Source organism: Aythya marila, assembly GCF_965140915.1.
Source record: "Aythya marila genome assembly, chromosome: 23".
Lineage (NCBI taxonomy): Eukaryota > Metazoa > Chordata > Aves > Anseriformes > Anatidae > Aythya > Aythya marila.
The window spans coordinates 4,019,364-4,161,216 of record NC_139064.1 but is presented as its reverse complement, the minus strand read 5'-3'; the positions used below and the strand labels follow the sequence as shown (position 1 = coordinate 4,161,216).

At 44.6% G+C, this 141,853-nt stretch overlaps 4 protein-coding genes and 5 long non-coding RNA genes across 11 annotated transcripts; 7 read left to right on the top strand and 2 right to left on the bottom strand.

The window, feature by feature from the left end:
- Positions 1–22,812: 22,812 nt before the first annotated feature.
- Positions 22,813–35,324, top strand: LOC309886795 (uncharacterized protein; the record flags this gene model as incomplete). The annotated part of the gene is made up of 8 exons (XM_082778023.1): positions 22,813–22,924; positions 23,506–23,614; positions 26,317–26,424; positions 31,817–32,009; positions 32,532–32,668; positions 33,157–33,381; positions 34,327–34,389; positions 35,302–35,324. The coding sequence occupies exons 1-8, from the start codon at positions 22,847–22,849 to the stop codon at positions 35,322–35,324; spliced, it is 936 nt and encodes a 311-aa protein (XP_082634149.1). The 5' UTR covers positions 22,813–22,846.
- A 1,842-nt stretch (positions 35,325–37,166) lies between these two features.
- LOC309886709 lies at positions 37,167–38,224 on the top strand. The gene is made up of 3 exons (XR_014318964.1): positions 37,167–37,343; positions 37,446–37,640; positions 38,085–38,224. It is a non-coding gene; the product is annotated as an uncharacterized lncRNA (long non-coding RNA).
- A 2,436-nt stretch (positions 38,225–40,660) lies between these two features.
- Positions 40,661–42,625, top strand: LOC309886891. The gene is made up of 4 exons (XR_014318999.1): positions 40,661–40,778; positions 41,141–41,336; positions 42,131–42,257; positions 42,515–42,625. It is a non-coding gene; the product is annotated as an uncharacterized lncRNA (long non-coding RNA).
- A 967-nt stretch (positions 42,626–43,592) lies between these two features.
- Positions 43,593–44,261, top strand: LOC309886871. The gene is made up of 3 exons (XR_014318997.1): positions 43,593–43,792; positions 43,882–44,026; positions 44,140–44,261. It is a non-coding gene; the product is annotated as an uncharacterized lncRNA (long non-coding RNA).
- Positions 44,262–45,320: 1,059 nt separating this feature from the next.
- LOC309886864 lies at positions 45,321–49,389 on the top strand. Its single transcript, XR_014318996.1, has 6 exons — positions 45,321–45,466; positions 46,490–46,723; positions 47,149–47,248; positions 47,497–47,674; positions 48,182–48,408; positions 49,283–49,389. It is a non-coding gene; the product is annotated as an uncharacterized lncRNA (long non-coding RNA).
- Positions 49,390–51,783: 2,394 nt separating this feature from the next.
- LOC309886794 (uncharacterized protein) lies at positions 51,784–70,724 on the top strand (the record flags this gene model as incomplete). The annotated part of the gene is made up of 4 exons (XM_082778022.1): positions 51,784–51,885; positions 52,374–52,591; positions 54,247–54,442; positions 70,575–70,724. 4 exons carry the CDS (start codon positions 51,784–51,786, stop codon positions 70,722–70,724), a joined length of 666 nt encoding a protein of 221 aa, XP_082634148.1.
- Positions 70,725–74,465: 3,741 nt separating this feature from the next.
- On the bottom strand, positions 74,466–122,949 carry SIK2 (salt inducible kinase 2). 2 transcript variants are annotated; one of them, XM_082777806.1, is made up of 15 exons: positions 122,738–122,949; positions 114,734–114,850; positions 113,854–113,917; positions 104,029–104,190; positions 93,475–93,599; positions 91,264–91,387; positions 89,035–89,255; positions 87,672–87,824; positions 85,895–86,059; positions 82,847–83,075; positions 81,858–82,142; positions 81,585–81,748; positions 80,387–80,500; positions 79,588–79,679; positions 74,466–78,260 (listed from the first exon to the last, which is right to left on the bottom strand). In XM_082777806.1, exons 1-15 carry the CDS (start codon positions 122,906–122,908, stop codon positions 77,663–77,665), a joined length of 2,784 nt encoding a protein of 927 aa, XP_082633932.1. In that variant the 5' UTR covers positions 122,909–122,949; the 3' UTR covers positions 74,466–77,662. The 2 variants fall into 2 exon arrangements, with proteins under 2 accessions (XP_082633932.1, XP_082633933.1); XM_082777807.1 differs by lacking the exon at positions 80,387–80,500.
- On the top strand, positions 90,144–109,278 carry LOC309886693. Its single transcript, XR_014318962.1, has 3 exons — positions 90,144–90,260; positions 108,820–108,943; positions 109,088–109,278. It is a non-coding gene; the product is annotated as an uncharacterized lncRNA (long non-coding RNA).
- Positions 122,950–127,645: 4,696 nt separating the features above from the next.
- LAYN (layilin) lies at positions 127,646–137,116 on the bottom strand. 2 transcript variants are annotated; one of them, XM_082777848.1, is made up of 7 exons: positions 137,002–137,116; positions 134,641–134,938; positions 133,180–133,337; positions 132,865–132,903; positions 132,417–132,500; positions 131,588–131,690; positions 127,646–130,960 (listed from the first exon to the last, which is right to left on the bottom strand). In XM_082777848.1, the coding sequence occupies exons 1-7, from the start codon at positions 137,066–137,068 to the stop codon at positions 130,606–130,608; spliced, it is 1,104 nt and encodes a 367-aa protein (XP_082633974.1). In that variant the 5' UTR covers positions 137,069–137,116; the 3' UTR covers positions 127,646–130,605. The 2 variants fall into 2 exon arrangements, with proteins under 2 accessions (XP_082633974.1, XP_082633975.1); XM_082777849.1 differs by lacking the exon at positions 132,417–132,500.
- Positions 137,117–141,853: the final 4,737 nt, after the last annotated feature.

The window sequence follows — 141,853 nt, the reverse complement described above, 5'->3', positions numbered from 1 at the left end:
GGGTAAAAGAATGGTTGTTCATGCAGGGAGAAGACTGGACACCCTCTTGAAAGAAACTACTGGGGAGCATTAAGAGAGGTAAATCCCACATGGAACAGAGCAACAGAAGTAATAGAGCTTTTTCCCAGGAAGAAAAATTCAATGTGCATCGGAGTAGTGACACAGCTGAATTAAGTCAGGTTTCTGCAGATTTATGGGTTACCTGACATCTTTGGGCAAGCTTTCATCTTACTAGCCCCAGCCCTATTTTTTGTTAAGATGGGGCACTAAAATGCCCAGAGCGTGTTGTACCTTTTTCCACTGAGGTTTGTGACCTCTTCAGTGTCACTCTGTAATCCAGCCAAGGGTGAGCATTCCTAGACTGTTGGCTATGGGAAGCGTTTGTGTGTATGCGTGCTGATGAGATCTTTTTAATGGAAGAAGGAGGGAAGGCTCCTTTCAGGAAAGGGGCAATTGGGTGAAAACATCCGGATTATTGCACTTCATTTCAAAGGATGTGATAGGTTACTGTGGTACTTGAAATAAAGCTGTTAAAAAAAAAAAAAAAAAATCTGTAAAAAACATAAATAAGGACAAGATATCCAGGTGCATGCCAAAAAGTACACAAAAGGGCTGAGCTTATTTCTTTGTTGGGTCTGAATGTGTTTTTAATGCAGTATTAGAGCTGAATGGATTTGTTTTTCCCCCTGACAGTGTAAACAATTCCTATGAAAGAAACATCCAGGCAGCACTTAAGGAAGGATGGTTTTCTGAGAGACTTTGATATAGTTGCCTTTACCTCAGACTCGAGTTTTGTTAGCAGTTTGTTTTCTATTAATGAACCTTCATGCTTCCTGATTTGAAACGAGGAAGGCTTACAAAGCCCCTGAGCCTGTGTTTACTGTAGGCTCCTTTGAGCTTTATATTGGGCTTTTATTCCACATAAACCTGCTGAAAAGCTGCATCTTTGCAGGTTAATGAACACTCACAGGTGGCAGTGTAGCCTGAGATACTTGGGGATAATACACAAAGTGTCATACCCAAGTGACTGGGCCCCACCGATGGAAGGCTCAAGCAGCTGCAGTTAGACTTCACTCTGTTTGACCTGGTCTTGCCTCTGTGTAAGGGATGAACATTGAACCTGGGCGTAGGATTTGGATCTTTTGGATCTCTAAAATCACAGGCACTAATTCACTGTGGTGAAGGCTGCTAAATATCTGGGGCTTTACGTTCCAGCTGATGCCAGTCTTGTTGCAGCAGAGTGCCCCAGACCTCCCTAGTGCACGTAGAGCTGCTCCAAGGTGACTTTGTGCCACAGATTTATTTGTGGTGGAGCTGATAGATACATCATGAAGAAGAGGTCATGCATGTGTGTCCTACCTGCCGCAGTGTAGCCCTGGAGCATTGATGTACCCCTGCAGAAACTAGGTGACGTGGTAACAGCATCCTGCAGGACTTTCAGAGCCTCTTGCCAGATGCTGCTGCTCCCCAAATCCCCTTGCTGGTACGGCAATGGTGTTGCCTTGTGTAATCTGTCTGTGGGCTGAATTGCTAGAGAAGTGGAACAAGGAAACAAAAGTGGAACAAGGAAACAAAAGGCTTTTACTGTTCAGCATGCTGCCTGTTTCCTCCTGTGACCTCCCTGCAGCACCTAACGCGTTTGTAAAGAGACTGCTGACCTGGGGCTTGTTAATTAGTGTCCCCGTGTGATCCGAGCGGCTGGCCTTCTGCTTGTCAGGTCAGGTAGGCTGTAAAACCAGGCAGAAAGTGCTGCCTTTCTAATGAACTGTTAAAAATAAGTACCAATTAAAGCATTAAATAAGCTCTTCTCCTGAACCAGCCATTTTTGTTGGTTATTAAATTAGATTGCAACACAAGAAAAGCCATTAGCAGGGACCATTTGTAGCAGAGGGGTATTGCTCTTTGTTTGCATTAGCCTAAGTAGACAAGAGGAGCTGATAGCTTTGTGGGTTTGCTTGGGAGGTAGGTTAACAGCAGGAAGGTGAATGCCTGCCATGCAAGTGTCTGGCGTGATTGCTTCAGATGGGCAGGTGGGGACCCAGAGCCACATATGGTGTGCACAAATTGATGTGATGGACCTGAGGCTCTTGAGGGCTCGCCCATCAGAAGAGCCTGTGGGGGAAGCTAGGAACTTTTTTCACTGCTGTGGGGCTTGTTTAAAATCTTAGCGATGGCAGTGATGTGCCTGTAAAACAAGGCTGTGTGAGGCAAGCAGTTAGGAAAGTTTGGGGATATGAAGAGAGGTGGAAGCATTAGTAGGAGTTGTATGTCAAGGGATGGTTCTTCTGTCTGATGTTCTCAGTGGGTTGTGTAGTTAGTATCATCTTCTCAGCTTGGGGAAATGAAGACAGCCTGTCTGACATAATTGATGTTATTGCAGAACAGCGAGGGAAGGACCTGACTTCAAGCTCCTCAAGAGCTACTAAATCCGAGCCCTTAACACCTCTGGCGAGGCCACCTATCAGTACCATGTGCAGTTTTGGGCCCCTCAGTACAAGAAGGACATTGAGGTGCTGGAGTGTGCCCGGAGAAGGGCAACGAGGCTGGTGAAGGGCCTGGAGAACAAGTCTTGTGAGGAGCAGCTGAGGGAGCTGGGGTTAGCTTAGGAGAAGAGAAGGCTCAGGGGAACCTTACTGTACTTTACAGTTACCTTAATGGGGGTTGTAGTGGGGTGGGGATTGGGCTCTTCTCATCACTTGGTGCTTGGGAGGGGAGATGGCCTCAAGTTGTGCCAGGAAGGTTTAGGTTGGGTATTAGGAGAAAAATCCTTACCGAAAGGGTTGTGCAGCACTGGAACAGGCCGCCCAGGGAAGGGGTTGAGGCACCACCCATGGAGGAAATACATAGAGGTAGGACTGAGTAGCATGGTTTGGTGGTGGACTTGAGTACTAGGTTAAAGGTTGGACTAGATGATCTTGGAGGTCTTTCCCAACCTGAATGATGTACAGTTCTATGCTTCTAAGTGCAGTCAGGCTTTTGCTCATTTGAGTTCCTGGGGATAGAAGATGGATAAAAGTGGAGTGGTGGCAAGTGGGTGCCTCATGAACTCTCAACTGAAGCAGTTTCCTAGCTTGGCAGCTCAGCTTGCCTGGGATGATGACAAAAAGGTGTCCACTGATGGCTAAATCAGCTCAGCTTTTGTAAGTGGAGGACTGGGCATTGCAGCTGTTGATGCTGCAATGTTTAAAGCAAATTCACAATAAAGCTGAAAAATTTTCAGGGATTCAGGATCTGGAAGGATATAATATTTGAGGGAAGAGAAAACCAAAATGTTACTGTGGCAGGTCTCTTTACCTTCTGTAGATACACACCTCTGGGATGACTTTTCTTTGTAACTGCTGTGTATTGAGACTCCAGATGTCATTGAAGTCTGTGGTGCTGGGCCCAAAAGGAAAAGGACTGGAATTTAATAGGAATTGAGACTCATGCAATTTTTATAAAGATGTAATCAAGTTGTCTAAATTATTTGTTTAAATAAAGCCTTGTAGAGTTTAATGGAGAACATAGTTCTCTACAGGCCTTACTGATACACTCCTGGAATTTCTGCAGCAGGGGTTTGCTCTGTATTAAATTTGAAAGTCTTATAGCAAGACTGGCATTTTCCATTAAATTCTGCAAGGCACTACAGGAACGCCTCATGGTATTTGACAACTTTAAAAATACTGCAGTGCATTCTTCTCTGAGGAGCTCAATTGTTGTCTTGGAACAGCTGGTGTTTTTGAAGGTCCCTGGGCTCTGTCACTAACCTTTGGGGAAAGGTTGCTTTTTCATGGAGCTCTACCTTTGCACTGCTGATTCCAATCCCTTCTGGGGGGGAGCAGGCAGGCTTTGAGGAGTGGCATCTTGCAGTGTGTTCTCTATGGAAGATGTAGCTTAGTAAATGCGTCCTGACTGGGGGCGTTCGTGTGTGAGTCTTCAAAAATTCACTCATTCAGTAGAGAAGCAGTACCTGGACTGATGCTGATGTTATATATGTAATACAAAATGTCAGCTTAGGCTTTTGCTTACTCTTCATAGAGCAGTAACTGTTGCCACCTTCTATTAGATTCTCTTCTGTGGCTTCTGTACAGCTATGAAAACGTAACGCACATTAAGGAAGCTTACCTCTGAACCTAATTGTGGTATGTGAAGTGTCTTTTGCTCCTCGTGTGTTTCTTTTAGGGCAACTATCAGTATTTCTGTTCTACTGAGTGAGCACAGAGCATAAAGCAACTTACTCAAGGGCGCTCCAGTCCCTTTGTGAAATAATATTCAGTCCCCCCATCCTGTGCAGTCCAGCCCAATTTTCTTTGTGTTTACTTGGCATGTTAGAACGATGCTTCCAACTTCACAGATCATCAGCTGGAGGCTGAAAAATCAATTCTGTCTCCCTGTACTCCCACAACCAGAGATGGATTTTGTCTCCATAGGTGAGTACTAATAGAAGCTAGCAAGATGGACTGCTTCATGCTTTCAAGCATGCTAGCAGTGATAAGGATGGGTAGTGTGATTGGCCTTGCAGAGTTTCCATTTTACATGACTGTTGTAAATGGATGCACGTTTCTATCCACTGAATTTTACCTTTGACTTGAATCAGGGCAAAACAGTTGTGTGCATGCATAAAAGGTGCTGGGATGATGGATGTGTTGTTTTTTTTCTGTCTACTCATTGCATCTATCAGTCAGATCACTACAGATTAGACAATGTTTCAAGTACTCAACTTTGACCTGTAATAAGCATTAATGTTCACTGGCTCATTTAGTCCTTGGCGTCTGTTTACCAATAAAACCGCTGATTGCCTGTTTTGGGGAAGGCAATAGAAGCTTTTTTTAATTGTGAAGTTGCATACAACTTCATCCACTGAATAGCTATCATATGGTAAACCTTCTCGTCACTACTGCTGTGGGCTAGTTTCATACTATGACCATATGCTTCTAGGAATCATTTCTTAGTGTCACTCTCCTGAGTTTGTGAAGCTGTGTCTTCAACAGAATGCATGCATGCCACTTCTGCTGCCCAGCCAATGTCACCATCCCTACCAGCACCAACAGTAAGTGCGATGGTTTGAGGTGTTGCAGGCTAAGTGACACTTTCTTCTGGCTTGCAAAATGTTGGAAGGCAGTGCTGGTTTGAAGTTTTGATGGTGTCGTGAAACGCCAGCTGTAGTCTGCTGTGCATCTAAATAGATCATGAAAGGGAAACTAGGTTCAAAGCCAAATGGGTTTTCACAACAAAAGCCACACCATTTGGTGGCATAACAAAACATTTTGGCTGTCATCTGACTTTGATCTAATACAGCTTTTCAAAATCATGTTAAATTACTTGTACAGGCTTAATAAATTGAATGACTTTGTTAGGACTGGAATGGTACGTTCCTAATGTTTGTGTCACCTGATCTACATCATTGTGTGCGTGTATTATCCTATTAAATGTGAAGGGAACCTAAACCCAAGAGATGAGGTTGCAGGCTTATGCTGGTGCTGTTGCCACTGTACAGAGCAGTGTATTGCGAAGGTCTTCAACCGTTGATAAAAGAAGCAACTGATGGTATTATGTAGGTTGGCTAGATCAAATATTTGTATGCTACAGAAGCATTGTTGTTCTGCTGAGACTTGGGTTGTCTACCCAATGTTATGCTTCCCTGTATATCTGAGTCACATAATATCATGAGTTGGAAGGGACCCATAAGGATCATCAAGTCCAACTCCTGGCACCGCACAAGTCTACCGAAATGTTTATGCCATGTGACTAAGTGCACAGTCCAATTGATGTACTTATAAAGAGCGATAAGGTCCCCCTTGAGCCTCCTTTTCTCCAGGCTGAACAAGCCCAGCTCCCTCAGCCGCTCCTCGTAGGACTTGTTCTCCAGGCCCCTCACCAGCTTCGTCGCCCTTCTCTGGACTCGCTCGAGCACCTCGATGTCCTTCTTGTAGTGAGGGGCCCAAAACTGAACACAGTACTCGAGGTGCAGCCTCACCAGAGCTGAGTACAGGGGGATGATCACCTCCCTAGCCCTGTTGGCCATGCTGCTTCTGATACAAGCCAGGATGCCGTTGGCCTTCTTGGCCACCTGAGCACACTGCTGGCTCATATTCAGCCGACTATCAACCAATACTCCCAGGTCCTTCTCTGCCAGGCAGCTTTCCAACCACTCATCTCCCAGCCTGTAGCTCTGCTTGGGGTTGTTGTGCCCCATGTGCAGGACCCGGCACTTGGCCTTGTTGAACTTCATACAGTTGGTCTCAGCCAGTGGGTCCAGCCTATCCAGATCCTCCTGCAGAGCCTTCCTACCCTAACTTGGTGTCATCTGCGAACTTACTGAGGGTGCACTCGATCCCCTCGTTCAGATCATCGATGAAGATATTAAAGAGGACCGGCCCCAGCACCGAGCCCTGGGGGACGCCACTAGTGACTGGCCTCCAACTGGACTTGACTCCATTCACCACGACTCTTTGGGCCCAGCTATCCAGCCAGTTTCTAACCCAACAAAGCGTACGCCAGTCCAAGCCAAGAGCAGCCAGTTTCTTGAGGAGAATGCTGTGGGAGACGGTGTCAAAAGCCTTGCTGAAGTCAAGATATACCACATCCACAGCCTTTCCCTCATCCACCAAGCGTGTCACTTTGTCATAGAAGGAGATCAGGTTTGTAAAGCGGGAAACTGAACTCCCCTTTGTGCAGGATAGGCATGTCCACTGTGTCCTGGGGGCAGCAAGATGAGCCTCAGTCCTGATTTCAGGTTTTAGTTGCCTGAGCATCAGGTAGGAACTTGTACTGAGTAAGTGGAAGAAAGAACCCGTGAGCCTTATCTCTCAGGCAGCTGCTCAGCTGGCAAGCTGCAGATGTCCCCTAAGAGGGATGCTCTTAGAAATTTCATAGACAAACAATAATTAAAGCAATAACCATTCTGAATATAAATCTGTTCAGAGCTGGCATTTAAATTATTTTTCCCCTGAAATAGGGATGGGGAAAGGAGAACAATTAAAACAATCTTCATAGCAAATGCTGTGTGAGTGATGTTGTGGCTTTCTAAAGGAAAACTGACCATCCAAAAATCTAAACAATGCTTTTTGGAGTTCTGACACTCATTTTTCAAATGTAAATAGAACGTGTCATAACACAGGGAAAACAAGGATTTGGGCTTTGTAGGTTGTGTTGTGTTTTGTTTTTTTTTCTACTAGGTATTTTTGACCCAGTGAAATTAAGTAATCCCTTTCCTCCTTGAATTTCCAGTAAGAGAATCTAGCACATGATTGTGTTCTTGGAAATTGGTCGTACAGGCTTTCTAGGTAAGCTGGTGATTTAGAACAAGTCCAACTGTGAGCGATGGGTATTTCCTGTAAGAGACTGGCTGCTGGGATCTCTTGGAACAGTAACACAAGTCATTCAGTGCCAAGTGTTGCAAATACGTGCTGGTTAAGGAGCAGGTGGAGGGTTGGGGAAAGTCTGCTTCAATTCTGTCCTTGACTAAATATTCTAATGAAGAGATTTTAATAAGGGCCCAAATTCTGCCATTCTTATTCAAGTGGGTAAAAATAGCTAAAAGTACAAAGTGGCTTCTTGCCCGAAGCAGTTTAATTGATGAGGAATGTCCAGGTGTGCTGCCTTGGCTAAAAGCAGTTGAAAGTGATGGTGAAGCATGGGAAAGGCATTCTTTGCTACCTTAGTTCCACAGAAGCAATGGTGCATAATTTGGAAGTCAGCTGTACAGAATCACAGAAGGATTTGGATTGGAAGGGACCTTAAAGATCTGCTACTTCCTGCCCCTCTGCTGCAGGCAAAGACCCCTCACATTAAACCGGGGTGCTCAAAGCCCCATCCAACATGGTCTTGGCATGACTTCCTAGAAAGGAGAAGTTCTTGCTCAGATAAGGCTGTACTCCCCCAGCTCAGACAATCTTGGATTTTTCCAGTTGTGCCGGCATAATAGAAAAATGAAAACAAGCTGCTTTAGCTCTTGTTCCAGCTCCTTGCAGCCACCCTCTTTTCTATGAGGAAAGCAGTGAGACAGGGAAGGTAATGCTGTAACAGGAGGAGGCCAGTGCAAGATAAATGGGAAGGAGCTGAAAGGAGAGAAGCTGGCTAATTAAAACGTGACAGCAATAACCAGGCAACTAAACTAACCCCTGGGTTAAACTGTCACAACACTGAAAGTTAGAAAACTAAATGCAATCCCTGCGCTGTGCCAATGAAAACCACAATTTGGCCCCTTTTTAAACAAAAGGAATCCTCCTGCAGAGAGGATTCTCAGGAAAATGCAGTGAAAAATGGAAGGAATGCAAACTAGGGAGACAGGTTGTTAGTATGCTTTCTACTACAGACGTGAGATTATAAAGAATGAAATCAAAGCACTGACCGTTTCAGCAGAACTCATAAGATGTGACAAATTACCTTGTTTTGCTTGGGTTCACACCCTTTTAATTCCTAATGATGTGTACATGCATATAGTTTTCCTCTTGATGCTGAAAAACTCGGGCAGTAGAACAACAGCATCCACATACACTTCTGCTGCCGAGCTCTCTAGCAAGCAGGAGATAAGTAGTGTTAGTAGCCCCACTGTAGATGAAGGGAAAAATGACCTGGACAATCTGTAGGATTCTGTTACTAGTGCATCTTAGTGATAGGACTTGATATCAAGCCTGGTATGTTGGAGTAGGTGAAAATTTTGCTATTGTCAGTTGCCCCATATTCCATTTTTCTTGGTTTCTGCTGATCCTTCTCATGTGAAGTGCTGCATGAGAACGTCAGATCTCTTTCTAGGCCCCAAATGCTTCCTTGGCTTTGGTTCTTAAGTCTGAGGAATGGGTGTGTTACCCTGAGTTCATGAAGTGAGAGTTCTGGAAACATCTGTAGCCCAGGAGAGTGACCATTAGGTCAGCTAATTGACTTCGTGCAGCTCAGAATTTGGAGTCCAGTGGGAGTTGTGTCTGGGTCAAGCATAGCTCCTAGGAAGGCACCTACATTTGAGCTGAATGCATGGAGACGGTCATCTAGTCACTTCCTTCAAACTATAATGTGTTTTTTTTTGTTGATGTTGCTGTTGTTTTTTCATGGAAGTCCTCAGTTTAGATGAGTTTGATTTAAAGGTCATCAATTCTTGTTATGTCTTAGGTTAAAAATCTGTTAGTACCATATGATTTCTCCCCATGAAACTAATAGTGTTTTCAAGTGACTTTGGCCTACTGTTGAAGATCACCAAATTTCCTCAGCCTTTCTTTAAAGTCTATTCTCCCCCTGGAAAAATAACCATCTTGTGCAGTGTTTTGGTATAACATCTCTCATTAGAAGCTGGTGTTTAGTTCAGTGCTGTTACTCCTTCCTAATTGTGTATGCGCAGGTCTGTCATCAGCCCCAAAACTGAAGGACATTGGACTCTTAGTGAATGTCGACAGAAAACTGAGCAAGGCATCTGGCATGAGATGTGAAGGCAGGCCCTCGTGTCCCACTTGCTGAGCACTTTATGGCCTGGTGACACCTACCCTGCGTTCAGGGTGGACCATTTGCCCTATAAATGTAGTGTAAGACGTAGTGTACTCTAAGTATGAAACAAGCTTTTGCAATCAGTATGAAAGAAGCTATCAGTGAGCTTGCAATTTTTTCTTTATGCTGTATGCTACTCTGTCCATTTTGTTTAAGAAGCTAAGCTAACATACTACCTCCAGACCACACACGAGCGAGTAAGAGATGCTGTAAGTGATGGGAGATGCTAAAGGGCTTGTTTGACACAGCTGTAATGACACTGCTGATAACAGGGAAGCTGTGGTTCAGCATAGTCTTCTCAAACAGCACATTACTCAATGAGTGGGAAACGTTTCAGCAGAATTAATCACTACCTAGAAAACAATTTCATGCTAGGGTAAACAGGAATTTAAAAAAAAATTAAACAAAAATCATGTGCTGGCTCACAACCCAAGCCTTGGCTTTCAGGAACAAATGGAAAAAAAAGGAAAGATGGGTACCTCAAAGTGTGGCTGCACATCTGCTCCACAGATGATGTTTTGGGGGCGAGGTAAAGATCAGTGGGACACTTGCCAACTGATCATAGTTTTGTAAAGTACTTAACTTCCTGCAATAATTGCCTAGGTAAATACACAGCTTAAGCCATGGGGAAGGAGGGATAATTGTATTAAGAGCGAATGGGAGGACACATTAGCACCTTGCAGGTTTAGGATGCAACACAAAAGGTCCAAGCGTACACCCAAATATTTAAAATCAGTTTATCTACAAATGAGTTTATCTGCTAGTCTCTGAAGGGCTGTGCAGAGCATTTTAGCCTGTGACAGATTTTTCTGTATAATAAGCTCTATTAGCTAGAGGACTACACAGATGGAAGAAACTTTGAAATGCATCACTTCTGTGGATCAAAAGCTCACAGATAATAGCCCCAAAGTCAATACTCTGGTGCTCTGATGCTTGCTGGATCTAAAAAGCTTTTTTTTTTTTTTCCTCTTTTCTTTTTTTTGAGGTATTAGTCTAATGCATTCAGTCAGGTGCTATGGTAAAGTGGGTAGCGGCTGAAACTGCTTGTGTGCAGAGGAACCTGGTTCATGTTGAACCAGGAGGAGGTCCTGAAGCTAAGGAGTTCAGTGACTTAGACTTGAGTTCAGTTCCTGCTGTGCTGTATGTGTCCTTTGTGGTCTTAGACAAGGCAATACAAGGAAGATGAATGGCAGCTTTTACTGTTGTCCTATAACACTGCCACTTGGAGAAGGTTCATGGCCGTGTAATGGAGCAGGAGCCACAACTCCAGACAGCTGCCTTCTGCGCTTCAGGGCAAGTCCTTTACAGATGTAAGAAATCAGCTTGGTAGAAAACGTGTAAGGCTACAACAGCACGTTGTAAATGCCTAAAGGGTTAGATGTATGGTTAGCATATGATGGCATAGAAGCCCTGAAAATTCCTCTTGGTGTTTGCATCGTGTGCCTCAGTATCTCAAGTACAGGATGTAATTGCTGCCCTGCCTCATGACATTCATGTGGGAGAGTATGCTAGGTAAAGAGTTTGCAAACAAATGTAATAGCTCTCACATTATACTGGGAACGCTGTTCCCTGCCAAATGATCTTGATCTCTGCTTCTATTAAAAACTTGTGTCTAAAACTGGAAGTTCCCATTGAACAATTTTTTTCATGTGTCACTTTGAAGGATCTTCCAGAGCCACAGAAAGGATCTTCCAGGAGAAAGTGTATAGTTTGCAGTGCTGCTTCCTGAATGAGCCACAGAACAGAATAAACACCAGTACATGCAGTGTAGCTGTTATTGAAAGAAATAGGTTATTCTAACAATTGTGGAGCTAAGGCAAGTGAAGAACTCTTCAACTCATCATAACCTGACTGGAGATAGCTCTGGAGGCTGTGCTATGTTCTTCTTAAAAATACGATTGCGATTCAGAAAGGCGGTGGCAAAAGCTAGCTGAAGCTATTGAAAGGGAGAAGAGGGTTGAATTCAAGCACTTGAATGAAAGGAGTCTACACAACTGGAATGATCTTAACATCTTAAAATACTTTTTCTTCAATAGGTAAAGTTGTGTGACACCTCTACAGAAAGTAAAAGTAGAAAAAAATGAAGTGAAGTAGCTATTGAGATATTTAAGCCTGTTAGAAATGATGATTCTGAACTATTTCAGATGCTATTCTGGAGGGTACATCAGTATTGCATATAAAGCTAGTTTTATTTCTTCTGTGTTCTTAACATTTCTACCTGCTGCAAGGCATCTCTTGAACTCCACCTGTAGTTATATGATACAGGCTGTATAAACCTCCCAGGAATAAACAGGCACCCAGCCACCTGTGAGTGGCAAAATGAGTCATATGCTGAAAAGACCCTGAAATCAGGATCCTGTTGTTGTTTACTAGCTTCAGGAAGCTAAAGGCGTTATTTAAATGTCTGCTTCCCCTCATCTCAGGTGAGATGGGGAAAGGCATGAATGCAGAACCAAACTAATGGGGTAGCTAAGTTGTTAGATAACTCATTAGAGCTCATATCCTTGCTTTGCTAACTGCTTTCAGACTGCTCTTGCTGTAACAACCTGCGATATGAGGCAGCAGAGTTGCAAGGAACAACAGGTTCAGCTGTCTGCATCCCTGCTTGTCGATGCGTGTGCGCTAGAAGGCCAGGCTCTGCTCTCCTCTCTGCAGAGGTGCCTACAAAGCCATGCAGCACTTGGAGTGGTTTCTTTAGCATGCATAAAATCCAACCTTCCCAGGCACCCTGGAGGTGTGTGATGGTAGTGCTATGACCATCTCTGACAAATCTTGTGCTGCCTGGAAGGTGGTAGCGTGTTCAGTATCTCTGCATTCAGCTAGCTGCACTATTTAATATTTAATGGTTTTGCCTTTCAATTAAATTCCTGATGGGATATGACTAGCCTGAAGTTTTCTTCCTGGCTGGACAGACACAGTGGCTTCGTCTGTCCTGTTAGAAGCCATTTGTCACTTTAATGGAATTCTCAGATTCAGATAGCAAGCATCTAATTTTTCAATACTTCAGGATGAAGAGACTGAGAAATCATTGAGTGCCTCTGATGGGTTATGTGAGGTCCCTTAATATAACACTTGCAGCCTTTGATAAATTACTAGCCTGATGTTTTTGAAAGGCTAGTTTTTTCTTGAAATATCTTTTCAGTCACTCTGTATGCTGCTGCTGGCACTCACTTCAGTCTTCTTTTTTTCTAGGCTTTGACACTTGAGCAGCTGCTTTGGCCTTGGAGACTTCTGACAGTCCAATTTCCCAAGCTAAAACCTTTTTGCAAGGTCTGAGCAGGCTTTAAAAAGGGAGTTACTTCAGCTCCTGTGTGACAGGATCCAGATTTCTAGAGGATGCAATAGGCTTTAAGCTTATTCTCATCTGGAAGAAGTAAGACTCCCTTTTTCCTAAGGGCCACTTGCCCCATTCTCTTGAGTGTAAGTCAACAGTGATCATACTGTGGTCTTTTAGTACTTAGAGCAGAATGATGATTGTACTAATTAAGAATTCAGTCAAAAAGAATATCTAATGGAAGTGGAGGGGACAATTTCAAATAACATGTTGCAAACTTTTCCAGGTCAGCAGCTAATGCTGCTTTTCTGTTTCAGTAGCATTTTCTAATAAAATGCATGACAGTGTCTTACCGAGGAAAGCTCTGGTGCTGCAAGGAGCCTTTGAAGTTAAGATCCTTCCTGGACTGCACACCACTTCATGCATGTTACAGGAGTGGGGATCTGTTGTTTTGTGTTTTTTTTAAACCTCTGCTTTGTTCTTCTGCAGTTTGCTTTGTACTTTTGAATCCCGTACCTTTCCATAGCTGTATTTACTGGAGGAGACCATGCTATTACAGCACCTCATTCACATCCACGCAGAGAGGAGGGGAATAAACAGCTGCAGCTGGCACAGTCAATGCGCAGTTGGGTTTCCATTCTATGGAGATTTGCATTAAATGACCATGTTTGCCCTATCTTCTGCTGTAAAAATAACAAACAGTTTTCTACTCCTGTTTCATAGAAAATATGTAAATAATGGCACTGCCAACCACCCAACTGCAGCATTCTGTAACAGGGCTACTATAAAATGGCCTCTAACCTGTAAGAGAGAACATTCCTTCTTCAATACTGCTGTACTGTTACACCCTAGCAGTACTTAGCCCCTGTTTACCCATCATACCCTCTCCAGGTACTGGCTTTACAGCCGGACTGATCTAACACTGGGGGGCTTTTGCTGTTTTCAGAGTCAGAAAACACTGCTCTGATTTCAATTATGGGAGATAAAATTAACAAGGCTGCAGCTGTTTAGTGATACTTTTTATTAATCACAAACATGGTGTATTTTATTAAAAATATTAAATGAAGATCTACTGCAGTACATGTGGGCATCACTTTAATAGCACCAACTGTTTTATTACCCCAGTCTGATAAAATTGGAGATGAAATTCAGCTATGGACATAAAATTCACACCTGATAGCACTGTTTTAGTTCAGCCCTTTTCTGATTCTAAGCTAGAGTGATTTTTCTGAGCTGGGCCAAGAGATGACAAAGCATTGAGATCCTTGAAACATGCTCAGAGAGTAGCCAAAGATCTCTTCTAGACCACGAAGTCTGAGCAGAAATATTTTTGCCTGCTTTGTGGCAAAATCCTAGAATCCCAGTGTTGCTTTTCCAAAATATTTTCTTCTTTGCTGGTCCCGTTCAAGGCTAAGATTTCACCAGCACACAATGGAGGTGTAGCCAACCCTGTTTATTATTCTGTAGGCTCAGAAATATTCCCCGTGTTCCCTTTAACAAGCCCTCTGTATGTTTGTCCTGCTTTTTCCTGTAGGTAATTTCAGCATCAGGTTGCTTTGGTAGCTAGGCACTGGCCCGCTTCCTCTCATTTCATTTTCTGAAGAGTCAGCTCTGATTCACTGAGCTTACAGTCCAGTCCTCCTGCTTAAGGAACAGGCAGCAGCACCAAGTCAGCATCACTGATTACATTTCTGTCTATTCACTTACTTCAGAGCAACGAACAAAATGCATTTGTTAACCTATCCCTCCCTACACCTTCCAGACCATGTTTAATATTGCAGCAGTGGAAACTTCAGAAGACAGCGTTAGCTGTTCAGTGTGATTTTGGAGCTCCTTTTTGACACCAAATCTGTGCAGGATGTTAACCAGGCTCAAGAAGAGGAAGGCAGCAGGAGTCATCCTTGCTGCTGGGCACAACAGGAGCAGAGGAGCCATGAAAAATGGGGGTTAAAAAGCAAAAGGGGCCTTGTCAGGCCCCTATACTAAGGGCACTAAGAAATACAGGGCTTTGAGCATTGTCTTACCAGAGTATAATTCTCATAAATTGCAATGTAATTATGTAATATTTTAATAAATGCTGCCTGAATCCACTCAGAGCGCAGCTATCTAGGACAGTACCAACAGAAGTATGTGTGGTGGTGAAGCAGGCTCTATGAAATTTTGGAAGTCTTGCCTACGCTGCAATGCTGTCCAGAGACAACAGCTCTGAGCTGGAACAGGAATAGGCCAGGCGCTGTGAGTTTGATGTGGTGTGGGACAGGAGGCAGGGTTGTCTGCTCCGTGGGTATGGGTACTGAGCAGACCAAGCACATCTTACCCCTTTGAGAGAAGTAGATGACATTTTTTGTCGTTACTTTTTGCTTAAACTATAGGAGCACCCATTGTTAAGACAGCTGCTCCCAGCTGAGCCCCTTTGCATGTCTTTGCCTACCTTTGCTGCCCCTGATGCTGTGTGTATGTGAATGCTACAAGGCTTTGCTAATACAGCAAATCTGGGTTATTTCTTGTTGGTCCTAACACTTTCGAAGTTGATGAGCAGTTTTGGTATTAGGTGTGCACACTGTTGGGTGAAATCTTAGCCGTGTAGAAATCCAAGAGTATTTTGCTGTTGATTTCTCCAGAGCTGGGATTTCCTCCCTTATTTTCTGCCTCCTCACCTTTCCCTACCGCTGCTATTAAGCTGCTCTAATCTGTTGGCCACCTACGTTGGGTCTATTGGTGGTGATTCGGGAAAGCTGTTCTGCATCTTAATCTACATTTGCATGAAGATCTTTGTGTTATTCTATGTTATACCCATTTAACTTCACTCTCTCTCCGAAGTTTATTGCCTTTATAAATTTACCATTTAATTTTGTTAGTTCGGTAGGGATAAAGTTTAGCATGCAAAACAGCATGCAAAATAAAGCTATGAGATGATTTTACGCTGCTATTTTACTGCTGTTGTTGCTCACATAAGGAGAAAAACTTTAATTTATCCGTGAAGGATAGCTGAGCGTTGGGCATGTGTTGGCACCCTGACTGTGATGGTGCCTGCTTGTATCTAACGTGTCACTGAACTTTGCTGTACCTTGTTTAAACCTCACAGCTTTTTTTTCTGCAGCACTCGATGTGTTCTGGGACTGTATAACAGGAAAATAACCTCTGTATCACTGCAGCATTGCTGAGTATCTGCAGGCTCTGTCTTGGGAGGTATTGCTGTCTCGTGACATCCAGCCCCGTGTTAAGGGGTATTAATGAACATATGGGCTGTGTGCATGGTGGGGCACTGCAGCAGCCCCTAAGCAGATGTGAATTATGCATGTGGCTTACAGGTGTCAATAGCAGGGGCTTGCAGTTATTTTTGATGTTGTTTTTTTTTTGTGTGTGTAAATATATGCATGCGTTCATGCAAGAAAGATGTGGCCCTGACTTTGCAGCTCTGAAGGTGGAATATTAATGCATTAATCCTTAGGTATGTGAGCAGCACTGTCTGCACAATAATAAGGAAAAAAAGAGAGAGGGAAGTGGATGGGAGGAGACTCCACCCTTAGCCGTTTGCATAATTCCTGCCATTTTATGAGATAAGTGGGGGAATAACGTTGGAATGTATTTGTTTATGTACAGGAACAAAGCATGGTTTTGATTCAAACTCACAGATCTTTTCCTTCTGTGTTAATGAGAAATTTCTAAAAGCTGTTGAAGAACTTCAATCTGCGCAAATATAAGTAATGAAACTATTCTCAGTGTGATTTCTACTTCCTGCCTCTCTGCGCAGTTTTCAGCCCATTGTGCCTCCTTTTCCCTCCCTGCTCCTTTCTCCCCAAAAGACTTACTGTGGGTAAAATGAGATTTGCAAATTTGCGTATTTGCATACTTTTCATTTAGAAAATGGACTTTTTATGAGGTTTGATGGGTGAGGAAAATTGCCTACACAGAAATGTGAACTAATTTCAGCGTGACTGATTGCAGCTTTCTGCAAGGTGAGATGTATTCCCTGGCACTACAGGTGAAGAGCAGGGACCACAAGAAGGTACTTTTCTGCTACACGGTATGTAGTGATGCTTCTCAGACTTCCATTGGTTTATTGCTATCGGCAGTGAGCTGAACCGAATGAATTTTGGTGTTCAAATCAAGGAAAATAGTACCTCTTTATTTTGTGAGGGACCACTAGCATAATTTTGGGACTGAGCAAATAGATCAAGAAAGATGGGAACCCTTTTAATATACAGCCAGGTCTGCTGAAGCAGTAAGCAAGTCACTGATGGAGGGAGGATGAATATGTCAGTTATGGAAAACAAACTGTTTTGTTCTTTTTTTCCAAAGGAGTCAATATGCTGATACTTGCCAGCCATACAGTCTGCAATGCCTGCAGCCAAGAAGAGGACACACCTATTTATTTTCCATGCTGGAGTCTTCTTCATGTATCTGTACATTACTTCTATCAGCCCAGATTTAGAATTCAATCTGCATCTATTTGTTTTTTGACAGAAGAGGAAAAAATAATAACAAAACTGTTTTCTTTATAGTCAGGAATGGATAGCTACAGCTTACCAGCCGGTGCAAACTGCACAGGGCTTTGTGATGTTTCAGATGGATGCTGCTGCTGCTCTGTGAAAGTAAATTGCAGCGTCCTGGATCGAGTCCCAGGTTATTGTGCTGGTCTCCCAGCAGCTCATTCCTGTGGCAGCACAGAGAGGTGCATCAGGCCAGATTCAGCTTCTTGCTAACGCAGAGAGGGACGAAGTGGGCAGATCCCAAACTGCTGTGGACCCCCTGGATGTCAGAATCTGCACTGAGACGTTCAGAGTCCCGAACCAGGCAACCTCTGTGACCAGATAATGCTTCACGCTGTGCCAGCAGGGTGGGTGACCTGCCGTGAGCCACCGACCCGCCCGGAGCTCCAGCTCGGCTGGTCGGAGGGAGGACTGACCATTTCTGTGCACCAAATCAGTATTTCATTCCCCAAACGAGTCCCCAGACACGTGGCAGATGCTTTCTTTGTCTTACTCTAGCACATGCCACAGGGGTGGGTTTGACCTGCGCGTTATCTCATAAATCTGATAATTTCACAGTTTATTAATAAAATGGAAATGAGGCAATGCGACTCTAGCCATTTTTCTTGCCTCTTCTGCCTTCTATTGCGTCTCCTGCGTTTTCTGAACTTTTGGAAGTACAAGGGGCAAGTGGGTCGAAAATGGGAAGAAAATTAGAAGCAATTGGCCTGGTGCCTGCCTTTACACTGCGCTGATTAGGTTTTAATTGGCAATTCTTGCCTGTAATATAAGATAATTGCAGAGATTTCCAGGAATTGTGTGCAGAAGAGGAAGAAACAGATATATCTGAGTTCTACTGGAGGAGTTTAATTAAAGACTTCATAAAGTGCAACAGATGGTGCTTTGCTAGTTAGGAAGACGGGCATCAGGCCTGTTTGTAGATGCTGCCACTGTGGTCAGGGCTTCTGCGCCCTCCTGGCCGGAGATGCTCTGACACAATTTGTCATCAGAGGACTCAAGGCACTTCATATTCTGGTCCAAGCTGTATAGGGATCCTGTTCTGAAAAGGAAAATTAAACAGTCACAGAGTGAAATCCCTTGGGCATGTGGAAGGACTGCTCTTCTCAGTGAGCTTTGCTTTCACTGAACTCTCCGGTTGTCCTCCTCAACTGCCCTCTTAAAGGCTTGCAGAAATGAGAAGACACACGAGTGGCCATACAGATTTCTTAATACAAACCCCAGTAGTACAGAGGATGGAAGATTTATTTACTTATTTATTTGGATAGAAGTTCTCCCCAGTAACTCCATGTGAGCCAGTGGGCATTCTTGGCCTGGCTCATGTGTCCAAGTGGAATTGTGTCTGTGAAAGTTGGAAGACGTTTTTGTTTCTGTTGCTGGTAACCGATAGGTTTCCAGAGCCCTAAGTAGCCTCTGGCTTCCAGGAGGTTCTACAGAAAGTTAAACGAAGAGAGGATATTGCAACTTCCAGGGGAAAAAAAAAAAAAAAAAAAAGGATCTCTCTGCAGTCTTCATTGGAGCAGGTGCTGAATCCTGAATTTTTCATTCTACTTCTAAAAGTAGAAGAATTCTTTTTTAAACAGAAGCCTGCTCTGAAGTAGGACGTGCATGAAAGTGCTTCAGGATATATTCTGCTTGTTTTGTGCTTGCAGAAGAACCCAAAGTTCTGTTTGCTCCTCAGTGCTGCCATAGCTTTCATGAAGTTTAGCCTTGTGCATCAGCAAAGGGTATTTTTTATAACAGGAAAACTTAGCTAGAAGATAGATTCTCCCCTGTAATGTCTCCTAATTTTATGAAGAATTCACCTGGGTTTTCAAATTCCAGGAAGAACCTGAAACTGCAGAACAAACAGACTGCAAAAATATTTCACATAGAGGCTGAAGAAGAATAAATTTTTGACCCTGTGGTGTCCTTTTCATATGGTTATCTTTCTGAGCAGCCAGACGGATCTGCAAGTTAATGACAAGTAAATGTGAAAGCTCCCTGCCCACAGGACACTTGGAAAGTAAGCTCTATCTCATGTTTGAAGGAGTTCTCTCACTTTTTAGCACCACTAATGCTAGAGGGGAGTTTACACGGGATTAGCTCTTTGGCCATCCTTTCTTTCTGCTGCTTGGTGTTCGTTTCACTTCAGGCTGTACTGGAAAGTAATTACGTGGGAAGGATTTTGTTACATCGGGCTTCAGCAAAAGCGACACCAGATGTTCAAGAAATGTTTTCAACAGAGCCTCCGAGCATTTTCTTAAGAGCTGTTTACTGGCCCCCATGGCTAATGCTTTGAGTTGGTTGATTTTATTCTGTAGCTTCAGGATCTTGCTGACAGGTGAGTGGATAACTTTTTTATTCAGGCAAACTTCTTGTTGCTGCTGTTGTATTGGTGCTGACACTGTTACCTTCTGAGAGCCATAAGGAATTAGACCTGACAGTTGTTCGGCTCATTCTGGATATAAACTGATAAGTCTGGTTGCAGTTCATTCAAAAGCATAATTTTTTTTTCAATTCAGTCAGGGAGAAAACAGGCAGAGAAAGGGGGTTGCTTCAAGTGTTAATCTTTTAAAAGACAGAAAAGAACCCATGTGGCCATGTTTTGGGGTAATGATAACACTAAGATGTTCGAGTGTGGAACAGATGGCTTAGTCTGAAAATGAAAAAAAAATCAGAACAAACTAGGTATTCTAGAAAATCTGAAATGAGAACTTTTCTGCACATCTGCACACTCATTTTTGGTGCTCAGGTACAGGCACATGGAGAAGCCCTTTGTGCAGAACTTCATGTATAGTCCTTCCTGTTACTATAGCAAAGTTGACTTTTCAAAACAGACAACTGTATTAGGACATTGGCACCAGAATCTAAATCTAATAGACCTGCAAAATTAAGCTAAGAAATGCAAGAAGGGAGCTAGTAACTGTGTTGATTCCATGCTCTGGAGGTCAGGTTTCGCATACCTTACTCCTTATTGATCTTTTATTACCTTTCTCTGGCAGAACATGATGTTGAGTGACTTCCTCTAAAGGGATGGTTAAAATTGTCTTCGCTGAGTAGACTAGATAACTAAGGTAGAGAAAGATGAAGTGACTTGGTTGAGATCACCCAGCACTGCAGTACCTCTGTCATCTTTTGGCTCTTTCCGCCAGACTGTGTTGTGTGCACTCTGATGAAAACTTAGGTTTCCAGCTTTCTGGCAAACAAAACATGACTTTTTTTTGGAGAATTATAAAGGTATCTCTGCCTACAGAGAGCAGTTTGATTTAGTTTGATAAAGCATCTGAAACTGGAGTGCTGATCTAAAGTCTGTTGGGATTTCCCTCAGAATTTTGTGGTTAGAGTATTTACCCACAAGTCTTACAGAAACAGATTTTCATGCTGGAAAAGAAACCTTTTCCTAATTTTAACCACCAAATCTTCAGAGTGAGTGTGCTAATGGACATAATGGAATATAATGTTGCTGAAAAGCCAACAGTTTAGGTTTATTTCCAGTTTTGGTACTCTCTGGGTGGCTTTGGGAAGTCAGGTAATTCATGTAGGTATAACAGTAATAATAATGAGGCACTTGTTTAACAGCGGAACATGAGATTTCCTGATTTCGTTTTCTTCTAACGAGATGCTTAGAATATTTCCAGTTTGTTTTTTAGTCATTACACTGCTGGGATCCTGCGTCCCATTCATTAACTCCACTTCTCTATAAAGGCAAAGCAGCATTGTTAATGCTAAAATAATCGTATTAGTAGTGCTGCTGCTAATAACACCAGTGATAGAATTGTGCAGATACATTATGGTGTAATAATAACTGGTAGTTTAGCTTGGAGGTTTCAGTGTTTGTTCTTTGCCACCTTAAATTTCTTTCTTCTGCTTTCTTACAGGGACAACCTCCCTCTCAGCAGAGTGCAACGTAGACTGCCAGACCCAGTGTTTGATCGACTGCAGGCAGGGCCATTACTACACAGCTGGCAACTGCTTGGAATGCCCAACGGGCTCCTAGTAAGTCTCCTTCCTTCCCTCTCGCTCAGTGTTTCTACTCCTGCAATAAGAAGTTAAACACTGGGGCGTTTGCAATGTCCTCTTACGTTGAGAAAATTCTGAGAGCTGTCTTGTAATGCAGACCAGGAGGTGGGGCACAAAGTGTGCTGCTAGTTCCTCATAGATGAATAATCAGCTGACTAGGAAAACCACTACCTTCAGGTAACTAGGCTTCTGGGGACTTTCTGCAGTGATTGGCACATTCACAGTTCCCCTTGAAACAATGGAAGTGATTGTTCTGCAACACAATAGTGCTATAGTCCCATAAAAAAGGTAGGGAGCTGGTGTGTTCCTAGGAAGCGTAAGCTTCATGAAACCAAATTCCCTCTGAGATTGCTTAGGACATCTTCTGTGTATTCTGTGTTGCGTATTTAGGAGGAGCAGGGTAGGAGTACTGTCTGTATTTGTAGTGACAACAAAGTCTAAGCTGAGTTTCAGCTTAAAAGGAGCACAAGGTGTCTGGCACTTGGTCCAGGGAAACCTATCTTGGCGTATTTATTGTGTGTCCAGGTTGCTTATTTACTGGTATGCCAGTAATGCATGTGATGTTAGCTGAGCACAGAACAGTAGCCTGAAAACAAGGACGTCTGGGTACAAAGAGCAACGAGTTGCAGGGGGCTGGTGGCTGATTTCTAGAGGTGCTGAACCCTGGATGCTTTTGCCTTCCTCAGGAGAAAATCATTCAGGCTGCTTTATCTACCACAGCCAGCTCACTTCAAATGCAAGAGGTAATGATCATCTCGGGAGTTCTCAGACACAATCCCAAACCAAGACTGTGAAAGACAGGCTTTGCACAGACCATCTTGAGCCTAAGTTCAGGTTGCCAGGTCTCCTACTGCAAATTCTCCATGTCTGTGGACATGCGGTCCAAGCAGTGCACCTTGACCTCCCGGAAGACAATAAATGTTAGCTTCCTCTGAGGTTCTGGAGTGATCTGACTTGAATTCACCCTTCCATGGCTGAAGAAGCTTTTTGAGCAGTTGGTGATGGGCGTGGTTCTGTAGCTACCGAACACCCGTACTGGCTTTTAGGGGATGGAATTCCAAAGAAGTGGATGCATTTAGTTTTAAAACTGTAATTCTTTTTGTTCCAGTTGTCCAGGGGGTCGAGCAGCTCCAAGGAAATGCCCGCTGGGAACAACGAATGAACTTACAGCTCAAGTGGACATCACAGCCTGCCAGGTAAGCTGGGAAAGAAGAACAAACAGATGGAAGTAGTATTTTCTACCTCTACTGGCATGTGTTTTGAATCATTTGATTTTAAACTTCATTATATATTTTGCAGACTAGTTTGAAAATTTTCAGGAACTTTCTTCTTGGTATTTGTCTTTGATTTGGCTCAGAGCAATCTGGTTGTCTATCCAGGTAAACAGTGAGCAGCACTTTCTCTATTAATTCTTTGCACTACATTCTTTTGACAGTAAAAAGTATGTGTTGGGAATTCTCAGGAGTTCATAGGCCAGATTTTGAAATGCTCTCTTTTTAGCACTTGAGCTAAGGATGTTTGAAACTTTCCTCTTGTACGTTATTCATGCAAAGAATATGTTGTTGTGGATCTGACACTGTGATCTTACTGCAGGTTTGTCCCGATGGCTATCTCAGCCTAGAGAATGGAGCTGGGTGCCGTGCGTGTCCAGATGGCTCTTCCTGTGATCCACGCAGTGGTGTGCAGAGGAGCTGCAGTCCTGGTCAGTATTCTCCAGAGGGAGAGTTGGAGTGCCTGGAATGCCCAGATAATTACATCTGCCCAGATGGACGAAATAGGTAGAGAATGGGCATGTTACTTTTCAATGGCAAATTTTCATTCTTTCTGACAGGCAGGGCCTGAATGTGATTGTATTGTCAGGAGAGGACAGCCCTCTGGTTTAATAGGAGGATATTGCTGAACTTTGTCCAGCAAAGAAGAATCTGAAACAGTTCGGTGGTGTAGTAGATGTAGGACTTCCTACAAATGACCTGTATTAAGAGGAATAAATATTTCTCATCTAAAATCTGAGAGTGTTAGCGCTCACATCATCTGCCTACCACTAAAACCCTCGCTGAGGCCCCAGAGGAGCTTGGAGTTCAAAGCATCATTTTTGCTTCTAGAAATTAGCCCCGAAGAATATCCCTGAAACAGTGCTGGGAAGGAAGAGAGGACAGAGAAGGAGGAAGCACAAGACAGATGCAGTACTGGCTGATGTCCTGCCCCAGGTGTCCCTGGGACATAGGTTTGGGCAGAAGTGGCCTTTTGGGCCCATTGGGATGATTTTGTCTTTTTTCCCCGTAGCGTTGTTTGGTCGGGCAGGAGCCAGATCCAAGCCGCACTCATTGTGTTACCTGCACTCTTGGATCTTTCTCAGCTGAAGACACTGGGATAAGCCAGCCCTGCCCAGCAGGTAAGTACATCTCCTGTGCATCTTATTTAGTCATTAAGATGTAGAACTTGAAGGAGACTGTAATGACACTTGGCTCTGGTGAAATTTAGCCTGCAGTATTGGAACAGAGCTTGGTTCCTTCTGGTTACAGCAGAATTCGTGAGGTTAAGAAGTAATTCCTCAGATAAAGCAGGGTGCTGTTCCAAAGTGCTCATGAAAAACAAAGAACGAAGATGAGAGAACACTGAGAATCGCAGCTGGTTTGGTAGTCATCACACTTGCTGGGTTTATGGGAGAATCATAGGACATCCCACGTTGGAAGGAGTCCACAAGGATCACTGAGTCCAACTCCTAGCTCTACACAGAACTACCTAGAATTAAACAATATGTCTGAGGTCCAGCCAAGAGGTCCAGCTGAGGTAGCCTTGGGACATAAAGTGTTGCTGAGCAATGAGGGAAACTTTTGCTTTCCCTTCCCAAACAGAAAGCAGCTCGCTCTCTGTGATTTTAGCTTGTCAGCTGTAAACTTGCTACGCACACAGTTAGAGCTTTCACCACTTCAGGACCTCAGTTCGTTGGCCATGGCAACTTTGCGGTGGGTGCTCTATTTCCCAGGTGAAAACTGTTTAGGTGTTAGGGATCAGATATGGGTACAACGCGGTTCTTGTATGTAATTTCTGGTTCTGCTTGACACTCAATAAAATCCAAATAATCCCATGTTTAGGAAATTGCAGTGCGTCACTGTTGGGTGTGTCACAAATCCACCACTGATGCAGAATCAAGCAACAAGGAAAACAGGGTAGGAGGGACCACGCTTTTGTTGCAAAACAATTCTCTTCCAAAATTATGAAAGGCGTAAGATGTCGTTTCGCATGGTCAATTAGCCAGGAACATCCTTCAGGGGAAATGATGGAGTAAGTTGGGAAGCTTCCTTAGGTTGCATGCTGTGGGTGTTTGCTGTTTGGGAAGACACCTGATACAAAAAAACAAACCTTGCACTTGCCCAGGCTGGTGGCCTGCCAGTCTTCACTGAGAGTACAGGTTCAGCCATTCCTGTAGTGAATGGCTGCTTGGTACAGCAGGGGGGAAGAAGAGTTTTCTATGTTAAAATCCTGGCACGTCCTTCCTACATCCTAGAGAATGCTTACAAGCCTTCTGAGAATTTGGTAGCCCAAGGTTAGCTTTCTGTTGGGCAGTTTTCCTGTGAAAGGTGGGTTCTTTGGTGTTCCTCTGAGGCCTTCCACAGAAGTTCTGTTCGGCTCATTTGTACAGCACTCGGTAACAGTACGAGTGTGGTGCTGCAGGTAGCAGCAGTGTTGCTGATAATTCCCTCCACGTATCAGCAGACTTCAATTCACATTTCCTGGCCCTACAGAACCCAAGCAAAATGGCCTGACAGGGAGAGCGTGGTGTAGCTGTGATTTTGCAAAGGAATATTTAATGTCACTACAGGGATGCAGTTCACAATCTGCAGTCCTACCAAGCTCTCCTCTCTCCTACGAGCCCCGTACTGCATGTGAAGATGAAGTATTTAATGAGCAGCTCCAGGTGCCTCCTGCGGAGTCACTGAACCCAGCAACTTAATTCTTACATCTGTAATTAGAATCCTTTTTATTAAATAATGAAGGGTTCCTGTGCTTTGGGTACGTTACCTCCTAGTAGAAGGAGAAATGGAGTAGCTACAGAGATCGTGCTAGACCAAAGCCTCAGGAGTTTAGATCCAGCTATAATACACAGATGAAAAAACAGATGAGTTCCCGTATTTCCTGTGACTGGAATTAGGTGTGAATAGTAAGCCGTCTCTCATACATAAATCATCTGTGGGAAGTGATGGTGGCTTTGTGGTTGTGTATCACATATCATATTGCACTGAATTGTTCACAGTGCTCTGGAGAGATCCAATGAGCTAATTTTGGCTCCATTAAAAATAATAATAGCCCAGGAAACACTGGCTTCTTTGGACTTAGGAAGCATTTATAAACTCTGCTTACTAAAAGTTTAAACAAGTGAACAGATGTATGGTAGTGCATGGATTTTACAGTGACAGATTTGCTACTGTATGATTGTTTAGAGCACGAGATCACCCTAAGCTGCAGTCAGATTTCAACTCCAGTCTATCAATCACAAAACCTGGAGAGAGCAAGTGAAAGTCTCTCAGTAGATGATCAATGGGTTAAATATATAGAGCATTCCAGGCTGAAATTGAATGTTTCACTGTTAAAATTAGTCCCTCTTGTGTTCTAATGGGTAGGATGCATGTTCTCCATCAGTTCTCATAAAGCTGAATAAGTCATCCAGCCCAATTGAAAAGATGTTAGATGGTAAGGAGTTTCAATACCATCACGAGCAGGAGAGGCTTGAGGATCCTCAGTGTTCTTTTCCACAGTTTGACTGACTTTAATTACATATAATCTGTGTACTTAGTACTGCGTGCATGTGAATGAAATATCATCGCTATGCTGATACATAGCAGTATATTTCAACACAGCAGTGGCATTTTTATGCCACAGTTAAATCCATATATTCTTTTAACACTCTTCAGATAATCCATCTGGACTTTACCAAAGCATTTCATATTAAGTCTTACAAAATCTTACTTGGAAAAAGTACTTCATTCTAGCTGGACACGAGCATTTCATCAGTAATGTACAACTGGCAGAAGGATTTTAAGTGAGGTGTCTAGAAAGTTGTTTCTCAACTATGTCTTGTATTCTTCTCTACAGGTCACTTCTGTGTGGACGGCCTTACAGTCACTCCTCCATGCCCAGCAGGGAGTTTCAAGCCCAGAGAGGGACTTCACACAGCCAGCAGCAGTTCCTCATGCTTGCCTGGTCTGTATCGTAAAAAATCTTAATTTTGTGCACTGGGAATAGTAATTCTTACTCTAAATCACACTAGGAAGTACATGCTTATGGAGGTGGTTGCCAGTTAGAGTACTTATTTACTAGGCTCTGTCTAAGGCATTACTAGAGCTGGGAACACCCATGGAATCTCCTACAAATCACCAGATTTGTAGTGAAGCATTCAGTAATTATGAGCATTTTACAAAATAAAATATACTCAGGTTATAAATTTTCTGGAAGGGATGAATGATGAGAATTAGCAGAGACATTGACTAAAACTCCATCTGTTAAGTCTTGGGGGTTGCTGTTTTTGCTGAACTGCTCGATCACTGCATCAGAACAGTGTAAATGTTAACAGGACTTGGGCCACAGAGTCTGCTTGTGTGCAACTGCCCCTTTTACCCTAAGGACAAGAGACAAGACCCCCCTGATACAAGCAGTCAGTATCCTTGTCTGAAGTTCGTGGTACGGTAGGCTGAGAAGCCTTCCTAATATTAGTGCCAATTCAGGTGGTTATGTTTGAAGTGCAACTTCCTGGGGCTAGAGGGCCTCAGACTGCCTGCGCTGTTAGAGCTTTAGAGGAATGGCTGCCCACTTCCCTAAAATGCTCTCAGCCAAAGAATCTGTTCAAGAAACAACTGGTTTATCAATGCAAGGTGCTTGCATCAGTTAAATACCAGTTTACAGATTGGGAACCTGTTGAGAGGGGGCTGCAAATAAAGTGCCTCCTGTATTTTTAAGCAGTTTATTGTCAATCGTGTTGCCTTTGGAGCTCAACTGGCACTGTGCAGGCACTGCCCTCATCTACTTTTTGAACAAGGTGAGCGAGTCCCCGGGGCTACCACATTCATCAATACTAAAGGCAGTTAGTCTAGAACTATCCAGGCTGTAAAATTAACCTTTCACATACAGGACAATGACAGCAAGGTTTACAGCATCCTCCTTTCCAGCTTTATTTAAGCTACTTAGAGATAAAAGGAGTTGCAGAGACTGCCTATTTCGCGAGGTCCTGGAGGGAAATTTCTCATACCACTGAAGATTTAAGGTGAGGTAAAGGCAGACACTTGGAGTGAGGAAGGGAAAGGTAGAACAATGTGTCTTGGTAATTACCAACATTCCTCCTGCTGGGTGTGCACTCAGGTAGTAATTGGGCCGTGATGCTCTAGGCCACTGTAGAATAATTCGTGCTGGTGCAGGGGGCTTACAAAAATGCAATGCTTGACATAAGATGCCTTTTAAAATAGTGCAGTAAAGGGGAGAATGGGCTTCCTATGCACCTTGTCTGCTGGGTGGTTGCACCCAACAGTGTGCACAAGTCAGTGGGTGTACAGTGTTGTATGTCAAATTGGTGTTAGATGGTTAGCTTGATTTCATCTACTGTGTCAAAATCAGCCCCTCCAGAAAGCAGGGCACAGTTAGAGTTCCTTTTCCCAATTGTGTGAATGAAAGGAGAGGGTCCACAGCTGTCACTCAGCTGGCTGGGTCTCCCTGGTGTCAGGTGGCGATGCATGCAGAGCACTGTGAGTATTTCTGCAGGAATGCTCTTGGTGTGCTAAGGTCATTCCTGCCGTCTATTCCATTATAAAATGAGTTTATTTTACTCACTAGTGACATCTGGTAGGACAGGAGATCAGTGATTCAGCCAGCAGTCTCTGTCACGACAACTGTCCTAGCGAATGACACCTTCAGTGAAATAAACCCTATTTTTAGTGGAATGGACTGCATGCGCAGCTACCACTGAAAGAAAGGACACTTCCATGAATATATATGCAGCAGTAGAAGTGAGCGTTCAATCCAGGGAACCATTGCTGACCCTCAGTTTATGAAGCATAGGTGAAAGCTTTTCACTATCTCAGTAAAATATTTCAAGCTGATAGGGCTGGAGTACCAGGCCTGGAACACCTCTTGGGGCACCACTGGAAAGTTTAGGGTAAGGCCATCAATTGACTTTTATGTTAGCAGGAATTTTTAGGAGCAGATTCTTTGTGCAACTGTGTTTTCCTTTTGCTGCTGAGCCTGAAGGATACCACACAGCTTTCCATTCTGTAAAAGACACAGCTGGCAGAACCAGCAACCAGATGGACTTGTCTCAAATAGAAATCCATCCCATATTAAAACATGACCTTGAAGAGTCCTATTATTAGCAGTACAAATACTAAGTGTAGGTCTACATCCAGAGGTGCTTACTAGCCACTTCTTTCATTGGAATTGCCTGTATCCTGATGGATGTGGACCTTACTATTTACGTGTCTACCCCACGCAGAGATTTCTAAGAGGTTTCACCAAAGGCAAAAGGTGATTATTGTGCTTTCAATAGAAAGAAATAAAGTATAATTGAAATGATCTGCCCAAGATAATCCAACAGGTCAGTCATGGAATAACATAATAACATAACTTGACTGTATGCTTTCCCTTTGAGAAAGGGATTTTCTTTCTGTATGTTTATGAATCAATCATAATAGTTGCAAACCCGTTTTTGCAGTGAGGTGAAATTAGGTTACAGATTAATCTAAGCTTTTTTTTATTACAACAGTAAATAAGCACTGTCATTTATGGCTTCAGAAGCTGTAGAAGCCCTGCCCTTAAGAACTTCTAAAGTGCTGGTTAGATGAAGGCACAGGTTACGCTTGCAAGGTTATAAACACAAGGCTTGCACAGTCTTCCAGCCCTGTTTTCTGTGGCATTTTTTTCTAAGCATTTTTGCTTTGGTTTGGTTTTCTAAATGAGCAGAAATTCATTTTGTATCCAGTAGGACTAAGTGTCATGCTGATGATTGAGAAATGTGTTAAAAATGGCTAGACTTCGCAGCTCAGCAGTGGGTTAATTAATTTAAAAGGACAGCATAATGCGTGGGAAACTGATTAATTTTTAATTGTCTGATTTTTACTCTTTGAAGTTCAGAGGTGGCTGAAATGTACTTTGTTTGGTGAAGGCATTTATGTGAAGTAATAGAGAGCTTAGCTGAAGTGTTCCTTGCTACTAAGTCTTTGGTAAAATGTAGAAAGGGAGACCTGACTTTCTGCTGTGACAATCACACGTTGCTCGGGCTAAACCTGCCTGGCTGTCAACATTTCAGGTACCTCACTGTCTCTCACAATGATATAAAATATGCCACTCTCTTCTTAATGATGCTGTACAAATTGGAAAATAGAGTCAGAAAGAGATTCAGGGGATGAACTCCATTCACTAAGCTTTGGCCCAAGTCCAGAGTGTTTTCTCCAGGGTCACAGATCACTGTTAGGAGCAGAAACCCAAAGTTCAGTTGCTCAGTCTCCCTTCACATCTGCTGTGCTCTTTGCCTCAGAGAGGTACATGCACTAAGAAAATAATTATCTCCTTCAAATCGAGCCATGTATTTTTCTATTTGATCATTTCTTTTTTAGCGAATGACTCAGCTGCTAAAGCATCTTGACTGTTGAATGATTTTTTGCTCACCAGCTAAGACTAGGAAATTGCTGCTTTCCGCCCACTTCTGAAATTAAAACCAGAATTGCATTTACATGGTGCAGCAAGGAAGAAACCTCACATCTCATCAAGACAGCAAAATTCGGCAGACAGGGCCAGTGGCACCTGAACAAACACTGAAGAAGCTGCAGAGGAAATGAGAGTTCAAAAACACTTTCAGTTTAATAATGTAAGCTGTTATCCTATGCCTGTACTACCTTATATAATGATGTTGTCAACTCTCCGAAGGAAAACGTGGCAGAGCTAGGACAATGCTCGCTGAAAAATAGGCAGGGGACACAAGAATAAACTCTGACAAGGCAGAGAATATTTCAAGTCGTACTGCCATGGGGTAGATGATGGTCTGAGCCTGTCTCTTCCATCTGTGTCACACAGTGAGTGTGATGTACTTAACCCTCAGTGAAACCAAGTTTATCTGCATCACATTCATGGTCTGGCAGGTATGTGGGCTAGCCTGGTCCTACAAAATAGATAATATGCTGTAAATCCGTGCCCTGCTTGGTTTTCTATGGTCCAGGTAACCATGCTCTTCATGTCTATTCTGAGCTCCACAGTACGGGAAGCACTACCTACAGAAAGTTGGGCAGAAAACTTAAATTTTACACAAGCAGAGTCAAGTGGCATGGCTTCTGGTTATGTAAAACGGCAGTCCTGCTGGGTTTGCTACGCGTGCAGATCCACATCACGAAGCTGTTGTCAGCTGAGGCAATTTTTAAAAGTTCCCTATAGGGGAACCCTACAGCTGTGTGGGATTACAGCCCCCTTCAGGTGTGTGGATTCCAGCTCTTAGAGCTGGGGAATGAGGCAGCCTGGAGAAATCCCAGTCTTATGCTACTGAGGTTTTTGAACCTTGTGTGTCATGTAGTTCATGTTTCTGAGGGGTAGGAATGAGGAGGTGGGCAGAATGCCAGGGGAGAGGTGCCCCTTGATCTGGCTTTGCCACCTGAGGCATCCTGGCATCCTAACCTGTCTGCATGGGAGCCTTGAGTCTGCAGAGAGGGAGATTTTAATGCGTCCTGATCATCTTGGGCATGCTGTAAGGTTCTTCTCCAGCCTTGCAGCGCCTTGTATATACCACACACACTGGTGTAGGCTTGAGCCTTGCTGTGATAAGCACTTGGGAGGCAGCTGGGGCTCAGCCTGGACCTATTCCAGGGAGCCATGATAACACCGAGCCAGTGTTTTCCCTGCACAGCCCAAATTGCTCTATTCGCTTTGTGCTGTTGAAAGTCCTGACTCAGGAGGACTGCAGCTACTCCTGTGCTAAATTTGTGTTTCCTTATCACTGAGTTAAGCATTTGGGGACATCTTATAATTAAATGCACTTTCTGAATGTGGCAACACAAATAATTGTTTTATTACCTATTGATCTTGCCAGTGTTTCCTTTAATGTACAGTTAGAGCACCTGTTAACACATGAGATTTTCGAGGTGATCACAGCTCAAATGGTTGTCATTCCAGCAGGTATCCCTGTGTTTGTGTTCAGTACATCTCCAGTCTGCAAAACCTGTTCAGCTCTTGGTATTCAGAATGCAAATATGGAAACGGCCCAGCTTCCGTGGGAACACCAGGCTCTTCTACAACTGAGGTCCAGGCATTCTGGTTGTTAAATCTACCTGCGTCAGTGTGTTTTCAGGCTGATATGTGTATTTTTTAATGCATCTTCTCATATTATCAGCTCAGAACACAATCCATGTGGTTCTGCTGCTTCCAGGAGCCACTCAATTGCAGTAATAATCAGCTAATCCAACACCACCACCTTCTGGCTTTGCAGTAACTTCCTTGCTATTATGACTGAACCTCCATCATACTTTCTTACTGTAGGTAAAAGCAACGGGATCAAGTTTGGAGGACCCTCTGTTTTATCAGCAGGTCATGCTCCCTTTGGGACCCTAAATGTCTTCTTTCTCTTTAGGAACTGGGTTGTGTTTGAAGTGCCCTGCTGGATATTTCTGTCCTGCTGGAGCAAATGACCCAATGCCGTGCCAGCCAGGCACATACAATCCTCTCCAAGGACAGGACGAAGCCACTGACTGCAGAGCCTGCCCGGCAGGGAGAGCTTGCACTCAGGCTGGATTAGCGCAGCCTGACTCGGAGTGCCTACCAGGGTGAGCTTTGCTTGTTTTCTGTGCTTCTCTTTAAGTCTACACATACAGTTTGCCTCCACTGTTGGGGTGTTGTGCACAGGGACGTGCAGTGGCATTTCCTGCAGTGTTGAGAGTTGATGACATTTTCTGGCAACTCAGCGTGATGTAGGCTGTATGGGTAGAGGAATTGTCTTAAACACAATGGATTTTGCTGCCTTCTATTGCCACAGAAAAAGTGGTGAGAAATAGTGAAACAGGCACGAGTGAAGACCACCCACAGATCCATGGTTATGAACAACACAACCTGACTGAATAACCCTCGTTCTGTTGGTGCAAAATGTTTAGCAAAACCAATCCATTCACAGTATTTTCTTCTCAGTCTGTGTTATCAGTTGTCAGTAACATTTCTGAGAGCTGCAGTACCAAGTGCTTCAGCTTTTTTTTCCAGTTGCAGCTTTCTTCCTGATACGTTGGGAGGGCACAGAATTTGTCTCCCTGTTGCATCAAAGCATTTGCCCCAAGTAGCCTGCTGTGTTTTATTAGGTTCGTGTGCCCAGAGGGGTCATCCAGCCCTCTTTTTCCCAGCAACGCCTGTCCTCCAGGAACAGTTGGCAATGACTTCAACCTCTTTGATAAGTCCCAGTGTGAAACATGCCCTGCTGGATTTTTCTGTGTTAGAGGTAGGTGGCTTTATGACAAAGTGAACTCTACTCTGTACCTCGTACCGTGAAGCTCCCCAGTAAGTACCAGAGCAGATCGCTGAGGTATCACAATGCTGGTAAATGGGGAAAATGGTGTCTGTAGGGTTTAGTGTTACTGCAGAGACTGTTCTGCTCACTGGAAGGGTTGATTTTAATTTTACTGTGAGGTTTTTCCCTTATGCTATCCATAGTGACTGTTTAACTTCATGATCTGGAAGCAGCCAGTTTTTACAGTCTCTACATTTTTTTGCCTGTTGGTGGCTTCTTAAACTTGGACACAAAGTTGGTGGCCATTCTTGGACACAGGCACTTCGCAGGATTCTCAAGTTCAGAAATAATTACTTTAGTAACCAGTTATGTGACAGAACCTGTCATCAACAGATGAGATAATTATTGTCTCATTTTAAATGGATGAAAGGTGCAAGAACTTCATTGCTTCTGTTAAAAATTTGGGTTTGTTTTTACAGGAACAGGGGGAAGACAGAAGCTTCCTGCTCCATGCCCAGCTGGTCACTACTGCCCACCAGGCACAAAGCACTCAACGCAGCACAAGTGTGCCCCAGGCACCGGGAGCAATAGGACAAGGCTGACATCAGAAGATGAGTGCTTGCTGTGCCCTGCAGGCTGGTTTTGTGTAGGAGGAGTTCATGTCCCTTCTGGCATGTGCAGCTCAGGGCATTACTGCCCTCAAGGTAGGCAGTTTTATCCAGAAATGAAAGAAATTTAGTTTATTTCTGTCTTTAGGAATTCTGTGGGCTCTGAGTCATGTGCTGAGTTTATCAGCATATTTTTTTGCACCAGAGCATTTCAGTGTGGAGTTGGATAGCAAACTGTCTATTCCAAATGATGAATACTTTTAACCTTCACTGCTTGAAATGAGCATGTTGATAGCATTATTTTCTTTCCTTTAATTTGCAAAGAATTAAAATGCACAGTCAAGTGTCCAGTACAAACACAATTATAATTTGAAACTTCCTGCCAAGTTTCGGCAGTATTTACTAAGTGGTGACTTTTTTTGGTTGGTTGGTTTGTGTTCAGAGTTGGGGGCAGTGATTTAAACATATATAAATACATACTTAACATGTAGCTCATGTAAATACTTAATGGCAATGAAGAACAAAGGGCATTACTGCCTTCTCTCTTCAAGGCTTTAATTAGAATTGGGATGGTTCTCTTTGGAAAGGTACAAGGAGAAGCACACAGTACCCCTGCCCTGCTGGAACTTACAGTACCAGGCTGGGAAATGGCAGAGTGGAAGACTGTGCAGCCTGCCCTGCAGGGGCTTTCTGCACCAGGGGAACCTCCAAGCCAGTTCCTTGCCCAGTGTAAGTACACTAAACATGCTGTCATAGCATGTGGGTCTCTGTGCACACCAAAGGACTTGTATGTAACATTTCAGAACACTTCTTATAAAAAGAGATCACATTCTGCTCCAAAAATGTTTGCAAAGTCATTTCACCTTGTATGTTCCTGGGCAGTCTGGGCAGGTTTTTTCTGAACTGGCCTGTTTCTTGCTTCCAGAAGTGGCAGATATCCTCTGTACAAGAGGCTAAGAAATGCAGAGCAGAGATGCACTGTCCTTTTCTTAGTTACTTTGCTGCAGTTGATGACTCCCTCTGTTCCGTTTTCTCCTGCAGAGGAACCTATTGCATGGAACATGGTGCAAAAGTGGCTGCAGATTGTGTCCCTTGTCCTGGAGGGTACTGCTGCCCTGAGCTTGGCACTGTTACTCCTCGAACATGTGGTGCTGGCTTTTCAGTAAGTAGCAGTAGTTTTATCTTGGCATCTGTTCAGCATAAGGACTCAATTTTGGCAGAAAGAGGAGCTGCAAGATATACCCCTCAAGGGAGGCACTGGAACGAGCCCATCTCCTTGCATTATGAGTCTGCTTATTTGGGATGATTGTGTGTGGTGTTTTAAACAGTATTGCCCACCTGTGCTGAGCCTGTAAGTAATGAGAGAAAGTGCTAGCCTAGAGAAAGCACTGGGAATGTTCCTGCATGGTCAGGCTTGGAGCTGCTCCAGACATGATGCCAAAAGTGCATCACGTGCCTGAGGCTTGCAGTAGCAGTAAGTTCATGTCGTGCACCCAGCAGTGGGTAGTTGGGTAGATGCTTGCTTTGAATTTTGGTTATTCAAAATTCAATATTTGGTCTTGCATTGTTAGTGTAAGTACTGCAGGGGAAGAGCAGAGCAGGCACCTGTATTTAGTTCCTGCCTCAAACGATGTATTGGATTGCAATGCAGTTAAATAATTGTTTGGCTGTGGAAAGTCAAACAATGAGAGAGAGGCATAGAAAGGAGCAGTGGATGGCACATCGACTCTCACAACAGGGTTCTGAGACTTATTTTGTATTTATCTGCCCCAAAACTGTAGTGAATAATTCTAGCAATATGTGCCAGATTTCACTATTGAGGGGAAAATGGCATGTCACTGCTGTCAAATGAGCCCAGTAGTTTTATTCAAGCTGGTTTTCTATCACTGTGCACAAATTTTGTAGTTATCACTGGATGATTCATTAAGATAAGAGGGGAGATAAATGATGAATGGGGATGTATGTGTGACAAATGGACCTTGATTATCTTGATTATCTCTCTTTTGCACTTTGTAGTTCAGCGTGACAAAGAAAGATGAGGGAATGTGTTTGTTTTTTTCTACTCCTGCTGGCAAAAGATGTTGGATTGACTGTTGTGGGGGTCCTTCTGCATGGATAATCCACAGGAAGTGACAGGACCTGCTTCTTGTTTGTGAAGCACAGGCTCTCTTGCCTGCAGGGTGAATACACTGAATTACATACTGTTTGTTGTTAGGTTAGGTGGAATTTTTAAGGGGAAACCTTCCTGTTTCCAATAATGTTGCTGAGCATAACAGGGAATGGTTTGTATGAACAGGGTCCTGTCGTCAGTTCCCAAGGGTGATGTCTTTGCTCAGTGGCTTTATTTTTGCAGACTGTTTTATTTACTGGTGGGCTCCATTGCAGTGTTGGTTGCATTTATTTCCTCTGTATGTGCCTCAGCATGTCAAACGTGCAGGGATTCTTTTGCCCTCTACAAATGGGAACCATGTGTTTTTCCTATTGTAGGACCAAGGTTCAGCCTCCTGCTTGCCGTGTGTTGTTGGACACTACTGTGCTAGTGAGCACACCAGCCGGGAGGTGATGCTGTGTGCCATGATTTGCCCAGCAGGTCTCCTGTGCCCAGAAGGACAGGCAGTCGCTCCAGATACCAGTAAAAATGCCTGCCCAAGAGGATACTACTGTCCCCAGGGAGGTGCTGTAAGTGCTTCTGCTTTAGTCCTTTGGATTTTCTCTTCTCTCATTGTGTTGGTTGTACAGTTACAGGCTGCACTGGAATCTTGCTGTGGGAACCTTTCCTAATTTTTTATTTTACTGATTTCTGTTCTCTTTTGGTGCTGGTATTTGCCCAACGTAAAACTTAATAATACCAGGGTAACGTTTTCTGAGCTGCTGTATAAAAACAACACTGCTGTTTGGATCCCCATTTTGTTACAGCCTCTCTCCAGCATTCATACCTGCTGCCTTGTGTTGCTTTTCAGTGTTTGTTCCCAGTAACTGGAAAGAAATATTTTTCAGTTTCAGCTGCTGTGTGTTTGCATTATGGTATGCAGCAGTCATGTTAGCATCTTAAAGACCCATTTTTCTGTTTTATTTCAAGGACTTGCCTGCTAAACCTTGCCCCAATGGGACCTACGGTGAGCAGAAGGGACTAAGCAGTGCTGAGGAATGCTTGCTGTGCCCTGCAGGGAAGTACTGCTACAGAGCTGGGATGGAGCCTCCGGGAATTCCCCACCCTGTAAGCACAGCCCAGCTTCTCCCAACCTTTCTTTTCTAGAGGCTGCAGCTCTAAATGGAGCCTAATTAAAACCTGTCTTTCCTTTGCCTTCTGCCTGCCAATGCAGGTTATGAAAGAGAGTTCAAATGTCAGGAGTTGGTGTTGCTTTGTCTCTAATGAATTTGGGGATCTTTCTTTGTCATTGTCTTGTCCCTTGAAAGAGTGAATTCTTCAAGCATTAATAGCAGTTTAAAAAAAAAAAAAAGTTTCTATTAAGAGGAAAAAGAGCAGTCAAGTTTCTTCAATGTGGATGAATTCATGGTCTTATGTAAGAGTGAGGTGACAATTCTTACCAATTACAGCTACTTTCCAGGTACATAAGAAGAGCATCTTTGCCATGACTGCACAGGCGAAGGATAGGGGCTGTCTTAATGACAAGATTTTCCCTTAAGAAATTCTCACCTAAAGTGATTATCCTACACGGTCAGAATTTTACAGGTCTGTAATTGTAAAGGGATTATGAATTCCCTTCCTCCCCCTGCTTTTCTCCCCCATTTTCTTGCAGCAAAAATTCTAGGTTATACAAATTGCAGATGAAGCTTTGCTCGTTCTGTGTTGAATCTTAACAGATTGTTCTTCCCTACCGAAAGCCACCCTGACTGCCTTTTTTGCTTTCTAGACTGGGGATTGCCCACCTGGCTATAACTGCCCTCCAGGGACTGGATTCCCTTTCTCCTTCCCCTGTGCATCAGGCTTCTTCTGGGATAATTCCAGTGCAGAGGGTGAAGACAGATGCACACCATGTCCAGCTGGCTCCTACTGTGACTCTCCTGCCATGTCAGAGCCCAAAGCTTGCCCAGCAGTGAGTTTTTCTCCTGCAGTCCTCTAATGCAAGAAGCTGAATGTGGAGGTTTATTTATCAGAAGATTCTTAAATGCTATATTCAGCTGGCTTTGTTCTGCAGGGCTTTCACTGTGGCGAAGGCAGCTCTAAACCTGAGCCCTGCCCAGAGGGCACCTACAGTAACACGAAGGGGCTGTCTGGGCCATCAGAGTGCAGCCCGTGTGGCCGTGGTTTCTACTGTGCTGCTCCAGGACAGACTGAGCCAAGCGGACCCTGCCAGGCTGGTTTCTACTGCCAGGGCAGGGCTCTGACTCCAGTAAGTCTCACGACAAGCTTTTCTCATTTTCTAATTGTCTTCCACCATGGTGTTTTTTATTAACCCAGTGACTTTCAAGAGCCACAATTTTGCACTGCACACATTCAGGGTTATAGTGTGAGGATCCTCAAAGGCTGTGCAACCATTTCATAGTTTTCCCTCTCTACACGAACATCCCCTTAACTAAAACTGTAGCTAGGTTTATATCCAGATGCAACGTTCAGTGGGTGTGAATCACAATAGGATTGCTAGTTTGAAAAGGCCGTCCGTATTTCTTCTTTCTGAGTTTGCTATATTTGCCTTAAAGAGGCGTTATCTGTCCTCTGTACAGCAGAGTATGTCTCTGTTTTTCTTCTTGGTCATCTTGAGCCCAAACCAGTATGATGCCTTTAACATTTTAACCAAGTTTGCTCCTTTTTTACATGCTGCCTTTTCCAATTTCAGGTGCCCACAGATGGTGTGATGGGAAACATGTGTCCCCCTGGTGCATACTGCCCACCTGGGTCCCCCTTACCTGTCCCCTGTCCTCCAGGAACCTACAGCAACAGGAGTGGGTTGAGAAGCCTCCGTCAGTGCTTGGCCCGGGTGAGTGTGATATTTGCTGAACACGGCTCAGTTCTGTCCCATCGCAAAGGGATTATTTAACCCTCCAATTTCCTTCCACAGCAGCCCGTCCTTACCTTCAGCCCTTTTGCAGAGGAGTCCCCTCTGGTCCCAGGGCTCCAGTACAAATGTTCTTGCATTCTCCATTGCTATATACCTGTATCAGTAGATTTGAAACAGGGAACTTGAACTGTGTGAGTTGTATCTCAGCTTTTACTGCTCCCTAGCATCTGTCAAGACTCATTATGTCTGTAGTGCTAGATGGCTTGACCTAGCAGCTCTTGCTTAAACATTCTCGTTAATACTAATTGGGTAGTCCTTTTTATATTACCAGATTGTGTTGCATCCCTTTTAATGATGCCAGAGTTACACATCTGAGTCTGAAGAAAAAGGTAGGGATCTAGCATAGGCTTTTACCTCTCCATGAGTGTGCACTGAATAAGTGCAGGTTGTTAAGGCTAGTGATGGACAGGCTGCCTTTCAGGTGGTTATGTCTTCATGCTGCAGTGACAAATGGAGCATGAAAGATCATCTCAGGATTGGTGGCACAAAGTCTTTGATTTCTGTGGTTCACTGTGAAAGAGGATGCTATTTAGGATGGAGTTGTATGTCTCTGTGGGAAAGAACCTGATTTTTTTTTTTTTTTCACTCCCTGATTTCCCTGGAGAGGTAGGCAGAAAAACAGAGCAAGAGACAGCACTGGAATTCATGTTCTGTCCAGAAGATGAAGGGAATGCCCTCAAAAGCTCCTTTTTATTCCTTTATATTTCTAGTCCAAAGAAGCAGAAAAGGCTTAAAGAAAAACACCGTTTGGGTGTTTGTGTGATCTATATGCAGATGCTACTCTGTTTTTATAGAGGAGGGTATTCTTTCCAGGACAAAACTACTGAATCTGAGGGGTTATGGTCTTTAAAAAGCATGTGTGACATGATATGTGTACTTTTTAACCTCCTTTCAAGGCCTGTAAGCAAACAGGAACTAGGTCTCAGTGAGATCCCAGGTAGACTACAGGGAATTTTTTGTATTGCAACCACACTATCCAGTGACAAAACAAACTACCCAAGATTTTTATCTTTTTCTCCCCTACACATAGCCTTTATTGTGATGGGACAAACAGCCAAGCTCCCTCAGGACCATGTGAACCTGGCTACTTCTATACAGGAGGTGCCAAAAGTGCTCTTCAGCAGATGGTCATGGAGGGGCATTATTCCTTAACAGGAGCTTTCAGGCCAGAGCCATGTCCCCTTGGCAGCTTCCAGCCTGTAAGTACGTTAGGATTCACTGTAAGATGCTTGTGGGGTCATCACAGCCATTGGCAACTGTACGAGTGTGTAAATAGTCATTTGTGGAGCGTCTGTAAGCAGACAGCTTAAAAAAAGAGGGACTTGGGTTTTCTAGTAAGCGGAGTAATCACCGCCACTGTCTTTGCTTCTGCCCTGCAGGGGAAGAACTCTTGGCAGAACTAGAAAGGTTTGGGACAGGATACCAGATCCATCAGTCTGGCACTCCGCTGTTGCTAATCTGGCAGTTTTCCCTAAATTTTGCATAGTGCACATTTATTAGTGGCCTGAGGAGGCTTTAGCCTAGCACAGGTGAATTAATTGTGCAGCAACACTGCGCATCTGCCAAGTTCTTTGTTATGTCCCTTTTTTAGGGCCGTGGGCAGTCTGTTTGCAGGGACTGTCCAGCAGGTACATTCTGCAATGAGACCAGCCTGGCTGAAGCCCAGCCTTGTCCCAAAGGGCATTTCTGCTTGGCTGGAAGTTCCCTGCCTCTCCCATGTCCAGTGGTAAGAATCCTTTATGGCTCTGTTCTTCAAGTAGCACTTTTCAGTAGTTTCCAGTCCCTTGGTGAAGGGCATTCACTACTTCTCTGTCTTTGTGCAGGGAATATACACGGATGTACCCCGGGCCGGTTCATGCAAGCCCTGCCCAGCAGGCACGTACTGCAGCATGGCTGGGCTGACCGAGCCAGAAGGACGTTGCCAGCCAGGACATTTCTGCACCCAGGGGTCCAACAGCTCCTCACCAGTGAGTACTGAACATTGTGCATTGCTGCAGCCCATTCAGCACTACAAAAGCTTTCATAAACCATACTCATCTTATTTCCCTTACTTCAGGTGGGGCTTTCCTTTGGAGATCTTTGCCCACCAGGACATTATTGCCCTGCTGGCACGATGCACCCAAAAGAGATGCTGTGCCCTGCTGGCACCTGGAATGGACAGAGGGGAGCCCAGGATGCCACTTGGTGTCTTCCTTGTGCCCCTGGATTTTTCTGCAGTATGTCTGGCCAAGATGCTCCTGGAGGACCTTGTGCACAAGGTGAGACAAAACCAGAAGTTCTTTAGCTGCTCAGAAATGTTTTTTTTTGCATGACACAGAGGACCCAAATGCTTTCTGCTTTAAGGCTATTACTGCACGGGAAGGACAAAGACTGCAAAGCCAGAGGATGGTGTCACTGGAAATATCTGTCCTCAAGGACATTTCTGCCCTGCAGGCTCTGCAGCACCTTCTCCCTGCCCCAGTGGAGAATACAGTAATGCAACAGGTCAGGAACTGGATCTCTGCAGCTTCAGTGTGACTTGGGAAAGCTAGATGTGGATTGTATGTCCTGTCTGTGTCCAAGAATGTCTCAATAGCTGCTGACTGCTATGAGTTGCTCAGTATTTTGCTTGGGACAGAGAAGGGGTTTTCTTTTTTTGTTTTCTTTTGATTTTTTGTTTGGTTGGTTGGTTTTGTTTTCATACTTTTTTGTGTTTTTTGTTTTGTTTTGTTTTTCCTGATGTCACATGGTGGGGGGAAAGGGATTCTTTCACCCCTGCAGCAGGTCAAATAGTAGGATTGCAGCAGTGACAGTGCACAGAAAGCTAGTAAGCAGTTAACCTCATTTCCTTACAGTTCTTCCTGCCACCTACCGGTGAGATGTGGAGGTTACCGTGACTCTGAGGTTGGAGTGGGTTTGTGAAGCTTACTGAATCAGATGCTCTTGGGAGAATGTACATATTTGAAGACCAGTCATTCCAGGAGGGCTTGCAGAATAACTTTATTTCCTCTCCAAGTGGTCCCTGCTGGCCAGGATTCTTCTGCACAGCAGGTATTGAATGGAGCATTCACAAGGACAGAAGAGAAGTGGAAAAGTAGAAAGCTGTGGTCTCGAGGATTTTCTTATACATTCTCTGTGCAGTCTCTCTCTGGATTTTACTGGAGGGTGTGCCAGGATAGCCCCGAGGAATGAAGCTCTGTAATAAGGTTATACTTGGTCACAATAGTTTTTTTTTCTAGTCAAAACATGCTTTCTGAGGCCAGTAGAAGGACTTAAGAAAATACACAAAAAGTGGACTCAAGGAGTCCTGCTGTGTTCTTCCAATATCAGCTATCAGCAATTCAAGAACATTTTGAGCTAGAGTTTGGATCTAGGACCACCATGTATAATAGTTGAGTTTTCTTTCAGGTCCTTACCAGTTTCTGTGCTCTCTGCATGGCAGTTGTCCTGACTGCTGTAATGAGAACAAGTCCAAATTTAAGATACCATTGGATGCAGTCCAATTTAAAGGAAATGCTTCCAGGCAACTTTGTGTTGTTTGCCACACCAGTGCAGGGAGAACTTGCATTAAAAAGAGGCCTTTTTGTTTCTAACTTTCTGTTTGCCAACTAATATGTAAGCCTGGAGACTGCTCTGAAACAGATCTATCAAGTGTGCTGTGATCTGCACTGAGATCCATGCTTGGCAGTGTGAGTGAGAGCCCTTTGAACTAACTTCATGCTTGCTTCCCATATTCTCACATAAAGAAAAAAGCTTCCTGCTATTGAAATTACTCTGTAGGCATGGGAGGGTGACAGACTGTCCTATATCATTAAGGAAACCTTTGGTCTTTCTTCCCGGTGTAGGAGCAAGTGTCCCAAACCCTAACGGAGCCACAAACATGAGCACTGGTTGCCCATGCCCACCTGGCCACTTCTGCCCAGCTGGCACAGCTATCCCTCAGCAGTGCCCTGTGGGCACTTACTCAGACAGGTGAGCTTCTTGGTTCTGATGGTGCTAATCTGTATTTTTCTTCCCTTTTTATCTTTCTCTTCTACTGCTGTCTACTACCTCCTTTGCTTCCCTACAACGTCCTTAAGCTGCAGCCCAGTATGGCTCATTAGACACATCTCTGGATTTATTATAAAAGCCTCATGGTTGTTTGCCCTTGGCCAGGGGTGTAGGCATCAGGGACCTCCTGCTGAACTTGCACACTTGCCAACAGAAAGCTTGCTTCTGCCTCTCTACAGGCTGTACATCGGGCAGGAGTCCAGCTGCACAGCGTGCCCATCTGGCTATTACTGCCGCTCTGCTGGCCTCACGGCACCCTCAGGACCCTGCTCAGCTGGGTACTACTGCCTCTCTGGAGCTTCCTCGCCATCGCCACCTGGTGAGCTGCCCTGGCTGAATGTCAGTGTCTCCTCTTAGTTGTGTCCGATAATTAAGGGTCTTGACAACAGAGAGCTTTGAAAAATGGCAGTTCTTCCCCCAGTCCTCCTGTCCCTGCCTCTTCTCAGTCGTTTAAATTTTAATATAATTAAACCCTGTATTAATTTTGTTTGGGGTATTCATACATCTGCATACATAGCAAGGATGAAAAAGCAGGCAGTCCCCCATCTGTGTTACTGAATGAGACGCTTGCACTGAACACTGGAAAGTTGTGAGTACCAGCCTGTAATGGAAGTAGCCTGATTCCCCCTTATCATTTTACTGTGTACCAGAAAGAATAACTTCCAGGGGAGAATTCCAGGTCAATTCCTGTGGATATTTAAATATTCTCCAAAATTCTTGTTACATATGAAGCAGAGTATTTAGAAAGCTGATAGGAGAAAAACATGTTCAGTGTGGCTTTGCCTGTGAAGCTAGGAGGAAAAAGACACGGTGACACGGTGTTGAATAACTCCAAAGCTGAGACGATAGTCGTTTTAGATACTGTGTTGTGCCTCCTCGTGACCTGTCTTCTGGGATCCCAGAAAACATAATTAAGAAGAGATCCTCGTCAGTTCACTCCCTTTGTGGGCACTGACCCTCCCTCATAAGCTGCCTTTTTTTGGCTTTGTCTTCTGCTTTTTGTGTCCTAGGTGTGTGGGAAAAAGGAGGCCCTTGTCCTGTGAGCCACTTCTGTCACGAAGGAACCAGCTTTCCCTTAGCGTGCCTTGCAGGGACTTAAAACAACCTCACCAGACAAGCTGCATGCTTTTTGCAGACAAGCTGCAAGCTGTCATCTGCTACCAATTCGCCACTTCCCCACGGTTACAAGCAACTTCTCCACTTGATGGCCATCATTTATTTCTAGACCAGCGGTGGCTCTGCACCACGCTATAACAAATGATTGTATTTCAGTATGTATGCTGAAACCTCTATCTTCGTGCCTATTTTTTTAATACAGTTGTGTGCTTTTTGTATGTTGTTCCGTTTTATAGGAGACTGTGCTGAGGGATTCTGGTGCAAAAGTGGTGCCCGAGTAAGAAATCCTCAAGATGGAGAATCAGGACTTCCTTGTCCACCTGGTCGTTACTGTCCAAAAGGTAGGGTGCTTTGCTAAAGCACATTTTTTCTTATTTCATGTAAAGCACAAGGTGGCATTTCCTCCCTCTGGTGCCATTCGTTTTCCCAGGTGCACCACTTCCCCTAGAGTGCCCTCCTGGCTCTTGGTCTGGCAGTGAAGGCAGCAGCAGTTTGCAGCAATGCCTGCCGTGCCCTGGGGGATACTACTGCAATAGCTCTGGACAGAGGGCTCCCACAGGACCCTGCAGCCCAGGGTAAGAGAAGATTGAACGTATTTATGTACTCTTTATAAGGAAACGTGTTCTCCAAGTGGTCTTCTTCACCATCTTGATATAATGACAGTATGCTCCTATACTCGCTGCTGCAGGTATTACTGTGTCACCAGGGCCCGGACCCCAGCACCCACAGACGGCCTCTCGGGAGCTCCATGTCCAGTCAATCACTTTTGTCCTCTTGGATCCAGGAGTCCAGCACCATGTCCTGCTGGCTCCTACATGCCACAGACCCATGGAGAGAAGTGCCATGCTTGCCCAGAGGGTGAATACTGTGTCCCTGGGGAGAAGCCAGAGCCATGTCCCCAGGGTGAGTTAGGATTCCCCTTACACGCCTGGTTTGCTGTAGATTTTCTGAAGACTGCTAATGCTGACCTGCTCTTTCTTTTCCAGGGCACTTCTGTCCCAAGGGCACAGCTCTTCCAGTGGCTTGTCCAGCAGAGTCATATAACCCCTCACAAAGGCAATCCAGCTGCCTCCCCTGTCCTGAAGGGTAAGAGTGAGTCCGTGACCTGAGTGTTGCATATATGAGTAAAGGACTATGGGAAATAATGGTTTATCACACCACCTTGGAGCACTGTGCAGTGGAAAAATGACTGACCTTACCACTGGAAAGCACTTAGACCTGACAGGAAGCAGGACAACTATTGAATGCTGTTAACAACACTAGAAAATTGATTGTGGCACCAGGCAAAGTCCTAAACCCAGGTACAACTACTGTGGAAGAGGATTTAGATCAGAAGTCTATTTAAAGCAAGGTAACTATTGGCACCATAAACCTCTTTCATGTCTGAAGTAATAAATGGTTCCCCTGGCAACAGGCTGGCATAGCTGTGATACAGGGGAAGAAGGTCTTGTGTATCACCTGATGCTGAGGCTGGCGTTCCCTTAGGGGATTCATCTCCAATTACTAACTGGATTTGACCTTGATTAACTTTTACAAGTTGATGATTCGCAGCCTAGATGTGTTATGACTCAAGTTAAGAAAATTATGTCTCTGTGGCTTTTGCAATTATGCCATCAATTTGGCATACGAGGAAACAACTAAGAATGTGGCAATATACCTAAGTAGGATTCTTTTGTGGTCAGTACAGCACAGTGCAGCAGCCATATTAGACTACCTTCTGCCACCATTAACTCGTTATTCAGGTGTCTGTGGATAGAATAGTGCTAGAAATTCCTCCCCCTCCCTCCTTTTTTTAATCGGACCTCCTTTTTTTTTTTTTTTTTTTTTTTTTTTGCCTCTTTGGACTAGGTTCTTCTGCCCCAAAAATTCCTCTTCATTTTTGGAAAATGAGTGTTCAGCTGGCCACTACTGCCCTACTGGTACTGCTGCTGCCACTCAGTTTCCATGTCCCCAGGGAACTTACAACCCACAAAATGGAAGCAGCCTCCTGTCTCACTGTACCCCCTGTGACCCAGGTAAATGGCGTGTAAACGTATCTCAGGATAGGACAACTTATGAAAATATATTTTGTATGTTCTTGAGCTTCACTGGTAGCATTTTCATGGTCCAGTGGATGAATGACAGGCTACAGTGTCTCACACCCAGTGTGTTATGTGGAAATGAAGACAGAGAAATATTCAGCTGCCTGTTGATCCTTAGGGGTTCTAAAGGCATATACTGAACTGGAGTTGGAAACACTTGGCAATTGTCTTGCTTTTTTCCTTGGTATGACTGGAGTCAAGCACTTCAGAGAACAAGCAGAATATGAGTTACTCCTTGAATCTAAAATGTACCTTAAAGAGATGTTATATGGAAAAATGTGGGAGAAAAGTACTTGTCCAGGAGACTGTCATCTCCATGTTTCCACAGGTACCTTATGTAATGCTTTATAAACTTAAATAAGGTGATCTGTGGAAAAGAAACTTAGAAGGCAAAATTTCACACTGTGCAGATATACTCAAGTGAGATGAAAACCAGAAGCAATATGACCACAACGTCATGCCCTGCTAAGAATTAGCTTAAATTACCTTGGGCAAAAGATCTTATAAATTGATTATACTATCTGCAGCCTTTGAGACAGTGTTTGTATGCAGCACTGTATTGTTCAATGCAAATACGATTTTAGCATGAGATTTTTGCCACTTTTAAGTTGGGAATTGAGGTGAATCCCATCAGGTAGGCCGTCTGGTCAGGCAAAAAGAGAGAGAGGTGGGATTATTCTTCTAGTATAGACATCTGATTGACGAGGACGTGATTAATTTAGGCTGCATGCCAAACTTAGAGGTACAAAAAAAAGGAAGAAATACCCTAGTTTTCATTAAGCCTGCTGCCGCTAGACATCACCTGCTGTTTGGTTTGTTTTCCTGAATCATGGAAATGAATACCCTTTTGCACTTCACTGTACATGTTTTCATGATTGTGTAGGCATGTAGCTTGTTCTCTGCAGTAGCTTTCTGATGTTTTCTGCCAGTACTGATGCCAGTGCATTGCTTTCTCAGGGCGCTACTGCGCACTGCCGGGGCAGTCACACGTTACAGGAGCCTGCTGGGCTGGGTTCTACTGCAGTGGAGGCGCTTCTAGTCCAACCCCTGTGGATGGTCTCCTGGGGAACACATGCCCCAAGGGAGCTTACTGTCCTGCGGGGACTGCCTTTCCACAGCCATGTCCTCCTGGTTACTACAGCAACTCAGCTGGGAATACTGGGATCGAGGACTGTCTCCTGTGCGATGCAGGTACAATACTGAAAGGACTAATGAGGTTCCAGTGTTTACAGGGCTCCTGAGAAGCTTTGTGACTGTAGAGCAGGTAATCGTGAACAACAGTGGTCTTGGTGAGAGATGTTAAATAGAGTATAGAAAGACTAAATCTGCCACTTTCCTATGTAAGAGGATACTCACAGTGAGGTGCAAACTTCTGCTATGATTTTCATTTTCCACTCTTTCTCTATATGCTGTCATACACTGAGATGATGCAGAGAGCAGTTTGTTCAGGCATGTAAACTCTGAACTGCAGCTGTTCTCAGTGAAAGCATCTTCAGGAGAACAGAAGTGGGTGACATCAAACATGATGGCTGAGTGATTGTTTCCTAGTTACATACTTGCTGTTGTCTCTCTTGCCTGGCCAATGTCATGATGGTGCTTTTGGGTCCCTTTTTCAGGGTATTTCTGCAATGGGACTGGACTTTTATCTCCAACTGGATTATGCGAAGTTGGATTCTACTGTAGTGTAGAGGAGCCATTTCTCCTAAACCTCCCAGGGTAAGCTGTGCTTGTGAAAGGAAAAAGTGGTGCCAGTTTCTAAATGGGCAGCCCAATGAGATTTGTTGTGTGCAAAATTCTGATCCCTTGTCTTGGGAAAGGATAAGTGTGCAGCCATAAAGACTAAGCGATGAATGCAGACCTTCACACTATTTGAATCCAACATAGTTATTTTGCAAAGCTGTCCTCTGAGTTTGTAAATGGTATGGATTTTTTTTCTTTGTAACAATGGCATTTTTTCTTCAAAGATAACAATCAGTGGAGAAACGTGTCCACCTGGACATTACTGCGTGGTGGGGAGCAGCAGAGCCCAGCCTTGCACTGCAGGAAGTTATAACCCATCCTGGAGTATGGCACAATGTTTGGAGTGCCCAGAAGGTTTTTACTGTAAGACTGCTTCCACAAACTACACAGATTGCCCTGCAGGTGGGTCTGATTGCACCTACCCACTCATTCAGAGAAATTTCATTTAAAGGATTAACAGATGCTCTAATAGCGGATTTGTTATTGGACCATGTTGCATGGATCATGAGTCTCTTCCAATGGACAAATCAGTGACCTTGGCCAAAACTTACAACCTCTTCATGGTTCAGTTCCTCTGTCTGAATGTGAAAAAAAGAAGTATAACGTAAGTATAACATAGCAGAGAGTTTTGGCAGTAGACATTTATAACATACTTCGAGATGTTATTAAAAAACTGGTTGCTGTTAAAACTGTTGCTAATTATCAGCACCGATCAGCTTCATTTTATGGTGCTGATGTGATGAAGGCGTCACCCAGTTATGATAAATTGCGAGATGGCCCCACCATCATAGCTTGGTTTCAGTCCTTCTCAGAAAGAAATGGAGAAAGCTGTGTGTACAAGCTGGGGGTCCTTTCCAGGCTATTACCAGCATCTGTCAGCTTTTATGAAACCCAACTTTTCTTTCCTAGGTCACTACTGCCCCAGGAATACAGAATTTGCCTCGCAGTATCCTTGTCCTCCTGGAACCTACAGCAAAGCTTTAAATATCTGGGATGCTTCCAAGTGCCAGCTGTGTCCTCCTGGAAGGGTCTGTTCCAAGCCAGGCCTACAGAGACCAGATGGACTGTGCACACCTGGATGGTTTTGTCCACCTGGATCCAGTCAAGCAAGACGATGTTTCCTGGAAATCACTCTGGTATGAAGGTCATCCTGAAATGGGCGGGTTCTTTAAGTGATTCTGTAGTATCACCACCTCAATAATAATCATCAAGTGTCCTCGAGGTCACTTCTTTCCTGCAGGAAGTTCCTTTACATCTCCGTGTCCCACAGGTAGGTTTGCCAGCAGCTGTTGCATACCAGCATTTCTCTTCCCAGTGCTGGGTGAGCTGCTGAGCTCATCTGAGGCTGTGCCATTGTTTTGCAGCCCCTTGTTATTTTGCACTGAAGCATGCCTTTATGTTGCCCAAGGGGCAGCTTCTGTCAGCACGAGAGCTTAGCCTCTAATCCGGTGCTGTTGTATTGGAAGCATCAGCCCTAAATGTGCATTCAGACAGTAATTACACAACAGCCTCAGTCTGTGGCCTTATGTGCTGCTGTGCAGTGGTGGGGGGGAAGCTCATTCCTGAGCCATCCTGAAGGAAAGGTCACAGAGCCATGGAGAGCTGAGCACATGTAAGTCTCTGCTGCTCTCCCTGCACAGTGAGAGCTGTCCTCCAGCATCACCTTTAATGAGACTGCCAATTAAATTGAATGAGAAAGACTTAGATGTTTGTTTCTTCCTTGGTTAAATCTATAGTTATATTAAGCAAGTGACTGTTCTGCTGTGCCTGGACCAGGAATAAATGGGAGTTGACCTCAGCCAGCACCCATGACCAACCTCTCACAGCCTTTTCTCATAGGAACACTGCCATCTACCTACAGCTGTACACCGTTGCCTTGTCTCTTAGGGGAGTGCAGGATGATTAGATTTCCTTCCTAGCCAGCATCTTTTTGGCATCTTACATGAGAGGTGGCTGGGGCTAGTGTAGCTGGAAAGCTGATGCATGAAGAACCTGTACTTCTCTCCATAGCCACTTCCACCGAGCAGCAGCAAGCCAGAGCCGTGTCCCACTGGCACGTTTCTGCCTCTGTCTGGAATGGTTTACCCTAACGCCTGCCTGCCCTGCCCTGGGGGGAAGTTCTGCCGAGGAGAGGGCCTGACCAGTGTTTCTGGTGTGTATCACGTGTACCTAACACCATTTTGGTTTTAATATTATGCTTAACCCTAATGCTGAATCTTTGCTTTCTTGCAGGATTGTGTTATGCTGGCTATTTCTGTGATACTGGGTCCACACAGCCGGATCATAAGCAGTGCCCCCCTGGCTCCTACTGTCCTGAAGGCTCTGAATCCCCTGTCCCTTGCAGCCCTGGGCACTTCAACGCTGACAGTGGAAAATGGCAGTCAAGAGACTGCCAGCTCTGCCCTGCTGGGTATTTCTATAGTGGTGAGTGTCTGCTGGTGTATTTAAGACCTGGGGTTACACAACGTAGTGAGATGAGTTAAGTACCCACTACAAATTTATCGCTTACAATATTTTCTCAGGTTAATGAAGGCTTCTGCAGGACGTGCACCAGGTATAAATGTCCTAAACCATTCTCTTACAACTTTTCTGTTGGGTTCTCCATAGCAGTCTCAGGTCACCCAGACCACTTTGTGCTATTTTACACCTTCTTTGTTCCTTGGCTCAGACACCCTTCCTAGATGTCTTATATATACTCATCCCCTCAGGGAAAGAAAATAACCAGGCAGGCAGGTCCTTGGTACTGGCTAACAGCCAGGGGCTCTGCTCTGAGACAGCTGCTCCTTCTCAGAGGTTCTCCCAATCTGTCTGTGCAATATGTTTATTTGAGGTCACTCTGGTAGTTTAAGTTCACCTGCCCCTTCCATGAGACAGAGAGGCTTTTCCTTTTTCAGGTGGGAAGCAAAAGCAATAGAGAAGAAATGGCTCGACCGAGCTTATACAAGTTTATAGCAGAGCTGGAACCACAACTGAGATTTCCAAAATTAAGATTGAGCATTTTAACTGGAAGCCCATGTTTCCTGCATACATATAATTTCTTGCAGGCATATAAATCAGAATTGACTTTCCTGTCTGCTAAGATGTTCTTTGTCTGAGGCTGAACTTCAGAGCATTCTTGCTTTCTGATGCCTGTTAAGGGTGTATGCTGAAGGAGGTTGTTCTCTCAGGAGATGAAGGTTTCCTGTTGTCTTTGATCAGTAAAGGATGGTTAAAGACTTTGCTTTTCTGGTTGTAGGACTAGGAAAAATCACTTCCAAATGACCATATTCTGTGGGCTACTACCGTCCACCTGGCTACTAATTCCATTCCCCGTTGCTGCCCATGAGACTTTTATTGCCCCACAACATCTGCCTTTCCTGTACCATGTGGCCACAGGTTCAATCAGTTACAGGAGAGGGGAAGGACTTGCACAAACTCTGCCCAGCTGGACTCTTCTGTGAACAGCCTAACAAATGTGAGGGGGCTGAGTGTTGCGATAAAAAGGGATCCCATGGCACTAAGGGCTGAGTCTTCCTGTGAGACTTAATGGGACAAAAAGGATTTTGAGTGCCGTAGCTTCCTTACTTCTGTTAAGGTTCTGCTGAGTGTTAGGTGGATTGGACTGGGCAGGCAGATACATCAGATTCTGCCAAGGACGGAAGCCAAAACAGATTTCTAAGACTCTGAGGCTGTTGTTGAAAGAGTAAGCTGAAGCCAAATCCTTCTGTTCTCTGTGGGGAGAGAAACTCAGTGCCCAGGAAAATACAATGAAGCTATTCCTGTCTGGCAGCTCAAGCATGCAACAAAAAACACAAGAAATATAACTGCACGGGCATGGTTCTACCCCCTAGATGGGATTACTCCAATAAAACTTAAGACCGCTCCTTTGTAGACATCTGAATCTGAGCTAGATTTTTGTCCTCCCTCTGTAGTCAGTGAAAAGAAAGAGGCACATCTGGGGTGCAATTCAGCCTTCTTATTTTAGATGTCTGCCTTAGGGTGAGATGAATCGCACTTGAAGCGCAGTTCCTCTGTAAGTGCTGTTTCTCTCCAATTACCGCAACAGGAATCTGAACAACTACATCAGAATACACATGATGAATCCCGTGTCCTGGGTCTGGCTGTACTAAGATAGGAGGAGGAAGACTGAATATGTTGATAGAGAATGACGTTGCCTGTCATGTCTTGTAATATTTCCTGAGCAAGATGCTCTCCTTTGTGTCGTAGGTTCTGGAGCACGTGCTCCTGAGCTGTGCCCTGCTGGGTACTTCTGTCTGCCAGGTACCAACTTCAGTGCACAGCATCCATGTACGAAGGGAACCTTCGGCCCCAGGGCTGGTGCCACTAGCAGCTCTGACTGCGAGCCCTGCCCAGCAGGTAAGCAGGGACATGGCAAGAGAAACTCAGGGGGCATACATGGAATACATGGAATAGTTCAGTAAAGTGTGTCTTCTCCCTTCATGTTAATGACTACTCCACCAGTCTTCTGTGCAGGCCATCTCATGGAGATTGCCTTTCTGTTCGTTTTAGGCATGTATTGCTCAGCACCAGGTCTGTCCCAGCCTTCTGGATTGTGCTACTCAGGTTATCACTGTGCCAGCGGAGCCACCAGCCCAGCGCCCTTCAAACACAGGGTGAGTGAGTGCTGGGCAGCAGCACAGTAAGCCTAGCTTCCTGGGGACAAGGACTGGACTGTCACAATCTCATAGCTTCTAGTGTAATGTTTTCCAAGTATTACTGCTCTCTAGAGTTACTCTTGCCTGCTACTGCTGCCCTTGAGAGCTCCCCAGGTAGCCTAATGCTCTTAACATCTGCTGGAACAAGGAGCTGCCTGCTAACAACTTCTGGCCAGACCTCCATTTCTGTAGATTGTACTGGAGTGTGCAAAGGTCTCTTCCAAACGATGGCATCGGTGATCAGATAGCCATGGCTCAGCAGCCAACACTTTGAGAGACCTTTTTATGCCAGCTGTGTCTTCATGAAGTTTCAATGGCAGAAAGCTTGCGGGACTCAGCTCATACACAACCTTTCCAGAACCTATCTCTGTAGTACTTGGTGCCAATTTTAGTTTCAATAATATTATTTCTTTCTTTCTCTGTTTTCTCTTTTTTTTCTTACACAGGTAGAATCTGCTGGCCTAGGTGTGCCTAGTAATGACATCTGTCCTGTTGGGCATTTCTGCCCCAGTGGTACAGGGTATCCCCTGCCCTGTCCTCCTGGATCCTTCTCTGCTGTCCCAGGCCTGGAGGCAGAAGAGCAGTGCCAGCCCTGCCCAGCAGGACGGTATTGCAGTGGGGCAGGATTGTTTGATCTGGCTCAGACGTCGCTGTGTAACGCAGGGTGCGGTGAGAAAGTCCCTTGTTAGTGGGAAAATGCAGCTGATGGCGTTACTGTAGGATAAAGCAGTCTCTTGTGTGCAAATATTTATACTCAAGATTAATTAACTGCGAAGACTTTGTTCTTAGCCCTCCAGGTTGGCCATACAGCATCTGCTTGTGATCTCACTGAATGGCTTCAAAGCTATTCCTTCTCCCTCTACGTTTGCCTCACATTCTGTCCCAGCCTTATACATGGTCTTTTACTGTTTTTCCCATAGGTTCAGTTTATCACGAAACCCTTATTTAGCCTCATAATTACACTCGATGAGCATTTGAGCTGGGCATCCTTTTCCCTGTTCTGTGTTTTCTCTCTTTTCCCACGAGGTGGTGCAATAACCATTGGCAAGCCAGCAGTCCTGGCCTGCGTAATGCAAGCAGAAAAGTGCTGTTAGCAACATTTGTCCATCTCACGAGTACACCTTGGAGCAGGGGGCTGCAGAAGCTCGGTTCATTTAATCTGCGAAAGAGAAGCTTAGAAATGATTTCAGCGTGGTGTAACGGGATTTAGTAGGAAAAGGTTTGTGATAGCAGACAGCCCTTCGATCTACTAGAGAAAATCATAACGCAGTTTTAATGTAGCTAGAAGCTGAAACTAAACTCAGATTAGAAGTAAGGGCTGCATTTGGAAGAACTGAAATAATTAGCCACAGGAACAAACTTCCTGGGAAAAAGTGGTGTTTACCACATCCTGGTTAAATTTTAAGCCTTCCTGGGAATTCCTTTAACTTTAGGAAGATGTCACCTCCTGGCTGCAACAGTACTGGGGAAGGTTTTCTGGCCTGGGTTGTAATGAACATTAAGTGATTATAAACGACCTTTGGCTTACAAAATCTTTGAAGCTCTTGTCCGCCAACTGGGTACAATTTGTGTTTTGTTCAGGCCTCTTTCCAACACATCTATCATGTAGAGTCCATCAGCTCTCATAGCCTGCTCCTCAGTCTAGTGGGTCTTGCTTGTGGGGAAACAACTGACAGGCAGCTCTGCTGTTCTGCTTAACGCTGTTCCTTTTACACTCAGTCATTGTCTTAAGGACTAGGAATTGTTTCTTCTTTAGAAATTGCATCTGCAGCATACAGTAGGACCATGGCTCTCATTTTCTTGTAGCTTAACTACTGGAAGCCATAATATTTTTTAAATATTTCCTCATCTTTACTTATTGTGAGCATGTGGCAGAGGAGTGGTAAAGGGAAGAGTCAATGCAGAAATAGATGACATCAAGGCAGAGACCTACAAGAAGATCAAAGATAAGAGGAGACTAAGGAAAAACAGCGAGAACTGAACACTTGGGCCCTGTGTTTTGAAATAAAATAGAAACCTTGATTTTTAAAGTCTTTTTCTTCCAGAATTAGAAGACTTTCCAGACAGCTTAGAAAGAAAACCAAAACCAACCAACCAAACAAAACCTTTTTACTAGGCTTTTCAGGTGGGCAGTAAATTCCAGCTGCAGGGTTGGGGTAGGGGAGGAACAGTTGTTAGCCAAACTGAAATAAAATGTATTTTTAAAGGGATGTTTCTTAGCGTTGCAGACCCTTGGTTTTTGGTTAGTGCCTCCCACATCTATGATCTATGAGCAGGGCTGTGAGCCTGTTGTTTCAGGACTGAATTCTCTCCTTGTAGGTACGTTTGCCTGGAAGGAAGCTCTGCTCCCTGCCCTTCGGATGGGATTCATGGATACAGATGTCCCAGTGGCTTCTACTGCCCTGTGAGCCTGGCTTTTTCAGCCCTATGCCTGGGGCAAGTGTCTGCCTCCCCTGCCCAGCTGGTATGGCCTGCAGCAGTGCTGCCACCGTGGAACCACTCAGCTGCCCCAGAGGTAAGCAGTGCACGAGTGCAGCAAAACCCTTCTCGTGCAGTCGGAACAATCATGCAAATGGTTAGGGTGCCAAGGTTAGGGTTACGGTTAGGGGTAGGTTTTTAGGTTTAGGGTTAGGGTTAGGGGTTAAGGTTAGGATTGGTGTTAGGGTTGGGGTTAGGGTTAGGGTTATGGTTGGGGTAGGGTTAGGGGATAGGGTTAGGTGAATCTTTAGTGTTACATATAGGGTTGTTTGGAAAGAGTAAATGTACAGATCCCATGTGCATGTGCGGTTACGTAAAGGCTGCCCGAGAGAGTCCAGGTTTAACCAAAGGCTTCTGTTGGGAGGCCTTTTTGATGGGAGAAAGTGGCTCTGTACGTGTTTTCTTAGGTCCTACTTAAAATTCATCTCAGTGTTCCGGTAGGGTTACATTTACGGTTGTTCAGGAAGTGTGAACACAGAGTCCAGTTGCATGTGGGGTTGCATAAAGTGTCCCCTGGGGAATTAAGTTGTACCCAAAGGCTTCCACTGGGGGCACTTTTTGATGGGAGAAGTGTCACCGTACGTGTTTTCTAGGGTCCCACTCGGGGTTTGGCTCATTTCTCTGGGTAGGGTTACGTTTAGGGTTGTTTGGAAAGAGCATAGACTCTTTGCTCTCTCTAAAGGCTCCCCAGGAGAGTTCAGGAGGGACATTTCTGTAAGGCAGGGTGAGGATATTTGGTTCCAGAGGAGGTTGTGTCCCCTCTGAGGGATATTAAAGGGGCTGGGCCAAAATTTGGCACCTGCAACAATGACGTTCAGCTTCAAAGCGCTTTGTGCCCAAAGGTGGATCGCAGCCCCCTCACACCTCCCGAAATACAATTTAAAGGTGTTTTGTTAGCAAGCTTGTGGGGAGAGACTTCAATTTTTTCTTTGTCTTTGACCCCCATTAAAGCAAATTTATGATCTCACTGCGAGGAGGCAGGTTTGGGACAGCTAATTTATGATCCCTATTAAAAGAATGAAATCTTGTGGCTTGTGACCTCGTGGGTAAAGGGTCAAACCACACGCTGCTGGCCTGCCACGGCTGTATTCCCTGCCTCCAGCTGCCTCGGGCAGGGAGGAGAGCTGCGGCCAGACCTGCTGGGTGGCACATCTGCGTTGTGCAGGCAGTCATGGTTTGATTTTTCCCACCTTTGTCTTTTTCCGTGCTGGGACAAAGGGCTTTTTGTGGTGGCAAAGTAAAATCGAGGTGGGTTTCTGCACTGCTTCTGGTGTCTGACACTGACACTGGCTGGGGAGTCCCCGAGGAAGGCAGCAGTGAGACAGACTGATGCTCAGAAGCAGGCCAAGGGAAGCCACGATTCACCACACAACTATTTTTTTTCCCCTGCCTGTCGCCTGCAGCAGGATTTAAGGTCTGTTTCAGCTTTGCTCCTGCTTTTTCTGCCTGTTCCGGGGGTTCAGCCGCGAACTGCTCCAAGGGCAGGCAGCCATGGAAGCTGCTCACATCCCGCTAGGGCCCTGCCACATCAGAAGAGGGCACTCCTGCACTTCAACATGACGCTGAGCTGGTTCAAAGCAAATTTACTGTTTTTTTGTTTTTTTTTTTTTGAAAGGAAATCCAAAAGGACAACGCATCTCCACAGAGGTGATGCTTAAACTTTCCTTGGCTTCTTTCCATAGGAAGATGATGTGAAATACTGTGCTCCCAGAGCTGTGGGGCTGTGTCTGGGTGAAGAAGTAGGGTCGAAGGCTGCATGGCACTGCCAGCACACAGGACGTTTCTGTAAGGCAGGGTGAGGATGTTTGTTTCCAGAGCAGGCTGTGTCCCCTCTGAGGGATATTGAAGGGACAGGAACAAAATTTGGCACCTGCAACAGTGACAATCAGCTTCAAATGCTAATTGCCCTTCTTGCCCCTTACTTCCTTGCCTTGTCTCTAGTGAACCTGATGCTTCTTTGCTGAGGCCCAGCTGGTAAAAGCTCTTTCCTTTTTACCTGGACTAAGTTCAGAAGTAAGGACCGGCTTGGTATTCGAGCCTAGCTCACATCCCACAGGAGGTATCGACCTGTAGGTTGTGCGTTTGTTTTGTTGCACTACAACCTGGGCTCTGCTCGGTGCTGCTGCGTGCGAGAAACCAAAGGTGGAAGCATCAGGGACAGCCATCGGTGTCCTCAGCTTCTTACCTTGCTTCAGGATAGGCTGTGTGGTTGGCTTTCCCTGGGAGGAGACTTTGGAGCTTGTTTTCCACAGCCCACCCTGCCCCTGCTTCCCAGGAACATGCTCAGGGGACATTCAGGAGCTTTCCAGCAGCTTTATGCAACGCCGACTGAATCACACAATAAGCAAGTCCAAACCCTATTATTAGACTTTGGAAAATGCTGCCTTAGAGACAGGTTTGCTTATAAATACCCATTATTTTCTCACCGGCTCTTTGCTAGGGAAGCTGGCAAGAAAAAGGGGAGCTTGGCTTCTCCGGAGTCTGCCTGCCCCTGCTGTTGTTGCTCCTTCCTACCTGAGCCCGTCCTCCTCCCTGTTCCAGCCTCCCAGGCTCTGTCTGTGCTGAGGGGAGCTCGCACCCCAAAGTGGGATCCAAGTTGGGTTTCAGGGCTGAGCTTGATGGTGGGATGCTCGGGTCATGCTGTGAGGGGTGCAGGAGGGCTCGTGGCTGGAGCTGGCTCCTTCCCTCTGCATCCTTGGGCTCGTCTCCCTCGGGTCAGTGCTTCAGCACTGAAATCTGCCATCGGTGGAGAAGTTTGGAGCACGTGTGTGAGTGTGGGAGGTGGAGGTGCTGTGAATGGGCAGGGAGTGAGGAAATTCTTGATGCTGCCACACCGTGCCGAGAGCTTTCCTGCTCGGGGACTGCCGATCATCCCTTTACTTCCTTGCACAAGAGATGCGAAGCAGACCCAGGGCCTTCTGGCAAAGCAAGGCTCTCTATTCCTACAGCAACCCAGGAAGCTGTCCTGCCTAATTGGGATTATTTCTGGATCACAGTTTCCCTAGAGAGTTTACGCACATTGACAGGCAATCCGTGTCGGTAAGGAAAATGAATGATTAATTGCTTCCTTTCAGTTAGGCTCCCTGTCTTCTATCTTGTAGAATTTGCTGACGAACCCATTCTTTCTGGGGGTCCAAAACAAACAGTGAGCCTTGTACAGGGCTGGTGCAGGATCCAAGGCTGTCCTGGTCTTTCCCAGCAAGAGCAGGCCTGGAGGTGGGAGCCCCTGGGCAGGAAGAAGTACAGTCCTCATCCACTTTTGGGGCCATTTCTTGGGGTGCTGTAGGCAGGGATGTGGGCAATCGGATTTCTACATTCTGTGAGAATGGGGAGAGCAAGGCAGAGCTGCTAGCTGGAGGGCTTTTCATTTATTTACTTCTTTTTTCTTTTTTTTTTTTTTTTTTGACATCATGGAAACTCCCTGGGATTTTGGCCACAGCCTATATTTCATAGTACTTGGGCAGGGAGGTATTTTCTTCTGAACACAGGCAAAGAAAAGAAGACAAGGTGTGTGCCAATGGGCTGAGCATTAATAGGGCTGCCTCTTAAATGTCAGCTGTGGTCTGACATGCCTGCTGCATGTATGATTTATGGGAATAGCAGTGTGTGTGTGTCTGAGCTTTCGGTGTGAGAGCAGCTCTGATGTCTGTGAGAGTGGGATGGCACTAGAGCTGTGTTACAACCCCCAAAAGCCACCTTTTTACTCTGTTTCTCTGACAGTCACCACGTAGGGCACTCCAGTTACACCAGTAAAAGGCTGTGCATTTCAGTGTAGCTTGCTGGTGGGCTCACAGATGCGTTTCTGTGGGCTTTGTACCTAGCAGAGGGCTGATGAAAATCACTGATGTGTGTTTGTGCTTGGTCTTCATGCCCCAAATAGCTTTGGGCAGTTCTCCATCAGCTGGCTGAGATGGTGGTGGTGCTCGGGCCGTGGAAAGCTGGTGCAGGCAAAAACGGAGTTGTTGAACCTCTTGAAGGAAGGAACTCCTTGCAGAAGAAGGCAGACCAGTGGCCAGCGTCTTGCTGGAGGAGCTGGGTTCAGTTTGCAGCTCAGCTGGGGCACTTGCAGCTTCTGGCCTTCTGCTCAAATCCTGCAGCCACCCTTGTTGGCTGGGGCAGCGAGGTGTGCAGGGAACCCAGCCCTCTTAACCCTGATGAATTGCCTGAATGTTTTACCCTTTAGAAGTTGCAGACAGTCTTTGGGATGCTTTTGGTCATGAGCAGAGCCCTCGAGCAGCTCAGACCTCCAGCAGCACCTTCCAAAAACATGTGTTACAAAAGGTCTTGCAGTATTTAGTCAGCCCTCTGTGCCTGCTGGCTTTTGAGGGCACCTCCTCTGTGCCAGATCCGCCTCCAGCAACAGGGAGAATGCGCCGACTTTTCCCAGTCAACCAGTCAATATTTGTTCTTCCACACAAGCTGTTAAAACGTTGCTGCTCTCTTGTTTTGGTGTTTGTTTCTCCTGTCTTGCTGGAATACTGCCCCAGAGTCTCCCACGTTGGCAGCCTGTTCGTGTAGCAGTGACACGTGGGCGTTCGTGGGAGGCGAGGCTGGGGGAGCTCCCAGCGGCTGCCAGGTCACGTTGTCATTTTCTGTCGTGTAAGGAGAGTGTCTCAGCCCATCTGCTTCAAGAAAGGCTGGAGTTTGGGAAGAGAAAGCCACAGGAGCATTTATTCAGCCCTAAGGTGAAGTCTTGGTTCCAGTAAGATTCATGCGAAGACTCCTCGTGTCTCTCATGAGTTTCTTTGCACCCTGTGTTCCCGGGATAAGGGCATCCCAGCCTCCTGGGGCCATCATCACCTCCCCAGGTTCCTGTCTGCCTTTCTGTGCTCCATCCCTGCGTCCTACGCCTGCAGTCCTGGTGTTCCCTGTGCCTCCAGGGGAGCACCCTGTAACAGTAAGTGGACGTACAAGAAAAAGTGAGACGGCATCTGGAGAAAACGTGGGCTCAGCCGGTGTCAGGGGCACCCGGCAGCCCGGTCACCTCTGCCCTTTGCTTCCAGGGATGCTGGAATGTGAGCGGCTCGCACCCCAGGGTGCAGTTTGCTGAGACAGAGGGGTCAGGGCAAATCAGGACCAGGCAGCTCAGCACGTGTACAACGGGGGCACTTCTGGCTGCGTTGCTCTGTCCTCTGCATGTGCTGGGCTCTGGTGAGGACAATCCATGCCTGCATTACGTACTTGCAGCATAAAGGCATCGATGATGCTCTCTAGCAATAGCTTTTGGGGAATCCTGATAGAATACCTTGCCCAAAGCCCAGTCCTCATTGATTTTGTGTGTGCATCACTTGGATACAGCTTGCATGTAACGTAAGCTGGAGCTTTGCCACTGCAAGTCCTTGGCCTAGCAGTCCTCTCTCTTTATTTTCAATTATTTCAGTTTCCTCATTATTACAATTTCCTATAATACCAATCTTTTTTTTTTTAAAGAAGGATGACTTTTGCTGCCATACCTCTCTGTACACTTGTTGTTGCTTTTCTGGTTCTCTAACAAGAAGCCCAAAGATCTTCACTGTGCAAATTACTTTGTCAAAGCATTTGGCTCCATTAAGAAACTTCTCTCCTCTGCTAGCAGGGGAAGGCAGCACGGTCCTTAATTGCGTTCTGCAATGTAGCCAAGTGAAATCTATCTTTATGCCCTCGGAGCTGAAGCCAAAACCATACCCCCGCTGGTCCCTCGTGCTTTGCAGCTCCTGACCGAGTGAGCCTGCTTCCAAGAGCTCGTCCCTCTCAGGATTTATAACCAGGGGGTGGTTGGCTCGAGGGGGAACATTTAAAGCTCTTGTTTGTCAGCCCTGCATTGGGTTGAAAGGTGATTTGCGCTGGTTCTCTTGGTTTAGAGTCCAGGCAGACAAGACTGGAAAGGGAGCAGGGAAGCCTCTACCCTGGGCTGTTCTCCAAACTGTCTCTTGCTGGCCTGCACGTCTGTGGAGTTGGCTACGTACAGGTCCCTGGCTTGTGATTAAAGGCAGCGAGCTCACTCAGGTCTAGAGCTTATGATGTGACTTTCCTCCTGTGATACTGGTTTTAAGTATCAACATCATTGCCTTCCTTTTGTCTGGAGCCCCCAGGTTTCTGCCAGCCTCCAGGAGCTCCTTGTCCTTTGCCCAGCCTTGTTATCGGTCCCCAGCCACAGTCCCTGGCCTCAGAGCATGAGCTCAGGATGGCTGTGCCTTAATTTGGGGCTTCCAGTCCCAGGGTGGCCCTGCCCCAGTCCTGGGAAAGAAGGAATTCATGGCAAAGGTGTTCACCTGCTGGATTAGTCTCTCTTGGTGGTGGTCATTTGCTCCATTCACACTAGTTTGAGTTAGCTGGCCTCTGCTCTTCTCTTCTTTCCACCTGTAACCATTGTGAGAAGTTTATTCAAAATCCCAGTTTGATAATTATTAGAGCACAGAGCCTTTTCAGGTACTGTTGACTCCCTTGCAGGGGAGAGAGGGGCTTAAAGCTCATCCATCCCCAAAGACAGGCTGTCGTGGTTTGGTCTCTCAGTAGAGAAATGGGGAATATCTTTCCCTAAACCCGTCAGAATATTATGGCCCCAGTTAGCCTGAAATTTCAGAACTGGAGGAGGAACGTTTGCAGCAGCTGTGGGGCAAAGTGAAACAGCCATTGCTGGGGCAGCTGTGGAGTACACAGCTCTCCTCTTGCACAACCACTGCTGCTTTGAATCCTTTATTCCGGAGAGCTTCTATACCACAGCACCAGGAACAGTTTCACAAGTTAGAAAATCAACTTCCAAAGCTTGCTTCCCCAGCAACATGGGGCAGATTGGTTTGGTCACAGGGGAATGGATTCTCCAGCTCTTGCAGGTGTACAGCGTAAGGCAGAAAGTCACAAATGTGGCAGGTTTTGCTTTGGGGTGGTTGCATTCCTTTGGCTGACAGTTTACAGGGAGTACGTGGAATTTTTCAGGTGATTTTTGGCTGACGTGTGGTTAATGAGCAGTTGTGAGCACATAGAAATAATAGCAGAAATAATATAGTATGTATAGATGCTATAATTAAAAACTCTCGGAGTATCTATTCATTTTAAATTACAAATGGCAAAGGTTGCTATGTCATTCTTTGGGACTTGGCTGATATTCCTGGCGGGGAGCAGATCTGGTTAGTAAGTGCAGGCTGTCCAGTGTGGGGTGTTTTATTCAGGCTCTGTGAATTCAGGTTGTTTGTTCTTTTAGCTCCAGGTGGAGAGAAGAGCTCAGGAACTTCTAACCCTGCTAAATTGCTCATTTCGTGTGCCAGGAAGGATGGGGCTTGCACTTAAACCTGTGTCTTTGCATCTCAAGATCTCGTTCCAAATCCTATTGCTGACAGAAGTGGGAGAGCCGTGTCAAACGGAGGAAATGCTCCCTTTGCAAGGAAGGGTGAAGTAGGATTTGTTCATGTTTGCAGAGCTCTTTGCGCTGTCAGCTAGAGAGCAGGGGTTCAGTTTCTACCACCAGCTCCTTTTCAGAGGTGGTTTCCAGCACGCTGCCTGGAGGGGAGGCATCTGCTACTTCAACATCAGCAGAAAAACACAGCTCAGATGGGGCCAAATCAGAGTAAATGGAGCCGGGCTTTGTGAGATCTGCCCCCAAATGCTGGCGTGTACCTACTGAGAGCTCCTGGCAGCTCCTGCCTCTGGGAGCCCCGCCAGCAGCGCACTTTGTACGAGACACAGCACCAGAGACGTGCAGAGGAGCAGCTTTCAGCCAGGTGCTTCCTTCAGCAGCTGGGCCCCCCCAGACACTTAAAAACTTGTTACGGATAAAAGCAGCAGGTAATTGCCTAATCCAGAGGGGAGAACGGGTCAGGAACCAGCGTGAGGAGAGGCTGACGCTGGCTGGAGGAGGGAAGCTGAGCCATGAAAGGCTGCAGCCTCCAGGAAAGGTAGTGGCAAAGCTGAGAAATCAAGTGCAGTCTCCTGAGCCCCAGCTTGGGGCTTTCTTGGACAAGGCCACGGTGAATCCTGCCTTGCAGACGAGTGGCAGCAAGGGGGCTGAGAGCTTGCTCAGGAGTCACTTTCCTGACCCCGCCAGCTTAGGTGCCAGGCTGTGTTTGTACGGTGTGCTGCGATCAGGGCAGCAGCACTACAAAGGGCTGGGTGCCAGCAATGAGAGGAGTGCTCAGGGGTCAGCACTGGGGCCAGTCTTACCGAACATTTTCATTACCAGTGTCTTTGGTGGTGGTGTTTTACTGCAGCAATAACTTACCCAACAGCAGCCTCTCAGGCAGGGAAGTTACCAGGGGTAAGGGCAGAGCAAGCCGGCTCCCTGCTGTAAGGAAAGGCTGCTGTGTTCAGTAACCACAGTCCACAAAGTAACACAGCAAACATGCTGCTGGGCCCCATCAGATGTTCCTCGGACTTTTTTTCCAGCTTTTTATAGTCAAAAATTACATTCTGAAGGATTAGGCAAGCAAGCAGGGAAGGGAGGGTTGAGTGACTGGCGTGTTTTCTCTCTTCCCTCGCAAAGCAGCTCCCAAAGCTGACTTAAAGGTCGATGTATGAGTTTGTAAGGAATGGCAAACTCATTCCTGAGGAATCTGACGGCATGAAGGACCAGGCTGAACCAGCCAAGACGTGATTTTGGTGGTGCCCTGTTAGCACTGGGCCTGCCCCACAGCTCCCGGGAGGTTTTCTGTTTGCTCTAGTGCATCCTCCCTTAATTTGCTGGGCAGAGAGAAATGAAAAAGGTGCTTATTTGATTACTGTTACTGCCACATGAGGAATTATTATAGGGCAGATGCTCGGGTTTTGCATACTATGAGGGAAAACTGTTTGGGAAAGACCTAGCCTGGAAGAGGTGCTCGCAGGATTTGCAGACGCCAGCAGGGTGATGTAAACCTCCCAGCAGTGCTTACCGTGACCTGCTTACACAAGTGAAAAGGGCAGCAGCTCTACCTCTAGCAGCAGTTCTGCAGGCTTTCAAGGACGCTTCCTCTAACGAGAAGTAACATCAGGGAAAGACTGTGCTGATGAAACAGCTCCGCTTCCAAAGTGTGTACTTCCCTGAAGACAAAGCACAAAATCCTTGAAAACTGCAGCGAAACGGCCTGGCTTCAGTGGACTGCTCCACTGCTGAGGGCTTGAGCTTTTGTTCTGCCTCTTGAGCTGCTGTGATCGCTGATTTAGATGAGAATTTGTATTAGGCACTCAGAGATTTGTACCTGGAAGGTACAACAGGCACAGGTTGGTCAGTGTGACGGGGAAACGCAGCGGGGTTGTTACAGAGCTGCCGTCGGTGAGTGCTGTTGGCACTGACATCATTCACCCAGCAAGTGCTGCTGAAACAAGGATGGGAACGGACATTCCTTGCAAGCAATACGTTAAAATGAAATTAATCGTGGCTGAGAAATTGTAAGCTTCTCCCTGTCTTTGGGCAGAGCAGGCAGGGAACTTGCTTTCCAGAACTGGAGAATGTGGCTTAGAAGGGTTATCCTTTTGGGTTGCCTGACTCTAGTGATCCTACAGCTCCCTTTTGCAGGTGGGGCAATGCTTTTAGACCACTGCAGAGAGGAAACCGTGGTTCAGCAAGCCAAAAGGTATCACCTGTGTGCCCAGGGAAGGCTGGAGTCCCAAGATAATTCTCAAGTGAGCCATTCAGCATGGGGTACAGCAGCTTCCCGAAATCCCCAGCAGGTGATGTGCCTTCAGCTAGCAGCAGCTTCTGCAGGGAGCTGAGTTCATCCTTCACAGCTCCAGCAGCAGCCCCTCAGAGCTGGATCACTGCTAGAGCCAGCATGGCCAAGCACGTGGCTCTCCCTGCTCCGTCTGACCTTCACCTTGCTTCTCCAATAAACGGGGCGACTGCTGGACCTGCTCCAGGGGAACCCTCAGAGATGTGTGGGTACGTCACAGCGAGGTGCTGTGCAGCACCGGGGATCTGACTCGGCTAAATTTACCCACAGGCTCACTTGCTGGGTATTTTTGGGTGACCTTGGAAATACCCGTTGTGCCTGGTGGTAAGCTCGTTGCTAACAACTAATGCCTTATCTTCATGATCTGGTTAGAAAAGTCAGATTATTCCCACTTGGATTTTTAAAACCACTCAAGAGCCGGTGCTGAGTTTTTTGGATGTTCTCTGTTATAAAATAGGGAGTGTCACTTTTGTCTTAAAAAAAAATTACCTTCCTGAGCCTTTCTAACCCTTGCAGACAGCGGACTTGGTAGCACTGTTTCCAAAATCCCCTCTGACAAGACAAATCCCTCCCAGCAAATGTTTTAGCCTCGCCTGCCGTGTGACTGAGACCTACTTCGGAAAGAGGGAGAAGGGCACAACTGACAACAAAGCGCAGCAGCTGATCCTGGCTGCAACCCCCCCGGGTGCCTGAACTGCCTGTTGGCAGCAGGAGATCAGATGCTACTGGCGTCAGCTGCCTCTCCTCTTAAGAAATGCTTTGGCCGTTCTCCTTTCTGTTTAGATACAGCCCGAATGGGTGTGCTGCTCCCTTAACCCCTCACCTGCTGCCTCCCCTCCTGCCCCAGCTCCATGTTCCTGGAAGGTAGAGGAGTGGGGGATGCTCTGCACTGCGGGTGGGTGACACCCAGCAGGAGCCAGCTCCTGGGCTCCTTGCTGGTATGGGAAGGTCCCTGCCTAGGATCAGCACCTGTGAGGGCAACACCCTGACGTGTTTCTCTTTTGTGAACCAAACCCTAGATGCCAGCAAGAGCATCCCCACCAAGGGATGCTCGCCACAGACTAGGACATTTGGTCGTAAGAGAGAGCCCTTTATGTGCATTACAGCAGCTCGTCCTGCAGCTTTGTGCCTTCCAGAGGTGACATTTGGATCACATCAGCCTCACACCAGTGGCTTTTGCACCATGAAGCCCGTTAGGACACACACCTCAGGGCAGAAGTGCAGCAGCCGGAGCATGCACAGTCCCCAGACACAGTTCCCTGCCCTGTGGGGCATCACAGCACCAGCTCTGTGCTCCTGGAGCTCCTCTGCCTACTGGGCTTCTGCAAGGAGCCCTGATTGCCACCACCTGGATGCCACCAAAGGCACTCAAATTGCCACCACCTGGGTGCCAGGAAGGCACTCAAATTGCCACCACCTAGGTGCCACTGAGGGCACTCAAAGCTTCTCTGTAGTCCTTCCTAAGGCAGGCAGGGTGTGTGGAGCTCGTGGATAGCTGGAGGTAAGACTGGAGGAGTGAGGGGGGCTTGGAAGTGGGGTGGCACCACACTGGTGGCTCTGTGCAACCCCAGACTGGGGCTCTGGTGCTGTGTTTCTGTGTCCTCTCTATAGCCATCTCTATTGGGCACTGCACAGGCTGTGGGGTCCCTGCCCTCAGTGGCTTCCAGTCTGTCCTAGCACGTAATTCCTGGTCAGCCACCATAGCCACTGCTCCATGCTCAGGGCAGACAGGCTGCCCTTGTTCATGCGTATGGTTGGATTTCAGAGGTGAGGGTTGCTGTGGAAAAGGAGCTGCTAAATATGGTTTTTCTGGTGGCCATTGGCATGGTGTAGCTCTTCCCCTTTGCTCTGAATCTCCATGTCCGAGCTGCACTGTGACCGCAGGAGGTCCCTTGGCTCGCCTCAGAGGTTTCCCCCATCCCCCAGTGACCCAGCTGGGAACAATGGAGGCCACACGGCACCAAGACTGCTGCAATAAAGCTGCCAGGAGCTGACGTTGCTTTCCCCTCTGAGTTTTTCCAGGCTTATTTTTAGGCAATTTACAATTAATTCTCTTGCAGGGAAAAAAAAAAAAATGCTGTTGTGGTTTCTAAGAAACTGTTGATATAAAAATCAGCCCTTTTAAAGACTGGTATTCTGGGACAAATACCCCAGGGAAAGACAAAAAATCTGGGTATGTCGTGCCAAGGCTCTAGGCAACATGTTCAAAATAAAGCAAAAATGCCTGGGTAGGCCTTAACACTGGATGGGGTTTTGTTACCGAAGTCAGGCCCCAGTTCTGAGGTGGGGTGACAACAGATCAGTGAGGTGCTTATGAGCCCCATTTTACGCTCGTGCTGTGCTTCTGTGTTTATCTTGATCTGATTTTGTTATCTGAGCAGGTAAGCAGGGAGCTAGCAGGGCTCCTCTGGGCTCCATGAGTGGTTTCTCAAGGGGCAGACACTCTTCAGGGGTTCTTTGTAGCATGTTGTATGGCCTTTCCTCGTGGTGGCTTCCCCAAAATTCCTCTTGTCATTGTGACAGCTTCTGCTGAAAAGAAGCAAATGGCACTCTAAGAGTTTACCTTCCAAGTCCACCTTGGTGTATAAAGCATTAATTAATTGTCATTCATCGGCATTTGGGCCCAGTTGTGCTGGGGATCTGACAAACATCTGATCTTTTTAGGCCAGCAGCACTGAACCAGAGCTCTGGCCTCTCCCCAAACATGTGATTACTTTAAATAAACATTAATAAAGCAAGGTGAAGTGCTTGGGACCACAAGAGTGTCTGTGGAGCTTGAGGTTAAGGGCCTGGCTGAAACCAGAAGGGCTAAAGGTTAGAGCTGTGTGGCTCCAGGAGGAGGTCATGGCCCTGCTTATTTAGCTGCAACTTGGCACCCGAGTGAGTATGTGGCAAGCTGAGGTACCGGGGGAGAAACAGCCTTCGGGCCTCGTGATACCGTGGTTGAGTTTTGCTTGCTCCTGTTACAGGCTTGCTGAGGAAACAGTACGTGGTTTTGGCTGTTCTGTATGGGAACGGGGTAGGCTTTGCAGGAGCCTGAACCCCTCAGAGCCGGCCCTAGCTCTTCCTTCAGGGGTAATGTGGTCACAGAGGTCATGTTCTTTCTTTCTTTTTTTTTTTTTTTTTTTTTTCTCATTTTTTTTTTTTCTTCCTTTTCCCTTGACCTTGCAGCATCTTGAGAAGTCAGTTGTTCCCTCGGGAGGGGAAATGTGGCAGCTCGTCCTGCCTGTTTCCTCCAGGAGCTCTGCAAACCGGCTCGCAGCCGCTCTTCTGGGGAAGAGCTCGCTCAGTGCCTCCGAAGGGTTAAAGCGCTTGAGAACCTTCCTTGGCTTTCTGTGCTAAATTACCTTCAACTTTCTCCAAGTAGGATGGCCTAGACAGATGTGTCGACATGGCAACGGCTCCAAGGAAACGCTTGTCAGGAGCGGGGAGCAGCTGGCCTCCGTCACGGCGAGGTGCCGCAGGCCTGCCCCGGCCGTGCCCCCCAAGCTCGCTGTCGGGTGCCCCAATCCCTGTGAATAATTCATCCGTCTCCCGAGCAGCCTCTAATGCAGCTGCTGTGACGTGAGCAGCTCTAACGGGACCTGGCTGCTAATTTGCTGCGTTAATAACAACGTCCTCCTGCTTCTGCTCGCAGCAGATGTGACAGGGAGGGAGGTTAAAGGCAGGCTGGCTGCTCGGTGGGTCTGATCCCTGCTCCCCTCTCTGTCCCAGAGGGGCTGAGGTGCTCAGAGCTTGGAGCTTGCAGAGATGGGAAGCTGGGTTGGGAGCTGCCAGGCAGGACCTGAGCCTTCGGCTCCTTTTCAGCCTGTTTGGAAAGCAGCAGACCTTGCTTGCTGGAGAAACCGTGTGGCCTAGTGGCATGGGCACCAGGCTGGGCTTTGGGGGATGCTGCGGGCGCAGTGCTCAGCTCTGGCACTGCTGCTGCGAGCAGAGGGGGCAATCTGCTCCTATAGGTGCTAAAACAGGTAATTAATTGCCTGTGGTTATCTGCTGTTAGTGTGATTGTTGGGATGTCGTGGTGCCAACCCTGGGCAGTGAGCTCGATGTGCCTGCACGGCCCTAGGATGGAGTTCAGCACCCCAGGGTGTGTGTGTGGCAGCTCCCCGGAGCAGCAGTGAAGTGGCCTCACCGAGTGATTAAAATGGAAGCTGTTAATTGCAAACAGAACAGCCTGTTCTGGAGCGTCCCTCTCTTCTATGGGGTTTTGGCACTTGGTGTGCGTGTCACAGCATGTGGATGATAACTGTGCTTGCAAAGGGAGAGATAACAAGGTCTGAGATGCTGAAATTACCTTTTTTTTTTTTTCCTTTTTTTTTTTCTTTTCCTTTTTTTTTTTTTTTTTCCTGTGGGGGGGTGGTGGTCTTGAAGAATATTTACTGGATCTGCTGTGGTATTTTCCATGCAAGCAGACACCTGGGCTTCCCAGAGCGCTTTGCAGCTCAGCAGGCTCTGTTGAAAGGGTAATGCATACCCAGGTGATTTCAGTGCACAGTATTATTTACCCTATTGACGTCAGCAGCTGCATGCTCTCGGCTTCTCTCCACTATAGCAGCCTGCAGGAGACGAGCTGCAGACAGCTTATGAACTCCCTAAATGCGCCTAACCTTTCCAGAACTCAGCATATAATTCTCGGCTAAGTAAATGTCCATTTGTGAGTATTTTAGGATCAAACCTCCTATTAGCTTTCCAAAGCGTTAACTCATTTTGCTCCTATTCTGCAAACCAACACCGCATGGCTTCTTATCAAAACACTGTAGCCTTTATTTGCTGATAAGTCAGTTCAGCAGGCACTGTTATATAAAACTGTATTATGGCATTTTCCTTGCAGAAAATTACCCCATTAATGTACCTTTTTGAGCACTGAGATCTCTTCTCAAAACCACCATATTTCAAGTTCCCTAACGCTGAGTGGCAGCTGTATGGGAAACGGAGCCCTCCCTTTAGGGGTAATGTATTGAATCCTTGCTTGAAAGACCTGAAAAAATGGGCAGGTAAAGCTTTAGAAATAAACTGGGGAGGTAATATCTGGTGTGTGAGTCTCGTTTTCCCTGAATAACATTAATTGATACCGATGCCTGTACGGGAACAAAAATGATTGTCTCATGGTGTGGTTCTGTTTGGTTTTTAGCTGCAGGTTGGGCTCAGAATATTTTGGGCACCCCAGTGCTGCCATGCGGCGCTGCTAGTGTGCATTTCAGACTCAGCTTTGATGAAAAACATTTGGTTCTAGCAGTTCAGGGTAGAGAAAGCTGCTCTCATGTGAGCTGAGTGTCACTGCAGCAGAGCTGTCTGCCTGGGTTTGCAGATGGCTTTGGAGCATGGTGCTGAGCTACGTGCTGAGCTGTCCTCCTCGCCTCTAGCTCTGCGTGGCCACGAGGGAGGCAAGAGAGGTTCCTGGTGTGTGCTCCTGTGCTCTGCTGCTGGGGGAAGAGGGAAGATCGCCCACGCAGGCTGAGCTGTTTAGAAAGAGTTGTGGCAGTAGCAAACCACAGAGTGAGATGTTACAGGAGGGGAAAGTGATTTCAGTGTGGAACAAGCCCGACTTGGGTTGCTTACAGCCTTGTACCCACACGCTCACGAGCACGGTGCCATGATGTGTGTATCCGTGAGGTTTGTCTGGGTTTCCCTGCAGTGATGCTGAAGACAGGCATCCTGCGTGCAGCTCCTTTGCTGTTCAGAGATTGGTGGTGGCATGTAGGTTTGGATACACCTTCCCAACCCCTTTAGGAGCTGACAAGGCTTAGCCTCTGAATTTTGCCCCCCCAACTCCCTGCCCCTCTGGTTCCTATGTGAGCCACCAGGATTAACTTACTGTCCTGTGTAATATTTGTTGGTTTCTTAACATAATACATAGTTTTGCTGGTTTATGTCTGCTTATGGATAGTAAATTATGGCACTGAATGGTCTCCTCTGTTGCTAAAATGGTGGCTTTGATTTCTCATTAGGTGTCTTTAATTTAAATTAGATGTTATGGTGGGCTAGACATGTCCCGTTCCTGGTTTCAGGTTTTGTGCAGTCCTGGGATTTCTCATTTGGCTTAACCTTAAAGTTCCCGGTCTGTCTGGATGCCTATGCTCCGTTATAATTACCAGGTCACACTAATTTTCAACCACTGAGGATCAGAATAACCTGTCCCAATCAGGTCAATACTGCTACTAGTCCTCACGGAGTACGTGTATATTTCCACAGACTTGGAAATCTCAGTCAGTGGCACAGTGCTATTCTTTGCATCCTGAGGTGTAAGAACACACTTCGGCAATCACTTCCTATAACCCTCTAACTTTGCCATTGCCATTAACAGTAGGAGGCATGTCTGTCTCCAATGAGAGTTTCTTTTGCTTGGCAAAGCTTTCAAATTGGATAATCCTTTTTTTTCTCTTTCCCTTCTCTTCCCTTTTCCCTCCCTGCATTTTTTATCTCTCTACTGATCATCCCTCTCCAGTTCCTTTCTTCTGTTTGACTTTAGCCGTGGCATTTGTAGCCGGCAAATTGTATCTTTTAGGGTGTCAATTTTGAATATTTAAGTCTCCTTCTTCTCATACACAGGTGCTGGAAGGCTCTGAACCCTCTAAGCAGGGAATCACCAGACAGTGTGCATTAGCATGGGCTGGTTTTCACACACCACATCATGCACATCTCAGTTCTGGATCCAGTCTTTTGACACCTGTTTCTGCACTGTCCCACGCCATTATTTAGTGTGTCTCTGTTTCTAGGTAGCAGGTAAAATGTTCCAACATCAATTTATGAATTTCCCCTCTTCCTTTCTGCCTTGGTGCCATTGTGCTGAACTAGCTGCCATTGCTATTTGCTCTGTGCACCCCAGGCTGGCTGCTGCTGGAGTAGCTAAATCTGCAATTTCTCTGCTTAGTATTCCTCTGAGGTTTTCTGTACCTGATTCACAGCTGATTCCCTGTGAGATTCACCCAATTAGACATTTCTTTTCCTCGTATTTAAAACAAGCTTTCTGCTATCTGACCTCCACTTCAACCACGCGATGTAATATTCCCATCAGAAAACAACCTGAATCCGTGCAAATCACAGCACTTCTGTTGTCCTAACGTGCGATTGTCCACGCTGGGCTGACCTGCTTGGCAGTGTTCCTTGTACTTTGTCCCTGGCAGGGTCATGACTGCAGAACCCACTTAGCATTTTCCATTGACGCACTTTGAATGTCAAACAGTGCGTGTGGGGGGGGAATAATTTCTGCTATAATCTTATATTCAGTCTCAAATCTGTTTCAATTTCATGTTTAAGGTGCTCTTAGCAATGGCTGGGCAGTCATTCTCTGCTCCCTTATTAGAAAATACACAAAGGTGGTAATGTAGTCCTGTCTGCTGCTTGCCACATAGCATTGCTCCAGTCTTACTTGAAATACCAGCCATTAATCTCTAAGGATAAGACTGATTGATTGTTGTTTTTTTTTCCTTAAATATCCCAAAACATCCCTAGCATAAAGCCTAGCAAACGTGTTTCCTTTTCGTGTTGTCCAGAAATTAAGTCAGGAGATAGCACGCCTGCACCTTCTTGGGTTAGTGTGGAAAATGCTGGTGTGACGATGTGAGATCTCACAGGGGAGGAAAAGGAGTTTAAATTTAGAATAAAATGGCTCTGACTTGCACTCATGCCTGTGTGCTCACAGCACCAGATGCGTGTATCCGTGTGGTGTGGTTGGGATTCCTTGCAGTGGCAGAGGTGGAAGATGGGGCAATGGCTGTGGTGTCCTGCACACATCTCCTGGGCTGTTCTTCCCAGCAAGGCAGGGACTCCTCTCAGTGCTGTTCCCAGTCCCACATCCCCCTGACGTGACTGAAAGGCGAATCAGTGTTGTGTGCAGGCACTGCATGCAGGTGGTGCTGGACTCAAGCTGGGCAGAAGCAGGGCTGTGACGTGCTGGGTGGCAAGGACTGGGCACCGCTGTGTACTCAGGCTGTGCTGAGCTCTGCAGCCTGCCTGCGCTGTGCCAGATAACCCTGGGTTGGTGTCCAAGAGCAGAGCTGGGGACAGATTTAACCTTGAGCTGACCAACCTGTGGGGAATTGGCCAGCTCTGTCCTGCAGCTGGTCCTCGCAGTGCCTGCGTCAGTACGGCCCCAGGTCACTGCAAGCAGCCCCGTTCTTGTTTGGCCCAAGTGGCAGACCTGCCTGCACCTCGAGGAACCAAGATTTGGCTTCTGCCTTGCAGGACCAAAGCTTCCAGCTGCAGCTGTATCGCTCCTCGAGTTTTGCTGGCTCCGTGTCTGTGCTCTGGGCTGTGGGAGCCTTTCCTGCTCTCTACGCACAGAGGATCTGTTTTGCAGCACGTGTGGGTTTTGTCTGTGTCTTTCTTTAGAGTATTTACTGTCTGGGGCTGTCAGCTCCTGCTGCCGTCTCCTGGACATCTCCCTTTGTCTCTCCCTCGTGCAGCCGTTCTTCCATAGGCTCTCCACTCGTTCACCAGCTTATCTCCCTCGCTGCTGCTTTGCTCTCTACCAAAGGACTCAGGGAAGCTTTCCAAAGCTTATCTTAAATACGTTCAGGACACTGGGGGAAGGTAAGAAGCAGCTGAAGCTTGCACCCACACAAGTCTTAGGCACGACCTTCGGACAAAGAGCTCTGAAGATACACCTCACTGTTCAGATTGCCAAAACCCAAACAGCAGGAGTGACGTGTGTGCATTCTGCTCATGCCCCGTGCGTAAGCTGTGCCGTGGTCGGCTGCTGCCCCGTGCGTGTTGTGTTTCCCCCGGCTGCCCTTGGTCCATCTGCCAGGGACTGAACTGAGCGGTGTCAGCCAGGCAGCGCTGAAAAGGAGAGCGCTGCTGGCCCGCAGCCCGGCAGAGAAATGCTGTGCTCTGCAACTTCGCACGGGGTTTAAAGGCTGTGACCTAGTCTGTAAGTCAGAACTGATCCCGGCGAGGGGGAGGGCTTCCTCCTGGCTCTGCTGGGATAAGGAGGGCTTAGCCTTTGCGTTTCGGGGGGAGAGGGGCTTCCAGGCAGCTCGTAAGGTTGGCTGAGGTAACCCCTCGAGGTGTCACCTTCTCTGGTTTTGCCTTGAGTGCTAGCAGCAAATGAGTGTGCACGGAAAGCACATCCTAGTTCTGTGCTGACGGAGGAGTGCCTAACAGCCCCGGTCCCTGCAGCTTGAGTCCTCCTCCTGTCTCTGGCTGATGTCTCTGGATAAGCGGGGCATGCGGGCACCACGCTTCACCCTTCTGGCTTGGATCATCATCCCAGCCTCTCTCGGGAGGTTTAGGAGACAGCAGGGGAGCAGAGTAGGTGGGAAAGCAGCCACAAGGGATGCACCGCACAAATCAACCTTGGGTAGGGTTAAGGCACCGCGTTCTGGTAGCTCGAAGCTGTAGCCTCAGGGCTCCTTGGCACTGGTGTTTGGTGGCAGCGTGGAGGCCGATCAGTCGGTCGGTCAGAACCCGTACAAACAAAAACCCCAGAGCTGGTGCCAAGTGTTTTGTGTCCCCGTGCGTCACACCAAGAACTGCTGCCCTCAGCTGCAGCTGTTCATGGCCGATTGCAGTTGAGGTCGCTGCACAAAGGCAACGGGGACAGCAGGGTTTGTGGGGAGCTAGGTCAATGTGCTGGGTTCTACGCTAATTCTGCTCAGAGTTCCTCTGAGCAACGTGCATTTCTGACTGAGGAAAGCCTGGGGGTCATAAGAGTGATGTTAGAGTTGTAAAGGACAGAGTTACTGAGATTTTTTCACGTATCCATGCTTGTATGACCTTTCCTGGCATGTAACTCTTGTTGCAGTCCTACAGCAGAAGCTGTGATGGAATGTTTTGCCTGCTTCAGGTACTTTCCTGTTTCTGATGCTCCCTCCTATAGAGAGCCTGGCATTTTGCTTTCCCCCACAGCCTCTTTGGGAGCTGCCCATTCTTTCTATAAATGTGACCTCTCTACCTAAATTATCAGAGAACTGATGTGGTTCCATGCTTTGTTTTACCTCAACAGTGGCGTAGTGCTTCAAGCAAAAGATGATTTTTTCACTGCTGTTGCTGATAGTTCTGGAGTGGAAAAACTTTTCTAAGAGCAAAGTCCCAGATTGTCCTAGGCTAAGTCAAAGTAAGCCTCTTACACCTTAGATCAAGGTGAAAGGCTTCAAGGAAAGTAGCAAACAGGATGCAACTCATAAAGAGCTGTCTTGGATTCTCAGAGTGGAGGCGTACTCCGAAAACACGAGACAGATTTCATGGCAGCACAGGCAGTAAAGACACGCGGTTATTTTTGGTGAAGCTATTAGAAAGCTTCCTCCATTTGCCTTGAGAAATTTGTGGTGTCAACTGCCCTGTGTGCATTACAGTGATAGGAAGCCAACTTCAGCGTAGAGAAGCCAGCCTTGGCAGAATTTTCTCTTTGTGATTTGCAGCTCGGTGTGCCAGAGAGGAACGCACAAAGAGGCTGCTAAAGAACACAGAGCTGTGGAGGCTGTGTTAGCTCACTACGTATTTAAAAATGAAATGTACATATTCTTTATTTTGTATTAATACACTGTAATTGCTTTACAGAGTCCAGCGTATCAGTTGCATGTAAATACTACAGATGAACTTGCCAAACTGGAGCTCACAATACTAGTGCATTTATCCCAAAGCAGAGACTAAACCCTCTAACTCCTTAAAAAAATACATTAAAGAACGTACCACACACACACATATATTGCACTTTTCTCCATATGAAATTTTTTTACCCCAAATACATCACACCAAAGTCTCTTCAAAGGAGCCTGTAATAGGAGATAATAAAGCTAAGAATTCCTCTAACAGTAGTGTATGCGGTCCTCTAATGTTAGACGTAACAGACTGGAACAAAAGAGCCACTTCCAAGTAGCGTGAACGTGAAGTGGTGCCCAGTGGATCCTCTGCTCTATCAGAAGGCATTAGAAGCCTTTTATTCTAATTGGCTTAAAGGAAATTACGTGTGATGTGACAGAGGCTGTTGGTTGAGGGCAAGAGCCTAGACTACATTCAAAAAATGTCGCTTCCCCCTTCCCAGCACTGCCAAGCTCAGAGGAGCTGAGACGAGTTGGCACGTTCTGATTAAAGAATCAGTTAACTCAGAATTAGTTCTCGTTGTGTCCTGAAATGTAGGTGATGGTGGGGCTGGATGGGGAGGGAGGTGGTCAGGGCAGTAACCCAGCTCCTGGTGCAGAGCTGAGCCCGGCGCTGCAGCTGCGTCCCGGTCGCATTTTGGCTTTGTAGTTCCTCGAGCACTCGTCTGATCTTAGAATCACAGAAAGGGTAAATTGTGTTATCCTGTGGACAAGGAAGTGAAAGGACAGGACTTGTGGTTGCCTCCTTTGCTCTTGTGCAGTAGTGAAATGCCTGGTCTGTGATGCTGCCGTGTGCTTCAGCTAGTCCCCGGCCCTTTGGTAGGCACCTGGGGTGGGGGTGTCTGTGCCACAGCTATTGACACTGCCAGAAAAGGGGATTATTGTGGGAATTCCCTTCAAAAGGAAATTGGTCTACATCAGCTCTTTAAACTAGAGCTTTCCAGCCTTCTTTATCTTGCATCTAATAAGCAATCAGTGTGTGGCTGGGATCCCTGCTCTTAAAATTCCTCTTTGCTGATGCCTTGGGAATCGCTCCGCTAGCCGAGGTAGAAGCTGGGCACTCCTGGACTGAATCCAGCTGCACAACTGGACCAGAGCCTGCAATGCTCCTCAAGTCCTCCTGTCCTCCATTTAACTGGGGTCTTATTGCTGTAAATGCTGGCTGATTTTTCACCTTTCTGCCGAGGGAAAAGAGAGCAGCTTTGAGAACTCCTTTAGCTAGGTAAGATCTCTGATTTGACACATGCACAGAAGACCCAATGGATCAGAAGTACCTTCCCCCCCCCCCCTATTCTGCTACCTGCTCAACCCAGTGCTTTGCTATGGCATCTAGAACACTACAATATTTGTCTATCCATTTTAAGTGACTACGTGCCCTGAACACCCAAACCTTGTGTTTGGTGACTATTCTTTCTTTATTTGTAGTGTCCAGGACCTTAACTCCCCAAACTTAATACTAGAGAAATTTTCCAGCAAATAGTGGTGTTTTCTGTGTATGCTATCAGCACGGTTTCTCCACCATTCTTTGTGCTTTAATGACTCTGTAATTGTGCTTTAAGTTTGCTCAGAAAAGGGTTGAACTGTCTAGCTGGGAGCCTCATCTTACAGGCTGATAGACAACAGCCCACAAGATCTCAAGACCTGAGACAAAACCCTAATTAGAGATCTAAGCTTTCTGCAGATTCCTGAACAATCCTCCTATGCCTAACGTTTCACGATGGAAAGCTCTGGGGACACAACTGCTTGTTGGGTTTCGTAGTTGGTGAAATGGTTGATACATCAACAGTTCGTGATGCTAAATATTGCTGTAATACTTTCAATGTTATATATACACAAACAATCAAAACACTAACGAAGTTAAACATTATGTTCCACACGGTGGAACGTGTGCTCTGAAGGGACTTTGGCTGTAGCAAGGATATAAATGGGGTATTGTCTACTTTCTTCAGAAAAAAAGCATATAGTCTGATAAAGAACCGAAAAAGGCACAGCACTATCACTTCACAGGGGTTTGTTTAAGCTCATTGTTTTTATCCTTAAGTTCTAAAACCCTAAATAATTGTCCAAATATACAAAGCTCAATAAACCACCAGCAACACATACTGCAAACTCAAAACACAGTTTGTTTGCTTGTTTTTCAAATGCCGCAGGACAGATGGATCCTCTCCAGTGATCAGAACTTCTCCCAGACCAAGCCCTCCACGAAGGCCGGTCTGCAAAATGGGTTGATTGCAAACGCCACCCCGGTGGCTTTTTTTTGATGTCACTGGCTACAGCTGTTGATTTTCTCATGGTACTTCTCTCTCCCCCCCTTCTCTGTTAGCTAATCCTTTATCTTTCAGTTTCCTGAGCCCCACCCCGAGGTCTCTACAAATCACCGTGGTGCCCTGTGTCAGTTCCAGGTATCTTTTGACAAAGTCAGTACGTCACTTAGCAAAGATGCAGAAGCTTCCCTTAGTGAACAATTAAAATTTCCTTGTCGGGCTTGGGAAATAACTGCTCACTGGCTGGCCGGAGGAAGCGCAGGCTCCTGTGATGCCTGCTGCTCTCCAATTTACCGTGGAGGAGTCGCAGCTCAGGAGCTCAACCAGCAATTGGATGCTGAAGTGCAACTTCCCTTGAAATCCACCTTACGCTACTGTTTCAAGGGTATGACAGTTGCCATCAGCTCAGACCCAAAGCTAGTCTGAATTTCAATGAAAACTATTGCTTTTATTGCCAAAAAGTAGAATGCAATATGCATTCCTTCTCCTTCCTCCTAGTGAATGCTGCCAGACTATCCTTTTTATTTTTTCCTTTTGGAAGGGACCATTTCCTTCCTTTAAAACTCACTTTTTTTCCTCTCTCCTTCTATGCAAACTGGTTCTTTATGGGACCAAACTGCACTGCCTGTTCTCTAGCTCCAACCACTAGCAAGAGGAGCTAGTGGCCAAACCCTCCTAGCCATCTCCTGCTTTTTTTTTTTCCCAGTCAGGAGGACTTTTAATTCCCCTGGTGCTTCAAGGGTTGAAAACTTTTGGGTTGGAACAAAAACAAAAATTCACATGCTTCTCCATTTGTCCCATCTTCCACTCCGATGTTAGACACCCCGGGGTACTAATTCACCAGGACGTAGCCGCTGTGCTGGGGGTCTACAGTCTCCATCATTTCGCAGTCAAAGAGCCCGGGTAATTCTGAGAGGGTTAACGGGTCGTAGTTTGTCTGGGGCTCGTGAGACGCGGAGCTGCTCGGGCTGTCGGGCAGCGCCGCGCTGCTCTGCTGTGCTGGCTCCAGGGAATACTGGCACTGCTCGGGGAAGTCTGGCTCAGAGGAGGTGACAACGGGCAGCTCACAAGTCTGGTAGGAATACGGTAAGGGCTGGGGCGGCTGCTGCACCTGGATGGGTGCCGACAAGCGCGACGAGCTGGTGATCTGGGAGGGCGGCAGCGGCTCCAGCTGCACCTTCGGGTAGTGGCTGAGGAAGGGGTCGTATTGCATTCCTTCCGAGGAAGGCTCCAGCACGGGGCTCAGGGGCTGCTGCAAGCTGAACGGGGCCGGTTGCTGCTGCTGGGCTGGCGGCGGTGGCTGCTGCTCCTCCTGGCACGACAGTGGCATTTGGCTTGCCCGTGGGTAGGAGCTCTCGGCTATCTGCATCTGGTTGAAATAGGCCTGCAGCTGGGACTGCTTATGCAGAAAGAGCCGCTTCTGATGCAACCTGAATCAAGGACACGAACAGCAATTATTTTTGCCCTTTGAAGTGTTAAGGCACTAGCACGAGTGCTGCATGCTAGTCACTCAAATGGTTCCAGCAGGAAAATTCCTGGGCAGCCTTGCTTGTTTATTGAAATTTACTCTGGGAACCTGAAGAGTTGAGTGTCTGTGGCTACGAAAGGAAGCAAGCGAAGCCTCCTTCCCCCATACTCCTTTTCTCCTCCCTGTGAAGCTTTACGAAGCTCCATGGTTTTGACCCTTTACAAAGGGAGGATTTCCAACACAATGCCCGGTTACACAGCTACCTTTAACAAATTCCTGCGATATGACAAAGGGGAGGTCTCCCACCAGCCAGTTCCCAAAGCATGTAGAAATAGGAAACCGAGTACTGCTGCATGCTGACACCATTCACAAAAGGAATCTGTTCTTTCTCAGCTTATTTCTCTGTGCAGACCTCCTCTTCTTGCAGGACTATACCAAGCTGCTCTGAATGCTGTCAATTGTATCAGTTAAGGTCCTGATTAGAATTAATCAGTTGTCAGAAGTGGCCATAAATCAAAGAGTAATTCTAGATTACAGTCAAGTCCTCAGTCTTTTAGTCTTATAAAGCATGTAACTGGGTTATTTTCCTATCTCTTTCTGTGATTCTTCTGCAAAAATCAGGGATAGTAACTGTGTTTAGTATCTATCTTGCTTGCTTGTTTAATGATTACTAAATGATGCATTCATAAGGAGCCAACCGCCCTTTAACTTGGCAATTAAGATCTAGTCTGCTGTAATACAGACAGGTATGAAGGTACACTTGCAATCTATCTGCTGCCTTAAGTTATTTTACTGTGTATTTTTCAAAGAAGCATCATTTCTGATCCTTCAGGGATGAGAAAAGTTTGATTCACTTTTTGTGTTCTTGACAGTAAAATTGATGGATCACAGGAACAAGACAGGAAATTCCTAAATGAGCGCAGGTGGAAAACCATGAGCCACGTTCTGACTTAGCATTAACACTGCAACATGTAATGAGTAGTTGGGACGAGGCGGAAAATGAATACAACAGTATAAGTACAGTAGCTTTCTCCTATGCTTCCATTTGTCCATTAGCAGTAAACAAAGCGTGCAGGCAGCTGCAGTCTACCTGCACTGTAGCAGCATTAGCTGACAAAGAGCCTGTTGCACAGCACTTTGTGAACTCGTGGCAGGGTTGTTGTCCCTCTTTAAGAAAAGAACAGTGTAATTACAACTTCCAAAGCGAAGCTTTCCTTCTCAAAGACTTCCTAAATCAAGACTGTCTCAGCTCTTCCATTACTCAGCTGCAGAGTTTGAATGGGTCTTACCTGTGCTCCTGTAACTGCTGTTCCAGACTCCGGGGTAGTTCTTTGCAGTACAGCTCGCAAGTATTCTGAGCTTTTGATAGCAGAGTGGGTTTCTGCAAGAAAAGTGGTATTGTTTTAAATTTTATTTGTCTTAATGCGTCGATCCAGAAAGCAAGTGAATGACAGTTGCCTCCCCTTATGATGGTTTAAGTGACCACCTCCACTTTCAGAAGCTGTCACTAGAGCTGTCTAAAATCACAGTCCCTACTGCTTACTGACTTCTGCTCCTTAGTTGAAGAGGATCTTTATATGAGGGACTTGCACAATACAATCTTTGGTAAGATTTCTTCCCAAGTGAAAGAGAAGCTGTACAGGAAAAAAGTTTGTTTTTAATAAACTCAAGCTATGTGGAAAATGATTTAAAAAAAAAAGAGGGGGGGGGTAGTGAGGAGAGAAGAGGGAAGAGAAACAGTAAGCCCCAGGGGGTCAGAAGTGGGGCAGATGCTCCTCAGATCCTGATGCATGCCCCTTATGGGGTGCAACACAGATAATATGTATTCACTAGCAGTTACCTCAAATTGCTTTAATAGCACTGTAGAGTAACAGAGTAGGAAAACAGCAGCGATACAGTATGCTTTTTGTATAATTAGGGTCAGCATCTGACAAAAGACAAACGCAGCATAATTTCAAATTCAGCAGTTCTGCTAATTTAGCCTTTGACTGATTATTTTTTTCTCGAGGAGAATAACAGGAGCTGAAGGGCTGGGCTGCCATGTAGCAGCAGCGTCTGGCTTAATGCAGCGGAGGGGAGGCATGGTACCTGGAGCCTGTGCTGTAAGAACTGGGTTTCTAAGCTCTGCCGTCTGGATAATAATGGGGGATGTGCACCACTAGGGAAAGCAGATGCAGCCTCCTGCTGCTGAGATGTTTCCTCCTGCAGAGAGAAGAGGAAGAATTTTCATCCCCAGAAAAAGCTTTTCTGCCTCAAGCCTTTCTTTAAGGATTTTCCCCTGCCAGAGGTTCCACAGCTGCCGTGTGAAGTGGGGCTGTGGCGTCACTCACCGCTTTCCCTCCATGGTGCGGAGCCTAAATTACAAAGCTTTGAACTATCTGTGCTGCATAACGCTACGGGTTTACATCTGTAAGCAAAACATTATATTTATAATGTATTTTGTGACTCGCTTCCCTCTGAAAAACCACCAGTACTGAGTTAGCACTGGCCAACCTCTGCATGTGCTTTTGTGCCGCTGTGGCTTTGCATTCAGTTTAGAAGCTGTGAAAAGCTTTCCAGTGGTGGAAAGGATAAGCACAGAGCAGCTTCTCCAGCAAGGAGGAGTGCTGAAATGGGAGGGGAGTCAACTGTTGTTGAGAGGATACCATGAGCACTTCAGGATGTTTATGGCAAGTGGGAGATTCTCGTGAAAACATCACAACTTCGTGGCTGTCAGGGTGAAGTTTTCCAGCAAACAGGCAGACAGAAATGGAGCTGGAGCTGTAAGGACAGCAGCCTTAATCTGGAACATTAGGTGCTTACAGTGCCTGCGTGCTGCTTACTCATTTTATTCATGGGGTCTAACAAAGGCATTATTCCTACTTCCTGCAACCTGCTCCGTTCCAAACAAGTAATTAGGGAAATGGTAGAAGCTATTTAGCATTTCACTATACAAATCAAGCTAACCGTTATCTCTCAGCTTTTGCACTTCTTAGTTACGGCAGGCTGATTCCAACACAGAAAGGTGTTAGTTTGGCTTTGTTAAATCTAAAACAACATTCAATTAGAAGCAATAACAGACCATTGGACTCCAGGTCCACGAGATAGCCTTGTTAGCTTTCTATGAGGGTACAAAGGCTAACCTGCAAATGCCCAGTCTCCATTCTGCAGGAGCCAGAAAGGAGAGGAGGGAACTTGATCTGTAAAATAGCTCTCCTCAGATCTCCAGAACACTTTATCCTCTCTTTGTCTGTCCCAGAGCATTAGCACCTGAAAGACTGAGCTGATTTCTTTGTGGTTTCAGTACCTGCGGAGGACTGTTGACGAGGTCCTGAAGCTGGGTGGCAGTTGATGTCAGGGAAGGTTCTTCTTCCGATCCCATCTGCTCGTACAGCAGCTGGACTTTGTTCAGTTCCAGGATTCCTTTGGTTCGTGCCAGGTTCTGGAGGTGCTGTCTGAACGCTACAATTCCTGTACAAGAGTAGAGCAAAACTCCTCATCAGAAAATCAATTAACGCGAGATGAGCTGCACAACAGCCAGGGTGCCTCGGTGCCTCCATGCACGCAGCACGTTTGTTACCTTGGGTGAGGGACGTGTCAGAAGCCCTGCGCCCCTCTCGGAAGCTGATGGGAGAGCGGTTGTGGGTCTCTCGCTTTTGGGAGGTGAGGGCCTGCATGGCCGGGTTGGCAGGTCTCAGGCCGATGAATGGCGGCGTCATCCTGGGTGCTGGCTGGGTGGTGAGCACCATTTCCTTCAGGGAAGGGGTGTCCTCCAGGAAGCTGACGTCTCTCTGAATGGAGCCCATGTCATACTCTGCATCAATGCTGCCCAGAGATGAGTTCTCATCCAACGAGTAGACTTTCCCTGTGACAAAAAAAGCACAAAAGGCAGAATAGGAGAGTGCAGCAGTGCTTTAGCAAGGCAGAAGTGACACAGACTTGAGCTACTCCTGCCAATAGTGTCTCCAGTGACTGTCTTGGAAGAAATGAAACAAAAAAAAATCAAGTTTCATAAAATAATTGTCATTTAACACATGCTGCACTGGATTTTTTTTTTTGAATTTTATGTTTTTACACTATTGCAGCATTAAGACACCATGCAGGTGATGTTTACTGGAGTTAGGAGCCCATTCAGTATTTTTTGTAGGTGATCTTGACAACATTATAGCTTGAGCTGCAAGGCTGGGTCACCTTGCTGGTTTTGGGATACACAAGAATCCAGAGGTTTTTGTTTCCCCCCCGTTCTCTCCCAGCATGTCTTTAGGGGATGAAGAGTTTGTCTTGTTCTTTCTCACATAACTAAATGTCCCCAGCTTGAAAGACCTCACCAGTTGCTGTTGATACATGGCCATAGCCAGCTGTCTAATTGCAGCTTTAATTTTACACTATCTGTACAGCACATTTGCATTTGTTTTTTTTCTCCTTTCTAATACAAAGTGAAAAACCCAAGAGGCTCTGTCTTGTGCTTGTCACTTTTAAAACCCAGTGGTTTTCCTCCTGGGCCAATTTATTAGATTGAGTAGTGAGAGCAGGAAATGGGCTTTGAGACGTCCGTGCTAACTTCCGTACCTGTGCCTGGCACCATCACCAGCTGGTTGGTAACTTCTGCCAGAGTGTGACGTCTCTTCCCACAGCGAGCTGCTTGGAGGGCTGCAAATGCCTGTGCGGGGTCGTCCTCTGACTCGCCTTCTGTCTCTATCCCTTCGTCGATCGACGTTTCCATCATGCTGGTAGGCAGTGACTGGCAGCCCTTCCTCATCACCACGGGAGGTACGGGATCTAGCAGGCAGCCATTTACCTAAATGTCACGAGGAGAAGACGGACAGCTTTCAATTGCTTGCACACAGCATCACCCCCAGGTAGGCTGAAGGCAGCCTGGTCATTTAAATGCATGAACACTTCCCCGTAACCTGCTGAGTTAAGTAGGACTTGCTAAGAATTGCACAAGACAAATGAATCCTTCAGGTGGTATTACCACTGACATTCTCTTGGTACTTGATTCCCTACCTCTAAACACTCTCATTTGCCCAGTAGCTGTGTTCTCCAGGGCTTCTCTTTCTTGTTGAAAACAAAACAACAAACCAACTTTGCCAGCTCAGTCACAAATACGAATATTTACAGAATGTACAACATTATTATTTCCGCTTACTATACTTACCTTCCTCATTTATCTTGCTCAAATGAATATGGAAAGAAGTTGTCTTGCATTTAATTTGCTAGCGTTTTTGCAGAACTGTAGAGATGTGCTCAAGAATAATACAATAGGCGCACCCTTTCCAGCAAAAGTCCTTTGGACTTTAACTGCTCTTCCACAAATAGAGAGAGGCTGTGGAATCCCCTTCCTTGGATTCACTCAATTCTGAGCAATGTCATCTAGTTTTGAAGCCCTGTGTTTAGCAAGAGGTTGGATGAGATGGCCTTTAGACGAACCTTTCCTATCTGAAATACTCCAAGAATTTTATTTCTCTATTTACTCTGTTTGTATACTCCTGATTTAGCAGAAAACTACACTGCTCCAGGTGATTTTATGTAAAACTGTTCATGAACCATTCCTGGGTTTTCTTCAGCCAAGAGCTCTGGTGTTTCCAAGACTGGTGTATTTGGACAAGAAGGTTCACTGCATTAACAGTGGCTGTTAACAAAGGATCCTAGCAGCAGTCTATATTGAAGGATTCCTATTCTGGGAAAGTATTTAAAGCAGTATTGAGAAATTCTGAGCTTCAGTACAATGATGATACTTGCACAGGAAAATTCTGGATCTGGTGTCTCTATTTTAAAATTAATGTATTTTATCTTTCAGCTTAATTTCTTGCACACTGTCCTTTTCCATTTGTGACTTTCCCATTCAAATGCCTTCTGTTCATATAGCAGCAAAAGCACTGGAAAGAATATGTAGTGAACTGCTAAAAGGGAAAGCTGGGCAGGCGTGCAGCCAGCTTTTTACAGTTTAACATGGCACACGGACCAGAGCTTGGAAGTTTTAGCAGCTATGGTCTGTAATACTCAGACACTGAAATGTTCCCTAGTCAATTCTGATTTGACACCTCGCTGTAGTCACCACTTATTGATTTTACTCTGGACAAACTGAATCTATAAAAGCATGAAAGCAAAGGAGAATAGGAAATAAAGTTTGAAATGTTAAGTTCCAAATCTCTTTGAACCACTTTTTGCTTTCCAGCTGCAAGGGACCACACAAGTTGTTACTTACAACAGTGATGAGATCCAGGGCCATGCTCTTAGTGTCAGAAACTAACCAGTAAATGACAAATAAAACTTTCAAAACGGCAAGCATGAAATCAAAACCCTGTCTGGCAGCGGGCAGAATACAACATGCTAAAATTAAAGTTATAATATGATGTGATAGAGAACAATAAAAGTTTCATGGGAATAATACGTTTCATAAAAATAGTTCTCGTAAGCAATTTCCCCTTCCTCACAAATGCTCCCGAGTTTTATCCCCGCTGCCAACTCCCACGCATTTCACTCGGTCTCTGCTGCCCTGCAGAGAGTTGTCACCGAGCTCAGAGCTGGATGGCAAAAAGCATCAGCCCGAAGCTCCCTTCGGGGAGCCGCGGCTGTAACCCTACATTTGTACGGCTGCGGAGCCGTCACGTCCCATTAGGTGAGCTCAGCTCGGGCTGGTAGCTGGGAGGTGTGGGAAGCCTACACCAAGTCTTCCCGTCTGATTACAGGAAACAAAACCCATTAGATGGGACTGCAATCTGACGGGTCTCCAGAGGAGACTTTACAGGCAGTCCTAGTTACAGGAACGGCCGAGCTGCGAACCGCCACCGCCTGCTTGAGATGCTGCAGCTCTGATAGTTTCTGACAGCCCGCAGGTCCTGCAGGCTATTTACCATTCAACACAAAAATTAATAAAATGTAACTCCTTTGGCTGGCTTATTATGAAATTGGTAGATAATGACTTTTAAGTGTGGTATTTTAATAGCTTTAGCTGGCAAGGGCAGCGCGTGTTCCATTGCATCCCCCCTGTTCTCATTTTTCTGAGTTTTAGGAGGAGGAGCTGGGCAGGTTCCTCTCGATTTTGAGCATGAAGAGTGCTGAGGGAGTTAGAGCAGAGACCAGCCGTCAGTTTTGGAGGATTAGAAGCAGTTTTAAGTTGAAGGAGGGTAGACTTAGATTGGGTATAAAAAGGAATTTTTTTTATGTTGAGGATAGTGAGGCAGTGGAACAGGCTGCCCAGGGAAATCGTGGCTCTTTGGAGGTGTTCAGGGGCAGGCTGGATGGGGGTTTCAGCAACCAGATCCTCTGAAAGACATCCCTGCCCATGGGATGGTGGACTACAAGGTCCCTCGGGAGGTGCCTTCCACCCAAACCTATGGTTAAAAGACACAGGAGGCATACTGAGGTACTGAGGTGAAGGAAGTGACATGAGTTTGGATTAGTAAAGGTTCTGGCCTTGATTCCAGCTTTGTGTCAGGATGACCAACGTCATCCTTCCCTGTCAGCAAAGGAAGCGATCTTCCTTTAGGTGTTAACCCAGAGGTATTACCACTGGCTGGGCTTTTGCTAGGCAGTAATTCAACAAGCAGCAATCTCGTTGTAGTTTGACTAAATTTTCACACAACAGTTGGGTGATTTTATGCTTTTGTGTACCTTTGGCGTCTCAACTCTTTCTTCTTCCATAAACGCTGTCTCTGTCTGGCAGTTGGAGGGAGGGAATGAGAAGGTTTCTGCTCCCGAAGCTGGGGCAAGTCCTGGAGACCGCAGCAACCTCGCATTTTGTGAGCGCAGGTTCACTGGCGGCACCACAGTTTGTGCCTAAAAGATGAAAAACTCCAAAAACTGAACAATTTTAGGTAGAAAACAGCATGCAAAGTCACAAATAAGACAATACCCATCCCATCAGAAACCAGATGTTTTTCCCACACAGAACCCGATCTTAGTACACTAAAGGCCCACCTTCTGGACCTTTTCTCTTCCTCCTTGCTCCTTATCTCTATTCACCTGCTTTTAATACTGTAATTAATAATCTGATTTTTTTTTTGTCCTGTGTCTTTGTGCCATTAGAACTACTATCTAAGAAAATAGCTGGTTTAAATCTTTGCCAGCCGGATTGTTCCTGGACTTAGCTTTTTGCAGTTGAAGTGGTTTGGCTTCCATTTCAGCAGAATGCGAAACCAAATAATGCCTTGCTGCCTTAAGCGAAAAAGGAGCAGCATGGTTGTGATTTCTCCTGGAAGCAGAATCCAGGCCCTTGTTCCATGCGGCAGCAATACAGTACCTAAGAGGCTGTGAACTTGGGAGAATATTTACTTGAGCCCACGATAATCTGAGTCATCTTAGGCCAAGTCTTTTGAAGAGGTCAAGTCTTTCATGTTTCCAGTTAGGCATTAAAAGGAATCAAAAGCTGTACAACGTCTGTGTATCTTAATGAAACAAAAGAACGTAAAAAAAAAAAATCTGAGAATTATTGGAATAAGACACAATAAACTGTACGTGACCTTTCTTTCTGATGGAAATTACTAGGGAAGAAGCTGGCTGAATAGCCGTAGAGCCTGTGCTGAATCAGTCAGGATAATTAGAGAGGATGCTAAGTGGACAGCCTGCTGCAATGGATGGGCTGGCACCAGATGTAAGGAGCACCCAGAATTGCTCTTGATAAAACACACATGACATCCTTAAGACCTAAATCAATTAGTCGTCGCGATGGCTCCGTGGTCGATGCACACGGAGGTTTTGCAGCCATGCTGTGAGATCTCCTGCAAAATCGGGCTCTTGCTGGGCAGCAGGAGTAAAAAGTGGTGCAAGTTTTGGCAGAAATGACATTATTTAGGGACATGTCTATAAATCTTGAGTGACTCGGAGTCTCACAGCAGCGATACTCATATTTCCTACACAGATATCGCAGTGATATGGCATCTTAACCTGATAGATTGATCCTAATATTTTCTCTTGGGTACCTCTTTCCTATTCCTTGCCATGCTTCATTTCAAGGGAGATAGAAAGTGTATCTAGAGAACAGCAGGGGAGAAAGTGATTTTATTTTCAACAGGTCCCTTTAGGGTACCTATGTTTAATAACACTGAATCGAGCCTGCATGCTTCTAGCCCCATGCTAGCAGAGCTCTCCATAAATTCAACATCTTGTTTGTCGATCACATTAAAGATAGTCCAAGTGTTGTGCAGCCTCCAGAACCTGTATTTCTCTAACACTTCAACCACTGACTTCCCAGCAAAAGTTTTGAAATTCTCAAAAACTGAAGTCTGACAGGAACCAAATGCAAAAAAATCTTTCCAAAATGATGCTCAAGTCTACATGCTACAGAAATCAGAAAATAGCAGCGACTTCTAAGTGAATATAGAAACAATTTCGGGAGAAAATAATGTGTTGCACAGCCTTAAGCCCACCTCTGCTCAGAAAGAGACCTCACCTTGGCTACGGTCTGCTCAGCAATGGTGCTTGGGCGGCGCTGGCGAGCGTCAAGTCTCTGCTCCACAGGGAAGCTACTTCGATGGGATTTGAGTCTCTCCACCAACAAGTAATAGATAGCAGCAAAGTGGTTGTAGCTCTTGTTCTGCAGAGACTGGAAAAGAAAAGCACAAGAGTTTGTGTGTGGCCAAATGCGTGTTACCTTTTCTGTTCTGTGAGACCAGGAATAAGAAAGAGTTGTCAACTAGGAAAAAAAAAGATATTTAAGAGGTGTCCAAGTAGGCAAATATTGTTCTGAATTGAGAAATTTCAATCCAGAGTGCCAGGCAACGAAAGGCATCAGCCTTAGTTTAGTGGCCCCTGTAAGTCAGCAGAGCTTGTATTTCACGTTCAGGTGCTGTTCTGAGCCCCCAAAATCTGAACCTGGAGAAGAGACTGATCTCTGGGACCTCCTGAATATACCTGGCCTTTCCAAATCACTCGAAGCAGCAGGGAACTGAGCCTCTGCAAAGCAGAGAAAGCAGCCTCTGCTGGCAGGAAGTGCTCAAACGTAACCTCCACGCTGGTTAAAAATATCAGCCAGGCCAGAGGAAATGGTTGTTAACTCCACGGGGAGTCTTTCAGCATTTACATTGGGCAAGCAGCACAATTTGGGATTGGAGGGAGACATAGAACTGCTCAGTACTTTTATGCTCCTTTTTGAATTTCATTTCCCAACCTCTTAGAAGCTCAAGATGAATTTAACTTGATTTCTGTTTTTCCCTCCTCTCTCTCCCTTTGACAAGTTCTGGTTTATCCATCCCCACCCAGGAAATCTAAAAGAACAGTACGGAGCCCTGAGATGTGGAAGCAGAACGCATTATTCTCTCCCATGGGTTCTGCTTCGGATTCCTGACACAGAGGAGGATCTTGCCTCCCACAATACTGCCCTTTCAGCAGCATGCTTTCCTGTGGTGGGCAAAGAATGCCTTGGACTGGACTGTGGCTGTTTGTGGCCAGCCAGAGTGAGGCACGCAGGTGAAATTGTCTGGGGGGCCATCACACAACTGGTTTGCCTGCATAACACAGACACCTTTGCCCTGCCAGGGCTGATCTTTAGGAAATTTTCTAGAGGGATGACTCTCCTCTTCCTCACCAGCCTGCTGGCACAGACCAAGACATCAGCAGGACAGGAAGAAAGCAGCAGAGCCTTATAAAATGCTTCCTTTTTCTGGTGTCTGACCTAGAAAATAAACCACCAGTTTTGATTTTTTCAAGTGCTGAAATGAAGAATGCTGTAAGGAACTCAAGTAATAGGTTCCAGCCATTGAAATGGAGCAGGAGCCCTCCTGCCAGGGACAGCTAACCCTTGGAGTGTGTTTTACCTCGATGGTTTTCTGCTGGTCTATCCCCAGGCTGTGCATGAGCCGCAGAACTTGCTCGTTGTACTCTCCGATGGAGGGCTCGTTCTCCTGGCCCGGCGGGTAAAGAACGGGTCTCTGGGCAGGAACCTCGACAAGCATCCACTTGTGCTCCTTAATCTGAGCAATCGTCAGCCGTTTGGATGGGTCCAGGACCAACATTCGCCTGATGAGATGCTCGCACTCTGTTGGGCAGAACACCACGTTACCCACCTGCAGAGCTTCACCTGACACCCACCGGTACGGGGCACAACAGGAAGCTGCTGAGCCTCTGCGCTAAAAACATTTCCTGGAGGCTAAAACCATCTTTCAAAACAAGATTAAAAGTCACACCTAAAAGGACAAAAACTCAACTACTTAAAATACCCTGCAGGGCTTCAAGAAAGGTGTAGATGCAGACCTTGGGAGCATGGTTAGGTGGTGGACTCAACAGTTCTAGGGTAAAGGGGGGACTAGGTATCTTAGAAGTCTTTTCCAACCTGAAGGGTCCAGTGATTACCCCTACACAGCCCCCTGCACAAGGGTAATGGTAATATTTAATACATCTTTGAAGCCACTCGTGCTTTTCTAAGTACAGTGCCAACATTGACTGATAAAGCTTCAAAAATCCTCTGTGAATTGTGCGTGTGGACTAATTCACACTGTCCCCTATCAGTCTGAAATAGCTTGTCCAGGCTCGTGGAGGAAGGGATTGGCAAAGCTGCACTTCAAATCTGGATTATTATTGTCTTCTGTTTTAATTTTGTTTTAAATTTCCACACCAGTAGTCACAGAAACAAAGGTGAAAGTAACACCTCTGTGGCTTTGAATAGCAGATGGTGACTATGACAGCAGGTTTATCTGTTTTAATTCCAGGACCAAAGCACAATCGGTGCTGTAGGTGGCCGAATAATTCTGAATATCCCAGGCCATTGCTGCTTTCTGACTACTACACATTAGACAGGGTTAAAAACATCTCTTCAGTGCAGTTGCCATGAGTCAGGCCACTCAGGTAGCTATGACGAATAGTTTAGAGAGAGATTTCTGGCTATTTATTCCCATTGACCTCTTTCGGTTTCAATGTTTTGCTACCAGGCACACCCTTCCCCACTCCCTGCAGCGCCGGGTGAGCAGCAAGGGGAGCAGCAAAGCTGGAAGTGAAAGAGCAGATCTGCGCTGCAGGCACAGCGAGGACCGCAGCTTGCACCAAGGTACCTGGATCGAGCTCGTGTACTTATGTCAGCAAAGTCACAGACACAAACACAGCTCAGCACAGGCTGCAAAATGTGCCAGGAAGCTGAAGGCTTGCTGTGGTGCCATAATTGCACTGCTAAAAGCGACCAAGTGCTGAGCTAACTAGCTGAGCTATAGCTACTCTGTAGTGGCTATTTTGAGACGCAGCCAGGAAGAAAAAGGGGAGGAACAGAATGTTTTGCACCACAGAATCCTGAACAACAGGGCTGAAAACTTATTTTTAATTCCCTTAAAAAGAAAAAAATAATCTCATAGAAAGTAGTATACTGAAAGGGGGATTTGATTCAGCAAAGTTGGTATCAAGTACTCAGGTTTTAGACCCTTTTAGTATAGGGAAGCTGAAGGACACCATCAAGCCCTGTGCAAAAATGGCCCCATTTGTTCTTGTCTGAACAGGCACGAGGGAGAGTGAAACCCAGCAATTAATCAAGGGAGAGATCTGATAGACTCTTTGTCACGTGTGGGAGTGCCAGATACGTGACTCTGAGAGCCTGGCACATTAATTGGTTGCGCACCTCTTTGCTTCTGTTTAGCAGACGCCCAATGCAGAGCTTCAGTAGGGCAGCCACACTGCTCCCAGTGGATTTTCTATCCCAACTGAAATGTTTATGGCCTTGCAGAATGAAAGTGAATTGCTACACAAATGCGCCTCTCCCTCTGCACCCCCATATTTCTGGTCACTGTAGGATGAGAGGTCCTTCACCTTCCATTTCAGATCTCTCCTTGCCCTTGGGCAAGCCACACTGTGGTCTCTAGGAAAGATGGGCTGGTTTCCCTACCTAGCAGCAAAGGCATACAACTCACCTAGGCTTACTTGTGTGTCTTAGCAAAATGAAAAACAGTCTGCCATGCTCTAGTCTGGTGGGCAAGTGCACCACCCTTCATTGTATCACAACAGAGATTATTCTAGAATTTATTCAAGGTTTACTTTGATATGAGTATGAGAGGACAAATGGTTACCTTCTGACATAAAATAAGGTATCCTGAACCTTCCTTCCAGAACTCGTTGCCTCAGGATGGGGAGTGTTGGCCCATCAAAAGGTAATGCTCCACAGACCAAAACATAAAGAACTACACCCATGCTCTGTAAAAAAAAAAAAAAAAAAAAAAAGAGAATATTCGTTTCATTTGTCAAGCTACCTGCAAGGTTGTTGGGGTTGGTTAGGTAAATCCTATCAGAGGAAAAAAATTAAATTATGTTCTGCAGAAACAGGAAATTTATACAAAAAAGGAGTTACATTTCTGGAGATCCCTAGGCATTAGGAACTGTCAGCTCACTTCAAACAGCTAAGGCTGGCAGCACCTCGTGCTGATAAGCAGGTAAGGTGAAGTGTAATGGGTCAGAGAGTGGCTCTAGCAGGATGCTAGAGCCGCATGTGACTAAATGATAGCTGCAAAGTGAGCCCCCACTTCAGGTGACAATTAGAGGCTATTAATCTGAACTTTGTTCAAACAAAAGCAAACCTCAAACAGCCACCCAAAATTAGAAATTGCAACTTTTCACATTTACCAGCTTGCAAAACCTGGGTAAGAGGCACGCCAATAACTTCACCAACAGTGAGCTTCAGGGGAACACCACCTAATGACTCTGCCTTGCTGCATACGGTGCTGAGCACGAGGGATTATGTAAAATGAGCAAAAGGAGACAATTTGGGCAATAGCCCTCATCCAACTGCCAGACTCATTTTTTAAAGTATGCAATGTAATTGGCACTGCAAGTGGAAATAGTCCTGCAGTATAGGCCAAAAGAAATACAGCGCCACACTAGACGAAATAACCACAGCAGATGAAATAACCACACCAAACCCTCATGCCATCAGCTGGCACAGAGAGTCACAGCACTGGATTCCTCCAGGGAAAAAAGCAAGTATTTAATATTCACCTTAAAACCTTTTAAGTACACAGAGATTTTAAAATCAAATATGTATTTTAAAAAGTCATTTCCTTCCTTGCCCTGACAAAATTTGAACTGGGGATTGCTGCATTCCTCCTGCCAGCTTAGCACTTGCAGCAGACCTATTCTGCAACTGGATGTCGCAAAAGAAATAGAGAGTCCTTATCTCAGAAGATAAGTAAAGAAGATAATGGGTTTTATCTCACCTATAAATGCACGTGTGCTTCTCTTTGTAGCACTTTTATTCAGTTCATGATTTAGGATGTAATGCATTTAAAGAAATATTTACCAAAGCTTGGAGGTTCACTTTTGCCATTCAAACAGTGCCTGTGCTGCTTAGAAGAATAATGGAGCTGAGGTCTGCTGTAGGTTTATGTGCCAGTTACTACAGGTTTTACATATATATATGTGTGTGATATACGATAGACAGATGCATACACACATATGCCCATAAAAGCACAGTGTTTATTTGTTGACTAGAATAACTTAAATGAGGTTAGCAGCTGAAAGGTGACTTATCGTGCACTGTCCTGTTGCGTACCAGGCTCTGACGAAAATGTCAGCATGTGTGTTGTGAAATGTATAACGTTATCACTGCAAGCCTAATGCCAGATCAGAGACTGCCAACTTGCACTGTCTCTGCTTGTTTCAGAATACGAATCTGTCACTGTAAGTACCAGAATACTGAAATAAATTTTAAAAAAAGGAATGCAAAGCAAACTCTGACAATGCACGAAGGGTACAGAGAACCTCTTCAGTTCCTTTCAGTCCCTTTTCCACTGCACAGGAATGTGGTTGCTCTCTCTGTCCTCTTCCACAGAGAACCCATTAACGCACACAGATTCAAAACCGTGCAGCTGCCTGCACTACAAATGTTTGTGGCACAACTGTGGCTGAGGAAAACACTCATCATCTCTACCATGTTTCAGTTGCTCAGAGTCAAGAACTTACCAGCCTTACAGGTTCGATTCAAACTTAATACAGAAGATATTAAATGCACTGAAATAGTAAAGTGCATGCATTCAGTCCAGACAGCTTTTGGAGGAGGTACAGTTTTTCCTCTGCTGTGCTTACGTAGACCTACAACGTACATTTAATAGCCACTTGGATGGGTAACTTCAATTTCATTTAGTGTTACGAAGCATTTTATGACAGTCAAGAAATGAAGCCAAAGAAGAACAGCTTGTCTGCAGCTTAAGAAAACTCAAAGGTAAAACTTTGTTCCAACTTTCCTGAAGTTGACTTGAATCCATATTAAAAAAAAAGAAAAACAATACCCAAATATCCAGCTGGGGTCCCTCGTATTGCTGTCCTTCAAAGACTTCTGGGGCTGCGTATGGTGGGCTTCCACACCATGTTGTCAGAGGCTCGCCACTCTTATAGAAATTTCCAAATCCAAAATCTGTGAAGAAATTAAGGGAACAGTCACTCCCATCTCCAGTTGCACAACAAACCTAATAATTATATGCATAGGCTGGACGTGGAAATTCACCGTCATTCACAAAAGGCTCTATCACAGACCTTTTTATCATTACGCCCACTGAAAGCATTTATTAGGATGCTGAATGCCCTATACAGCTATTTTCACAACTTCGTGATTATTAAAATACTCTGCAAAACTTCACAACCTGTAGGAACTTCAAGTAAACTTCTACCAGTTTGCTAAATCCCAGTTTAGAAACAGCTATCACTAAAATTCAACGAGCTGACAATCACATCGCATACATATGAGCTTATTTACTTGCCAAGAGATATCTGAGATTCAGCACTGCATCTGAGACTTCTTGAGTTTTCTTTAGGTGCTCTCTAGCCTTGAACCAACAACAAATATTGACAACAAAAGCATCAATCCTGGAGAAGGGAGGAGGGTACTCTGCCAAAAGCAACAGGCATGGGAAAACACGCAGCCTTCTGCTAGGGAGGAAGCTCTGCTCCTTGGATTGTCTACAGCCCCTTCATTCTCCAAGTGAAACTTGCCATTTTACAACTGAGCCGCTCTTTTAAATGGCTTTTTATGGCTTAACATGGAACCAGGCTTTGGGACTTTGGTATTAGTCACAATGGGTAATAATCCAATAGTGAAAAGCGAAATGACAGCCACAACTGAATAGAGAGGTGAATTCAGAAAAGAGTCTGATGCAATTTTTTCAGCTTCACTGCATTATTTTTTTTTTTTACCACAACAAAACAGCAACAACAACGATATTGAGGAAACTGGCTTATCTAAAGCTGATTGTTTTCAAACTGCAGGATTCCAGGTAGGCATTACCATGCCCTGGTGGCCAACCTGTAGCTGTCTTGCCATTCACTTCACCTTTATCTGTGTTTTAGAGATCTTCACAGCCCAGACCTTCCAGTTCTTATACCCTATCCCTCTTGCTCCCTTTGCTTTGTTCACGCATCATTTGCTCCAGCATTCTTTATTCTTACTGTCTCCTAATAGTTCCTTCTACATCCCTTGCAGATACACATCCTGAACGTGCTCCTTCAGTAACACAACTCAGAATTTTCATACATGGCTCCACTTATTCATCAGTCTTCTGTAATAAAAGCCACTGAAGTACTACATTAGGGGAGACCTGTTCACACCATGAACCAAAATCCTGGCTCTGCTCAAGCCTAGCAGTTTTCTCATGGATTTCAGCAAAGCCAGCACCTCTCCCTGTTGCTCCCAGCAGCACTGCTGAGCCCTCTGTTCCACTTCTGCTGTGGCCCACTCTCTGTGCTCTCTGTGACAACAAACACTGTTAATACTAAGGAAACAGATCTGATAACAAGGACAAATGATTTTTGGATTTAAGACTTTCAGGCAAACTTGCTTCAATGCACTGACAAGTCAGCTGCATCTCCAAGGGAACTACAGAGCGGAGCATCAGCGTGTGACATGCAGAGACCCCCAAGCACAGTGACACTGCTGCTGTTCAAGGCTGGTTTGCTCCTGGGTGAAGGAGCTTTAGCTGTTCCCTGCTACTTTTTGCACGCTGGAGCAAAGCATGCAGCTGGTTACAAGTTGCTTTGTGTTTCTTTTCTGAAGTGATCATGCTTTTACCCTTGGAGCTCACCAGGCTCCTGCGGAGTAACGCTGGTGTGACTCGAGGAATCCTGTGAAATTCAGCAGTGCTGATGTACAGCAATCAGGCTGTTGATTTAGTGCTATCAACCCCCGAATACCTCAGAGGTATGTTATTACAATGCTGATCAGCAGATAGCAGCGCTGATAACCGCTGTGGTTACCAGACACCGTAGAGGCGCTGCTGGTCCAACCTCTTTTACTGCTGTTTGCACGGGCTGTGTTATGCAGAGGGAAGGGCCTGGCTCCTGTTTTATGTCCTGAGCTATAAACCATGAGACAGCCCTCGGAATCAAAGCAACACAGAGATATTAAACAGAAAAACTTTCTAGGCTTAGATAAAGCTAACCTGTTATTGTTGTGGAGGAGCAGTGTGGAAAGGGAATTGTACCTTCTGTTTAACTTCACAAAGGTATTTGGCTGCTTTTTCCTAACAGAAGGACACGAGCTCCAGCAGTTCATTGAACAGAACTCCTGCAGCGTACATCAAAAAGTGAACACAGGCAGAAGAGGCAGCTTCAGGAACACCAAAACTGCCTTTAAGAGCAATTTTCCTTAGCGTGTACCACGGTATAGGCTCCTTTTGCAACTGCATCCATGGGCAAGACTTATCACCTACTGCCAGAGCACCTACACACGAGCTGCAGGAATGTTTTTGCCCTTTGAGACTTTTACTCTCTGTCGAATTTGGTTACAGCCAAGCAACAGGTTCAAAAGTTATCTGAGTCCCATAAAAAAAAAAGCATGACCTCACAGGCCTTTTGGCTGTTGTCATTAATTCTTTGAACTATGAGTTCACTAATGATTTCAGCAAGACATCTACACAACTTGGAAGGAGATCCCAAGTCTTTTTGTACCATAGGCTCATTCTTATGACAAAGACTTCCCCTTTAATGCCTTCCTCACCTCTGCTTCCTTACCGCATCGCACTGCAAGTCTCCATTGTGTTGCAAAGAACCACTAATCTAAGTAGGATATTTTTAGTTGTCTCTAATGAAATGCACTAATTAGGAAGAATAGAGGAATTATGGAGAGCCAAGACTATGCAACCAACCAGCTCTCAGGATGGAAATCTCTGCAGTGGGTAACACACACCATAAGGTAACAGATAACTATTGCATGTAACAGTTATATTCCTGGGGGCACCCGGAATACAAACCAGCCTCCTCTACACACCTTGTGCTGGTGATCCATTTGATTTAGGTAAGCAGCTGGGAACTGCAGATCAGCCACAGCTACACATGCATAATTCATGTCTTTCTGTCCTCCTTGTGTTTCTCCTCTTTCTAAAGCTCACTTGTAGTAATCCTGAAGGAACAGCTCGATACAGCAATGCCATCTAACCTCACCGACACCACTTGTCAGCGTTGTTCTTCCACAGTAAGTGCATCTTCAAAAACGTTCTGCAACAGGTGATCAGAACATCATCAGGTAGCCCTGTCAACCTCCATTCAAGACTAGAGCAGTAAGTCTGATCCGACACCAGACCTGCTCAAGCAGTCCTAGGGACAACTAAGGAGCTGCAGCCCAAAGCTTTAGTTTGGAAGAAACAAATCATGAAAATCTGCTGGAAGGAAGATGATGAGTAGAGTCTTCAGACCTAAGCAAACTGCTTGGATAAAGGGACTCTGGGGCATACATAACTTTGAAACTGTTAGACTTAATGATTTATCTTACCCTGTTTGACTTAGTATCATCTCCGAGGTCAGCAGAGCAGCATTGGGTGGATTGATTACTTTAAAAGTCTACATAAAAATTTGAAGGATTTCTATAAAGCAAACACTCGCTCAAATACAAATGATTGAGCTTGCTGGCCACAGTGATCAATTCAATTCAATCAATTGAATCAATTGATTCAATCAGATCCACAGTCACACCAGCTCCTTAGGGATTTAGGATTTGTGTATCTGCATGCTGACTGTTAATGATCATTATTTTTGCGATGACGTGGGACACTCCCATCCCTCAACCATCTTTGCACTGCTAACAATCAGACTGGACATTTAAAAGACAAATATTTAAGCTCCAAACTCCCATGTAACCCAATGTTAAATTAAAATTAACACTACACTTAACCTTAACATAAAATAGTGTTCCAGAAAATTAACATTTCTTACAGGAGACCATCTTACGCTACTGCAAAGACCTGTTCCAGGTGAAACTCTCAAGAAAGTACAATCTCCAGCGTCAGTCCAAGGTCACTGTACTGGCTCAAAGCCTGAAAATCAGATACCCAGCGTCACAGCAGTGAACTTTTACGACCTGGTCATCATCAGAGAGCCCCAGTGCCTATCCGTGAGAAGGCTCCGATGCCAGAAGCCGTCTGAAGGTCAGACCACACAGGAGATCCATAACAGCGCAGTAACAGAGGGAGCAACAACAGAATCTCCTAAAACAGATAAAATCCCCCAATTGTGTGTCACCTGCCTTCTTCTTATCACAGCCAGACTTTTGTTGTGAGTTTTTTTTATTTTCTTTGAGGAGACTTTTCTTCACACATCATTGGCTTAGCAACCTTGACAATACTTGGGAGACATGAAGCAATTTCGTCTCTCAGAAGCGTTTTGCCGTCTGTATAGGTGTCATTAGATTTGATCTCTCCTTTCACTTATCTCGAGTTTGTCAGGTTTTCAACATCCTCTAAGCACTGCAGATAAATATCAATCTTTATCTCTGAACTGCAGCTCCTACTCAGGTGCCACCCTCCTCAGTCTTTGTACCAGCTTCACAAGTAGGTGTAGGTATATTTGTAAACACAGCTACGGGAAGCATGACCTGCCTGGAAACACATTAAATTTCAGCTCCTAAGAAAGGGAAACTTTTTGCCTATCCAGACTGGATTTAACGTTAGGTTTCTGGTAAATGTGAACATGTTGAAGCCAATTCAGGAAGAAAAATAAACAAATCCAAACAGCAAAAGACAGAACAAAGCCTTCAAGTATGACTGGTCAGTATTAGAGGAGCTGCAGGTTTATGTTATAACTGGGATTTTTGCTTTTTGCTGTTATCTTTACATGCTTAATTTCGTAACACGATAGTTTTCTTTACAATTACCGTAAGTAGCTCAAGAGCAGGGACGTCTTACAACTTACTGGCACTGTCCTTGCAAGGCTGCGACCTTCTGCTCCCTTCCTGAGCCACAAATCACGGAATTTAATGCCATAAAGGCAGCGCTTGACTAGTGCAACAGCAGCAGTCTGCTTCCATCTGATGGTTTTGTGATGGCAGAGATGATTAAGTTTTATTAGCCAAATCCATGAATGAAAGGTCTATAAATTGATACTAGAAGAAGGCAAGGGTGCGCTCTATACGGGCTCCAATAAAACAATACTGGCTGCTGGGGTTCAGGGAAATGAGTACAAGGGCAGCAGGCTGCAAAAAGTGGCCAGCTTTGTGTACTGTCCCAGTCACTGCCAGATGGATCTGAGCCAGTAGGGAATTTCCTCACCAGTCTGTGCACCTTGCCTAGAAGTGTATGTCTTACAACCTGGCAAACGGTTCCTTTACGCTGTCTTTGATCTGCAGCTCTGTAACTTCAATTTCTTCCCCTTTTTCAAGGGCAAAGAATACTACTATCCTTCCGTTTGAAGTTTTTGCTGAAGAAATAGCATGCATCAACAATTAAAAGTACAGTAAAAGCCAGGTATCTATTAATTTGTGCTGTACTTTTTCACATGACATAAAACTTAAAAACACAGTGATGCCTATTTCAGCAATTTGCTCTTATCTTTAGAAATCCAATTACATTCTATTGTTAGACAAAATAATTACCTGTGCAGGGAGATCAGCATTATTTGCTAGGGTACATAAATTATTACAGTTACGTCCTTGTGTTTCCATCATACTTTCCACACTTGTTTCTTCCAATTATGCTAAACCATTTTTTTTTAGGACCTCAAGAATGAATAGGATCCATTAAAGCCATTTCAAAGAATAAGTTAAAGGTCTAGATAGCACACTGGATGCTCGATCCATTGGGCTTCCTCAGTGTTTAATTACTGCACTGTCGGAGTGGTTGTCCCACTTTTTGAAGTGTTAAGAGTAGCCAGGATTCAATTAAGCACAAAACAATCATTAGCCTCTCTTTCTCTCCCCCCTACTTTGTTTCTGCTTTGCAATGCTGATCTACCGCTATCATTCTGGATCAAAGGTAACCATTTTTAACCTAAGCACGGTGTTACGGTTTCTCATAACAGAGAAACGAATTTTAAGAACATTACTGTCATTTAAAGGAACATGTGCCAGCCCTCCACAAAACACATCCCAACCACGGAAATCTAAAAGGACCGAAATTGGACTTGTTACCAGAGGACTGAGATTATATAATGGAGTGATCTTTATCTTCTTAACATTTGCCTGAATCTGCACGTTAAAAAAATACAGTCATTTATGGCATTGTGTTCAGCTGAATAAACTCCGTGTTTGTGCAATCTGCAAATACTGCCTCTCAACATTTGGGGCATTTTGTTTCTCAATCTCATTACCCTCTTTAGAATAATCTTGAATTTAGAAGGTATAATTTTTTGCACATACATCATTCAAATGGAATCTGTTTTCCCGTTAAAAATGGAAACAGAGTAAGATTTCAGACCAGTTTGCAATTTGAGAAACAGAAGCTCCCTGCCAGAGCCACTGCAACTTCTGCTGTGCATCTAGCAATATGAGGTGGTCTTTAATTTGTACCTCTAAAAACCCTTCAGAAGGGATTCTAGCCTCCGAGCTCTAATTAATCCACTCTTCTTAAATTGCCAAAAGGATTCAATCAGCCTGGCTTCACAGAGCCACATGGATCTTTTGTTACAACAGCAATAGGAGCGAGCAGAGGAGATAATCGGGAGGAGAGGTACTGATAAAGGAAAGGTATGAGTGTGTTAGAAACAAACCTGACCCACTTCATGAACTGAATGCTGATCAGCCAGTTCTGACGTCAATGCATATTTTACTGTCCACCAGCAAGACGAGCCAGCACTACAACCTCCTTCAAAATAACAGTCTCCTACCTGATCGGCTTCGCACGCAGCAGCTTTACCACCAGGATGCAATGATTTCTGCAGACACATTTAGAAAGCATCTTAATCTGGCGGTTCTGTGGGGCTGGAAGGACACGGAGAGAACCTCACTATTCCATCCTCAATTCTAAGCTGCACTTTCTGCTCACAGCTGCAGAGGCATCTCTCTGCATAGAAAACGAACAAGTTTTATCTGATGGCAGCACAGCTTATCAGCAATCAGCCACTGAAATCCAGCCCCTGCGATCCCTTCAGAAACCAGCAAAATGCAAAAGGTACACGAACAAACTGGCTGCCTACAGGCAATAACTTTGAGAAGAACAAAGGAGCTTTACCTTGCCAGTACTAAAACCAAATTTTATGGAGAATGCCTGGTTTGGAAGTCTTCAGCTGTAATTTTCTCACTGGCCATTTTATCCGATTAAGACTATTTTTTACGTTAAATATGCTCAAATTTAAGTTTGAGGCTTTTGCTCCCAACTCCCTAATATCTTCTAGAAAATAACAGTATCAAAGCTCTCATCTCAATTCCTTAATGCGTCCCCTGCTCCTTGCCCAGTTACTAGGGTAGAAATGAAAGATCCTTGGAATTTGATCTATCCTCTTTCTTTTAGAGCAGTATTAACACAAAAGCATTACATCTCAATCCAGCTTACTTGTTTCAACATAAAAGGTGGCAGTCTCATCAGCTTATAGTTTTAGGAATGCTTACTTTCGAGTCTTAGCTGATTCTCCTACTAGCTGAAATAGAGAGATAACTTTACGCATGTTTCAGTATTTAACTGAAAAAGTTGTATTCTTAAAGATTAAAAGCTTCAGTAAAAGACTTAGAAGCCATCAGAATAAATCAAGAGATCCTGTGGTAGTTAAGAGGAGCCTGGAATGGCCACGAGTATCTATGTGGATTTCGTAGCTGCTTGGAGTGTTCAGCAAGGTCCAGCCCCACACTAAGCGCTGGGCCCAATGCAGACACCGATGCTGCAGAGCTTTCTATCAAAATAATTCATCAGTTACTGTGCTGTTTTTAAATTGCCAGATTAATTCTAATTAGAGAGTAATTCTAGCTATCAGAGTTGGGATCCTGGCTGCCCTTTGTTCTTGCACAATTTGATAAATGAACCATGAAGAATATGAGCCACTGGAAGAGACTGTTCTCGGGGATCTGTGCAGTGCTGGCTAACTCCAAAATCTCAGATGAATTGCACAGAATGGTTTATCATCTATCTCCTTTGCAGAGAAAAATAAAATAACTGGTTTGGGACAAATCACGACACGGTTTCTGGCAAGCTTAACTTTTCTCCAGTTACTTTATCACTGCAGCTGGACACGGGAAGTGCTATCAATCTGATAAAGCTCAACAAAGCTACGCCAAAGAAACAGACCATGTGAATCACCACTAGTTAATGTAATCATTTACATACAGACCATCTGTAATTAGCTTTCTGCAATACAGAGGTAGAGCACAAGAGCAGCCAAGAGGAGAGAAGAGACAGCAGCAGCTGATGGAATCTGGTAACAACCATTTATCAGTGCTTTCGGTTATTACCGAGTCTCTGGAGAACCTGTACATCGAAATTCCCTGTGACAGAGCAGTCAACGTCTCTAGCCTTTCCCTGGGTAACAGGTCTCCTGAGATGCCTTTGAGGAAGTATTTTTGGGAGCCTGTGTTATGCTCGCACTGCAGTGTTCATGGAGGCAGGGAATGTGCTTGCCTACAGTGCTAACGAAGAGAGACCATTGATGAGGGCCCCGCTCTGTGACTTATACTTGGGCCACTTTGGCATCAAGTCCAGATATCATCTCTATCCTACACAGTTTCTTTTGTTTTCTTCAGGCATCAAAGGCCCTAAGTCAGAACTCAAACTCATACCAGAACTGCACCTTCCTGCTACAACAGTTGTAAAATCCTTTTGCTTCATATATATTGATTCATAATAGTAACTTTTAATATCATTACATTCCAACAGTAATATGAAACCCAACAATAGAGTATAGAGAAAATTAAAAGTTAGCCTTAAATAGCTTAATATAAAATCAAATAGAGGCTGCTGCAAAACCTCCGCTATTTATATGAAGCATTAAACAACAAAACCATTTTTACTGCTTTCATGAACTTTCTGTAGAATTCCCATTCTGACATGCTAAAGAGCCATGAAATACAGAGCACTTGTCATCAAAGAGCAGATTACTAGGCTTCCCTTTTTAGCTTCAGAGAATCTGTTTTATGCACCATTCCTTCTGCCAAAACAAAACGCCTGACGTTCAGATTTGACTAACAAAAATTAGTCTAATAATCTATTCAAATCACGGTTCTCCAACGCACATCACAATTTTCCGTAACCTTTCCCTTACTTAACCTTTCTGTAAACTCTTCAGCCATTAGGAAAACATGCTAGAGGTGGGAAGGTGGGGGTACAGGAATGGAGAACGGAATGTTTCCAATGTACAGACAAAAGTAAAGGTCAATACAAAAGCAACAAACACATCCAGGAACTGGGAAAGCTGCCTCTTTGATACACATGCTGGTAAGAAATCCTTCTTAGTCCATCAGAAACATCACATATTATATCCAACGATAACCCGTTTTGTGAGCAATGGCTACAGGTTAAGAGAATGATAAAATTTCTTGCTCGAGCAATAGTTTTGATCTCAAAGGTGAAGTGCTCATTGTAAAAGATTGTGTTGATTGCCCATTCTGATAAAGGTGACTTGAAAGAATTTAAAAGATTTTTCCTAAGGAGGAAGTTAATCCCCAGAAATAGATTGAATGCTTAGTCTTCCCAACATCTTCTGTAGTATCACTGAGAAAGGGGTGAATCTTCATGACAGATGCTAACCAATTAAACAGATGCTAAATTTCCTTCAAAATCTTTCGGGATGCTGTCTTCATACTCCATAGATAAAAAGGAGCACATGTTTTAGAGATCTGCTGGTACATGTAACACTTTTCTGAAGCCTCACCCTTACAGAAGACATTAGAGATCTAGATACATTTTCAGTTCATCCATTTCAGAAATGCCAGAGAGTAAATTCAAGGGTAAAATAATCCAGCCATGATCTATAACTCAGAAATGTTTCATCACTTCATCCTTCTCAGCCAATTGGAAGTCTATTCACACTTCCTTCTCACAACTCACAAGCTTACACCAATACAAACCAGCTTCTTCCAGCAGTTAGTCTTCCTTTCCTGCTCCTGTATTATTGATGATTGAAGTTCAACAGTCCTCCAAATCAAGATGTTATCTAGCCTTGCCGTTTCAAGTGTCTCCAGGCTAAAGTCAGTATGGAAGGATTCGTGGAATTGTAATGAGTTGACAACCGACAAAATGATTTCCATTGCTAGCAACATCTGCTGTGTCTAAATTTATAATTAAAATGAAATCATGCATGCAAAAAGAAAAAAATCAATAAGCTTCCATTTTGAGTTTTTCTAACGTTGAAAGAAGTTATTTGATTAACTCTGTTTTAACCTGAACATCTGGCAGCATTATAGGCATGTTATGACACCCACAAAAAAACAACCATAACTCTAAAAATTATTTCCTTTTTCCTGAAAGTATAATAGAGCTAATCTAGGATTTCTTTGAGCTATGTGCACTGTGATATCCATCGTGCAAAGATATTGTATGCGTTACCACTCTGATTTTCTCTGCCTTAAGCACAGCAGGATTTCTTGGGCAGCAGCAAGGGAACTGCTGGAACAACCTTCACAAAAATCAGGTGTGACTGCATAGCATCTGCATTCTGGGTACCTGCTATTTTGATGTTCATGTTGTTGTCGAGCAGAAGATTTTCAGCCTTCAGGTCACGGTGCACAATCTTTCGGCCATGGCAATACTCCACTGCCGAGAGGATCTGCCAGAATTTGCGCCTGGCCTCAGACTCACTCAGACGGCCATGGCTGGCGAGGTAATCTGTTAAAATAAAGTTGGTTTAAACAGATTAGACAGCAAGCAGTAACCCTGGAAATTAAGTGATTTCTGTCAAATATACTCAAATGCATCAACTACTCAAAATTTCAGCCGATCCCAGCTTCTAACACATTATTCTTGCATTCTCCTCTCCTAAAGAGTAGGGACAAAAAAGCTGCTGCCTAGTGGAACTATGAAACTCAACCTTTTATTCCTTCTTTTATGGCTGACTATTCTGATAAATATTTTCATATAACTCCTGTGGAATGAGGAATACTTGGAATATCTTGCTTCCCCATCACCAGGTGCTTTTCAGCTTCTCATCAATTCCCAGCAGCTTCACGCCACACACCTTCCTGCCCAGCCTCAGCACGCTATGTGGTGGCTAAAAGCATTTTTCCTTTGGAAATTAAAACAAATAACCATAAGGTACCCATCCTGACCTCTCTCGTCTTCGTTGCATCACAAGCAGAAAGAACATTTTGTTTTCATATTTGATTATGTTGTAAAACTAATGTTAGCCCTGAAACAAATGATAGCTCTGAAGCTGACGACGTCATTTATCCCCAAGAACAAAAACAAGCGAAGCAGCAGCTGTGCGAGTCTTGACAGAAACAGCTTCTACAGCCAGTTCTTTTCTTGCTCTTACAATGCAGAAAAAGCAAAGAACCAGCCATTAGGATGGGTTCAGAATTGCCTCCTACATCCCACAAAGAACGTGGTTAATGGCCAAGGTGCAGAAAATGCACATAGGTGTGCTGGGCAGGGATGACGGGCAAAGGCTGGGTGTATCTCACAGAATTGTCTAGCTTAGAAGAGACCTCAAGATCATTGAGTCCAACCTCTGACCTAACACTAACCAATCTCCAGCCAATTGCTGCAGCACAACTAACACTGAAATTAAACAGCAAAACAGAGAGCAAGAAATGAGCTTATGGGATGAATTAGAAGAGCTTGGTTATTTTTTTCCAAGATTGAAAAAAGCAGATTTTGTTTACAAGATGCACAAGAGGTGCCCCTTTCTTTCTGTGAGATGACAGAGGGATGTGAGGCTATGCCATGGCCTCCTGCATCACACAAACACACCTCCCCTTGTACAAGTTGATACAAGCTCAGCTTTTAATTGTGAGGACTATTTACTCATGTACGTAACGTGATGTTATCAGGCATCACATACAGAGGTGTTCTGAATGTGCGAATCACGTAGAATGTCCAGTCACGTAACACAACCTGTGCATGGATTTTCATCCCTCTCCCCACATCTATCAGAGGGGCTAGGAGGAAAAGAAATGCAGTTGGGAACAGACTAGCTGGACAGGGCAGTAACAGCTACCCATGATCTACAATATAATGCACTTAAGTCACACATATGATGATCAATGACCCAATAAGCTTTTGGAAAAGCTTGCCTATGGACTGTTGATTTCTGCTCGGATAAATCAGAAAAGACAAAATTAAATTTATATAATCTAATGTTCCTAAAATAAGTTGGTACTTTGGTTCCTAATAACATTATAATGTTGTTACATTAACTTGCAGTCCCACGTTTCATTTCCATGGCAGGTAAGCTTACTCTGTACTCACAGTGAGGTGATGAAGTACAGCCTTATGAGTTACTGTATGAATATTAACCTTCCAAAACACTAAAGAAGGTGCTTTACTGATATTTGGCAAATAAGCGGGCAAAGGACCAACAGGAACGTGAGGCAACCAGAGTTGTGCTTTCAGTTACCTGTAAAGCTATGGAAAATTAGCCAAATTTAGCAGAACTACTTTGGACTCATGTTTGTGCAAGACGACTGGCCTTAGCATACCGCAAAGACATCAACTTTCAGTACGAACTAGAAAAAATGCAGAGGAACAGCAGTACGAAGATGTGCAGGAACTGCGTCACGGCGGTGCCATCAGGAGAAGATTTCCTCATCAGCTCTGGATTCCTCAGTTCTGCCACAAATGCTTATGTGACCCCCTGAATACCCTGATGCTGTACGGCACACCACGGAAAGCACCCACGGGGAAGCTGGGCTGTTGTGCACACTGCAACAGGACGTGCAACGGAGTGCCACCGAGCGATACTCAACTACCTAACAATTTTAAATTGGGGATTTAAAAAAACAAACAACTGTGTATCTTTTGTTTCAGCAATTTCACTGTGCTGTCAGCAGTTCTCCTGTGCCATTTCAGCTCTACATCAGAGCACTGAGCTGTTTGATTTGTTTTGGCAAAGCCAAAGCCTTTCAGATTAGGCAAGCAAAACTTTTTTTATATTTTTTTTTATTTACAGTAACAATTTAAAACCAGCTTATCATTAGTTTAAGAATACACTAATGGCATCTGAGCAACATGAAAAAATATATCAGCAGTGAAACTAGAGCTAATAATTTAACATTAAAAAAAATTGATTGCAATATCTAGGAGATACAGAATAAAACATAGCAATGCAGTGATGACTTGAAGATCGTATCTCACTGCATCACAGAACACCAGCTAACAAATTCCACTTGAATACAGCTAGTGGAGGCAAGAAACACTGTCCTTCCCTACTGGCATTACCAGCCAGATCACTGGAAGATTTCACCAGCCTGCAGGTACACGCAGGATGAAGGCAGTACCCTGAAAATGTGGAAGACTACAGCTCAAGTCCCTGGTCTCTCACTGCCTTCCATCAGCATGGAGTCCTGTCTTGAAATGCTCTTTCAAAGCTAAGGAATATGTGAGGAAAAAACTAAAACAAACAGCAACAAAAAAAACCCACTGCTTAATATGTTCAAATTCAATGACGCAAAACTAGGAAATTTATGAAATAAGTCTTAAAATAACTGTTTGAGCTGCCACCAGTCCCTTCTAATTATCATTTACGCAAAGGTCCCACGAACAAGACTCATCATTTAGAGACCAGCTGGCACAACCATTTCAGTCTGAATTCAGTTAGCAGGTTAAAACAGCTGCTTCTGCAAGCAGGAAAAAGAACACAACGGAACGGAGGTTTTCGGTCTACCTCTGTTTACTTACAAGGATATGTGACAAAATCCCTAAGTAAATGATTAATCAGCTCTTCCAAGCTAGTTACGTAACCTCAATGACCCAAAAAGGATCATCGTGCCCAACACGATGCCAAAGCAGCAAGGTAACACAGAATACCTGTTTTTGTTAGGTTGTGTGGTTTGTTTGCTTGTTTTTTTAAACTAACATCATATTGTTTATGGGCGTTATAGGTGCTCGTGATGTTTTCATTTAAGCTGTTCTGCTTTCTCTGTGATACACAGCTCGTATCAAGCACACTAAAACCAGAAAGTAAATTTCCAGTAAAACTTCACAGAAGGTGAACGTCAGCTTTGATGTTACTAGAAGAAAAGACAAAGGAAGAAATATGCTGTTCAGGGGAAGGGGGCACAAACCAGGAGAATTCTTGCAGAAATTAATAAAAACATGAAAAAAATATTGTCGTTGGATCATGTAAGACCAGCAACCTCACTGACCTCGTGCTCTTGTACATGACAAGTTCTTTGCTGCTACTTGGGCAACGAGGCAATGCTGCTACTGCGTGGAGTATTGATAATTGAAGAATTGATAGTTCTGAATTACATTGTCACTCATATGGTTTAAATAACCATTGCAATCATTCACCATCCTGTTAATATGCTCAGTAAAACAGGCTTGTTTCAAAGATGTTTTCTTGGGGGATCTCAGTTGGAGTGCAACAAGAGAGACTTCAGCTGCAGTACAATCATTTCAGCAACCCTCACAAACATTTTTAAGCACTTTGTTCGATCTGATCTACAAAAGCTGCAGATCTAAAAACTCTCCTCAGAGCTTCTAACCTGCTTGGGTCTTAATGCCTTTTCAGCTGGTTTAACTTGGCAAAGCACGAGAACAAACAAAAGCCTGGCAGCAAGGGGAGATCATAATATTTGCAAGCAAAATATCACTCAGTCACAGAGTGACTGACAAATCACATGATGGCAAGGTGAAGTCAGATATCAAAGACACAAACTAAATCACACTGAATGCAAGCCAGCCCTGTAAGCTGTTAATCCATCCTTTGTTAGCAATGCAGCAAATAGGTTAATGGACCTAAACTGTCATTTGCTTTCACAGCTTTAGCCTGTCAGGGCTCATTTAGAGCTTCCAAACTGCCTTTAACAGTAGTCTTGGCCTTGCACTTTCCACCAAGTCTAGCAGCCTGCATGGAATGGGTAATTTATTCTGAAATACGCTACTTTATCTCCTGGTGAAGTAGAATACGCCATGATCTCTCTAAACAGGTGAAGCTGGTGCACGCAAGGATACTGTTTGTACATTAACTAGTTTCAAATAGGACAGGCTGGGACACAGGCATGGCACCAGCTCCTGGCTTTCAGCAAGGACTTTAAGGCAGCTGAAATTTGCTCGAGACATCCTGCCATCACAGCTCGAGGCTGGATGCTGGTTGCACACTCACGTGTAGTTCTGGAGCTAGCACCCAGGAGTAACTTAGGTGAAGAGCAAAGCACCCCCTTGTCAGTTGCAACTATAGAAATGACAAAGCCTTTATGTGCCTTTATAAACATAGTTTGGTGAATCTCATCCTCACTTCATACCCTTCATCTACAAGCTTTAAGTTGTTTGTTTTTTTCATCCATTTTTCTGTAGTGAGATAGAAACCAGAAGTCATCTTAGATTCAGCTGGATCCACAGCAGGCAGAAGCAGGACTTCTTCTCAAAAGCAGCTTCCTGTCCGACCTTTTCAGTACCACAGAGTACATCTGTTTACTGGGTAAGTGAAACATGAAGATGGCATCCACTTCAAAACATGACTCAGAGCCATTGTCAAGCACTGGCCAGTGCTTTTCACTCAAATTACTGTCCTTCAGCTAGGTGAACAACTGCGTATGTTTTTTTACTATGTTCTCTCTGCTAGGGAGACAGGGACAGGCTGGAGAGAGCACAGTGAAGCACAATGAGGATGGGTAAAGGACTGGAGTGCCCATCACACGATGGGAGGCTGAGAGAGCGGAGGGCAGTCAGCCTGAAGACCACGTTCAGAAGGGAATTGTATAGCTGTGTATAAATACTTGACAGGAGGAAAAAAAAGTCACTTTTATTACCAATAACCAGTGAAAGGACAAGAGGAACAAACTGAAACAAGGTAATCCCATTTAAACATATTTTTTTTCTTCCCTCTGTGCATGTTGTCAAATGCTAGAACAGGTTGGCCACAGAGACTGTATTCACCCGTGATCCTGCGCAACCTGCTCTGGTTGACCCTGCTCTGAGCCACAGGGCTGGACTAGACATTCCTTACACATCCCTTCCAGCCTCAACTATTTGGTGATTTGGGTTCAGCGTAAGACAGGCAAGACATCACTCACACAGTTCAAGCTTAGTAAAAGAATGACTATTTGCATATTAGGGGGACACACTGCATTTCCAGTCTTATGAATGCCTATTAACACGAGTGATAATAATGGGTTAGAACTTCAAGCAAGGAAATCCAGATGATCCACGAGGAAGAATAATTATTAAACTAAAAAAAAAAAAATCAGATCCTGTATATTCTTGTCTAACAAGGTTACAATATCCCTCTTTCTAGAGACAGATGATCCTGTGCCAAGGCTAGGACAAAACTGAGAGCTGCTCAAGCCTATTCCAGTCCAGCTTTCCAACTCTGCCCAAAAACAAATGAAATTGTCCAGGACAAACTGCTAGGTAAGACTAGGATCTTACAGATACAGACATAATTATTAATACTGTAACAAATGAAAGACATGCCTGAATGTCTCCTTTATGGAGAAGTGTTTCTGGAGAGACTGCAAGGTTATTGTTCACTGAAACAGGAACAAGATTCTGAGAAGCTGAAAATGTAAGTACAGAGGTTTATAGTCTCAAATGCCTCCCTAAGGATTAATATTTATGCTGAAATAGTCTAGAGTAGTTGGAAGACGCTGTTGTCTTTATCTACTGAGCAAGGATACTGCAATATTGTAAAGTACTAGTTACAAGGGGAATCATTATCTCTCTGTACTATGGGCACAAGAGTACAGCCTGGCACTAGCCCTCTGTTCCCTGCAGCTTCTCTAAAAGGCTGCAAGGTCCTCAGTATCTACTGCCCAGTTGCAAAACAAGCTGAAGGTTGTAAGGAACACCTAAACACATTAGGAAAGTCAGCTGTGAGATGAAAGATAACAGAAGTGAGTAGGCAAATATAGTTAAGCTGTTCTTCCAGGGACCATAGCTGGTAATTGAAATGCCTCTTACTTATGCTTTAGTCTCTTTCTCCTTCACATTTCCAGGATGTAGTAGAAAAAAAGTGTACCAGAAAAGTACATACATGGGTACAGTCACCCTCAGAAAACTGAAGGACAAGATCAAATGAATTTTTCTTAAATGTCAGCCAAAAGTAGCAAATTCCTTTAAATAGTTAAAAGGTAAACCAGACAAAAGTCACACAAGCTGTTAGTCTTGAACTCTTTTGGGTTTTGGTCATGTTTACTGCTTTAAAAATACACCTGTAGTGAGCATGCCAGACAGCAGGCAAGAGTGGGTGAACTACGTTCACAGTAGTAGGGAAAAAAACTAACCGAAGCCTTGGATATTCATTTTCCCCTTGCTGAACAGTTGGGTTATTTTTAGGCTTAATAGTCAGCTTCACCCTCCACAGTCTGGATTTTCGTAATATAAAGAAACCCAATGGTCACTAATGAAAAACTAGAGAATTAGCCCTTCAGAATAGGTTGACTGTAATTAGTTTAGCTAACAGTTAATCTGTGTCTCAGCTGTTTAAGAGGCTTCAGGTGAGTGATGTTGAAGGTTACAAGGTGGTGGCTGTAAAGATACTTAAAAAAAAAAACAAAAAAAACAGCAGAAACAGCAAGTTTAAAACTTTGTAGATCTGTAAAGTAGAATAAGCACAACTGAAACCTTTTTTCAAATATTTTATTAAGTCCAAGGACTTGTTCTTTTTTTTTAAAAAAAAGAAAAGAAAAATGTAACCACATTTGAAGTGCCTAGACTAAAAACAATATTTACTGCAACAATATTAGCTGGCAAAAGGTAAAATTCACAGCTGCTGAGTGCAGAAAACGTTACTGTAGCTATGAAGACAGCAAAGAATATCGGTGTAGGGGATAAAAGTAATCCTGTCCAGGAACCACCAGTCAGCACTATGAACTGATGGGTTAGCAGAACTGAAAAGCCTCAGTGAGGTTAGCACCAGGCTACTCACAGTGATCCTGAAAGTGTGACAAGGCATTAAGGGAACATTTGCCAGTCACAATCTCCCGAGACCCATCCTGAAGAGCATGCTGTGCCCTTTACAGCACCTCCTGCAAGGGGAAGGTCGGAAGGGACAACTTTATACTCTCAAAAAATTTCTAAATCATTGAGTTTCTCGGAGGACTGACCACAAAGGCCAACTTCAACTTACTGGGTCTACTCTCTCTCTCTCAGCTCCTTCTGCAGTCAAAAAAGGAGAGGCTCCTGTGGAGGGAGACTCAAAGCTCTGTAAGGCCTTGCTCTGAACCAGACCCCCGAGAGGCCTCTCGCTCCCAGCGGGTAACAGAGGGATCAGCTTTTCAGGTAAAAACTTAAATCTTGTCACAAACCTAGAGATTTTGTTGTTGTTGTTGTTTTAAATCCTCCTCCAGTGCAGTCACAGGTCAGTCAAAGAACAAACCTGAGCACAATAGTTAAATGATGCCAGGAGGCTGATTAACTGAAGTAACAGCAGGTTCCACAGGTTTCTAATCATCTTGCTTTAGGAGAGAAAAAGTAAAAACTTCCAGACCACAAAGACACACAGCAAAACGTTAAAAACTTCAAAGACACTTGGGTACAGAACTGCAGAGGACCATCCCACTGTCTGCGCTGTTTGAAAACTAATGGTGGAAAAGTGAGACTATTTCATACCCCATTAGTCTGGAAGTGACAAATTCAGCACACCCAATGAATGATCAAGATGGGAAGAAGGAAAACATGGTGCAGCTTGAGTCTCCTTTCTACTTCTGTTTATAATTATTTATTTATTTATTTATTTTTAATAAATACTACCCCAGATTTTCTCTACTTCCAAGTTATGTTGAAATTGCCGCGGACGTGATATCCTGCATATTACAAACAGTCCAAAGATAAGGACCTAAAGGTGGAAAAAAAAAAAAAAAAAAAAAGATAACCCAGAAAACAAAGAAGGGACTTTGAACATTTGATTTGTTTCCATGAAATCCACCCCCGTCCCCCAGTGCAAAAAATGAAAATCAGTCACGCTCCACCTCTTCTGCTCTCCAATCACTAGGGCCCTCCAGGGGGCCCTGGCGGCATTTGTAAGGCAAACAACACACCGGTATTTCAATCTCTTATCCTATTTTCATTGCATATTATCTCCACCTCTCACAAGTTACGGGAAGATGCTACATGAAGTCTGAATCACACATCAGCATGATTGCCTTTCCGTAACAGTAACTGCACAATTTTTCCAAATCAACAAGAACATTAGTACTGCCTCAGACATCTGAGTTCCTCCAGGAATCTCTTTAGATTCCTGTAGGTTTACTCTACAAACAACACGTAACAGTTCATGAGCAGCATGCATCTTAACAGTGCTCTTTCCAACTTCCAGCTTTCCTAGACCTACACTCAAATATTGCTAACAAATAACGTGGCCAAACAAGCTCTAACAGAATGGGACCAACATCTTCAGGATGAGTTGTACTGGTATTACGTTGTCCAAGCAAGAAGACATACCTGGAAGCACTATTTCTACAGACAGGTCTCACCGCCTCGTTCACACAAGCCCAAGGGTCACCAGCCTCCAGCTCCTCTCTCTCTGAGTATAATCCCTTCATTGCTTTGTTAAACCCTCAGCTGGTAACGGCACGATGGAGTTTGATCATCAATAGATGATCATACACGGTCGTTAGTCTCCCACTGCGCTGATATGATAAATCTATTTGCATATTGCTACGTTTTGTTAAATTATGCTAAGCCTAAATAGGCTCACATGACAAATATCCATCTTGTTTCCATCTTGGATGAAAAATTAACTCAGTGTTAAGAAAGACAGGAAAAAGTGAGTCAACTGTACTGTGCACATGCTATGTTGCATTGTGAAATAAAAATCCATGAGTTTTTTTCCAGTTCCAACAAACTCTCAGGTCAAAACCCACTGTCTCACTGTAGTAAGTTACTACCCCAGTCACTTTACCTTTGCATCACTCCTGGAAACATACTTCTTGCTATTAAATAGTACTTTAACACTTCTATCTAGCACCACAAAAGACAGGTCACTCCACTCAGTAGGTGCCCAACAAAACCTGACTAATAGCTATTTTAACTCAATCTCTCCCCATGCAAATTCATATTTCATCATCTCTTTTGTCATTTTTCAACTCACATTTTGAAGGTGAGACACAACAATATATGTTCCAGATCAAGAGCATATTAATTCCAACTGTACAGCAGCTAAGTTGCCTTACAGCAAAAATTTATGTTGGAAACTCAAACTGTAATGGTTTTTCCTAAAGTTTTTAGAACTAAAAAGAGCAGCAGTGCCAGTTGTCACGTGTTTTTCTAGACAGAGAAAAGAAAATTACATGCTGAAATAAAAATGAGTTCTTGGGCAAAATAAATACAGTTTTCAAATTGCTGAAGTTAAAGCGCTGAACTTAACATTTGAAACATTCTCTTGCTTACCAAAAATTTCTCCATTTTTGGCAAATTCTGTCACAAGGTACAGCATGCTTTTGGTCTCCATCACCTGTTGATGGAGAAATTGTACGTTAAGTAAGTTGTAGGAAGAGCAAAAAGCAAACAAAGCCACAAGACTACTTATTCTCATAGTATTCTCTTGGTAAAGAGGTGAAAGTCTGTCTTGGACATCCAATCATCACAATTTTTCACTTTGTTTCTGCAAGTTACCTCAGCAATTTCAAGGGGAATGTTCACACAGCAGAAACAAACCTACTGAACAACTAGTTATCTGTCTTCTAGTAAATGCACTTCAAGATAAAGTCTTTGGGTACCTCTTGCTTGGTACGTGCATTTACGCCACAAACACATTTGCAGAGTCTGGATTGACACATCCTCATATCTTATCCAAAGATAAGAAAAGCTACAAGTACTCCTCAGCTTGCTCTCTCAGCCAAGGCTCGACCAAAGAAAACCATGACATCCTCCGCAGCGATCCTTCTAGCTCGTGCTCGTTGTAGACATCACATTGAATATTCCCACCCTGCTCTAGCTTACATCGTACCTATTCTAATTACACACATCAAAGTTTCATCACCAGGTATCTCAAACTCAGCTCTTTCACTAACATCACATTTACTTTCTGTGTATTTCATGCAGATTTCAGATACTTTTCAGCATCTAACAAGGGCAGCCTAGTTGCTACAGTAGAATGAACAAGACCACAACCGATGTGCTTTCAAAAATGTTGAACACCCATCCAACGCAAATCAATTCCAGAATAGCTGAGCTTGTCTTGGACTGCTAATCTACAAGAAGACAACAGTGCAAACTCTTCAAACAGGAGCAGAGAGGACAAGAAAGGAAAAGACACTGCTAACCGTACCTGGTAGAGCTTTATAATGTGTGGGTGATCGAGCATCTTCATTATCTGCACCTCTCGGTAGATCTTCTCCAGATTCACAGCATCCAGCTGAGATTTGTCAATGATTTTTATTGCCACCTGCAGCCAAATAGCAAAAGTGAAATTAAAACTCTCCCCAAAATTTATCAGCAGCAGGTGGGAACAACTGAGGACACACAGAAGTGTTTTAAAAAACAAAAAACTTTATAGAAAACCTAATGATATCCATTTCTGGGGCCAAGGTAGTCCATTTGAATTCCACAGATGCAAAAGTGGTATTTGAAAAGAAAAACTGATGGCTCAACACAAAGAATCAAAACATAGCAGATCCAGATATTTTCAACTGTTATATGCTTGTTTTAATTTCAATTAATATGCTATTATAAAGGGATAACTGCAATTCATCCATTCAGGGAAAAACCTCTACGGATACGTCTGCCAGTCAAACCTCGTCTCAATTAGTTCAGGAACAGATCAGGGTCCTACTGACTATTTTTAGTCAATATCTGCAAAGTGAATTGCAGAGAGTGACAGCTGGTTAGGAGACCAAACATTTTAAACAGGAAAGAGTAAGAAACTAAACGTTTTTTTTACACCAAGAAGGAGCAAAAATATAGCTGCTAAAAATCACACAAAGGATTACAATACTAAGTATTAAATATAAAATAGTGTTTATTCACCCTGAATATCATATTATTAATGCTGAAGCAGGAGCAAACAATGCAAATCACACAAATGCTTCCAATTATAACTGCATTTCACAAGGTATTGAACTATAGGAGACAGCTGTTATGCAGGAGACAAAATCCACAGGAGGTGAACCTCATTATCTCCAGCAAGGCTGATTATGGACCCACCTGAATTCAGAATTAACTGTTTACTGACTTCATTTCAGTATGCTTTTCCTTGACAGCCTCCTCAGAGGTCTACTTGTCTAACCAAACCACCAGAAAAATAAGATTCTGCTATGAGCAAGTAAACTGATCTAGCCTTATAGTCAATGAAGAATGCTTGGTTTTAAGATGCAGGATGCACTCCTACTTAGATGAGACAGCACAAGGTTCAGCTTTTCAAATCAAATATTTTTAATGGATTTGTTTTTAAACGATGTTTGATTAATGCAGAACTCACTGCCGCTCAGTGAACTTTTTCATCAAAAACAATATGCTTTTTAATGACGCATTAAAGATAAAGCAAAGAAACCTAAAGTTCCATATCCCTCATCATTAAACACTCAACTACCTCCAGGGCCTTTATTTATCAAAGTTTAGCAGTGGACACCTGCGAAGAAAGCACTGAAAATGCTTTTCAAACACTCCCTACTGACCTCCACCTCCCCAGCTCTCACCTTCCATCCCCGCATGACATGCGCCAACTTAGAGGATCCTGATGCCTGATCTTGTCAAAACACGTTTTCCCTTCAAAAAATGTCTCGGAAATGTCTTTGTCTTCTTTCAAAACACGCTCCTGCCAGCTACCTGTATTTGCAGCACCTCCCCTGCCTGTTCCCACATGCTGTTACAGTGTGCACTGAGAACTGCTCAGGAACTGTATTGCCCACAACAGGTCCTAAGAGATTTTGCATCTCCTGTTCGAAGTTGGTCTTTTCACTCAGAAGAGAACACCTTTAAAGCACGCAGGTAAACACAGATAACCTGCTTCTGTTCTGACCCGTTACCCTCCTGTCCTGCTCCCCTTCCTTCCAGCTACACCACCTATTTGCTGTCTGATGCTCAGTGCACGCATAAATCTGGATAATAAATGCCTGACTTCACCCCTGCAAAGAAACAGGACAGGAGAGGAAGCAGAACAGCGTGCATCAGACGGGGCTGTCCCAACACAGCTCCAGGCTCGCGCTGAGCCTGCTCCCCAGCAGCTCCTCTCCCTGCAGGTCCCTGCGCTGGCCCAGGCAGAGCAGCAAACTGCTTCCTTTTTTGGCCTGACTTCATGCCGTGTGGCAGCAGAGGATGCAAAGCCTCGTTCCTACAGCTTACAGAAAACCCACCACACCCCCCCTCTTTAAATCTCCCTAGCCTAACGTAAGATCACACCTAATAAACTGACTGTTTTTTTCCGGGCAGAATTTATTAGCCTGAAGAAATCCCTTTGCTAGAAAGTTGCAAAATATCAAAGAAATCAAAGCAAACCACTGAAGCCAGACCAAGTTCTTAAACATACATCAGGAAATATTTATTAAAAAACAAACCACGTGTCTCATTTCCCCACTTCCTCTAATTTATTTTCTGCTGCCTCTCTGGAAACAACCAGAGACACAAGACAGTTTCTTATTCCTTCTCCACATCTGCCCTGGTTTACACCTGTTATTTGGGTGACCTCCAAAATTAAAAGAAATGGAAACCACTCTTTCTCATTTACAAACCAATGAAAAGATCAATCTGGGGCAATCTTGCATTCCCATCACAAACCAGTAACACATCTTTCAGTCAAGCAACAAGCTCTCTCCCATCTTGGGTAGATCTGGTGTTCTGGACAGTCCAAATGCCTTCTTCATCAACCTAGTGTAATGCAATAAAATCTTGCTGCCTTGTTCGGTGTTTAAACTTTACTGGCACCCTAATTAGTGATTTACACAGCGTCAGTCTTGCTAACTTGAGGCATTCACAGCAGCTTCTTTCTTCACCTCCAGGAGTTGGACTCGATGATCCTTGTGATCCCTTCCAGCTCGGATATTCTGTTCCTATGATTCTTCACACAGACAGCACAGTGCAGAAACCTTGCCTAAAACCCACAGCACTTAATTTCTGGACTCTCCCAGCTCCGGTCCATTTAATTTCTCCTTCTTGTCACTGAGCATTTTCATTTATGAAACTCTCTTAAAAAGCAAGCAAAAAAAAAAAAAAAAGAGTAACTTAGAGTAACTTTCTCTTATTTACTCTTCTTGCACATCGGAATGCATGCAGTGCAGAGAAGCTAATAAAAGCAAACCTATACAGAACTTCAAATAAAAGGGGCTTGGTCTACCGTGGAAGAGAAAAAAAACAACAGCGAGACTGCAAAGTAATAAATTAAAGAGTTTTTTGGGCAATTTGAAGCAAGTAACAGCAGCCCACCCTCTGTGGCTCTTGCTGAACAGAGGAGGCTGTGGGGGGCTGTGCAGCTTACAGTTTGCTGTTGCCACTTTTTCCATCGAAGCTTGACTCCCATCACCTCACCCTATTGAAGCAATCTAGCTTTGCAAGTACACAGACTCTTGGCGTTTCTTCCAGTATAGTTTGGCACTTCCACAGTTTGCTCTTAAATTTTAAGTATTCCTTTTACTGAAAGTATAAATATTTCAAATACAGCCTGTTACCACTTCCAAGCCGGTCTCCCGATGGCTGTTGCCAGCTTTCTCCAGATACCACGCACAACTCGGAGCGCTGCAGCTCCCAGCTCCTAACGTCCGCAAGGAGTTCCAAGCAGCTTTTAACTTTGCTGGCCCAGATAACAAAAGTATCTATTGCCCCAGAAAAAAAATAGATAAAACTCACTTCTCCTTCTTCACTTTTAAAGATTGAATACTTCCACTGGACGGCTCTCTATACATAAAGGCTTAGATGTGTTGTTTATCCACCTTAGTTCAACCTCAAGTATCTGAAATAATCCCAAGCACAGTTCTCCACTAATCAGGAATACGTTATTTGAGATGCAAGAGGAAGTCAAGCAAAATAATGAAGAGTAAGCCATACTTGCACTTGAAATAGGGTTTTAATTAAAACAAAAAACACATTAGAGCAAACCGCATTTTGCCTTATAACGTGGAATTATTTGGTACTATTAAGCAGTTGTTTTTTGAACACACAGTAAAAGCGTGTGGCTACTTGAAGGAAAAAAAAGGTATTTGCAATCCTGGTACAACTCTCAATGTGCATATTATGTACATGCACACAGCAGCAGGCTTCTATGTGAAAAGAAGCACAGGAGCAGCTGGCACCGCTGATTCTGCAGTCAAATGCAGATGAGATATCTCAGCCTATTCTCAATCTTCAGCTCTCACGCATCTCGTCAGGTCCCTAGGAGGTTTAGAGAAAAAGCACTTGGAAATACTTAAAATCCAGCCACTTCTTCACAACGCCATGGGAAGGAACAGTGCATTCAGCAGCAGCAGCTCATTTTTGTCCGTAATCTCAGCTGTGTCACGATGACAGGAAAAGGGGAAGTAATTCTTAGAGGTGGAGAAGCTGCTTCAGGATGGGGAAGAGTTTCCTCAATGAAAAGTGTGTTTTCTTCCTGAATATACATCTTGCTAACAACTACCAGCGTCTTAGAGATGCTGTGGCATCACTTTGATCTTCTGAAAGCAGAGACTGCACACAGCAATGAATTCTCATTTCTCTACTATGCTCAATCATTACCTCAACACGAATAAGCCAACTTAGCACATGCCAGATTAAGGACAGTTACACAGATTCTGTGATTCTAGCATTTATTTTTATTTATTTTTTAAATAAAAGTGATCATATCTCCTAAAAAGAAAACAAAAAAGTACAACCAAACATGACATATGAATATGTACTCTAAGACAACTTCAAGGTCACTAAAGAAAATGAGAAAAGCAGAAATTCTGCTAGGCTGTTCCTTCCCTTCTCTTCCCCCCTTGCCCATTTTTGCTGCTTAAAAACTTACGAACGCTGCAAAGACATGCTTGAACATTATTTATTTTTAATTTAGAAAAAAAAAAAATATTAGGAATAGCACACACTTCCTTCCCTCTTTTGCTAGAGAGCTAGCGAACTGGAGTTTGCTCAACCCTCATCTGGCATCTGGGAACTGAAACGGTCAAGCAGCAAAGCTGCAAGGCTTGTTAGAAGAAAGTTGCTCTGTCCTTCAGCTGCTCCAGGTTTCAATTTCCGTTGGTTTCACATCATCCATTTAACTCTCTAACCAGTCTTTCCAAGAACATCCCCCTAACGTGGCCTGACAAGTTAACAGACAAAGTTTGTCCGCATCAGTGTAAGCTTCAAGGTTCACCCAGGTTAGAGAAATTCAGACTTGAGTTGCTAACCCAATGCATCAGAGAAGTAAGAGGCATTGGAATTAGCAAGTGTCCTTCAGCAATCTGGAGCAACTCCAGTTTGCAACAGCCAAGGGTTTGGCTACCAGGGCTTTGTGTAGCATTACCTGCCGGAGCTGCAGCCCAGTGTACCTGCAGGGCTGCTCTGCTCTGCCTGCACAAACGCTTTCCTCCTGTGCCCCTTGCGACACATCCACAGAGCCCACGGCTGCAAACAGATCCGCACCCGGAGTCTTTTTTGGCAATAGCTTCATTTTCCCACCGAATTACTCCACTAAGCCAAACCGCTGGCTGCACAGCGCAGGGAGCTGCTCTCTCTACTTTGTCACTCCCTTTTACACGTTCCTCAGCGCAGGCACTCGCACGTAAACCAACCTCCTGTCTCCTACCAGGAGCTGGGATTTCTCAGAGAACAGCATGAATCACCCGTAACGTAACATAGCTAAAAGCATCACTGTGCCCCGCGAGGAACTATCAGTCGGAAGGGTTTAATTTTCATTTGAGAGGCAGCGGCCAGCACTCTCCTGGGGGTGACAAACCCCAGGGGATGTTAAGTGCAGAGCTCAGGGGTGGAAGTGACGTAGTTCTCCCATGCAGATCATTCTCAAAGACTTGCCATCATCTTTCAAGTGCGCTGCTTTTTGCTACCTTCACCTATTGGCAACAGCAAGCAAAAGTCTCTTGCTACCATTCATATTTCACACCTCATCATATTTCACTAGCAGCAAACACAAACCTTCCTCAACTTTATGTTTCCGATCATTTATGTTGTCTTTTCTTAGTCTCTCCTCCTTCCAAGAAAAAAAAAAAAAAAAAAAGTTGCTTATTTGTGCATGTTTCGTTAACAAAAGTTACTCTGAGATCACAGGATTTCTTGGCAACGTGATAAATAAGCATGGCAGGAAAACACGTGTCATTAACTTAAATGGCAACAAACACAAACAGGCAGCAAAGCAAAGGTCACATTCAGCCACGCAGTCCCCTCCGAAGCACCCGGCATGGTCTGTCATTAAGGAGGGTCACTATAAACATGTATTCAATCCCCCCACTTTCGTCAACTTTCACCTTTCTTTCTGTTTGACTATTTAATCATGCAGTTTCATTGTTGCATGAATGTAGGATTCAACCTGCAGTTTTTGAGATTGTATGCACAAAAGACAGGGTAGGAGATGGGGTATCTTTTGCTTCAGGCCTGGTTTCTTTTTATTTTGACCTATGTTTTGCTTAGATTTCCCATAAAGAGGATGGATTCTTTACACACTGCCTAAATTATGATCTTTCAAGATAGTAAATGCCATCTTTTCTTTTAATCTGACAGTTACTGGCTAGTCAGAGTTATGTAAAAAAACAAGCAAATATATTTTCATATGTCAAAGCCACCTAAACACGGTTTCCAAGTACCTACAGTAAAAAGGCCAAGCAACAAACAGGCTTGGGATTCGGGCAGTTCAAACAGGAACATTCAGGAGGACCTCAGACAGTGGAAGAGCTTCTTTTAAGGACTCTCTGAGCAAGTCTCAGAGCAGCACACTGCAGATCTTCCTGCAGTACAGACCTGAGGGTGAGTTCGTGCCAGAACCTAAGCAGCTGCATATTATTCCACTGGAACTTTAATAGAGGCTGTCCTACTCTGCACACAGATGAACTGAAAAGTTAGCAACTCAAGAAACATAAACTACAGCTTAGAACAAGCCTGGAATAAGAACAGTCTTCCACCAAAAACAGCATTAGCAGGACTTGTACTTTCCTACGTGTGCAGTCAGCTAACACTAAATTAAGTGAGGTTGGCCCAACCTTGAAGCACTTATTTGAAGTAGTTCTTGGCTGGAATAAGTTTCCCCTGACATCACCAGAAGTGCTCTTGATAGGGTTCCTCTTCCTCAAAGACCGTGTGAATACTTCCAGCAACTACCTCGGCTAAGCTCCAGGCTTGCACCTCCGGCTGCAGAAAGTCAACGTAGCTGTACTGAGGAACGGAAAGACCTGGATGCAGACCCCTAACACGGGCAAACCTGCTGTGAAAACGGTGCAGAAAAAGCCGCAGACCAGAGCCCTGGCTCCTCAATAAAGGAAAGCTGGTTGACAACACTCAAGCTCGCACTGATCGGGATGCACGGGAATTTAGTGGTCTGTTAAGGTGCAGGTGGGGAAGTCAAACTGGACTGGGGAGCTGCTAATCGCCAACAAGCAGATGTTCTAAAATGACAACTCAGACTCAGGATTGAAGTTTTTATGCCCATCGCACAGCCTGCCCGGGGCCGCAGAGCAAACAGCCACCCCCAGCCTGCAAGCCAAGCCCTTGGAAGTTGGGCATGTGGCAGCCAACTCGGCACGGAGCGCCCCAACGCCGCCAGGTCTTTGCTCAACTCCCGAGGAAGGATTTAGGGGCGATTACCGCGGCGTTGGGCAAGCGGAGGAACGAGAAACTCAATATTTGGGATGCGAGGCTCGGCCGCCGCAGCAGGGCGAGAACAACGTGTTTGTTTTTGTTAGAAGTCCAAACCAGGGGCGTTTTTTTATCGCTGTGAGGACCGAGCTTACCACCTCAGCGCCCGGTAACCAGCTGTTTGCGGGTGTTTGCCCATTATTGACCTCAAAAAAACGGCATTTTGGGGTTTTGTTTGCTCCCCAGCCCCTTCCCCACGGTGCAGGGCACTGCGGGCAGCCCTTCCCAGCACAGCACCGGGGCCGGGGGGCGACCCCAGCCGCTGCCCCTCGTGTCCCCCCCGGGCTCCGGGGGTCGCACAACGGCACCGGAGGGGACCGAGCCCCACGGGGGGCACCGAGCCCGGGGGGCACCGAGCCCGGGACCACCCGGAGCCCCCTCCCCAGGCCGCGGGGCTGCAGGCCGCGGGGGATACGGCGGCGACCCGTCCCCGTGGGGCACCGTGAGGGGACCGGGAGCACCGTGAGGGGACCGAGGGGACACCGAGAGGGGCACCGGGGGGACACCGGGGGGGGTCTCCGCTCACCTCGCTGCGCGTGATGCGGTGCCTCGCCAGCTTGACCACGGCGAAGTTGCCTTTGCCCAGCGTGCCCTCGATGTCGTAGAAGCCCACTCGGACTGCCCCGGCCCCGGCCACGGCCCCGCGGGGCAGCGGCAGCAGCGCAGGGGGCGGCCGCCGGGGCTCGGCCATCACCATGCTGGGAGCGGCGGCGGCGGCGGCTCCGGCCCGGCTCCGGCTCCGGCTGCGGCCCCGCGGCCCCGCCCCGCCCGGGCCCGCCCCCCTCAACCCCCGGCCCCGCTCCCGCCCCTCTCGTCACGGCCCGCGTCAGCCCGGGCGCGGCGTCGCCGTGGCAACCGGGACAAAATGGCGCCGGGGGGGGGGGAACGGGAGGGGAAAAGGGGGAATGGGGGAATTTGGCCTCATGTAGTGGCCTTCCTGCAGTGTGCCTCGCCATGGTATCACTGCTGTGTGAAAGCACCGTGGGGTTGCCGCCCCGCTCAGCCCCCACATGAAGCCCTGGTGGGGATTGAGGGGGGTTAGTCAGCCATCCACCCTTCCTGGTGGTGATGGATGGGGACGTGAGCAAGCTCCCAGTAATCAAGCTCCCCATAATCAAGCTCCCCGTAATCCTGCGTGCACCAAGCATGATGCAAGCCCGGGCTGCTTGTGAAACTTCCCTCCTGCTCACCTACCTGACAACGCCTCGTGGCGGTTCCAGAAACCCCAGCCACCAGCCACTCAGTCATGCTAGCACGATGAAGCTCACGATGCTAAAAGTAGCTTTTTTATTCTAAATCCCTACATCGTGCTGCTCTGTACCGCCGAAAGAAGGACAAAATATTGCCTGGTTCCTGTTTGCAGTCACGTATCTATACAAAATCTTACTAGTCAAAAGTTAACTTTATTGCCGCCCGCTCTAATCCATGTAAAACTTGACAACGTTGGCCCAGTATCAATTATAAAATGTTTTTCATTTGCAACAGAAAACTTTGTTTGCAGAAACTTTCTCATGCCACACAGCGTAATGTCATTTCTGGCCCGAAAATTCAGGTTGCAAAAGCATTTCTTCATGCCGCTGCTGGAGGAATGGCAGTCACAAAACCACTCTTTGTCCAGAGCCACTAATGGATTTTGCTGTGCTTCAAAGAAGGTAATTCAAGTGCTCCTCGGAACAAAATATTTTTTTTCTTGGACAAAATAAGAGGAGCACGTCCAGGCAATTATCAACAGCCGACTGACAGCAACTTTAAAGCACATTTGCCCTCTAGTGGCCGCTGCTTCTGCCACATAACACTGCAGCTATGGTGCTCTGCTAAACCCAGATGTCAAAGATCAGAAAATTACCTTTTCCTCACCCAGGTATCGCATTAGAACAAAAGCACTGCAGATGGATAAGCGAAGGAACGCACACTTCACTGCCCAGTAACGTTTTATAGTATGAGGGGAAACAAAACGATAAAGGTCTGAGATAAATCTCCAGGGGGGATTAAGCACATAACCCAACACTACCCTTCAAAGTTAAGTTTAAATTCTCTTAGCTGGTTTATCCTTGGTGTGATTTTAGGAGTGGATTTCAGCAGTGAGAATGAGAGTTTAATAGAATAGATTTAAACAGAGAAGCAGTTTCCTTGTATATCCTACTAAGGCTGTTTCATGGGAGATTTTCCTTTTGTCAGAATTACAGTTGTAAACGCAACTCACATTCTTGCAGACCCAACACTAGCAAGCACTCAATGCCAAAGAAATGATACCACCTATCTGAATTTCTACAGACAGATGCTTTTAATTTCTTGTTTTCCTTTGTGCACAAGGTTACGTGCCTAACAGAGGTTAGAGTGGCCTGTGGTATACGGAAACAAAGCCAGGTTAAGAACCAGCACTGCCATCAATACCTAAAGTGGTGGATTAGATGCATGCATTCTTACTTTCTCCTAATTCCAGTTCAGTCACTGGGTGGCATCACTTCTGGCAGAGTCTGTAACCTTGGGCCACCTTTCCGATCTGTAAAATGGGGATAAGACACAATGCTAAAGTATTCCATTTTCTCTCTAGGGCCAAACTGGTACAAGACATCGTTCATCAGCAATGAAACTCCAGTGTGTTAGAACGCTGAATAACCTCCACAGTGACTCAGTGGAAAAGCCATTTCTTGGTGCTTAAAATAAGCATAAGAATGTTTCACCATCAGTAAGACATGTTCCAGGCAAACAAACTGCTGGGAGAATGTCATGTGCATGTTGAAGAATTTATAAGAAGAGAAATCAGGGAGACAGACTTCTCTGGTAAGTTGCAAGTGCTGAAGTATCCAGCAGCTGATCTTTAAAGTGTTCTTGTTTTGTATGTTAATTTCAGTGTCAATTTTCCTTGGTACCAATAGCGGGCTGTGTAGGGGATTAAGCCACTGACAATAATAAGAGTTGCATTCAAGGAACTGCAGTTTATTACAAGCTGCTTCGTAACAGATTAGGGCAAAATTGTTCCAGATGGGAAAAGTAAAGCTGGCCAGAAAAGTTTATGGCACCATGTAAAGCAGAGAGAAAATTTCTCCCTATGATAACTCAAAAGCTATGCAGTTTCCAAGTACGAAAGCACACTTTCTCAAGAAATTACTATGAATGCATTTCAAAAAGAGACAAATATTACAGTTAACTCAATTTATCAAATTTTAGAGGCACTGGCAAGAGCTAATTTTTGGAGGAATGTTAAGTTTTGCATATCTGTCACTCCCTAGCCATCTCTTTCCACAAGATCTGTTTCGTGGTACAATCTGGCCACAGTTGTGTAAAAAACAATATCCCCAGAGAAACAGCAATGGGACATGGGTATTTCAAAGAATTTCAATTACCCTCATTTCAAAAAGAACTTTTTTTTTTCTCATCACAATCAGCTGTTCTGCACAGAAGATAGATATTTTATTTATTTTTTTTTTTTTACAGTGAATTCAGGTAGGAGGGAAAACACTCATACTTCTGCTTACCTTTCTAATCTCAAAATCAGACAAGATCCCTGAGGTGAGAAAAATAGTGACTGTGATTGGACGCCATGGACGTTAACTTCCAGCGCAACACAATTTAAACAATAAAAACCCTCTGAAATGTAAACTGCGTGCACAAAATAAGGAAAGGACATAAATAGCCTTACTCGGCCCCATTACTAATAAAACACTAATTTGGGTCACTTATGCATGACTTAATACCTACTTAATCTATCTCTGCAGCGAAGTAGTTGGCCTGACTTCAGAGACACTGAGCACATGCAGCTGAGTTTGCCTGACTTCAGTAAGTCAGCAGCTCAAAGACTAGGGCACACATTTAGTTGCCAAAATACGGCTTTACATGTTTACACACCTAAGCTCCAACATCTGGCTTGAGGTTTTTTCTCTCATTTCCTGTTTTTCAATGCCTAAAAGATGCTTAGAGCCTGCCAAAAGGGGGGAGGGGTGGGGAGAGACAAAACACCGAGGCTGCTGGACTAGAAGTGGATACACACTCAATTGCTTAATAAAAAACACTGATCACTGCTTTAGAAAATCTGAAGATTGGTAGCACCCGGCAACTCCCCTCCACCAGGATTTTGCTGCCCAGGAGACATGGTTAACTGGATATCATTTTCAAAACATGCAGAAGACTTTTTTTTTTTTTTTTTTTTTTTTTTAAGAATTATTTCTTTGTTTCAGGGCTTGATGCTGTACCACTGCCCGCTGAAGGAGCAGCTTCAGATTGGCACACACACCGTTACGCTGCAGGTATGCAGGAAAAGTGTTGTGCACAAAACCCTTGCCTATAACATTCAGGAAGTGGGAGAAGCAGTTGTGGCAAATGACCGAAGTATTTCCACGCTTGCAATACACAGCAATAGCACACAGTCCCAAAAATGTCTTCCTGAGTATTTGTATTGGCAGAGCATGCTCACAGCCACGTCCTGCACTCAGTTCTGCTGTTGTTTCAGTCCCGCAGAACACTTTCTGCCAAAGCTTTTGGCACATCTTTGCTTCCTGGTGGCCTGTGCAAATTGGTTTTGCTTCATTTTCCTATTTATTTCCATGCAATGAGGAGCAAACTTTGAGCAAACTCTGTCAAGAGCTAAGATCATTTCAGATGCTTCACTGTTTGTAAGCAAAACCACACTATCAAAGTTGGGAATATTCACCTGCAGAGCAATAGCTGGATAATATTTGTGTTCCTGCTTGGCATGCCTTATTTGCTTGGTCATTCTCCCTCCATTACCTGGTCTCTAATGAAAGAAAACAAAAGACCGATCCAAAACCTGGAGTTCAGAAAGTCCTTCAAATTTCTTGATGTAAAGCAAGACAAAGCAGCTACAATATTCTATGATCTATATGTTCTGAATAGTTTTGGCCTCAGTAACCATTTCATAGCATCAAGACTGCCTCCATCTGCTCCTTTCTTTTAGCTCTGCATTATATTCTTTATGCCCTCAGATGGAACTCACCCAGTAGAAGTCTGGCACCTCACCACATCAGATCTACTGTCTGTCACTGTGTACACAAGGTATCCCAGACAAGGGAAATAGTCTTAATTAAAACATTCAACCAGGAAAAAAAAAGGTTAAAGGAAATCTTTCCTTGCCACACTATTGCAGGCTGTTAAATAGGAGTGTTTGGCTGAGAAATGACCAAGAATTACATGACAATCTTCACAACTGCTTAAGACCCCACTCGGTAACTCTGAACTAAAGATTTAACAGGGCTATAAAGCTTGAAAATTTCCCTAAAATCATAACACTAAGGATAAACTTCAGTGACTAGTAGTTCCTACAGCTGTAAATACTGTGTTCAGAAGTTGTATTCTTGAGATCTATAGACAAAAGTTTTGTTGAAAAGCTGATAATTGCAACCAATACTGAATAGCAGATTTTTATTTATTTTTTTTTTTTAGTCTAGTTAGGTAAATGGGAATTTACTATTTTTATTTAGCTTATGAAAAGGTTGAACATAATCCAACAGAATAAAAACATGAATTGCTACACACAGGGTCAGGTACCAGAACTGTTCAATCAAACCATGTCTTTAATCCAAAGTTTTTAATACCTCATGACTTAGTGCAGACGCGCTTCAAAATTGCTCCACAGATCTGCTGGACAAGAAAAATTAAAATTCTGGCAATTATAAGGCCTTATTACTGTAGTCTCAAAATCAGTTTGGAGTCACTCATTTTCCAATTCCAAGCATTCCTGAAAGCCTGTGAAATGCTGTTATTTTCATTTTCCGCATGGAACCAAGGCACTGGGTGGCTAAGATCAGAGACAGTATAGAACTGAATCCAAGTGGCCCCAAATACATCAGAACGTCCTAACTGCTTTTTCTTCAATGCAGATGTCCAGCTTCCCAGTGTTTGACACGGTTGTGTGACACTCCCACTTCTCTCTCAGTCCAATGGGATACACTCAAATGAAAACACCAGTTAAGAAACATCTCCATTGCTGGAGTAATTGAAAACAGAATAAGCGCAGACAAAGCAAAATGAGCTGCTTTACTCAAAGCTGAACATATTTGCCTTCAGAATATATTAAAGATGTATGAAACAGCTGAGACATCAGAACAGACAGAACAGAAATGTTAATGGCCTAACCTCACAAAGCTTTCTACACACACAGCTATGAGCATGCAAAGATTTCCAGCAAAAATCTGTGCAGCTCTGAATGCAAGCCTCCAAGCATATTCCTGACTTCAGTATTAACAGCTGGACTCAATTCACATAAGAAACTCAGGCTAGTTTTGTACTTAAAAAAAATAATAATAATCCAGAGGCCATACTGCTATCAGTATAGCATGGCCACTGACTTGGCCTCAAAGTCTGCAGAACTTGTACTCCAAATCCCACGCATTCATTTAGCACCTGTGTGTTCAGGTAAGGACAAACCTCTTTAAAAAGCAGAAGAGCAAAACAACACTGTGTTGCCTGTCTATAGCCTGGAGCAACTGGGGAGCAGAGGAATGGACCGTGCCTTTTTGTTTCAGTGAGGCAGTCTTAGTGTATTTTCAGTTTTGCAAGCCTCATACCAACATCAAACATCTTACAGAAAATAGTCCTTTATGCAACTAGTGTGCTCATTTGATACATCTCAATTCCCTTCCCATTCTTTCCAAAAACCTTGAAATTTACACATACTTCCAGCTTCCCACAAGCTAACTTTTACAGTTGCATTCAGCTAAAGAAAGGCCATATCCAGCAGCACATGGGATTTTGCCTTGAATATATTCAGCTCAATACATTGAGTTGAATTTATGTTTTTATCCAAACTCCTCTGCTACTTCACTGCACTGAAAGATGACTTTGCCACAAGAGTTCGCTGCAAGTTCCTATAGAGATTGTTGTAATAAGGCCTTACTTCTGAGACACAAACATTGATCTGACCATGTCTCGTGAACAAAACACGTCAGAAAGACCTCAGCAAAAACAAGTTAATTATGACCCCAGGTTGTCAGCACTGCTTCTGAGCCCCCATTCAGTCTTTCTTCTCGAACATATACTGTGATGCTCTTTACTCCGTGGCATCACAAATTAAAAGCCTGTATGGGAGATGCTGCTGTGTCCTCTTCCTAATGCACTGAAAATGAATCTTTGGAAATTTTTGAACTTTTTTCAGGAAAATTCTCATTGCACCTGAGTTTATATTTAGTTATGACAGCTATACCATCTTATCATTCATTTCTACTCCTTCAAATGTGTGGAAAATACATGTAGATACCTAATTTGGGTTCAAAATAATGCCTTGAAAACTATGTTAAAATACCATTTCTTCTCCCACTTCATGTGGAAATTTCATGAACCATCTCCTCAGTACTTCCCCTTGATACTTTTTTAATCTACATACTGGAATACATTAAGTCCCTGTAAATAGACAAGAGTTTATTATAACTGATTAGCACAATACTGTAGTTTGCCTATCAAAAATACTACTTTTAATCCAGTTTCATGTTCACCTACCTCTTGAAAAACTATTTGTATGGAGACTAACACCAGGATGTCAGTCTTTGGGGAACTCAGTATAGGTCTCAGGCCCAAGGCGGCAAAAAAACCCTCCAATTGGCTATTCCTTTTACAAGAAAGGAACTGCTATTTGTCACTTAGGTCAGATTAGCACATCTCTAGACAGCTAAGTAGACTGCAGTAGTTTACAGTAACAATTTCCAAGACCAGAAAGCTTTGGAGTACTCCACGCTCTTCCTTGAGCTTTGGAGTGAAGTCCCCTGTTGCTTGCTTGGCAATTCCTTTTTCCAGAAAGATTAAGTGAGGGGACAACTTAGCCTTGCACTTACTGAGATTCTTTAAAAACCAACTTAAAGGTGCAAGTAACACAGTTCTGTGCTATGACTCATACACGCTACCTTGGCAGTAAGAACTAGGAGGAAAAGCAGTAGAAACCACAGTACTCCCCTAGTGAAGTGCCTGCCAGGGTCATATGGAAGCCACGCAGCTGGGACAGGCTGGCATAGGAAGAATGACCACCCTGCAACCACAGCAGCTCCCTTTAGGACACCTAGGAAAAAAGCAAGGTGTGCCCAGTGATTGACTTTTGACTTTCAGTGTCTCTGAAGATGTGCGGGTCAGTTTAAATAAATAGGTATTTTGTATTGTTCTTTAATTTCAAGGACATTAATACTTTCTTCTTCGGAGTGCAAGAAGTATCAAGACTGGAGCTACTGCTGGGGCAAAATGGGGGGTTGATGCAGAGCAAGATATATAAATACTTTCCAGTTTGGATCTTTAAAACCCATATTCTTCCAGAGAAAAAGAAGAATACAGGGATGGTGCAAAACCTGCGTACCTCCCATATGCTATCTTTCAAACAAATGCGTGGGGAGGGCAGGTTAACTTGTGTTGACATTCACTTTGTCATCCACATCTCAGGCTCTTTTGTCCATTTCCTTAATATCCATAAATCTCATTCTCCACCCAGGCTGATTCCTTGCTCCTCCCCACACGATCTCCACACAGTTCATAGATATCATTGGTCACAAAGCCACTTTCAGTACTAGCCAACGTCACAAAGCCGCTCGACGTGTTCATTGCCACATCATCATAATCCCTGGAGAGGCTGTCGAGCACCTTCTCTTCTTGTGTGCGGAAGGAAGAGTTCTTAATGTCAGGCCTGGTTCCAGCCAGATCTGCTTCAGATTGCTTCTTGATTACTTTGTAAATCTCCAGATTTGGACTGTTCCTCCTGTGGTTAGAGAGCCAGGCATCTTCCTCTTTGGGGCTTGCTTCCATTTGTTCCCTTCTCCTGAGGGATAGAGAAAAGAGGACAAGTCTAACATGTTCTTTTACAGAGGCAAACAAAACTATACCACACCTCTCTTAAAATAATCTAAAGATGACCCTTCAGGAAAGCTGACATTCAGAGCCTGGACTCAGGATGACATTCGTTACTAGAGTTCCAGGTGTGTGACACACTGAGAGCTCAAGGCTGACACCCCCAACACCACAACCACCATCCCCACCAAAGGGACTATGCACCCAGGGAAAGCAAGAAGAAATTGATCAATATTATTTGCTCCAACCACACACATCCTCCTATTTCTATTAGGTTTTCACTTTTGAAGGGGATCTTCTGATATTTCAGATCTCTTCTTTATTAAAGAAGCTTAAAGCAAAGTGATTTTGAAGGGTTGGCATTTACATTATTCCCTAATTACTATCTGTGAATAGAATAACACTTTTTTTTTTTTTTTTAATTTAAAATGTTATTCATAAGTAACTTGGCCTGGAGAATCCATGCTACTTTTTTTTTTTTTTTTTTGACTGAAAGCAGTCAGCTCCAGAGCATCTGACAGAAGTCTGTAGCTGGCTGTAAAGTTATTGCCAGGACAAGATATCACAGGTTCACTTACTACAGAACAATGTCACTTGCCTCTTTGCAAAAATCCAAAAACAGAAGATGGCTGTAATGACCATCAGGAGAAGCAGCACAGGAATGCTGGGAATGAGGATGTAGGCAAGACTCTGAACAGGTTCTGGGGTAAAAATGAGATTCCAGCTTTTATTCACTTCTAGTTGCATTTCACACACACAGAACTACATAGAAAAATTAAATTATACAAGGCAGCACCATCACACCTCAATGGATTTCTAGTCTTGTTCATAATCTAGCATTTTCTACACCCTTGCAAAGCCAGAAACTCCAATAGACTGATCATCTCGTAACACAGGTTAAAATAAAATAAGCTCAAACCCACATGATGAGAAACTAACCCTTATTCTGTCTCACTGTGACAAGGCAACAGCAGCACAAGTTAGGGATATGCTGTCTTCTGAAAACTTACAAAGCAGAAGTTTCCAGAGACTGGAGTGTTATGATCTGTGAATTTGGAGGGGAAAGTCAGCACGGCAAGAACGAATAGGAAGTTTTTAATAGATAATATTAAGCTTACTAGCAAAATATTAACAATTCTGACCTTCAAGAGTGATTCAATAAATTTAAAGTATTTTTTTCAGACCTTAGGTACTTTGCTGTAGACTGGGAACATTTTGGGAGTGAAAGCAATCATTGAAGGTTTGTACTGGAAGAGAGTTGCAGGAAGGTGTCCCCTTCCCCCTTGAGATGCAGTTGCCTAAATTCAGGCTTCTACATTTAAGGTCAAACACTTCAAACTGAAGTGCTGAGCGTTCGCAGCCACACGTGAGATGTGGGCCTGCAGAGATAGAGAGAGGCCAGGCCAGGTGTTGAATGAGCAGCATACCTTTGGCTTCTTTAACTGTTACATTAGCATCTTGCTTATGGTGTTCTTCTGGGAATAGTGCATTGAAAGGCTCTGTTGTGACATCTGGAAAGAAGCGTCTTAGTTAATATTGCAGGTGTTATTTGCAAGCGCTTAAGAAACATAAAAGATGAGGATGAGAGAGGATGGGAGAGACTGCCAGCTGCCAAGTGTAAGGTCTACTGGTGCCCTTCTGCTGAGCTTTCTGCAGCGTGTCCAGTAGCCCCAGGTACTGCAGCAACAGCAGGACCACGCTTCTGCAGGCTGGGTTACAGAACGGTTGGAGGGACATGCAAACCACAAGGATGCCTCTTGCTCATGGGGCATGCAGTCTGTGAGGGTCCTTGACAATGAACGTTAACGAAGGATTTCTACTCAAAGTTAGTACAGTGTTAAAAAAAAAAGCCCTAAGCAAGTATCTGTAACTGACCTCTTGGAGAGTTCTCAATTGGAGCAGTTGTTGGCTTCTCTAGAAGAAAAAAAAAATAAGTTTCTTGTAGGTTTGAGTGGGGACACGAAGTGCACAGAATATTGTCCAAGCAAGCACCCTTTTTATGTTCTCTCCCTCTTGGGCTCCATTTGAAATCTCAAATATTTTATAAAAATCTCAGAATTCATAAATCACAAGGCAAGTACCTACAGATACTAGATACTGAGATTGTTTTTACATCGATACCGTAATCTCCTCATACCTCCTCTTGGGAACTGGGAGCAGGTTGTTTTTTAAAACAGAATGACTCATTACCAAGAGAATATTTGCAAATGAAGTTATTTTTCATGTTGCATCTGTCGTCATTCCATTGAAACATGTAAGGACCTCCAACACCTGGTGGGGCAGATGGCTGGTGGTACATCACAACACAGATTTCACTCCCACAGGATGGCTCATCTACATACCAGTTCCTAAGAAAACACAACAAACATATCAAGTAAGACCTGAAGTCTCTTTCCATGATACTGCAGAAGCCCTGCGAGGCTGAGGAAAACTCAGAACTTTGACTTTCAGTGCATAAATAATTTTACTTTCTGGCATCAGTGCCCAATGCCTACAAAACTGACATGCAGTTAATAAGAAAATGAAATAGGTAAGACAGAATCTTACCTAAAACTAGGAAACTGCGAACATAAAATGAAGATTTTTTTAAAGATAGGTTGTAAGAAACTTCACCACTGGAAAACTTGGAAGGCCTTTCCACACGGGATGTAGGAAGTAGGCTTCACTATCTAACACTCTATAATATAATCATTACTGAAAAGGCATTTTATGCATCTCTAAGAAGCACTTCTAAGATGATATATCCTGATTTTGATAAATGTTCAATACCCACTAATTTTGGAACAAGCAATATTCTGCATGCCAAGCACTTCTTGGAAGCTGATCCTATAATGTAGAAATACTTCCAGATATGCCAAGTATTCAATCATCATATCCCTGTACTCCCTTTCCTCCCAACACAACCCTACCACCACCCCACTTCCCCCTCTCAAGAAACCTCATCTTCTCTTTGGCTCAGTTATTCAGTTTTATTCAGTTCTGTCCACCGCAACTAACATCTCTTATGGGTTCCCATAGCAGTTAGGTGACAAGTTGCTATAAAATATTTAATAACATTTGGGCTACTTCATTAAATCCATGGTTCAATGACTAAATACAGCATGAAATTCACAATGATTAGTGAACGTTGTATAGGTACGTTAGTTTGTTTTTCCAAGACTAATTACGGGTTTGATAGTAAACATCTACCAGGCAAAATTCTTGAGCCTGAAGTTCACTGTGGAGCTGGCACCTTATTGCCAAGGCTTTCCTCAACCCATCAATATTTAGAGCAGATTCTCGTCTATTTTGATACCACCAAGGCAGACCTTACATTCATGAATTTAAGAGTATCTTTTGTATAGAAAACAGTGACTTATGCTTGAAATTAAATCATAACTTGAGGCTAAACAAATTGGGGTTCAATGATGAACAGACGTGTGCAAGCAGTGAGGACAGCTCCAGCAAATTTGGATTAATTATTGAATCACCAGAGAGCAGTTCATCCTATCCAGGAGATACGACCACTCTTCAGTGACTACAGGAGGAACATACGTGACAGCTGGGACAAAATCACTTGATTCTTTTGAAAGAACCCTTCTTGATTGCTAAAGGCAAGTGACAATCCCTGACCAAGATGCTGCCCAGTCAGTCGCACTCCCTGGTACCTACCGGAACTTGGATGAGCTGCCATCAGACCAGGAATAGAGGTTCTGACAGTCTGTGCTGTTGTCTACCTCTGCCTTTTTCCTTCTAAGCCCTATCCAAAAATCTCCATCAGAAGCCACGAGACTCTCAATAAATTTTTGAATCAATCCTTGCTCCGCTTCTGTTTCAATACTGACTAAGTGTCCACCGTCAGCTCTGCAGTAAAAGTGCGCTTCTTCATAGGTGACCCTGCGTGAAGCATCGTGAAAATAAACCGTTTTGTAGCACGGCCGCTGCGTTCCACCCCGGCAAACTGTCTGTCCTGCAGAAATGGAAAGAAACCCGTTACAGAAATCATACCTACTAATACCGGAAGTGGACACTACTGCTTTTATTTGGTTGAACTTTGCACTTTCTGACTGTTCACATGGAGAATACAACAGAGGTAAAAAGCCTCTTGTATAATTCAAATGACTAATGGTATCTTCAAACTTTTCTTTCTGGATGTAGCAGTTTCGGTAATGCTGCACAACAGTGCTCATGTCCTGCACACCTCAATTTCCCTATGACTTTTCTGCAGTTTGAAGACTCCAGGATTTCCTTACAAAGAAGTAACGTTGTGCCAGAGAGCAAGCTGACCTATGCAGCCTTTTGAAGAGACTTCCTTTACAAGAGTTCAAGAATGCATCTCCCTCTCTACCCTTCCAAAAAGGGGCTTCGAATCATTAAGATTAGAGACCCACTTTTACATGCAGACCTAACAATCATTTAGCTTATGGGGTCTAATAGTTCCATGGAGCGTACTGCAGTGTATCAAGGTGCATTCAGGCAGTCCGATTTGTAGGCAGCACCCTGCTTTGCAATGTTACTGACTGCCCAGTGCCTGTTTCGTACTGTCATACAGCAAGGACACTCATGCATGAAGCAGCACGTCTTATGTTGATTATACGGAAAATAAAGATCAAAGCGAGAAGATACATAATCTAAAAATTATACACTTCTGTTTCTCAACACAAGAGTCCCAATATTTAGGCTACGGAAACAAACAGTTTTGTTTTGCTTAGTAAATATTTATTTTCAAACACACCACAGACACAATCTGCTAACCTCCATGCTTTTACAGAAGAAAACTGTTTAGGGATTACAAGAGAAAAGCAATTTATCATGTACTCAAGAACATGCACAGACAGGTCATTATAAACCCATCCACAGGATTTATGTTGGCTTTTCTTTACTCTGCCACATCCTACCATGGCTACTCTGAGACTGGAACTTCCAACACCTTTCAACGTGGAGCTTTTAAACAGTTAAGTACTCACAGAGTCTGCTAACATCTTATACAGAAATTAAAGCTGGCTGTACTGCAAAAACAGCATTTAAAAATACATCTTTAGGCAGAACCTGTGTTTCTCTTGGTCATTTAACACTCATGCAGGCTTGGTGAAAAAGGCAAGAACCCTTACCTCTTCTGAGGGACGCGTCCACTGCTATTGTGAAAGCCAGGAGGAAAGCAGAGATGGCACATTGTTACTATAAATCTGCAGCAAGCCTCCAGAAATAGTGTCACAAACTACAGTTGGGCTCTTTTCTGATACACAAACACTTTTTTTTTTTCCATTAACTGGCAGAACATCTGTGTTTTATTAGCCAAACTCGCCATTGCTTTCAAATAAGGAAAAAATTCATGCAGTTGATCACTGTCCAGATTTCATTGCTGGTTAACTTTCCAAACACAGATTAGGATACGCAGCCCTAACCAGTGCTAAAAGGGTCCCTCACATTTTCCCCTTACCTCCTCATTGCTAACACGGGACCTGCCTCCATGCCTGCTGGCTCCAGGACTAGGAAAGGCTCAGTTTCATCAAAAGCAAGAGCTCGTGGAAAGAAAAAAAATACATCGCCAGCCTCAGAGCTCACTGCCCCAGAAGTCTTGCTGCAGCCAAGGACAGGGCAGAATTTTAAAAGAATATTTCTAGGTGTGAGTTGCTTTACGTGGGACTAAGGGAGCTTCTCAGTGCTGACAGCGGCCAGGCTTCGGGCATCCCCCAGCACCCCAATCCCACGCTCTGCAGGCAGCTGACACCGCCCGGGGGGGGGACACAGCCCCAAATCCTGCTGGTCACCCCGAGCTGCCATCCCATAAGAGGCGACCGAGCTAAAGACATGACTGCTGAGAGATGAGACGAGTTGGCAGAGGAGCAGTCCCACATCCCAGCGCAGCCTGGACGCAGCGCAAGGAAACCCCCGGGGTGCGGAGCCCTCCCCGGGCAGGACGGGCGGCTCGGGGGGAGGAAAGCTCCGTGCCGGGGAGCACCCACCCGCCCCCTACCCCTTGTTACCCCCTGCCCCTTGTCACCCCTTGCCCCTTGTCGCCCCCAGCCTTACCGCCGGGCAGCCGGGTCCCCGTCGCCCAGCCCAGCGCCGCCAAGCCCAGCGCCGCAGCCGCCAGCATCGCCCCGGCTCCCCGCAGCGCCCGGCCGCGGCTGGAGCAGGGGTGGGATGGGGAGGAGCCTTCTTCTCCTCCTCCTCCTCCTCCTCCTCCTGGGCTCGCAGTTCACCCCTCGCAGCCGCCCGGCCCCCGGCAAGGTGTGCGCGGCGCTGGCACCGCCACCCGCAGTGGGGAAGCGGCAGGAGCTCCCCCTGCAGCCCCTCCGCCGGCTGCTTTTTCAGAAACCGTCTGAAGACCGAAAACGGGAGAAAACTTGGCTTCCAGCAGCGGTGAATAACTGCTGAGCCGGCATTTCCCCCGCCTGGTTCCTGCTGGCGAGGAAACCGGTGCGCGCCTCTTTCCGGCATCCCTGGCTGTCTCCAGCTGAAGTTGTGCTCGGAGCCTTCTGCAGGCTGCGGGAAGGGGGAGAGCAGCAAGGAGACACCAAACAGGAGCTCCAGGGGCTACAGATTCCACTCAGACACTGATGTCAATAATTTAAGAATTTAATCGTTTTATAACAATTCAAACCTATACCAACTCTTCACAATACAGTTGGAGAAACGATTTCTGGAATGAGTACCTTAAACCGAAAAAGGTCCTTCAGAAAGCCATGCAGACATTCCCCTCCAGGTCACCAGGACTCGGAAAGTTCCTGGATATGAACTGAGGCCATAGCTTTGCAGTCTGTCATGCCTCTGAAACAGAGCAATAGTTATCCAGGGCATACTTTTTGCAATTCCAAAATCCTTGGTGATCACAAGCATAGTTTAGTAAATACTTAAGCACTTTAGCAACTTTACAAATAGGAGCAATTCTTCCCCAATTTACATGGAAGAACTGAACAGCTCAACTGTCAGTAGCCTGGGTTTAAGACTGAATTCACGCCTTTACCAGCCAAAGCTTCATCATCTTAAAGCTCTGCCAGTGCATGAGGTCTTTGAAGAATGCTTAGCACAAAGGACATCCTGTTTAGAGAGCTTTTTTCTTGTTTCACAGAAAATAAGCAACGTACTCACAAATAATTAGTGTTCCTCGACACTAAACAAGCTCTTTACAGCTACAGGTATTGGCATAACAAAGCTTAAGCCCCCGGCTCATCATTTTAGAAGTCTATCCTTTTTCTAGCATATATGCATACTAAATTCATTGGAAAACATTTCTGTAATGGCTCTGAAGGAAAACAAACAAACAAACATTGATATATATGCATGACAAGTAGTGGCAGCATTATAAATATTTTTTCTTGAATTAATGGTAAGTATTCTGCCACATGGCATTAGTTTCTTCTAGTCTGTCCCACAGCAAGAGCAGAACTGGTGAACACAGTACCATAGAACCCCGAAGCGATTACCAAAGCCCTCGCTCTTTTCAGCAGGAAAGTGCAGTAGCTGACAGAAGCCTCGTTGATCTTTTTATTAAAAGAGGTCAACTCCAACCACTCGAACACTACAGACACTTGATAACAAAGCTTGCTGTGTTTATTGCATAATCCTAACACTGTTACTAGCCACAGACTCTTCCTTTTGACCTCTTTTGTACTTTTAAAGAGCAATTTCACAAAGGTAAAACACTTGCTCTCCATTTATAATTTTGGAGAATTGAGCACACAAAATGAATATATTCAATATAACAACCCTTCAGATCACAGAAGTGTACTGTTTGAATGCTGACCAGTAAAGTACATGAGACTTCAAAGCCCACAAGTCAAAAATCCCAGGACCACTCTAGTCCATGGAAAACAATTTACTAGATGTTTGTTATGCCATCCCTTTGAATTACCTTAGGCAGCAGCTTGGACAAGGACTTGGACAAGATTGACAAACAGCTACTCGCATACATTGTTTACTGCTGTAGTGCCAAGACAACAGAAAAATGTGAGGACAAACAGCACTTCCCAAGCCACTACCATCACATTAGGACCTAACAGTTTAGTAAGTAAAGCAATTAAGTATTTATTTCAACTTCAGCAAAACAAAGAAAATGATGGATAGGTTGCTGCAAGCCTATCACAGTCTTTGTCCATCATGTTATGTCTCAGTATGAGCAACTAGAAATGTAGTCAAATTAGAAACGTACATTTATCGAAGTCCAGAGCAGCACAGTTTTGATAACAATTACTTTTTTTTTTTTTTTTCCCTGGAACAGAGAAACTTTTCATTGTCTTCATCAGAGTTTAGCTGAACTATTTGAGGGCCTTCACCGCTTCTTGATCCTGATGGTCTGCTTCAAACACCTTCTGCCTGCTGGAAATAACAGAACCTTGTCAGAAAGTAATCTGTTGATGAGGAAAGTGCAGCTAATGTACAACAAGGAATAGTGCAAGACAGCTGCCAGGGTGCAGAGCTCTTTAACCCATTCTGTGTCATAATATCACATCCTTATATGTGTATCCCTAAAGAGGGATGCCTTGTAAATGCCTAACTACATGTAGAAAATAGATTTACAGAACACAAGTTCGGAGAATCCACACAAAGGAATACCCATATAAATACCAAAAGTTACAGAGAAGTCTATTAAGAAAAATCAAGCTAACAGGAAAACCACATTCTGTCAGGTCCACTACTGCACAGGATTCATATCCCATTCTGATTTTTTTCTTGTCAAACTGAGGAGTTCTATTAAAATTGTAAGCACAAGAAAACACAGTACCCAAGCCTCACATGGAGCAGACTGCTCTGAAGATTTCACAGCTTTGATGGAACTTGACAGCCAGAAGTTTGACTGTACTGGCGGTGAGAGGAGTTCCCAAACACTGATGGGAAAAAAAAGAGGAACTAAGAGGAAATTAGCTAGCAAGAAGCTGAGGTTTTGCCACACACTTAAATAAGTGGTGAGGCACATACTACTCGTTTCTCATAGGCAGGAAAAGAATCAAGTCTAGACCAAGGGGAAATAGTTGATGTACAAAGGCAACGGGAACAACCTACTCTAAGCAATTCAGCTTCCTTCATTGTACAAATCAGTGCAGTTGAACCTGAATGATCACATCTTCCCAAACACCTACAATGGCATAGCACCCTGAATCTGAGCTGGAGGACCACAGCAGGCAAAACCTTCTCTGATCTACACCAAAACAATACCAAATGTGACTTGTCAGACATGCTCGCAGAGGACTATAAATACAGGGCTAAGAATATCACAGCCTCACTTTGCAGCCCTCAGTACTTTCTATATTCAGGTTGGATTAAAAGCTTTCAACACACATTACATTTACGTGAGTTTATCGCTACAGATATATAGTTTACTGGGATTTCTTTTTAAAACTACTCCAATATTATTCAAAATAGGGTTGCAGTTATGTATGTGTCAGTATAGAGGTGCCTTATACTAGCTTAAAGCCTTTCTGCATGGAAATGTTTTTTCTTTTTATCAACTTTCCATTGATAGACCTGTATCCACTTGAGAGGACTAATTAAATTGTACATTTCAAGCAACACGAATTCAGTACAAAATCCCCAAGCTGCTAGTTAAACAAAGCCAAAAAAGCCAAACCACTGAATGATTTAGGCAATTTCCCCTGAACACTAGAAAAGAAGAAATCAGTATTTCTATTTTTAAACACTTGGAAAGTGAAGGTCTATGAAAACACATGCACAAATCATGAGCCCGCTGAAATCAGGAATGGGACGAGAAATTACAAAAGAGAAGCTACTGAAGGAAGAAACAAACAGGAAGAGTCCATTTTCTGTGAAACATTTTGACAAATGTAGCTCTTCTAGAAATCATATTTTCTCAGCTATTCATTGAGTTGCCTCTGGAAACAGGAATCATCCTGGTCAATACAGGCTATAAATCTCTTACAAGACATTAGTAAAATTGGTATGATCGTATTTCCCAGTAATGAGTGCTAACAGACCATTACAAAAACACAATTATTCTAATTAAATACAGCAATAATCAATACCCTGTGCTCTGGGTGACTTTGCTTCAGTAAATAGTGATACTTATTTTCCAAACATTAAAACGTTTAAATGAAAAAAAAAAAAAATAACAGGATAATAAGCCAGAGTAGCTTTCTTCACAGGCCATAAGCTTCTATCTAAAACGTGAACCTCAACCCTACACCCGTACAAACAAGTATTGCTTAGGTAAAGAGCTCCAACAGCTGTCCTTGGCACAGGTTCAAGACAGCTTTGCCTTTTAGTACGTATCCTATGATGGTTGGAAGATTTGTGTGGACGTTTCCTTATGCCTACTCCCACAGCTGCTCACCTCAGCAGACATTGACCTTCAGCCTTTTCACCTGTTCCAGATACTTCTATTTTTCCTTTATAGCTAGCTCCAGAGGTAATAGTCTTGCTAAAAATTAATTCTGTCTAATGCCCAGTGTTTTCCTGAGGCATTTGCTTTCAAAATGAATTGCTGACAGTCGTTTCTCGGCTTTCATATCCATATGGTAAGTTGGAAGGAAGATCTAAGCTGCAGATTCATTGCTTAGCCTTTAAGTTGTGGACGTTCAATGACACCACCTTGCTTTAACTGGTGCCAGTGCGAGAAAAATGGCCTCACTTATATTATATAAATGCCATTCATTAAAAGGAAGAAATTGCTAAATCAAGGGCTGTGAGGTACCTTGTCAGCATTTTCAAAGATGAGATGGTTTTAAGAACAAAGAGCAACTTCTTAAAAAAAAAAAAAAAAAAAAAGCTACACTTTTTAAACACTTACCACTGTACGAGACCCAAATGCATATTTAAAACTGACTTCACAGGTCCCACCTGACTGACCCAACTATGGATGGGGCAGTGAAAGCAAAAGTAACTGCCTCAGCTTCAGAATTCAGAGCAGAAAGTATTAGTGATAAAT

What these genes read in the sequence shown, in the direction of transcription:
- SIK2 (XM_082777806.1), bottom strand. Translation starts at nt 122,908, where the DNA reads ATGGTGATGGCCGAGCCCCGGCGGCCGCCCCCTGCGCTGCTGCCGCTG. An exon ending in ACATTATAAAGCTCTACCAG is followed by an intron (nt 113,918 to 114,733) that starts GTACGGTTAGCA and finishes CTCCATCAACAG; the next exon opens with GTGATGGAGACCAAAAGCAT. An exon ending in AAAGAGTTGAGACGCCAAAG is followed by an intron (nt 83,076 to 85,894) that starts GTACACAAAAGC and finishes CGTGACATTTAG; the next exon opens with GTAAATGGCTGCCTGCTAGA.
- LAYN (XM_082777848.1), bottom strand. Translation starts at nt 137,068, where the DNA reads ATGCTGGCGGCTGCGGCGCTGGGCTTGGCGGCGCTGGGCTGGGCGACG. An exon ending in CATTTGCAAATATTCTCTTG is followed by an intron (nt 132,904 to 133,179) that starts GTAATGAGTCAT and finishes TTTTTCTTCTAG; the next exon opens with AGAAGCCAACAACTGCTCCA. An exon ending in TTTTGGATTTTTGCAAAGAG is followed by an intron (nt 130,961 to 131,587) that starts GCAAGTGACATT and finishes TCTATCCCTCAG; the next exon opens with GAGAAGGGAACAAATGGAAG.